Genomic DNA, 139,332 nt, shown 5'->3' with positions numbered 1-139,332 from the left:
AAAATTTTCTCAATTTTCTCAATCAACTGCCTCCAAAAACATGAATTTTCGAGTATAATAATTTTACATTTCGGGATTACTTAATATAGATAATATTTTTTACAATTTACATTTCGGAATTACTTAATATGGATAAAATTCTTTAAATTTTACATTTCGGAATTACTTAATATAGATAATATTTTTTACAATTTTTACATTTTACATTTCGGAATTACTTAATATAGATAACATTTGTTAATACTGAGCTGATTTCGCTATTATGGAAAAAGAAATAAGAAAAGTTTTCCCAACAAGCAAAACAGATGAGTATTAACTGAAAAAACCAAATGTAATGTAAGTTTATGTAAGTTTTATCTGTGCAGAGAACAAGACGTCATTTTCGCTACCTTCCGATAGAAGCCGCTAGTTATGTGAATAAATCTGCTGCGCCTTACTTAACGCTAGGTGTCGCAACAACCTTAAGTTCAATTTATTTGCATCTGGCAGCTCATTTAGAGTTCCCATTCTTGCCGCTTGGTTGTGTAAAATTAAAGAATAGTGTAGATGGTTAGAAAAAATGTAAGATATAGAAGGCTGTGGTGGTACTAGTCTCACTAGCCACTTTCAAATATTGGCGCCATTAAATTACTTATATGGTTTTGTAGCTTTCAAATCATCACAGAGATTGCATTAGAGGCTCTCATTTAATGTATGAATTATGATCTGAACACATAATTTGTCAAACAATTTTTGTTAAATTTGTACATTGTAAATTATGTTGATATATTTAATGCGACACAAATTTGTGTTAAACTATATAGAAAGGTTTAATGAATACAAGAAATTAAAATTATTTTCAATATTAAATTTAAATTCCCAGATGTTACAATTAGATAATTTTTTCAGGACATAGTAAAGTTAGAATTGGAGATCGGAAGGTACAGGATCCAAAAGCGTACACATTCTCCTCTTTTGTTATACTTCAAAGGAGTTGGCTCATGCTTAGATCCAGAGTAAAATTCATCGCAATAAACATGTATAAAACTATTTTTAATACAATTTCTGATAATTATTTTATTGTTCTATTAAAAAGCTTAGATTATGCAAAAGCCATAAATAAGAAATAATAATTACTGTAATAACTAACTTTTTCCATAGAAACTCTCATATTCGAGTAATATTTGAGTACATAATTGGAGGAGGAAAAATGCAGGACTTGGTTTCTTATCTGCGCAGGATGCCGCCAAAGGATTTAAAGTAGCTCCCAGGAAAACCTTCAACCCTGATTGGAGCCCTTGGGGCCAGCTGGTCACACTGGGAAACGGGAGTAATCTGCGGGAGCACAGGCTCCAATTTTGATGCCAAAGGAATGTGCTCGGCGAAAAGCAAAAAGGCAAACAAAAATCGCAGATTCGTCGGGAAAACTGCAGTCAATGTCTGGGCCATAAAATGTGCAATTAAACCGCAATAGATGGTAAAGTTCAAGTGAAATAAAGGAAGGAATTACGTGGAAAAAACGGCAATCAAAGCCAACAAAAATCTTTTGGCTTAAATGGCATGTGTGTGTGTGTGTGAGTGCGTAGTGAAATTGGTGGTGATGTGGGTGTGCGCGCACAACAAAATATAAATAAAACTCCAATGTCACCGAGTCGAGTTGATAAAAAGCAGCGCTAAAGGCCTTTTAATTGCCGCTGCAGTCGATAAATCATCAAACGGGAATATGAAAGCATCTCAGGAATCCAGTGCGTAAAATTAGAATGCAACAACAACAGCAGCATCGGCAACAGCAGCAACAACAACAACAACACGCGGGCGGAGGCAGGAAAGATACAAAATAGCCAAGGAGCCAATATATGTACATACACATACATGTACATAGCCATCCACGTCGTAAAGTGCGTTTCTCTCTCTCGCACTCTCTCTCTTTTGGAGCTCCATCACCCCGACCCCCACTCCCTCCACACAGCCACCTACTTCCTGCACATATGCTGCGAGCAACAACAACACAACGTGCTCCTCTTGGGGATGCTGTGTGCGAGAGAGAAAGAGAGCATGCGAGAGAGAGCGGCGGAGTAACTTCGAATCAAAGAGCGCAACTACACTGGCAAAAAATATTGCAGCAGCCACTTTAGATGCTATTACTTTTTAAAAGAGTTACTTGGTGAATTATTTTGAAAACAATTGGAACTTTATAAAATGTTGTTAGATTTTAATTACAAATAACTATTAGGTGATATTAGACTAATTTACTTTTATGGTTTTTTCCATCATTTTTTTTTATTTATATTGGAGTTAATATTAATTTTACCTTTAACAAAATAATATAGGTAGAAAATAATCTTAAATGAAATTCCTCCACACGTTTGTGCGAGTTGACTGATAATAGAAATTCCACCCCAAATTTGTGTCATCATTCTATCATTTAGGGCGGCTTTTTCTCTGAGTGCAGGGCTCAGTCGTCGCAGCCTTTTCGCCATGGCCACGAACACACGTCTCACTTGAACGCGAAACGCCGAGGCAAACGGACGCAGTCGCCCGTCGCAGTGTCTCTTGAATTCGACTGTTGAGTTTCGTACATTCGAGCGCGCGTACTCAAAACAAAGTGCGCGATCGTGTGAACAGCGATATATTGCGTACAGTGTATGCGGGATAAAGATACCTAACCTAGTGCTTTGAAGTAATTGTTGAAGTAATACCAGCAGGATATCCACTAAGTTGGCAGTGAAAAGCGTGGTGAAGTGTTCGCTCATTATGAGTGTGTGAGCGGAGAGAAGCGAACTGAAAGCGATAAGGTTACAGATGTCCTAAGCACACAGGAACAGTCACAGGCCCACAACACACACACACACAAGGACTCCGGGGTCCTGGTGACATGTAACTGGATCCGGATCTGGATACATGTTGGCTCCTAAGACAACAGCCCGCTCCTTTGCCTTTCGTCTGGCCGCACTGCAGAAACGGGAGCAACAAAAGCGAGACACCACCGGGTAAGTAGCGATGCTTAACTATAATAAGAAACCTGTCCCCTCCTCGGACAGGATAAAAACAAGCCGCACACACACTAGCACACACACAGGAGCACATGCGGACAAAGGGGCGCACTGCAGTGGTCGTCCGTCGCTTCCTGCGCCGCTAAGTATGCCACTGCAATGCTATTTTAAGGTGCAAAGTGCATTGAGTAGGAGGCGAACTGCCCACCAGCTAGCCCTAACCCACACACATAAACACACACACACATGGGCAGTGGACTACGGCGACAACACACAAAACGTATTCAAGTGTAACTAAAGACGACCAATTCACAAACAAACAAGCGCGCCAGGAGCAGTTGGCGGACGTGGAGGAGGAGGAGTTGTGTAGGAGGAGTGGGGGGAAACGGAACCGACTGGAGCGGAGCGGACGACCCTCGAACCGTGTGACCGCGGGACTGGAGGGGGCAGGGAAGGGGCGACAGGGGCCGTTCGCTAATGTTTATTATGAAAAGCGTGCCCTTTTGAACGCCATCGTGTATTTTTATTTTTATTTGTATTTTATGATTGCGCTTAGCCATGTGTATTTGCTGCGAGTGGAACTGTGTGCGCTAGTGCACTGAAAGAAAATATATGGATTTGGTTTTAATAGGGTCTTTAGCACAGGGAGATCGCATTTCAAAGCCAAGCAATATAATTTCTTCGAAGGTTTGGATTACGAGAAGTCTCGTTTTCTGAAACCCGAACTCTACACTGCGAAGTTTATGAAGTTCTCATTAGGTTTGTTTAACGATCAATTAAAATGGGATAGATTATACGTCATAGTGTTTGGTCACATGATAAGAGAGTTTTTATAACAATGAGTAGTGATTCATACAGTTCTACTTTATAATCTCTTTAAATGAGCATTGAAACCTTTTTGATGGGAATGCGATTATGAAAGCCCTGAGAATAATCACCCTCGGAAACTTTCAAATCATTCTCGATCGATTTGAGTGCTACATTTTCTCTCAGTATGTTTATTTATGTTTTTCTTGTCAGCGAGCGGGATGATGAGGGGGGGTGAAGGGGCGGCTGTCGAGAGGCCCTCATGTGAGTGCAGCACTCAATTCATTGATAAAAGATGCAGCCGCTACAATTATAATCATAATAACAAGAACTCCGGCCGGCGGGATGCCGCGATCAACATGCCGCAATTACAGTTATAATTTGGGCCCGTAAGCGTTGTTCAAATGTAAATTCGAATGTGGGGATTGCATTGCAATTACCAACCCTCCGCGGCGACAAACGTTGGCTGCATCGCTGAGTGGGGGTAACAAACAACAATCGCCAATTGGCATATAATGATCCCCTTTGGACTTTGAAACGTCCTAACGTCCTAACTGAATAACTGACTGACTGACTGAGTGACTGACGTACCAACTGGCTGACTGACAGTACGATACCATATACGAGTATGCATATGAGGTGGGTAGGAGGGTAGAAAGTGGCATGGCACTCAGACAACCAGCAGCGACATTCGGAACAATTCTCAGGCCTTGACAAATGCACGTAATGATTGGACTCACACTTTGGTTTCTGCTTTTTTAACAATTTACGCGCGGCTCTTACTCTTACCCCTTCTACACCATCACCATCACCAGCGAGTTCTCACACTCGGCCTAGTCATAATTTTAGGGGTTGTGCAACCCGGCACAGTGCACAGTAATCGAAACTCAAACCCAAAAAAAACCGAAACTCGTAGATACAGATACAGCTGTTCCCCTTGATGGGCAAACAAGGGCTTGTAGGTAGCCTGCGACTCCCTGCGACTTTCGATTTTCGGGACATGGGAACGGTACTAGGGACTGGAACGTTGCATGAACATCTTTGACTCCTGCGGTGATTAATTGTCATTCCAGGGCCTACAGCATATGTAGAGGGCATTCGGGCTCCTCTATGTGTGTATGTAGGATCCAGGGTTCAGGGTCTTAACACTGGATTAGATGTCGATCGAAGTGAAAGAATAGGCTCTTTTCAGTTTCTTTCGGCAACTGGCTTTGTTCCGAAGGTAGGTAGCTGATGGCGGTAGGGGCTTAGCGTCGTAAATCGTTGGATTGAACCATTCCGATCGGGAGGGCATTAACATGACTAGGTAGTAGAACTTTCTATACGACAGACTCTTATCACTGCATCGTTCGACATGCGTAGGCAACTGGTTTGTTTCCAATTCCAATTCCATTTCTATTTCCATTTATATTTCCATTTTCCTCTGGCTATCATCAGCTGGCATCATGTGGCAGCAGTTTTGGCAACATAAATTAGGCCACGGCCATCATTTGTTACAAGCGGACACATTAGAACTTTGCTAATACGATACAGATGATAAGGGCTTCTCATCAGCGGTTCAGTTTGTGCTACTTATGCTACTGCGCTGATGGGATCATAAATAATTTGTTTATTGCATGCTGAGAGGGGGTCACAAGTATGCTGGCTACGATTGTATCTTGTGTATGTTGTGTTGTGTTGTGTATCTTGTAGTAACATGAGCCTGTGTAGCTGTGCAGTCCATAACTCATGCTTGAAACTTTTGTTTCTACTTCTAATTCCTCGACAATTACGCTTAATTAATTTAAAGATGTTTGTTGTCGTTGTCGTTGCTCGCATCCCCCGTCGAGTTGTTCGATCAATTTTGAGCAGTTATGACGGCGGCACGGCCATGGGGGAGGATTTTTTAAATAGATTAATTAAAATCATCTTTAATTGTTTGATTACAAGGCAAGCGTGGCCCAAAAAGAAAAAAAACGCAGATAGCTCACAATAGCTGCTTTCATGCGCTCTCAAGTTGCGGAGTGTGTGGGCAAAATGCGCAACATGTGAAATACAGATGCCTCAGAGTTACCAGCACGGTCCCTTGGGCATTAAAGATTTCATTTGTGCTACAGATGTTCCGGCGATTGTACAACATAACTACAAGGAGGAGTCTCACGCAATTGAGGCAGCCGCAGAGGCAGCGGCATCTGCCACAGCCACACCAACACTCGCAGCCACATCCACATCCACATCCATGGATCCATGGTTCCATGGCTCCATGGTTCCATGGCTCCATGGTTCCACTTCAGGGCAGTCACCAAGCGACTGGCGCAGCGTTTCGAGTGGCATTTGATTTTAGTGCTCGAGAGTGTGTGTGCGAGTGCTTGAGAAGTATAAAAATTATTGCTGCCAAGCAACTGAGTCAGTCAGTCAGTCATCAATTATTTTATAGAATGCTCACTTGTTTTGTGTGTTCTGGCATTGTTCCCCAACCATTTCAATCTCCATCTCCCCGAAATGCCAGCCGAATCTGTGTTCTGTGTTCTTGGAGTTCACTTGGAAGTTCTCATTCGGCACAGGAAGGGCTTCTGCTTCTCTCTCCTCCACACTTTACTCACCCACTCCACTCACTGCGACTCTTCCTCCGGCAATAGTTGTGAAATTAAATTGAATACGACGCCGATTATCCCACGCAGTCTTCCATTCGCATTTCCCATTCATTCAGGCTGCCTAGGAAGCAAGTGCTGGCGACACAATCTCATCCTCATCCTCATCCTCCTCCTCATACTTATACTCATACTCATACTCCTCCGCGGAATCCGAGAGCTTGGGAAATCATCAAAGTTCAGCGGGACTTCGGTGGCGTCTCCTGCTCACAATATAAGATGATTACATGCACACGCAACTTGCCGTATCTGGCCATAAATCTCAAAGAGTGCACAGCGAAAAAGGGATCTAAAATATACAAAATGTAATACAGATATACCAAGTAATTTCTCTAAGCAGCACTTTAATTTTAATAGACCCAGAAGCTTCTTTAATCTATCTGAAGAAAAATAAAGATCACCATAGTTTTTAAATTTATATATATCTTCTTTTCGAGGACTTTTTCGCTGAGTGCATGTGCGTGTGTGTCCCACAGTTTGTCATCCAGTCATTCATTCAGAGGATGAGGAAGTGGAAGTGGAGGGGGTTTTCGCCGGATGCTTGCGTGCCAAAATCAATGCAGGTTTTTTATTTGCCAGCGACAAGTTTGCATTCAATAAATGAAACCCATTCGATTATAAAGTGCTGCCGCAGACAATGAAATGTCGCTGATAAGCGCCTCTTACAATCCATTTGGCCTACTTCACTTCATTAAAAATCTATTAAAAAGTAATGTATAGTACAATACCCCCCTCCCCTATCCCGATGAATAAAGCTTTCGGTTCGATAAGGCAGGCTTGGATGGGTATGGATCCAATCGATCGAATCGGGGCTATTTAATGTGCGAGACTTTGATTAATCTCGACATCAGTTCGGCTGTTCCCTTGTCATGTGGCATACAAGTATATTGTATGTACATATGTACATATATGACTGCAATTCAGCATTATTCTTGAGAGAGCCCGCAGTAATAAATAAGCCATGATTGGAGCAGATGAGAGCTGCAAATCGGTTCGATTTTAGCTGATGGCGATATCGATTTGCTTTAGCCGAAATGTAATTTGGCTAAGCAGGCCGGCAAACAATGTGGCCCAATCTCGGCCTCGTCAAACAAAGGTCTAGACAAATCGAAAACAAAACGAGCTTCAATATCCCATCTATAATTGAATGCACACACAAAACAAAGCGGATACAGTTGAAAGACTATTATAATCTGGTCAGTTACGTACATGAGCACCAAACCGACCAACCGCCCACACACTCCACAAATATAGCAGATAGCATATAAAGCATATATGGCATTTACCATTACTATTACCCCAGCCCATCCGCACCACACGAAGGAGAATATTGACAGACACTCAAGTGTCCACAAGCACCCTGTAAATCCAATTGAATTACGCATAAAGGCGCTTAAGCCGAAGAAAACGAGTCTCTCAATGATGACGACCCATCAAATGTATTATTTCCCTTTAACTTCTGATTACCCGATATTTTATTACGTTTCGTGCTCACGCCGGCTACTGGGTAACTCTGATTTTGGTGGAGCTGTGGAGCTGTGAGCTGTGGCGCATGGATCCCCCAATAATAATCACTTATCGCATATCAGCGTTTCCGCAAAATTTACATATCGACTTTTACTTGATGCGCCTTTTAATAGCCCACGTCGACGGCAATAAAATGCTGACTCTCAGCGGGCGGGGAGCCTTTGAGTTTAAACTTATGCATGATTAATACATAATTACAAAGACAAACGCATAAACTCCAGCCCCAACTCCAACTCAAAGTGAGGCCCAAAGACGGGGGCCGGACTTATCGCGGTGTTCGTGCAGGCATGCCTCCTCCATATACCCATTTGCCACTCCAACTCCAACGGCCACCACACCACCACTTAATAACTCTGAAAGACAAAAGGCGCTTTTCCCACAGCCACATCTATGTACATATAGCCAAAGTCCGTGGAGGAGACCACGTCCTGAACCAAGCCGAGTCAAACTGAACTGCCTAGGTGCCCCTCCGGAGAACTGCAGTGTGGCGGAGCATACTTATACCTGTTATTAATATTTCGATTAGGTACCAACGATTCGTAGAACCTGACGCATGACTTGCATGGCTAATGGGAAATTTTGTAACTTGTGACCACGCTGCCCTACACTTTGTGGGTCGTCGGTCGGGGCGTATTGGTCCCCTGATTGATGGAGACAACTCATCGATTGTGCGGCGAGAACAGGAAGTGTCCCTAAGTGCCAGTCGATACATCCTCATTTTCCCATTGATCCTGTCAGTAGATTGGAATCTGGGCCTACACCTACGGCAGGAAATGATATCTAAACTCAAGTATACTGTATACAGTTCGAGATAGTTTCATTTGTGAAAGAAGCATCTTTTCTGACCTTTTGAAAGGGGTTGCGTGATCATTTCATTTCATTTTCTCATCGCTGCCACCACACCCTTAAAACATCGTTGATTCTGGGAAATGTGATTGTAAGCAGACACCTTTTCTTACTTGCTTATACAGCGGATTTACGTCATAAAAGAGCAGGTGTCCATCTGAGGGTTCCATTAAATGTTTGGATAACACTGTAATAAGATATGCAGCCAAACAAACTTATCCTTCGATTCAGATACAACGAACAAATATAACAAGTTGCTTAGTTCAGATTCAATAATGAATGAATGTGCCATTATAAATTCTCTCAAGTTCCAAACTCGCCACATTTCTTGGGCAGTAGAGTGTGTACAAGTCGTCTCGCTGGGTAAAAGCCAAGTGCAAGACCATAAGTTTGTTAATGCTGAGCGTGTGCGTCAAAGATATGAAACGTTTAGTCAAACCGTGGACACTTTTGTCGCTTGACAGACCGCTTTGTAAATAATCGCCTTATGGCCAAGTGCGCAAATTGCCTGGTCGAAGGAGCAGAAGTAAAGGTAGTTAACTGGCGTTTCTTATCTGACTTTCCAGATCGTATTCACCACGTGAACAAAGCGAGTGTGCGGCTAATGCTAATGCCAGCTCCTTCAGCTAGCTTGCCACATCGCCAGCAGCAGCAGCAGCAGCAACAACAATTGCAGGTGCCACTGCAAGTGCCACTGCAAGTGCATCAGTTGCACAGGAAACGCCGGACAAAGGGACAACACCTCCACCACGCAACGACAGCTCACAACCTGACAGCGAAGCATGGCGGTGATTAATAGAGCCGGAAATGTGATTACCCTCCTGCTGGTTAAGCTCCAGCTAATCCTGCTGTTCTCGCTGTCAGTTTCCGGTGAGTTGCCGCAGCTGGACTACGGCAGCTTGTCCGCCTCCCTGGAGGAGGATGCGATTGACCCGCTCACGGCGATGGCTCCCTTCGCCAACTCCCTGGTCACCGAGGACTCGGCGCCGCACAAGAACAACGCGGAGCTGCTCGTCAACAGCAGTGAGGATGAGAGTGCGCGACCGCCGCCAGGATCCTCGTCCGCGGGACTGGGTGCATCGGGATCGGCAAGTGGATCGGGCATATTGCTAGAGGAGTTCAACAGCGGCAAACTGAGTGGCGGCGAGGCCAGTAATACGCTGCCCATATTCCTCATCGAGCCGGAGAGCGTGTTCGTGGTCAAGAACCGGCCGGCGGTGCTCAAGTGCAAGGCCTCCCACTCGCTGCAGGTGATCTTCAAGTGCAGCGGCAGTTCGCAACCACCGCCGTCCACGCACGAGACCCACGTGGATCCGCACACTGGGGTCAACATGGAGGAGGTCACCGCCACCATCCACCGCGACCTGGTCGACGAGTTCTTCGGCGACGGACCCTTCAAGTGCGAGTGCCACGCATGGTCGTCGCGTGGCGTGGTCAAGAGTCAGGCGGCCACCGTGCACATTGCTTGTGAGTACACTGTTCAAAAAGTTACGGCTTGCAAATGAAAAGCTAAGTGGTTTCTGTTGAAATATATTCTTTATTTCCTTTTTTTATATAGAAGCTATTTTGATATTCTTGCACATTTGCTTATCTTATTTTTTACGAGTGTATCCTTACCTTTGGTAACTTACTGTTGCTGTAAAAAACGCTAAATTAAATATTTACTCGACAATAGTTATTTACCCTTCGGAACTTTTGTTTCAGTACTTTGGCGTGCGGTTAAAATTGTAATTTCGTAGTTAACTTTGCACCTTTGTCCAGGGGTGGCTTCCTGTCAGCAACTGACCCTCGCTTAGCTTACCCCTAACCGTATCTGTATCTGAATCTACATATGTATCTGCATCTGCATCGGTTACCTGCATCTGTTCGTTTCACCCCCACAGATATTCGCAAGTCCTTCAACCAGTCGCCCACCTCGCTGCGCCTGGAGCTGGGCAGTCGGGCGGAACTGCGCTGCGACCCACCTGGCGGCTTCCCCGAACCGAAGCTCACCTGGCACAAGAACAACGCGCTCATCACGGCGGACAGCGAGCCGGGGATCACCGTTTCGGCCGGCACACTCCTCTTCCGCCAGGTGGCCCTGCAGCACATGGCCAACTACAGCTGCAGTGCGGAGAACATCGCCGGCAGACGCGTCTCCGATTCCGCCGTGCTCATCGTTTATGGTCAGTACTGAAGGGCAAATTAAGCATTTATAAGTTTCGTGCTGTACTCTGTGAAAAACCACTCTACTGGTGGCTCTCGGTCTACAGCAACATCCATGAATTACAACTTTAAGAAGTGGTATTTTTTAAGAAATTCAATTCATCTCAATTCACTGAGAATTGAATCATTTTTCACTAGTACACTCCTTAATTATAAGAGCTAAAGTAGCTTAGCGCCTTAAATTGAGTTCGATAAACTCTTAATTGGTTTATTTTCCGATTCCATGTCACACAGTCAACGGAGGCTGGAGCACCTGGAGTCCATGGCGCGAGTGCAAGTGTGCGGGCAAGCCCAGCCAGGGCAGGAAGCGTTCGCGCACCTGCAACAATCCGATGCCGTTGAATGGTGGCGCCCAGTGTCCGGGCCCCCAAATCCAGAAGTCCGCCGACTGCGCCGCATGTCCAGGTACGTTCCTGCGGTCATCCGCAAAATTGTGGTCGCATCGAATTGCGGCGGCCAACACGCCCATTATACGGGCACTATGTGCTCGGTTTTGGTGCTCTTGCGGGGCAACTGGGCAACTGGGCAGCTGGGGAAACTGGGAATGCTTAAAGGCAGCTGTTAAGCAGAAGCCAAAATTGTCAATTTAAATGGTATTTTGCGGCCGGGATTCCAGCTTGAGCGCCACCTGCACATCCCCATCTGGTCGCCCCGCTGCTTCTGTCGATACATCTCCCGGAGCGTCGAGAACAACGCGTATTTTTCACACCAGGGTGGACAGGAGGATTTCGGGTTGCTGGAATTGGGGAATTGTGGTGTGGAACAAGGACTGCCCAAAATACAAAGCACTGCACAACGCAAAAGTTCAGGGGGCGTTTCGCCAAAAAAAAAAAATCATATAAAGCGAAAAATGAATAAAAGGCAAGATAAGCTTAAGGGTCAATGCGAACTAGGCATACTCTAAGGACCTCAGTGATTATCATAATCCGAAAGGGAGAGGATTTGCATGAATGACGAGACTGGCAATGGGATTAACTCCGAAAGTACAACAGCTGAGCGAAATATTTTAATATTCAATTCATTTAACACTAATCCGCATGGTTCTTGCAAATTTGTACAATTTGAAGATTTTTCAACCAAAGAAGAGATTTTTTTAAAAAGTAGTAGAGTGAGGGAGTGAGTAGTTACTAACACAAATATCTCACCTTAGTCTAATTTTAATTTGTCGACACACCTTGATTTTTACAATTAGGGACTACTATTACTTACAATAATGAGCACATCAAAAAGGCACATTTCAGGATTAATAACTTAATACCCACTGAAACTAAATATAGAGCAACCCCAGTACATAGTCACCATGCCCGCAGCGAACAATGGTATAATACACTTTTGAGTGAGTGCTGAGTATTTCATTTTAAACACGCATTCGGTTCCTCGGACCGACGACAGATATCTCCACATGCGAGTTCCGAGATGCGAGATGCGAGATGCGTATATAGATGGATAGATTGGGCCGTCGCCTTTGGCAGTGGGGAACGCCTGCCGTCGGCGTGCCACCGACTAAATGGTGACAAAGGAATGAATCCGGGGGAAAGGGAGTCCAGAGACTTGGGACTCAGCACCGAACACTGCGGACTGAGGACTGCGGACTGAGGACTGAGGACTGCGGACTGGAGATGAGGATGAAATCTGGAGTGCAGTGGAATGGGGCGAACGGTGGTAGCTGGGGCGCTCTTTTTGACAGACGCACGGGCGGCATGTGTTTGAGACTCTTCACTTTTATTCATGTAAATTTATTGTATTGCATTGTATTGTATTGTAGTGCTCGCACAGATACTCACACACACACTCACCCACACGGAGATTTCGTAGGATACTTGGCCAGGCGCACAGCGGGCACAGCAATGAGCAATTGTTGACAGACAAGCGGGGCAAATGGGCGATGGGAAATGGGATGTGGGAGATGGAAAATGGGAATTGGATGGGTGGAGTATACTATGGTATTCCGTATACACCATACTCCAGAATGGGGCATTTCGGTCGTCAGGAGGGGGACGCCATTGTGGGCACGGGTATTTTTCTTTTCTATGAAAAGTGTGTCATAAAATTAATTTTAAATTTCGCTTGGCTTTCGTTTTTTTTCTTCTCTTGCCGGACGACTTTTCATCCCCATGGAACCGTGTCAACCTTATGCTCCTGCCGCTGCCACGCCCACTTACGCCCCGTGATTACGCTGTCGCTCCGACGTCCCGTCGTCCTGACGTCCTGACGTCCCGTCGCCATCATCGCCATCGTCGCCATCGCCGCCTGCCAACAACAGAGGACACTCAAATCGTGAGCCCTGATGGATTTGACATTTCGTCGAGTAAGCGCAGTAAGTTGAACCGAAGGCCCGACAATATGCATTTCCCTCAAAGGCTTCCCCCGGCCTTACAAGGATCCATTGGGATGGGGTGTGGATGGGGATGGGGGCGTTCCAAAGGATTCAATACGACATTGTGTTCGAGCAGTTAAACTTGAATGTTTAACGAGCCGGCGACAGTTAAATTTTTTAGTTGGGGCCTTAACAATCCAATAAACAATCGTGTTAACCCGAACCGGAGGCATCAGCATCAGCATCCAACCAACCGTGGCGTCATTCGTTTCGGGACTTCCCCCAAAATAAAAAAGAAACCTCCGCCCTTTAACTGACTTTAACTGAAGTGACTTACTTTGCGACGGGGTAGTAGGTGACGTCACTGCGGCAGATAGCAACTTAAAAATCACTTACCACGACTCACGCTCTCTGATTCATGCAACAGTCTGGGTCTAGTTCTGGGTCTCGGTTTTTGGCCGGGGTCGAAAAGGATACGTCCTGGAATGGGTATTGACAGGCGGTTGGGGATCAGGATGCGCACGGCGTGGCAGCGGGGAAAACTAAATGCCTGGCAATGTGATGATGGCTGGCGACAAGTCCGGAATTCTGTGCGCCCTTTCTGGGGGTGGTTTTATGTTTCCAAAACAGGAAGTGCCAAATGCCGATGTATTTATACCAGGATGTGCGCACACTTAGCGAAAAACCAATTTAGGAAGTGACAATAGGAAGTTAAAAGAATGTTCACTAAATATCTGATTAAAAAAAACATTCAAATGCGGGTTTTAAATTACAAATTCAGGGGAAATAGAAAGCTTCAAAAATATATCAAAAGAATTAATGAAAGAATTTCCAATTTGATGTACCCAAACTAGTGACTTAAAAAACAGCAAATAATTGTCGAAGTGTACCAATTGTTACTAATTTAAAAAAAAACCTTTGAATAGGTTGGAACTACTTTCTTTTTCCCCGTGCATAGCTGTCGAACATATATTTCAGCTGCCATTGGCATGCATCACACCATGGACATTTTAGGCTTTTTGTTTAGCTTTCGGACTTTCCGCTTTCTCCCCCTCATTTAGTGGAAATTGAAATAGCAAAGAAAATGCGAAAATAGAAAAGCATTAAAATGACAATCACTTTTACTCACCCACCCACGCAGACAGCGAGCCAAACCAAACCCCAAAAATCAACAGAGGCGTCGTCAACGGAGTTTTGGGGGTAAAGAAAAAAAAGCAAGGAAATGAGAACTGGGAGATGGAAACTGGGAATCAGGAGTGGAGGAAGACCCACTAATTTTATGGTGGGAACAAACTTTCGATTTCTCCCCACGGACCATCTATTAGAGTGTAATTGTGCAGCCGGAGAAGAGAAGTAGCGATGGGGAAGCGGGGTTGGAATGCCACGTCCATGGCTGTGGCCCCGATGGTCTTGATATATGACCCGGGGAGTGCCGCTGTCGGGAATGTGTGCTAAATCATGTTAATATGACTTTTGATTTCTAAACTGCCTGTGCTTTTGCCCCTGCTCTACCATTTACAGTGGCCCGCTGGTCGGCGTGGAGTGACTGGAGCATCTGCTCCGCGGAGTGCATTCAAGTGCGTCGCCGGAAGTGCCTGACTCAGGGCCAGACTCAGATTTCCTCCGAGGCGGAGGAAGCCGGTGATCTGCTCCTGGGCGCTCCCGGTGTGGGCATGGCCGCCCTCATCGCCGCAGCAGGAGCGGGAGCTGGAGCAGGAGCAGGAGCCGGAGTAGGAAGCCCCAGCGAAGTGACTGGCTCCAGTGCCGACATTATCCCGGGATATGGCAAATCATTGTGCGCCGGAAAAGACATACAAACGGCCGAATGCCGCGGCGAACAGTGCCAGATTGGCAAGGATGGTGAGTCTGTGCTTATGACTAGGATGAATGGGTCTGGGGAGCAACAAAGTAGACAGTTAGACAACAATAACAGCAGAGCCGGAGTGCAGCAGCCGCCAAGCCAGAATCACAATCAGAATCAGAAAGCCTGAATCCCAGAATCCCTCGCACAAAAGATGAGCACTCAACACTGATTGTCACAATGGGAAATTAACCAAGTGCATTTGTTTGTGCACGACCACGGGCTTATTTATATATAGAAGTATAGCATTATAGAAGTATAGGAGGTAAAGAAAGCATGGCCAGGACATTTCACTTTTCACCCCAAAGGACCCCCAGCTGTAAGCCCAGCAGAGCTCTCAACTTGCGACTTCCAATACCGAACCCCAAATGAAACCCGCACCCAATCGAAGAAGGGTCGCAAATCAATCGCAGCAGCAGCACTTGGAATTGAGATTTAAGTGGGGGTCCCACACAAGTCTTCTGAGGGTTTATGTGCTTTGCCAGATAATTAGGCGTGCGGCAAGGACAGCAGCATCAGCATCAGCATCCACATCCACATTCCCACACCCATTTGCCACCCCAATCTGGGGCTTTTCCCGTGTCATTGTTGCTGTTTGCGATTCGATTTTCATCGGCGGGTGGCTGGCGGGGGGAAAACTGTGCGATTGACCCAACTCAAACATAGTTTTGTGCGGTCCATGGGGATCAATTAGATGGCTGTCACAGTGTGTAATTGAAAGGATCAGGCTACACAAGAAGTACCAGGAGTTGCTGGGGTTTCCTTCTTTTTTTTTTTTTTTTTTGGCAGGTTTGTCCTTTATTTGATTGCCTGCTGAAAAGTTTACGAAGAGCTGTGACACTCGGCAGCTTATTTTCGATTTTATTACGATTCGCTAAAGCTGGAGCAATCCGGAGCAAATCCCTGGGGCCACCGATACCTGCGGCTTCATCATGGCCCATTGTCAGCAACTCGTACTCAACCATCTGATATTAAAAGCGTATTTGTCAGGCCAAGGAGACGAATCCCCTTTTGATGTCCCTTACAGGATGCAAAAATAAAAAAAAGAAACACAATATATATATTTCTATATATATATGTGGATGTGGTTGTAAAAAAGCCAGCATGCAAAATGCACAAAAGCGAGCAGGGAAACCGAAAGCGACAAGATCCTTGGAGTATCCCAGTTGGGGATGCTGCCAGGGTCTTCAACTTCTACTTCCACTTCAGCTTCCATTGCTGTTTCCGATGCTGCCGCTGATTTACAGCGAATATAATTGCTCATTTCATACATTGTATAATCCACCCACTTCTAGCCCTGCTGCTAGCCGGGCAGCACCGACTGTACTGGCTGTATGTACGGCATAATAATCATAATATATACAGAGTAATTCCTTGCGCTGCAGCGATTCCTTTTTGGAACCAACAACCAGTCACCGCCAGCGCCGGCAACAATGACGACAACAATCACAGCAACGGAAACTGGCAGCGCAACAATGGGCGTCCAATGGATGGTATGGTAGTGGGTGTGGACATGGAGATGGGCACCATAGATGGGGGGTTTGGGTTGCGGAATCTGGGATGTCGGGATGTCGGGCAACTGACTGCTGGCGACGGGGGGCCGCCGGCGAATTATAATGCGAAATAGACGAAGCTGGACTGGGGATGAGCATACAAACATAAAACATTAAATACAGACATACACTGCTCCGCTCCGCCAGATACGGATACGCATGGCTGCTCGGGATTGATGACAATGGGTGAGAGGATGCTTGTTTGGTTATGGAAAAGTTCAGTTCAGTTCGGTTCAGTTCGGTTTGGTTTCGGTTTCGGTTTCGGGTTGACTCAACGTCCATGAATGTGTGGATTTCGCTTGGCAGGCATCCTGAAAAGCATGAGGGTGGCGGATTTACGCAGAAATCTCTTGGTTTCCTTCTTTTTTTTTTTTTTAATGCCCAAGGAACACAAAGATTGGATGTGGGGGGCGGGGTGGTGGCATCTTGGTTCGCAGGCTGGCTTTATTGCCAGTTCAGTTCTCTAGAAGGTGAACTGATATGTAGACTCTACATTCGAGATTGCGTTTGGAAATACTCTGTACTTACTGTGCATGGCAGGAAAAGATTAATAGATATTTGCTATAATTTATAAAGTATTTAGCAGTAACTTCATTACTTCAAATGTTTACAAGTTTTCTATAAAAGTATATTTTCTATAACAAAGTGGGTGCCAATAGACTTTCCCTGAAGTAAAATTACGCGGTACTAACAGCCGATTCAGCAGTTTAATATGAGTGCGCATCGCTTCACCATTGCAGATTTCGATTGGACGCTCTATCTGGGATTGGCCTTCATAACGGCGGTGTGCTTCGCCTTTGGGACCGCACTGATCTGCTGCGCTCGCCGTGGCATCCGCACCAATCCCCATTACAACATGGCCCGTTCAGGTGAGTTCAAAGGACTTTAGTATCCTGCGTCCTGCGTTCGTGTTACGTTGCGTTGGCCGCCAGCAATTGACCGTGTTTATTTCGACTCCGTTTGCAGTAATGGACGCGGATTATATGCCCGGCGTTGTGGAGAAGAAGGAGATGCGCATGCACATCGAGGCCAGCAACATGGGATACGATTACGTCAATCCCGGACATCGTTATTTGCCCGGCGAGCACATCATGGGCATGGGCATGGGCATGGGCATCGGCTGTGGAGGCGTCACCGAGCACCACTACGACGTGCCCAATCTGTCCACCAAGTAAGTGTACAAATAAGCCATCAATGTTATTAGTTTGCCCTTTTATATGTCCCTCTATCCCTCGGTATTGAGTCCTTACTCTTTACTCTTGAGTCTTGATTTGGTTACAATATGGTATAAATACTATAGCCATAAACTTTACGGCTTGCAAATAAGCCATGAAGCATTTTAATATCGAGGGATTATCTTTGATGCCTTTGGAGTTCTCGAGTCCTTAGTATGTTTATTTCAAAAATACAAAACATATGCATTCCCAGGGTTTCGACTTAATTCCTTAATATTTCTTCCTTAACGTTCACAATTTAAGTACAAATATGAACCTTTGAATTATAGAAAAAACGGATAAATTTCATGCATTTTTTGACGAGCGCTCATTTGTTGTATTTCTTTATGTTGTGACTCTAAATATTTTATATTTAAGGTCTGTCTGGATTCATAAATTCTAAGGCTTGTTCATGGCAGGGGCTCACATTTTAAAATGACTCATAAGACATTAAAATTCGCCAAAGAACGAGAATAGTTATGCGTCTTTTATTATTCTTGGCACGACAATGTGCTGCTCGCAGAGAATTACTTCCTCCCATAACTTGCCTTCCAGTGTTTTAACAATGTGTAGACATAAACTTTTCAATATTCCCTTACATTCCAACACCCTCTACTTTAAGTACTTCTTTTCCCAATAATACACGATTCTAATCATTGTCGATTGCTTTTCCTTTCAGCTACACCAATCCCATAGATCATCTGAGCGTGGACTATCTGTCCGAGACTGGGGAATCCTCCACAGCGGATACCTGTAAGAAACCAAGTTACGCTTGACTTGAATCGATTTAAATATACCCATCATCCAACAGCCAACTCAACCTTCGACATGAACGGCAAGCTGTCCATACTCAACGCCTCGAAGAGCAGCACATACGAGCTGCTGGGAAGCGCAGGAGGACAGCTCCGCCTCTATGGCGGCGAGCTGCTGCTCTTTGTCCCGGAGCACGCCATCGGAAAGCACCTCAAGAAGCACGTATCCTTGCTGCTGCTGAGCGACGAGTGCAGTCGCGTGTCCTGCGCCACCGAGAGCTCCATTCTGTGCAGCAGTGTGGTGCACAGTGCGCCGCGCAACTACAGCTTCGTGAAGCCGGTGATCCTGAAGATTCCCCACTGCCTGGTGGCTCCGGAGCAGTGGCATGTGCACATCTACCACGCGGACAGCGAACACGACGAGCTGAGTGTCAACTGGCGGCGGGCAGTATCCGTTGGAGAGGAAACCATTAACACACCCATGTTCGTGCAGCTGGAGGCGACGCATGTGTTCATTATGACGGAGCAACTGGGTCACTTCACCGTGGTGGCGGAGCCAAGAATTCAACAGCCATCGATCAAGATGAAGCTGCTGGCCTTCAGTCAACATACGCCACCCAGCAACGCGAACTGCAGTTTGCGGATATACGTGGTCAAGGACTTCCCCAATAGCCGCGATATCTGCGCCAATGTGGAGGCCAAGCTGGGTGGCAGTTTTCTTGGCGAGAGCCAGGTCTTTGCCTTCACGCTGAATAGCCGAAACCTGAACATCCGGGTGAGAAGCGCGGATGTGGAGGCAGCAGCTCCCTACGAACATGCCATACCCTACCAGCACATCCTCAGCAACAACTCCATACTGCACTGCGAGTTCAGCCTGCGGAGGCAGGATCAGAACACCCTGTGCGTGGACTTTGGCCAGGGCAGCGAGGACGACTACTACACCTTCAACATTCCAGCGCACTCAATGAGCGGATCGGCCGAGGAACTGGCCTCCACCACGAACACCACCATCTCAATAGATCGCCAGGGCAACTATGTGAACGAGAGCTGTGTGATGGACTTTGTGCAGCTGCCACATGCCACAAAGCGTTTGATCTGCGGTGCCTTGGATCCTCCACGGGCCGACGAGCGGGATTGGCGATTACTGGCGAAGAAGCTGAATACCGATCGGTATATTGCCTACTTTGCCACCAAGGCCTCGCCCACCGAACAGATCCTGAATCTGTGGGAGTGCCGAGCGAATAGCAGTCCTGGTAGTAGTTCCAACTCAGTTTCACATACGATAATGGCGCTCCTGCTGACGCTCAAGGAGATGGGTCGTCAGGATGTGCTGGACATCATAGTTGAAACCATAGGTCCTTTGTGGATTTAAGGCACGTTCCCTTTCATACGCTATATAAGAAGGAAATATATATGATTTTAGTATTTCTGAAACTAACAAAAACAGCTTTAAGGGCCAACATCGAGAAATTCCATTCCGCAAAAACGGAAACGAAAAATGTGTGTTGAAATGCTATGAAACTAAGCAAAGTTTAATGTATCCGTTTTGAAAGTTTTCCCAGTTTCACCCAACTTCACCTATCTTCACCCCGTTTCCAGTGACAAATCACTATTTGTTTCCAAAGATGACTTATCCAACAAACAAGTAACACCTAAGAACTGAACCACCTGCAAAGTTTGTTAAAGTGAGATGGGGAAATCAGCGTGAGGCTCATGGTCCCTTGTTGTTAAAAACAAAAAATGTTCATGAGTTGCCTTTTATTTACAAAATGTATGAACGACACGAACAAAATACGCAAAAACAAAACGTAACGAAATGTGGAAAACTGGAATCGAAATGAAAAGAATATTGAATCAAAGTGTAGCTGTAGTCATAGTCACTAAGTTACTGTAGTGTTGTGTTCTAAGGTAACTTGCTCAACGAACTTTGTTCCCTATGGGTGCCATGCATTTTATACACTAAACAGGAAGAAAATGTAGCGTTTAATTATACTTGTGGCTTAGCAAACTTATAGTTTTAAACACATAACTCTAGCATTACGATGGAAAAACTGTTTGTGTACGATACGACAGCTGTAAGATACGAGTTCACATGGGGCAGTAGGCCAAAATATTATACATAGAGTAAGTGATGGCCAACTATGAACCGACAACCGACAACCGAAAGACATTTAAATTCAAATGCGGGAGTTGTAAACTGTTTGCCAAATCGTTGAATTTCTCAGCCGACTCTAGGTACGAATAGTCACTAAAGAAGAGGAGCATTTAGTAATCAAAACTAAGCCATAGCACACATATACCCAAAAGTATGTAGCCTCTCAAATTATATATAATGCGTACCCATATATGTATATTTAGTGTAACATCTAGTAATAGTTATAAAACGAAACAACAAAACGAGTAGTTTGTTAGACATACTCAAGTGATAACCTTTGTATTTGTCTTTAGTTGTAAGTCTGATCCTGTCGTTTAATCGTTAATCAAGTAAGCATTTACAGAACAATGACGTATACTTAGTGGCTCAAACAAAAAGTTAAATAAAATAAAAACTGCAACAATAATTTACTAGCTAGTTTCAGCTTGATTTCTGCAGGTGACTTCTGTTGGGTCAATGACTTGGCATCGGGTATTAACTCGGCAATACTGCGACGACTTTTAATTGGAGTCAGGACCTTGCAATCAATGCGAGGTACTTTCTAAGGTTTCGTCAAAAGATCATAAGCTGCATGTTCAACAAATAAATAAATATTTTTCCTGAATATAATAAACATACTCATTAAATTGCCACAGTGCTAGGACCATCTCTTATCTGCTAAGTGCAGCTCTTATCTAGCTCCTATATAAATCAGCAAAATTTCGAAACAAGCTCCCATTGTAGGCAAATGTAAGTAATCATTTACGTAGCAACACCCCGACTTTGCAGAGAGTCCAATTGAGTTGTGCGCTGCAGGCATGCTACAATGAATCTACAATGAATAGAGAAGATGCGATCTCCTCTACAGAATTATGTATTTCCCCGCTGGAAAAATTTGTTGGCTGATCTTCCGCAACCTTTTCGTGAAACTCAATCCGTGTGGGCAGCTACAAGAGTGCCTACAAAGGGCTTTTTGACTCACCTCCAACGATTTTAATAAAGAAAAGAAACTTCTTAAGTCAAAAGTATTTTACTTTTTAAAAAGACATCGGGAACATCTACATTTGAACTTCATTGGGTCAATGGTAGCTTTCCTATTTACCGCTACCCTATTACCATGGATGATTGGACCAGGTACCACAGTTTTGGCAAGCATTTTGCCTTCGGTAGATCAATTTGCTAGAAGCAGCAGCAAATAATGCCAAAAGGACAATCTGTGGATAATGGATTTTAGTGTACGATACTTTTTCAATGACTAGATTACTCACCAGCAATTTTACGACGAGCTGCATTTTGGAACTGAATATGGTTTTAAAATTTTGCTGATTTATATAGGAGCTAGATAAGAGCTGCACTTAGCAGATAAGAGATGGTCCTAGCACTGTGGCAATTTAATGAGTATGTTTATTATATTCAGGAAAAATATTTATTTATTTGTTGAACATGCAGCTTATGATCTTTTGACGAAACCTTAGAAAGTACCTCGCATTGATTGCAAGGTCCTGACTCCAATTAAAAGTCGTCCGAGTATTGCCGGTCTCATTTCCATTGATTTTAATAAAGAAAAGAAAATTCTCAAGTCAAAAGTATTTTACTTTTTAATTAGACATCGGGAGCATCTTCATTTCAACTTCATTAGCTCAACAGTAGCTTTCCTATTATTTACCGTATATCCAAGTACCAGTGCACCAGGAACATGTTAGGGATCTGCCATATTCTTGTGCCCTTGTGTAGTACCATTTGCTAGAAACAACAGCAAATAATGCCAACAGAACAATCTAAGGGATATGGATTTTAGCTTAAAATACTTTTCCACTGACTAGCTTACTCACCAGCAATTTCACGGCGATCTGCATTTTGGAACTGAATATGGTTTCGAAATTTTGCTGATTTATAAAGGAGCTAGATAAGAGTTGCACTCAACAGATAAGAGATGGGCTTTACCCCGAGGCAATTAATTTTATTTCTCCTGTCTACACAATTTAATATGTTTATTATTTCTAGGAAAAATATTTATTTGTTCAACATGGTACAGAATGAAATGGTCTTAAGACTGTCGTTTAATCGTTAATCAAGTAATCATTAGTGGCTCAAACAAAAAGTAAAAGAAAATAATAACTGCAACAATAATTTTTTATCCGATTTCTTATATATGTATATACGCAAAAAACCTATTCTGCCTCTGTTAGGCCGGAGGCTCTGCCTCCTCGTTTTCGTCATTGTCCATTAGCATTGTGATGTTTATTAGGTGTCGCATGGTGGGACGACCATGTGGACAGTTCTGGAAAAATATATGTGCCATTCTTAATTTCATAACCAAATTTTACATTTTACTTACCCATGGCTGTTCTATTTCCCCCATCTGTGTGATCAGTCTTCTCATCGTTGTGTTCCTGTTAAGAGCTGTGCCAATCATTACAGACTTTCGGCAGGCACGTGAGGCAAACATAGCTCGCACCCTAGACGGGCGACAGATGGTGCCTTCGGGCGCATCTTGCAGCATAAAGATGAGTTCATCAATGTCTTCCTTGCCAAATTCCCATCGCTTGCTGTGCGGCTTGCCCAACAGACGCACCTTTTTCGTGGCAGGAGCTGAAATTGCAATAGTTTATAGGTAAGGAAACAGAGAGTCAGATTGAATCCCACCTTCGTGGTCAACTTGAAACTTGAAGCCATTCTTCTCGAACACATCAATGTGGTTCAATAGCACCATCTCGTTAACCGCAGTTAGTTCCAGACTTTGCGGCACTGTCAAGCGCTGATACTCCAATTGAGTTGTGCGCTGCAGCGTCTCAAAATTGTACTTTTCATCAGTGGCATGCTGATCTACAATAAATAGATCATCCTCTAGCTTGACTATGATAAAGCCCAAATTAAACTGTCCTATTATTTCCATGCGGGCGAAGTCCTCCTTGTCGATCTCACGCTGCAGTTCTGCTTCTGCACTGTGGTTCTGGTTCGGATTAATTTCTGTCTTGAAGCGCAGACGCTGTAGCTTGGCTCGAGCTCTCCGATCCCGCTGCTGTTGCTCGTGGGCCTTTAGAGAAGTTTCGATCTCCTCTAGAGAAGTAGTTATTTCCCCGCTGGAAAAATTTGATGGCATCCCCTCCTCCACCTCTTCATCAAACTCAATCCGTGTGGGCAGCTCAATGTGATCATCTTCGTCGCTACCAATATCAGTTTCTTCAGATAGCTGAGTGGAACTAGGCGGTTGTGGATTGATTTTTGCGGGTGATTTCTGTTGGGTCAATGACTTGGCATTGGGTATAAACTCGGCAATACTCGGACGACTTTTAATTGGAGTCAGGACCTTGCAATCTATACGAGGTACTTTCTGAGGTTTCGTCAAAAGATCATAAGCTGTAACCAATTCTTTAGTAACGATGATGTGTTGGTAAAGCATGCTCACCCTCGGAATCCCTAGCCAGCTCTTTCAGGTTGAGGAAACTATTATCAAGGGAAGCCTGCGTCCTGTCCTCTTTTGCCATGTCAACATCACTCGCTGCGTCCGATTCTGCATCGCATTTGGAACTCTGCTCTTTGGGTGACTCTTGGCTGAGAAAAGTATGAATCTTTTGCATTTTTAACGTTCGAGTACTCAATTCTTCGGTTTCACTGCATCGGCGTTTGACAGTAACTGATGGTGCCGTCCCTTTGGTGTCGCCAGTGCGTCGCCACTGGGTGAGCACATCCATGAATCTCTGCGTAGACGTAGTGGGTACATCTTCTTCGGATGCTTCTTTGTTTTGGTTATTGTTACTCGAATCTTCTAGGAATTTAGTTTTATTGGGATTTGTCTTGGGTTCCAGCATGCTCAAAATGGTGGTGTTCTGCATTTGAAATGTAGCTGGAGTTTGGCCAAAGGTGTCCAGCAGGGATTTCTTCAGTGCCAGCAACAGAATTCGCTCGTTGTTAATCAGCAATTGTCGTTTGTCGGGCGTGAGATTCACATCCACATCAGAACGGGCAGTGACGATATTAAGATAAATAAAGGGCTGCTGTTGGACGTTATAGCGATGGTAAACCTCGTTCATCACCTTGGCTATCTGGTATGTAATATATATAATTTAATTTATATTAACCGTTTTAAAAGGGATTGTCTCACATTCTTGGGATCACAGGGCCTTGAGTTAACAAAAAAGAACTGACGATCTCTGCTAGAACGTCCAGCGCCATGCCGGCAACTGGAAATGAATCCTTCGAGTTGGAAGTCCGCTTGATTGAGACGCTCTACATCCTCAGCGCAGATTTGAGGACAAGTGGTATCGGCGACATCTGCACAAGATTCAAGATCGGCCCGCAATTCCGCCTCGCTCAGCTGGCCCTGCCCAAAAGGCGATTTTAAAGGCACCAGCTCCGTGGCCTGACGTGCTCCAAATATCGCAGATATATTCGCCATGACCTCCTGGTCGCCATGCGTTTGTAGCACCACAGTTTTGGCCCCTTTAGGAGTGTGATTGCTGCAAAGGATGCGGACACCTTTGGTCACTAAACAATAGGCCTGCAGAATCTGGCACATCTTGGTGAACTCCTTTTTGATGTTGCGGGTGAAGTCACGCCGACGAACTGGCAGAGTGGTAAAAAGATTTGCCAGGACGACGGTGGTGCCAACTCCACGGGCACAAGGAGAACGCTTTTTGATCCTGCCCTCGTGGTCCAGTTCCACCTTAACGCCTAGAAATCGCAGGTGGTTTTAGGAGACTAGAGGTGGAGAGGACTGGAAGTCCATAACTCACCAACATCTGTAGACTTGTGCCGGGTTTGAATGACCATATCCGACAAGGCACACAGTGAACTCAGAGCTTCTCCACGGAATCCAAAGGTTTCCACGCCCAGCAGGTCCACGAATTCCCGGATCTTTGAGGTATGGTACTTGGCAGCTGTGGACAGTGGCTTAGCTATTATTCCGCACCATTGTAGATACGCCGGTACTCACTCATTCCCTCCAGATTCATTTCCTCCACGCCACTGCCATTATCGCTGACCTCCACACCCTGCAGCCCCTGATCCTTCAGCTTGATCTCCACCAGCGTGGCGCCCGCATCTATGGAATTCTCCACCAGCTCCTTGACAGCCACGGCCAAACTGAGAACCACCTGAAATTGATTGTGTTCAAGTCTAAGGAATTTAAGCGAAATTATAATAGCTTTGTATCTCACTTGTCCCGAGCATATTTTGTGCACTGTATCCTTGGCAATCGCCTTTATCTGACCCGACGACACCGTGGTTGGTGGTGGCACATCCGGTTCTTCCTCCGTGCCAGCACTGTGATCGGTTTCCAACATTATTTATTTATTTATTCCAACATAATGGTGGCTCAAGTAAAACGAGTGCGTTAATTCACAAAATTGTGGCGCTCTTTCGGCTTCAGTGTGACCAGATTATACGATCCCGTAATCGATACGGAATGCAACAAGTTTTTACATCGTCTGTTGACACACATGTCGAAGAGCGCTAGAGGGCGCTGTTGCATAACGTAAGTAATATGTTTCGCAAATTCAAATCCAAATTGAGTGTTTAAAATAAGCCTTTGTTCATGTTCAAAAGACGCACCCTTCATTGATTTTAATAAATAAAAGAAAAATCACAAGTCATTTTAATTAGACATCGGGAACACCTTTATTTTAACTTCATTAGCTCAATGGTAGCTTTCTTATTTACCGTAGCCCCATGAATCACCTCCCCAGCAGCCGAAGCCCTTAGCTCGTACTAATCCGTATCCGTAATCATAATCGCAATAGTCTGGTAAGTACGGTCTGCTGGATACAGCAGCAAATAAGGCCAAAAGGACAATCTAGGGGAAATGGATTTTAGCTTAGGAGACTCTTCACTGACTACCTTACTCACCAGCAATTTCACGGCGAGCTGCATTTTGGAACTGAATGTGGTTCCAAATTTTTGGTACTTTATATTGGATTGATTTATTTTAGTACTAGATTTGAGCTATACTTAGCAGATAAGAGGCGCTCTTAACCCCGAGTCCATATTATAGTATATTATATTTATTCAACATACGTTGCTTATCATTTTTGGGGAAACCACAGAAAGTTCCTGGCCACTAGACTAAAATTAAAAATCGTCCCAGTATTGCCGAGTTTATACCCGATCCCAAGTCATTGACCCAACAGAAGTCACCCGCAGAAATCCATCTACAATCCACAATCTTGGCTTTATAATAGTCAAGCTAGAGGATGATCTAATTCATTGATTTATTGTAGCATGTCGCTGATGAAAAAGTAAAATTTTGAGATGCTGCAGCGCACAACTCAGTTGGTGTATCTGAAAAGTCGGGGTGTTGCTACGTAAATGATTACTTACATGTGCCTACAATGGGAGCTTGTTCGGGTACATAATTTCATTTTAATAAGGAAAAGAAACTTCTTAAGTGAAATGTATTTTACTTTTTTATTGGACATTGGAAACATCTACATTTGAACTTCATTAGCTCAATGGTAGCTTCTCTATTTAAAATGGGGGATTGGCCGGCAGCGGTGGACTATGCTATTGTAGTCATTGTCAAAACCAAAATCGCAAAAGCTTGGTATGTACGTTGTGCTAGATACACCAGCAAATAAAGCCAAAAGGACAATCTAGGGATAATGGATTTTAGCGTATGATACTTCTTCACTGACCAGCTTACTCACCAGCAATTTCACGACGATCTGCATTTTGGAACAGAATATGGTTTCGAAATTTTGCTGATTTATATAGGAGCTAGATAGGAAGCTCCACTTAACAGATAATAGATGGGCATAACCCCGAGGCAATTAATTTTATTTCTCCTGTGTACACAATTTAATATGTTTATTATTTCCAGGAAAAATATTTATTTATTCAACATGGTACAACATGAAATGGTCTTAAGTCTAATAAATATGAATGTATAAACGTTTGGTCCAAAAATTACACGTATAATCATTGCTTGGGTAAATGTGATGAATCCAATCCTGGTTGTCAAGGTGCTTGTTGAGTGTGGAAATGTCAGAATGTTTAGTACACAGAGAGCTTAGCCTAATCCGGTTGTTGAATCAAGTAATGGCTAGCTAGTTGGACAAGTACTTAAAGATATATCTGGATATAGCCACAGGGTCATTGCTCGACGGAGTCCCGCGTCCTGGTTGCGTTCCGTGTTTCCGGTTTAATTGCTCTTGGCGTTAGCCACGCTCTCCAGCTTCTCGATGATCTTGTTCATGTCCATGTCCTTGGCCACCTTGAGGTACATGGTCTTGCGCACTTCATGAAAGGATGCCCAGCTGGGCAGCTCCTTGGCAAGCAGCTTCAGATGCGCCTCGATTTCTTGTGGCGTGAGGTTGGCTCGGAAGCTGTTCTGGATCTTCTTGATGATTACTTCCAGGGTGAGCACTCCTTTACGCTCGGTAACGAAGACATTGCGCAGGTGTCTGGCCAATTCGGGCAAACGTGAGTACTTGGTGGCCTCCTGGTCCTGCGATGGACGTCGAGTCATCGCCTCCAGAGCCTTTGCTGCCTGTTTGGCTCGAATTTTCTCGATCAGTGATTTTGGCAGACCCTTTAGTAGATTGGAACTGGCATCTGGGGCTGTGCACTCCTTCACCGTGGGCTTGGCGGTTTCCGTTTGGTTCGTTGGTTCAGTGACAGTTGGTTTACCCGCAGATCCAGATATTCCAGGCACCTCCTGACTTGTCTGAATCGCGGTACTCGTCTTGGCGACCACTCCTGCCTGCTGTTCCTCCGGCTTTCTGTTGCATTCAGCTGCTTGCTGTTTGTCCGCTTCCAACTTAGCCTCATAGCGGTCCATTGCTCTCTCCATGGGCGTGGCGCAATTAAACAGATTTCTAGCGGTAGACAGAATGTCCTTGGCTGAGGAGTATTTTTCGACATTGGGTGGCTGGGGCAATGTGGCCAGCTCCACCTCCGGACAGCTCTCCAAATCAAACTGCGGATGCCAGCGAGTCAGCGCCTTTTCGATGATGATCGGCGGATCCTGGGAGCGAAGGAACTGGTCGTGCGCCCGCATCACCCGGTCGAGCAGAAGGCTCTGAAAACGCTGCATGCGTGCCGTCATTACGTGTGGATTCATGGACGTCGACTGGGCCGACGCGAGCACATCGTCTTCGTTGATCTTGCTGAACTGTTGCGGCTTTTGCGATTCCTGCTGCTCGGGCAGTGGTTCAACATTGGGAGCGATGATCAGCTGGAAGTAGTCCGCCTTCGAGACAGAACCGAAATTTCGCGTCTTCATCTGGCAGAAGATGAAGGCCTCTGGATAGATGTGCTTGATCTGAGCCAAATGGCTCTCAGTGAAGTTCTTCCGGAGCATGCGCTGCACTGCCGGCTTCAGCTTCTTGAATGTGATGGTCTCCTTGCGGTTGTGAAACATGGCCACCACGGAATCAAGACCCTTGAACACGTCCAATAGGTGTCGGTACTTATACGGCAACGGAAGCTGGCCGGCGCGGCTGGTCTCCACCAAACTGGCGTAGCGCTTATAGGCCGGAACCTCCACCAACTTGACGGGAGATCCATTCTTGGCCGGACTGAAGAGCAGGCGCTTGGAGACGTCCGTGTGCCGCGGCGACATAAGCTCATGTTTGTCCGGGGTGGGTGGCGGTAGTTTTGTGGGAGTCTTGAAGGTCTTCAAAGGGCTGATTGTGGGAAAAAGCAAATGTTGTAAGTAATCTATATAATAATATATTTCCATTTAACATTTTAAAATTCGGTTTCTAAATATGTAATATACTACTTAATATTAAATTCTATTAGAAAATAGCAAAAATATATTAGTGACTGCTATTGAAAGCGAAGATTTCATGCCTAATTCATCAATGAGATTCCATGCAGTTGTTTATTTGCCCAAAAACAAGTTATTGCTTCACAAAATGAGTATGCCCTGCGAAAAGGCATTTCCCATTCGAAAATGTGTCCTATTTGCTGCTTGGAACCTTTCTTCAAGACGGCCGTTACAAAAAAAGGTTGCTACCTGAGCGTCCGACCCAAAATACAGATACACACATTCCCATGCAGCAACGCAGTTAAGATCCTTTTTTTCCCGAGAGCCGGAGGAAAAGCAACCCCCGAATGCGGGCGGAAAGTAAGCATTTTCAAAGGGAAGGTCGGGCCGGGCTAGATTGTAACGTCTGCGAAGGGTAAACATGCAGCGCATAGCGATACACACACTGCGATACGTCGCATGGGGAGGGTCAGTCAGCCAGTTGGGTACTTGTGCATGTTGTACAGACGTCACGAATCAGCAGCAATTGCTCGCTCAAAAATAGCCATATGTACATTCGTATAGCCGAACCAAAGCCAAGCCATCGGTGACTACTGCCACTCTTGGGCGAAAAATATGCAACTTCAGCGCAAAGTCAAGCGCTCGAACGAACAACCCGGAGACCCGGAGAGCGACCTCGATTGCAGCAGAACTGCATGGCAGCAAGTGCTGGCCTTTCGCTAAATTATGTTACCCGGTTTTTTTCATAGGCCACACTCCACAGTCCGTGGTTTGTTTATGCCGATTCTAGGCCACCAGCCAGCTAAATCAAAATTGTTGCGGCAGGCACATATCTTCAGCTTCTTACATGGCTTGTTTTCTTGGACAGTTATGGTTACCCGGTTTGAATGGGATGCAATAAAGGATAAGAAACTCGTTTTCATAGTGTCATAGCGTAAGGGAATTGTTTTCCATTTCAGAAGTTAGGATACTGCATCTATGTATGTCAGACATGATATATCATTCAATCAAGGTTTAATACCCCTAAGATGCATCTTTCGAATGCATCTAACTTGAATGATTGAATAATAATACTACTTAATTCTATATTTAGGACATTAAGCAGAATTCTGTTCGGATCCCAAAAAAACTCTTAATAAGCAATCAGCTCACCTTGTAAGCACCTCCAGCTCGATTGTGTCGAATTCCTTGAGCTGCACACTCATCTTGGACTTCGAGGGGGAGGGGCCAGCCTCGCGGAGTTTCCTGTTGCGCTCCTCCTGCTCCTTGCGCTTCTGCTCGAGGGCCGCCTTCCTGGCCAGCACTGCCTTCAGTTCCTGCAGCTTGGCACTCCGCGATACCTTCGTCTTCACCTCGTCAAAGGTGAGCTGGCGGCGGAGATCCGCCTTGATGGGCGAGGCATCCTTGAGGATCTGCTTGGTCGGCGTGCGTAGGCCACGCTGCACATTGTCCGCATTCTGCTGGCTGGTGATGGTGAAGTTAAGCTTGGGCGTGTGCTCGCTAATGGCGGACGACTGCTGCAGCTCCTCCTCGTCCAGCTTACTGGACTGGGCCTGTTTCCTGGGCGACAGAGTGCCCTTTTTGATAAATTGCACCAGCTTGGGCTGCTTGATGTGTGGCTCCATCTTGGCGGCAGCCAGTGTCTTCTTTTTGCTCTCTTGGGCGGCGGTGACAATCAGTCGGGTAGTGCGTCCGGATCGGGTCCGCATGCCGCTGGCCGCCGCCTTCAGGGTGTCCAGATCCGCATCATGGTCGGCCGCAGGCAACTGGGAGGGGGCGGTGGCGGGGGTGACGGTCTCAGCGGGTTCCGCCAGACGCTGCAGAACAAAGTCATTTTTAAGATGCCATTTTTGAGATGCCTGTACTGGCAGAACGCACTTGCAGATACTTTTGTATCTGGAGTCACGTTTCTGGGACGGATTTCTTACCCTGTTCTTGATACTGATAGCATCATCTAAGGCGGCGCGTTTGCGGTTTGTGAAAAATGCAGCTACCGATGGCTGGGCCATAGTAAGTATGTATAATATTTATTTCTAATTGCAATTGCTGTTGGCTAAAGGGTTGTAATGCTACCACTTGGCTGAATTCACAGATGGGCACGTCCGGTTAATTATCACTAGTCTGTATAAATCTCTTAGTTTTTTCTTATTTATCACCACGTCGTGCCAGCGCACTGCTCAAATTACAACTGGCCACGATTTTTCACTAGATGCAGTTTCCCTCCAAAACCTAAAATTGCGCCAAAACGCCAGTAGTGTTGCAAGTGGCCGTATTCGAGTGTACGATTCAACACTAACCGCTCAGCTGTTCAACGCCGTCGATTTGCAGCACTGTCGAGGGCAGAGTTGATTTTTCCGTAGCAGTTTTTTCCACTTGCGGATTTTCCGTTGTGCGCGTGTTTTTTGCTCGTTTCAGCTGCATTTGCGGCTGCTGCGCAACGCCGGCGAATCGAGATGCTATTGGCCTAGTCCGCACTCACTTGCGAAGCCAGGTAAGTCGGTGGTATCTGCATTTTCGGGAGCCTTTTGCAAAGCAAACGCTGAGTAAAATTTCCAAGCGGGTCGAGTACTAGTTGGTGCAAGTGAGGCCGCACTAGGTTGCTGAGCGTGCGAGGGAGATAGGGGAAACCTAAAGCGATGCGCTTACGTTACGTAGTTGTTAGTGCTCTTGATGGTTTGTGTCCATGCTATTCCAAGTGCTGCTGGTCTTGGCTACTTTTCAGCTATTTCTAGCTATTAAAAGTTGTAATAATTATAAAAATAATGAACTTTTGAACGCTGGTCTATTTTTTTTTTAATTCGTACGACCTATTCTATTACATATTTTACAACTTGTAACGGTTTTTGGTAGTTCGGTTAGATTTCGTCTTAAAAAGTTAAAACTTATTCAGAAAGAAATTTATGTACATGCGTCCTCATCAAGGTATGCTGTTTCACATTAAGAGAGCGAATAGTCAAGTTAAAATAATCGTTTTACCAAGCTCTTGTTATTTTAATTCAATCTGTGTTTTAGTTAAGTTAGTGCCAATAAGATGCTATTGGCAACCACTAATTTCAGATTTGCGCACAGTCTTTTTCCAGAGTCCGATGGTATTTTGTGACGTTAGCGCTGCGGTCACACTGGAATCGAGTTTTTGGGATTTGGCGTTTAGCGAAGATTTTTTGTGCTAATTTTGTGCAGAAATCGACACAGCAGCCGTTATAATTGGGAGCCCGAGGCAAGTAGACCTGATTACCTGATGTTTCTACATTTTTCAGCCGCTAAGTAGCTGCTGTTTGAGCTGCAACAGTGCTAATAACAGACCAGAAAAGTGAACATCAAAAAACAGGGCAGAGAAAACAACAAAAGCAAGAAAAACAGCGAGAGAAGCGTGAACCGAACCTCGAACATTGCCTTATTGAGATTTGTGCACGTTGTCAGTTCTCTACTTCTCCGCCGCATTACTTAGTTTTTTATCAAGCCTCCCCTAACCACTCGTCTTCTCTCCTCTTCTCTTCCAAATCGCCACACACAACAGCTGTTACACCTGGCGGAAATAAAGGGTAACATAGTAAAATAGAAGCGACCAACAGCAGCGAAATGAACAAGGCTGACGTCAACCGTCGTGTTTTGGCCATTCAGGCGAAGAAGAAGCGCCATAAGAACAGGAAGCGGGGCAAGCAGAATGGCACTAACCCACAGGAGCAGTCGAATTCCGGCCAGAACCCGAATCCCAACCCCAGTTCCAACCCCAATCCCGATCCCAATCCGGAACCGAATCCGAGCAGCGACAACTTGCAAGCACCGGATAATGCTAATAATAGCCATTTGAATGCGCCCGTTTCGGCCGCATTTAGCAAGGTCACTGCAACTGCTACGGCCTCCACATCCAGCGGAGGATCAGCAGGCACTCCCGATCAATATCAGCCATCCAAAGCGCAGGCCAAGTCGAAGTCCGGTACAAAGAAGGAGCAGCTGCAGCAGCCGCCACGGAGCAGCTCCAATGAGTCCTATGAATCCGAGGTGTACAGCGACAACGATGAGCAGGAGCTTAAGGAGGACTACTGCAAGGGTGGCTACCACCCCGTGAACATCGGTGACCTGTTTCAAAGTAAGGCACCTGTTAGCACCCCCCATATATTGGCATTTTCCGACCCAAAAAACCACCAGCCCCTCCGCAGAGGCAGCAACAACAACAGGTTGCCAGAGGCAAGCACAGCACAGATAAATCGAACGCACAGCGGGTGGTTTTTCAGACCTCTATCCCCTTTTGGGCAAGGGTTGTTTTTTCGGTGAGAAAGATGGGGAGGAACCTCGTGTTGTGGCGACGACAACAATAGCAACAGTAACCCATTTGGGGGGCGGCTGTCTCCTCCAAACGTTGTCGCCAACATAAGTCCGTAACTCCACCCCTTGCTTGCATGTCGTCTCCACCCATTTTACAACGCCAGCTGTCAGATTGCCACTTTCCCAATCCATTCGCAGGCTCTGCAGCTTTTGGCGAAAGAAATCTGAGCAATCGCTTGGCGATAAGGGAATGAGGCCTGATAACGGCCAACCAGGCTCTACTAAGCTAGCAGATTGTGCTATGACAACGGTCATCATTGCAATCCAAGCAGATTTATAAAATAAAATGATTATTAATAGAATCTTACTAGGTCTATAGCATTGCAAGGAAGTAAGAAGTATGTTTGATAGGAGATAGATATGATAGAATATGATTTAATATTCTTTTAGTTCAAGAGAGTATAATACATTTTGAGCTTCTTAATACATTTTGAGGCAAACTGAACTTGTGTAAACTGCAACTGTGAATCAACAAAACATAATCTGTTGAGGAACACATGTAAGTCAGCCTACGGTTACTTGGCCAAGTGTCATAAGAACTCCGTCACCAGCTCTGTCATTCCATCCCTTTCAGGCCGTTGGGCTGTATCATTGAAGTAACCCCGCGAAAACGCACTCAACTGCATTCGCTGACGGATTTTAATTGAATTTAAGCGCAGAGCAGCTCTCGCGTTCGGCTAGTCGCTGGGTCAGTCGTGATGTGACAGTGATGCGATTAAAATGGATTTATTGCCATCCGAAGCGAACATTTGTGATTTCATTTTCCTAAGTGGTTCTGTGTTGCTTTCCCCAAACCGTTGAACTTTGCCCCTTGCTCTTGTCGAGAAGAGCACCAGATTAATGCAATTTTTGTTCTGCAGGTCGCTACCACGTCATCCGAAAATTGGGCTGGGGCCACTTCTCTACTGTTTGGCTGTGCTGGGATCTTCAGGAGAAGAGCTATGTGGCAATTAAAATTGTCAAGTCGGCACCCCACTTTGCGGAGACGGCAAGGGACGAGATACAGATACTCAGGACGGTGCGCGAGACCGATCCGTCGAATCCACGCCGACACAAGACCGTCCAGATGCTGGACGACTTTAAGATCACCGGCGTTAATGGCACCCATATTTGCATGGTGTTCGAAGTGCTTGGTGACAATCTACTAAAACTCATCCGCAAGTCCAACTACCGCGGGATCCCACTGGCCAACGTCAAAACGATTACCCGCCAGGTGCTGGAGGGTCTTGACTATCTTCACACGTGCTGCCAGATCATCCACACGGACATAAAGCCCGAGAATGTCCTCCTGTGCGTGGACGAGCCTCATGTGCGCTCACTGGCCACTGAAGCCACCCAGTTGTATTGCATGAACTCAAAGATGTACCCCTCATTGGTGAGCCAGGCGCCCAAGGAGTACCGCGAGCCACCTATCACTGGAAAAATGAGCAAGAACCGAAAGAAGAAGCTTAAGAAGAAGGCCAAGAAGCGCATGGAGCTATTCAAGAAGCAGAGAGACTACTTGGAGCAGGCTGGTGGTCAAGGGACCATCAATCCTAATGAGGTGCAGAACGGCGATGCTGCAATCTCCGATGTTGAGGAGTACTTTGATGCGAATTCTACGCAGGACAACGTGCACGTGGCCGCTGGGCAGCCACCACGTAAGCAGAGCGAGGAGCGCAAGGCGCCCCTGGAGCAAAGTGAACAGGCACAGGAGCAGGAACCGCTGACTGAGGGCGCTGATAAAGCCAAAAAGAAGAAGAAAAGGAAGAACAAAAGTAAGTTAAGAACGATACCTTACGGAAATCGCTATGAGCCGAACTTTTAACATCGCGAAGGAGTTTTTATTAATTCATAGTATTTATTGCACATTTAGTTCTTGCTGCACTCTTTCTATTGTTTTTCAATTTACCTTTAAATATTTTCTAATGCAAATTAAATCATTTCTTTCTTAGACAAATCTAACCAATCACAAGCGCAACAGCCGCAACAACTGGAAAACTCTACGAGCAGCGGCGAGAGCAGCAGTGCTCTCAAGAGTAACCAGACAAATGGCAGTAGTAGCGTTACCAATAGTAACTCCAACACCAATTCAAGCGGCACTTTGAAAGGACAATCAAACGGCAAAAAAATGCCATTGCGACCCAAGCAGGAGAAACAATTGGAAAAGCAGCAGCAGTCATCCAATCAGCAGCTGAACAACAACAACTCTAATTCTAAGCCTAACTCGAACAGCGATTCGAAAATCTCAAGCGGCTCCGTGGAGAACTCATCCTCGGCCACGAATGGGCCGTATTCGAAGCCCATGCTGCCAACACCTCCTCCCCCACCGCAAACAAAGCACAAGGCTAGACGGGATCCGGCGTTGGAGGAGTGCAGCGTCTACGTAAAGATCGCCGATCTGGGCAACGCTTGTTGGGTGGATCGCCACTTCACCGAGGACATTCAAACGCGCCAATATCGGTCGTTAGAGGTGATTCTCGGTGCGGGCTACTGCACGTCGGCGGATATCTGGAGCACTGCATGTATGGTGTTCGAACTGGCCACCGGTGACTATCTGTTTGAGCCACACTCCGGCGATACTTACTCCCGCGACGAGGACCATCTGGCCCACATCATCGAGCTGCTGGGTCCCATACCGCGCTCGATTCTGTTGCGCGGCAATTATTCGCAACAGTCGTTTAACCGTAACGGCGAGCTACGAAATATCTCTGGCCTGAAGCCCTGGGGCCTAATGGACGTTCTTCTGGAGAAGTACGAGTGGTCGGAAAGTGAGGCGGCGTCATTCGCTTCGTTCCTTAAGCCCATGCTCGAGTTCGATTCGGACAAGCGAGCCACCGCCGCGGAATGTCTGCAGCACCCGTGGCTTAGATAAGATACGATGCAACCTGGTTGTTGGCTGCGTGCCACCCAGCCAGCAACAGCAGATGGAGGGGGAGCCGGAGCAGGTGCCGGAGCAGGAAAAGGAACAAGAGCAAGAGCAGCAGCAGCAGCAGCAGCACTAAAAGGTGGATCACCGGCAGTAACAGCAGATGGAGAACTTGGCGTGGGCTATATAGAATCTTCGGCATCGGTGGCTACTTTGGCTTCCATCTCATCAATAGCTTCCACATCGGCGGCAGCAATGGCGGCGCTGAAGGCCCGTCCTTATCTGGTTGCACCCTTTGTAACCACAGCCTCAGCACCACCCACTCCACAGCCCCACGCCTCCAATTCGACTAGCACGGCCCGCACAGCGCCAGCCACACCTACACGTCGTCGCCTCGCTCCCGAAGAGGATTTGGACTTGGTTGAGGACTTTGATGTGGCGCTTGCTCAAATAGAAGAGCCGCAGACACACACCAAGAACAAATCGCAGCGCTTTTTCTGGCGCAAGGCACTCCGTCGTGTGTTCCAACGCCGCAAGTGACGGCGTCGCCGGCAGGACTTGCCCCGCTGGCATCGTCCCGCCCGACGCTGTCGTCGTCGCAACCTGGCCGAGCGGGTGAGGCGCATCTGCGCCTGCTGTGCCTACGGCCAGATCCTGCTGCGTGCAGCCCGCGTGGCCCTGCTCAGCTGCATCCGCTGGCGAACCCGTGGCAACATACGCAACAACAACTTTTACTTCAGCAACCACTAAAGCATCAGCACCCAGCCAGCCAGCCAACCAACCAACTAGCAGTCGCTAATCTCCGTGCTCCAGCTAACTCGAGTAACGTTTAATGTTAATGAATTACCATTCGATTTAGTTTTACACACGCCAGCGCTTAATTTATTTCCTGTGTTTTACATCGACAATTAGACTATTTTTGTTGCTACATATGAAATTATAATATTGTATTACCGCCTACACGAACACTTCCCCACGAATCCTGTACATAGGGTCGAAAGTGCTCGATCCCATTATTCATTTTATTTCAAGCGACGCATAAGAGAGCGATAGTAAAGCATTAGCATATATAGGCATATATCTGTTACTGTACATTTACCTAAGAGGCGAATCGGCAAATACACATATATAGTTAAATGAAGTGGAGTCGTTGCATCGATGGGTGTCTCACTCGCGCCATCATCGATTCGATGGACTTGAGAGGCAGCGCATCTGGATTTTTTTAACCATATGTATATGTACATGGATGCAGAAACTTGAGCTGAACATAACAATAATGAGAACGTAGTTAATTAGTTTATCCTCGGCTTAGTGATCGACATGAACAATTTAAAATGGCATTAGTAACTATTAAAAACGTAACCTGAAATAGGAAAGCGAATGCACTACCAACAACCACAAGTGAAACAAATCCTTACCCTTAATCGGAACTAATAAGCGTATAAATACAATTAAAGTAGCCGCCACAAACAAATCGTATTGTTCAACATTAAATAGTAGCGCAAGCGCAAAATAATTGCAGCTTTATCAAATAGATAAATGTTCAAGACACAGACACACCAAATTTGGCACTTTATCAGTACTAGAGCCACACAAAATTTATGGGATTCTTCTTGACCACTCTTAACACAAGCAAAAACACCTAGAGGCCACTTTAGTTATGGCTAGGAGTTAGAGCGATTTTTTCAGGATAGAAACGCAAGGCAAAAGTGAGGGAATATCAGAAACGCGATAAGTGGTGGGCCGGGCAGGGGATGTGTGCATAACTGACTAATGACTATTACGGAAACGTACACACATATATATGGATAAGTGGCCTTATTAATTCGGTTCTCCGCACCACACAATGCACCACAATTACCACACGCACCCAACAAGCTAACTTAAAACCACAAAACAATTCGAAACCCAGTACCACAGCCAATCTGAGAAAGCTATTGCAAACACAATTTACGCTGCGCGAACTAAGAAGTTAAAGAACTAGATATGAATATTATGGTAACTCGAGCTGACATTATTGTAACTAGACAGCAGCCTAGCCAGCTAGCATGCATATATCAATCTAAAATGAAACTAAATGTGTCCAGGATCAAGGAGAATTAAAGAATGAATGAGGCGGTTCTAAGTAGTAGCCCAAAAAATCGATCTTCGACGTTGTCATCATCAAGTTAATCATAACATTAATGAAAATTCAATAATCTTCGGCTGGCCGATGTTTCGATATAAAAAAATACTTATGCATATACTCTTTGAAAATCGCCCAGACTTCCGAACGAAGCTATGTACTAAACTTGGTATCACTGGTGGAAAATCCTGGGGGACAGAAACCCAGCACGGATGACCACTTTTAAATGATAAATGAATAATTGAATAACCAGAATCAGGAACCCAGCTGCCGAATTGCAATTCCAGTATGTTCTCACGCTTTCAAAGAGTATAATTATGAATTATACGATACGATACATAATTTATTGATGTAGTTATAAACAAAATAAACAACAAATTACACAAATTGGAAAACAATCGACACTCTTTCTTTTTTATGGTCATTGTCCGCAGTGTGTGCGCAACCAGCGGAGTATCTATCTATCACTTGGCCATTAATTTCCGCCAGGACGAGCAAAGGATTGGGACAGAAGGCACGACTATCCTGGCGATTTATGGCCACATAAAATACACAAAAGCTTTGAAGTCCTCAATGCATGGTCTAAGAGGCAGGCTGACCTTCGATGGGCTCGCATTAATTCCATGTTATATCCCCAGTCCCCAGGTACGAGTATTCATCACGTTTGTTTGTCAATGGCTCGAAATTGAATTTTATCCACACGTGCCCCCGACTGAATGTCCGATGGCCATTGGCCACTTGGTAAATGCTATGCACATATTTGGGTCTTTGGGACTCGGTTGCCTCGTGTGGCTATTTCACCTGCCTTATTTCATCTTGAGCGGAAGAGACGCCAGCGCCCATGGCTCCTTGAAGTCTCAATGGCATCCGGCGAAAGTTAAATCCGCGCTGTTTGCATTGCCTTTGCAAACTCTGGAGCTGCCGGGAAGGGAATTGATCTAAGACAAATTCGAAGAGCTCAGCGCGCACATAGTCTCTGGTATTTGGTTTATTGTTTGTTGGCCAAAGTTTTGGCTAAGTGAAAAGTGCTTTGCGTTTAAGCTGGGGATCAAAGTTGAAAGCGCAGGGAGTTGCGATGCAACTTGGCCCGCTGTGCGAATAAAAATGGGGGTTATATGAAGTATGCAGGCCAAAGCATTTAATAAGCTACATAAATGCACAACAGCATCAATTTATGAAGCCACTTAATTTAATATAGTCATTCCATTTGGATATACCTAATCTGCAACTCGATGGCATTCAGAGTTGTATAATTTAGTTAGCTATTTATCTTCGATAATTATCAATAGTCATTATTATAAGTTATTTGAGTATAACCGTTGGGCAAATAAAAAGCATTTTGAGCGATAGATAATCACCTCCTACTGTTTATCCATGAATTCCGACCAACCGTGAGTGGAGTCCAATAACACTCGAGCAACTCCCAAATGAATTAAATACTCAACTGGCAAATTTTTTTCAAAGCTCTCACAGTTGAGTTGAACTCCTTGGGATGGGCATTCAATTTCATTTGCTCGAGAGCTCAGGCAGAGCTCAAGGAAACCCAAGCCCGCTTTCAATGTACGTATGCTAACGAGACCCGCTGTCCATGGTCCAGGAGCAGGTCCTTTTCCTCACCCCAACATTTAAGTCCGCATCCGCACCCGCACCCGAATCTGGATTTGCTTATAAATGTCCAACAAATGACAAACTTGACAAAAGAGGGACGGCAAAAGTTTTACCCATGCAAAAGGAAACTCGCCGAAGGAAAACTCTTCAGACAACTTGGTCAGAAGTTTTGCGGAGCATTAGAATAAACCCAAACAATTGTGTGTCCTAGTCGTCCATCAGCCGGCCTTGATGATCGATATTTGTCACACACAAGCACAAAGAGCACAAATAGGGGCAAAATGGAACTTTTAAGAGGTCCTTTTTGTAGATGCGGCGAAGCGCAAACGATTATTCAATTTGCACTCGACGAATCTGAGCTCAATGGGAAGCGTTTAGCGTTTCCGACCTCTGATTCCCTCCATATCCCATCCCCCATCAACCATTCTCCTCCAGAATCGTTGTGCACTTCCAAATGTCCTTGTTGAAAATGCCAGCGAGTGGCACACTGATGACATTAAGTAGCTGTCGGGTTGGTCAGGATTAGATGGCAAAAGTGCCTGATGTTAGTTTAAAGTAGATAAACAAAAGCGGATTCACCCCGCACCGGCTTAACCCCTCCACACCCCTCTTTCGCCTTCCCGCTGCTGTCTGTCAAGCTGCCCATTGTTGTAGTTGCGGTGTCTACGGTGGCTGCGTGGGCACAAAGGGCCTACACAGCGCAAAATAATCATTGACAAGTTCGAAAATTTGTATACAACCGAAATCTACCATTTGGGCACATTGTAGAAGCTGTTCGGATTTACAGAACGTAATGGAAATATACTATTTCTTAGTTAGCCTTCCTTATTTATCGTATGTAGATAATCTAAGGTTCTGAACTATGCTCTTCATTCCATACTATGCTCTAATACCACTACTTTGATTAAATTGTACATTTGTTCTCTCAGTGTTCTCCTTAAGGCACTGGTTTCATGTGGGTAAGTTTGTCAACCGTGTACCCTTCTGTTGCGAGAGATTAACCTTTTGGTTTTCCTTAAATTCCCCTTTCATCTTAAACTGATTATAAAATGGATAATACAATTTTTAAAATTCTTCGTAGTTTCGGTATATATTTAAGCTGTTTAGATGCATTTATTTAAATTTTAATTGAACTTTAAGCTTTTTAAAAATGTGTTTGTTGCTTTGGGTCCCACAGGCCACTAACACTGAAATATTCCTGAGTTTTCGTGTTTTAAGTAGGCAACCACTTGTGGGCGCGCAAATAATTTCTATTTGATTTCGGACTGAGTCCGAAACTTTTTATGTCAAGAGAATGCACACTTTCTCTTTAAAGTGGACTCTCTTAAGTTGGAAAAACACTTTTCATTTGGACTTTAAAATGTTTTGTGGTACTTTGGCTTTCTTTCTTTAAACGTGAAGTAACTGGCCCCCTCTTCAGCAGAAGAAAACAGCTTTGCGCTACTTGCCACTTGTACTTTTATACTTGAGGGGGCGGAAAAAGGGCCGAGTTTTTGGGGAAGAACTCCCAGCATAGAGCAAAGTTTTCATGCTTAACACCATCTCTGTAAATATTAAATTTGAGAAAGTGGACTTAATTAAAATCTATGTGCAAGGCGGTAAACAGCATCCCCACAAACACTGGGCAAACCTCAAAGGGTCCTGAGCCAACAGAAAATACCACAGAAATTCCAGGCTGAAATGGCAAAATGGCAAAATGAGATATAAAATGAGATACCCGTGCTATGTGGAGGAGAAACGATGATATATGAAATATTTCCCATACAACGAACAACAAAATGGTCGGAATCGTATTTATTTCGCATGCCCGTCAATCCCTTGAGGAAATGGTCATCTGTTGGCATCATAAATTTATGAAATGCATTTACAAAGCGTGTAGTAATTGTGCGGCATTGGATCTGGGGATCTGGGGAGCGGAGATAATAAAATCGAATGTCAATTGAATTTGTCGAAATCAAAAGGGAAATAAACGATGGCCACTTGATTAAATTTATATTTCTGCTGTCCGGACAAATACACACACACAGCTTGAAGTGCTGCAAAGGAAACCCATCACAATCAGATGCCACTTCAATTCCGCACAGTCCAGTGTTCTACTGACCCATCACCAGCCATTCGAAGCTCAATATTTACTCTCCCCCACAAAGAGGCGGAAAAGCCAAAGACGTCTTCGTGGCCCTAAACAAACGGACTGTCAACAGTTTAAAGTTTCTGTTGGGCGAACCATCATCGTTATCCCCACTAAATTGACTTTAATTTGCAGGGCAAAAGCAGATCTAATTCCGCTCAAATAAGTGTTTGGATAAACTATGCTAATTATGCTAGTAGTTGTGTTTATTTATCCCAGACAAAAGATGACTGGGACCACAAATATATGTATATTTATAAAAAGATCTCTTTAGCATAAGAAAAGCCGTAACCAATATTATAGTAATTAGTATTGTGACAAAATTTAAAAAAATCATTTTTCATAGGTAAACTTTAAAATGTTTTAAAGAGATAGAAATAGTTAGCTATGTTTATTAGCAGCACAAAACAGTGTTTATTTTAGCTGTGCGGCCGAAACGCCGATTGAAAATATCAGATTTTTTACAAAATATTTGTTTTTTAATTCTTTGATAAAAAAATATTCCGTTTTTTTCCGATAGCAGTGAAAATAGTTGTCCAAACGTGGAATGCCATACCTCGTTGAATTCGTAACAAAATTTCCTATCCACCTGTGTTAAAAAAAGGAAAATGTAATTTTTTGCCAATTTTCGCAAATTTTGATGATGGTAGCCCTTATCAAAAATGCAAAAATTTTTCAAATTTTTTATTTTCGAAAACCGAAAAAGTGGGGATAGACGTAGTTAGCTATGTTTATTAGCAGCACAAAACAGTCTTTATTTCAGCTGTGTGGTCATTTTTGGCCAAGTTATTTCAAAAACGCTGATTGAAAATATTAGATTTTTTACAAAAATGTTTTTTTTTCGATTTTTTGATAAAAAAAAATCCGTTTTTTTTCCGATAGCAGTGAAAATAATTGTCCAAAACTGGAATTCCATACCTCGTTGAATTCGTAACAAAATTCCCCATCGATCCATGTACATACATTGAAATGCTAATTTTTGGCCACTTTTGCAAATTTTGATGTTGGTACCCCTTATCGAATATGCAAAAATTCCATTCTTTACAAAATTCCAGATATAGCTTCGTCATTTATTTATTTACCATTTTGCTAATGCGGTGATATGAAACTTGATAGGTTATTTCTTAATTTAGATAAAAGAACTCCTCCTGGGATAGTTGGACGAGTTGGCTTCGTTTTGACATAATTAACTTTTATTTGCTGTTTTTCGTACATTCCTGTGTGTTTGGTAATCGCCAGCAGTGTGTGGAGCCAACGGCAAAATTGCCTTTTAATTGCATAATGTTTTTCTTTTTTCAAATACAATATTTGCACTTGAAATTGCCGAGCAGCCACCAGCACACATGACCGTGTGTTAGTTAACTCCACCACCACCGCCATTGGCCACTGTACACTGTCCAATGTCACGACCCCCGTCCCCAAATGCCGGAGTGTGACCTTGAAACTGTTATATCTGCACCCACACACACACTGGCACACTCGTGACGACTTGGATCTGTGCGTCTAGGGGTGCCTCAAAGTAGTCAACCCACTTTTTGGTGAGGTGGGTGGGTGGGTGGTTGGTTGAGTGGGTGTGGTGTGTGCGGTGTGACAGTTAAACTGTCTGCCCGCTTCAGTTCCACTGTTTGCATTTGACATTTTCAATTTGCATGACAGCTGCCCAGCATTCCGCATCCTCACAACCTCACATCCTGGCATTACGGCATCCTGGCACTCTGGCAGCTGCCCAGCCTCAACCGTTCAATTTGTCACGTAAAAGTCCCAGCGGCATGAGCGGTTTTTGGCACGGCGGCTTTGGCTCCACGGATTTGGCTAACACTTCACGTACGACGGCTATATTTACACAAGATCTGTTATACGCAGGCAACAAGCTGCCAGCCTAATTACCCTATTCACTCCACACCACCCCGCCCCACTTTTGTGCCCATGATTTTCGGCTGATAAAGTGAAATGTCCTTATAAACATCTGAAGAAACCGTGCGGCACGCCAAAAACTCCTAATTTCCCGTCCTCTGAGGTGGGAGTGTAACCAACTTTCTGCCAGCTAATTGATGAGTTTGAGACCTTCAACAAATTCCTTTCGATTTCATTACTTTCGTGGTGTTTTGGGTCCGAAAATTAATTTAATCACGTCCACGAGCTGATGTGCCCTCCAAGTGGGTATGACAAATATTCCAATGTATTACGTACCTTCTTAAATATATTACTTACCTTGTGCATATGCTCAACAATCCCTTATTAGTTTAGGAAATGAAAACATTTTCCTAACAAATTCACTATATGCTACGCCAAATTATTTGAATAGTTACATTGTTATATAATATAAGACATAGCGTATTTAAATATTCGGTACTGAAATGTGTAATATGTTAATCTCTTGAAAGGTCAAATATGGTATGCTTTTATCTCTTTAAAGGCCAACAAGTTTTGAAGCAGCCTGCAGGTCGAGCAGTTTGAGCTTTTAATGGAAGAAGCTTGTTCACTTTGGTTTTGGTTTGGTTTTTGGTAAAATGATGCTTCTGGTTTAATGGTATTTATAAGCCGGCTACTGCATTCCCATCATCATTTGCTTTCAGTTTCCCTCGTTTTATGGCCGAAAGTATGCCGCATTTGTCGGCTATTTTTGTTCTTTTTTTTCTTTTTTTTTTGCGCAACCGGAAATTGCCGGAACTTGGCGCTGGCACCTGACAATTATACGTATAACGGTGAGCGAGTGTGTGCCTGTGTGTGTGGGGGCAATTATTTACCGCCGCCATTATGAAACACATGCCCCTGACTTTTATAAGGACGGCTAATGGCTATGGCAGATATAAATCAATTTTAAGCCGCTCCAAATACGAATACACTCCAATCGAATGAAAAGGGCTGTTATCCCCGAAGCGGATAAATTCCAATTGAAAAACATGACCCCATTTCGATTTAAAAACTAAATATGGCTCCACACGTGAAGTCACACAATGGTATACATACATATGAGTATAAAAAGAAAACGTAATATTTTAGGAATGGTATTGCATAGGAGTGGGTTGGCTTTTCCACAAGCCGATTGATATCAGTTCAGTTGGAAAGCAAGTCAACATTCTTTTGCGGACATGAACTTATGGATTGTACGTACTTATTTCTGACCATGCACTCAGTGGGGCTTAAAATTTGAAAGGGCTGCCGGCGCAGCACGAATGTGTCAAAGTTTGACAAATTTGCGAGAATATTTCCTTTGATTCTTGGGCTTTTGTTTGCCATTCGCCATTCATGTTATGTTTTCCCTTCAGTTTTTCCCCCTTTTCCTTTCTCCCTTTCCCCTTTCCGTTTCCCGTGTGCGCATACATTTTTTATTGACATTTATTTGTGTGTGGGTGGATCGTAGCTGCAGTTGGCCGTATGTCAATGCACCATTAAGAATTCCCTTTTGGCCCCGATGGCAATCGATTTCCATTGTGACTCCTTTCCGAGGCCTTTTGTTGTGTGTGTGTTGATTTACATATTTTGCGGGCTTAAGTGGATTTATGGAATTCTTGGCTCTTGCTTTTCTGCCCTGAATTTCCATTGAAAAGCCCTTATGAACCATTGCTGCTACGATTGCAATTCGTTTACTTTATCCATATTCCGCTCTACCCACTTGTTGCAGCCTGTTCCTGGTATTTTGTATTTACTGTGGAAATGGCAAGCAATTTCCGTTCGCTGTAGCTTGTCTGTGGCCAAAACTAATTGAGATGGCGAAAAACGCTGGCGGAAATGTCACTCTAGTTTTCGGGCCCCCAAAAGAAGGCAAAAGAATGGTGGAAGGAACGCAAACACGACGCCGACGAAGGAGCCATCAAAAATGTAAATATATAATGGCCAAAGAGCAGGACTTGAGCAAGTTCGTGTGGTTCCCTCCTAGAATAGACAACGATATAGACGAGACAAGGAGTCGGTTAGCTGGGGCCGGGGCCTAAGGAAAAAGGTTCTCGGGTTGTTGAAGTGGAGCGCCAAATGAATTAAATATAACCCAGCCAAGTCACTCTAAAGTGTATGCGCTACAAGCTCTTCGCTTGATTGCCATTCCTTCAGCCCCGATTCACAATGTCCCGATGTCCTGGAGTCCTCCCACTCTTCGTCCTGTGCCTGTGTCCTTGCCGAATGAAACTTCGATTTACATTTCAACTGCAGCCACTGGCTGTCTGACGTTAGAACCTGACGTAACTGGTTTGCTTACAGAAGTTCGACCTGATAAAGTGGATCCTCGATATGAGAAACAATTAATTTGGAAATTAACTAACCCGGCTTGTTGTTCGCTTATACGTGATATTAGTTTTCTAGTTTATTAAAATATTTATTGATTTTTAATTACATTTTATTTATTTATAGTTTACTTAAACGTAGCATGAAGTATGTATTTGCTTTACATACAGAAACATATTTCAGAGATCGAATCTAAGTTTATTATTACTTTTTGTCGATAATCAATTAGCTCTGTCTTAGATCGTTGAACTGACAATTAGCTATGTTAGTTAAAAATGTATCTGCTATAGAGTACATGAAACCTATTTAGATATGTCCTTGCTAGCCCAGTTTTTCTGTATTGAACACAAGGAAGGTAAATAGCAAAACCGAGTTTTTTGTAGGCGGTCTTTATATTTCACACCTACGTTACATAGCAAATTCCAGTTTGACTTGTATTTGTTTCTTTGTTGTTTTACACCCTTTACACCTCGATCGAACTTCAAGATTGAAAAAATGCTTGTTGTATTTGACACAATTGTGACTAACAAATATATATATATATGAAATATTACTTCAAGTGACACTTTCGTACCTTTTATGTGGTACTTTTTGGGAAATTGAAAATGTGGTTTTCCCCTTAATTTCAGTTTCGATTTGGATTCGGAAAGTCTGTATTTAGCAGAACTGTGTTTATTAATTTATGATTTATGCTTGTACCACCGAAGCTATCGATTTTGGCTGCATATGGAAACGACCCTCCGCTTGTGCTGCCATTGAATACAGATGGCATTCTATAGATTGTGGCCCGATTACATCACAAATCCCACTTAATACCTGGTGGGTCGGTGGGGCCATTTGTTAATTGTCAAAATGTTTAGACATGAGCGACAAGTGTGCAGCTAAACATTACCTATTTCGATATGCATAGTGCTTTTATGGGGGGGCGGCGGACTATCAGGACCTATCTGCGTGGTTTTATACGCTTATCCCTCCCACAAGCTATTCCCTATTCAATTCCATTGCCCAGTATGTCCTGCATATTAAAAGAGTCGCGTAAATAAATAAGCATATTCAATTTTGTATGGAACGTGAATGGTATCGAAATGTTTAACAAAATACGTAATACGTGACCGTGCAGAAATAGCCAGTGGAACAGACACTGAGGCACAAACAGCAAAAGCCACATTGGCACTGGACTCACAAGTTTGTGTTGCGGTTTGACACCCGCCTACACAGCTAGAAAAGTGAACTAAAAATATATTTTTTTTTCATGGTATAAGTTCTGCTTGAATTCTTTTTTTATGTATCACAAATGAATGTAATTTTAGCTAAGCTCGATATGTTTGGTTATCTATATACATTTATATACTCTTTGATAGACTTTTTTTCGTGTACATCTGAGAACTGTTTATACTTGGGCACAGAGTGCTTGACTCGCAAGGAGCTGCAATGCAGCACCGACAATTGCCAGGACATTATGATTTACTAGGCCGTCGTGCAGGGATGCCCTGGCTGAATTATTTACTTAATTGGCCCCGAAAGATGTGCGAACGCATATCAAATGTCAGAGTTGAAGTAAACATCGTCCTTAGCCGCGTTACACAACTGTCACAACCGCAGAGATGCGGTTGACTGTTTGGCTGTTTTACTGTTTGACTATCTGACTGGCTGGCTGGTTGGCACACAGATTTCGGGGAACTGCAGCGGGATGGCATTGAAATGCGACACAAGTTGATGGGAAACTTCATTTGAATTTGAATTCAGTTTCGCATTTGTAAGCTGTGCATTGTTGATTGCAATGTATAAGTATCCAATGAGCCAGCGGGATGTTGTGATTTGATTTGATTTGATTTGAGGTTGGGATTATGCGGCGACCATTGTTTTTGACAGCAATTTGCATGATTTTAATTAGACTGCGTTTTTTTCGGTGGCTTCTCATTCGCGTGTCCCAGTGGACAGTATTGATGTGGACAATGGTGCATTTTTATGGCTACAGTTACCCATTTTTTGTGGAACTTCTTTATTATACCGACCTCTTAATTAACTGTCCCTTGTTTGAAAACTCACCCATTGTTCTTAGCTGGTTAGCTGGTTGTGTAATTGTAAACTTTTCCATTCTACTCCTACAGCATTTGAATTCAATTTAAAGTTGAGCTCTTTGAGGATTAACCTTGAATTCGCACTTGCCGCACATGCTACCATTTCTAATTCTATTTTCAGTTCATTAAGCGGGATTTTCAGCACGTTATTTACGCTGCACAGTTCCGAGTAACTTGGGAAAAGCAGTTGGCACAATTCCCGACTATAAGTGCTTGACGACGTGCTGACATCACCATTTCCCATTTTCCCCATTTCCGCGACCCTCTTCCCCCCTTTCCAGAGATTCATCTCATTTAACTTTGCCAAGTGGCATTTGCCGGGGAAAACTACTCTGTGTTGCTCCATGTGTTGCAATTAGTTTGTCTTCTTGCAGTTCAGTGGCAAGTTTTAAAGTCTTAAGTTTATTAAGTCCTTGCCCGGCACCACCCACACACTCGTGAGGTATTCGATTGCAACCAAAGTGTACTCCCACATCTTGTAAGGACTTTCTAGTATACCAACCAGTCGAAGAAGGATAAGTTGCTGAGCTGAATTGATACCCACAAATTGGAATCAGGGAAAATGCTACGACTTTAGATTTACTTAAGCGCTTAAAACTTTAGTAAGTTATTAAGTACAGATATGCCACAATGCTGTCAGTGGTGGTTTGTCTCTAGTTTTCATTTACAGATTATACAAATTTACTTTAATCATAATATGCTATTTAGATAGTAGATGGACTGAAATCTAATTAGTAACTTTGTTGTCGGAATCGAAGCCGCTACTCTGGGAACTGTTAATATGCCTTAACCAAACCCAAAATGTCGAAACAAAACACAATATGTAAATTAGTGCGTCGAAAAGCAACAGCAACAGCAACAGCATTATAATTGCCTTTGTGCTGGCCTGGCAACTTAATGAAATTTTAACAAAGGTAAATGTATCTGAAAGCTTATCTTTCGGTTAATCGAAAACTCTGGAGCCCCGGGCAAACTACACGGAGACACGCAGTGCGGTGGGCGGTGGTTGGCAGCAGGTGGGTGTGGCAGGCGGACATGGCCCAAACACATTTGTCAAATAACAAACAGTAAGCCAACAAACATACACACACACACACACACACTTCTGCCGTGGCATTCGTTTCGTGTTCAATTGTTTGTGCTGACAGCTAAATGGAGGAGGCTCAGCCCAATTGATGCACGTTGTGTCATGTGCACGGGAAAAAACTCGGCTCTTACTCCCTTTGCCTTTATAGGGTTAAAGGCTAATCACTTTTTGAGCAATAGCTTCACTAGATTACGTAGATATACACAAATGAATAAAGGTATTATTTGGTTAGTGGGATAAGGCTTAAAAGCTGTCAGTTGATGCTAACTTTCCCAATTGAAATTCAAATGTAAAACTATAAGCTGATTATTCAGTGACTGTTGAAATGTTTTTCGCAGCGTACACCTTCGTGCTTTTTGGAAATTTCTGGCTTCTGCTCACCGCACAACATTAGCATGGAAATTGTTAAATTGAAATTGTCATCCACATTTCCGATGCTTGAGTTGGCTTTTTGCGCTTGGCCTTCTGATCGCACAAATCACGGATCGATGATGGCTGGCGCGTCATCGGTCCTGATTTACCTTCGTCATTTAACCTGCTGCTGATTTGGCTTAAATCCGGGTTATACCACCACCATAAATGACCATAATTAGTGTGTGGGCTAGCTAGGATAGCTGGGATAGCTGGGCGGGCAACTAAAATCGATACGATTTGAGCCAAATGGTAGACCAAAAATAAACACTAATTACAGGGACTTTGATTGAAGGCTAACTGGACGGTGGGGATTGCCACGTGATAGATGAGCAGATAGATAGACGGACAGGAAAACCACTGGGATTATGAATGCTTCAAACAAAATAAGCATTTAATTGAGATGGTTAATAATTCTAATTATTGCACCGGTGGCGTGGGCAACGCTAATTGGATTCCTAATTAAGCATACCGCCGGAAAATCGCGCGTTGTCAGGGAAACTTAAGTTTCCAGGCCTGCAACTCGACCAATTACCGTTAATGTGGCGCTAATGGAGATACCTTCTCAGGGGTTCAATACGTGCCACTTGAGAGGTGCATCGCAGTGGCATAACAATGACAGCGCCGCCACTGACCGTCGACCCGTAATTAAAACTCAATTATGTGGCTACGAAGTTGACAAAGTGGCCACATCAAAGTAGATAAATTTCATTTACCGCCTGAAAGTGCAATCATTACACTTCGTAAAACTTCGCACAGCCATTCCGTTCCGTTTCGTTCACACTTGATGGGTCAAAGTGCAGATTGCAAGGTCTGCTATGGCAATCTACCAAAGTTTCCAATCACAAGTTGTCGCAATAATTGAGGCCACCGAAGCAGTTACGGCACCAGACCCAAGGTGTTACACGTATGCGCGTGTGAGGGAATCCTGCGGCAAATGCCATTCGCATTCTGAATGAGGCATCCTCAGAACGTGTCCTGCCAGCAACAAGTTCGCCATTTCTGCGCAACGCATCGATAAAAAATCTAATAGCGGATATAACCTGCTAACCGAACACTTAAGTATCAGGCGAAATCTTATTAAGTTACTTACGTGTACGTTAGTTATCCTTGCTCAGCATGGCTAAAAGAAAGACTCTATAAATTTCAGGTACATAAAATAAAATGTAAAAGTGGATCATTATTAAAATGTATTTTAAATAAACTTCCTTCAAATTCATTTGTGACTATGAGCACAAAATCAGTGAGCTACCATCTTAACGCTCAAAACTATTTATCTAAATAAAAAATAAGTTTAGTTTTTTCGATTATACAAAAGCATTTTAGCCGATCAGCCTTCTCTCCTGTCACCCATAACTCCGCCATTTCCAGTGAGTGTATCGAAGGACCACAATTTACTGATGGAATTTTTATCCAAGTTATTTATTTTGTTGCTGTTGCTGGCCGCTTGTGGACGACTTCATTTACTTGACGAATGTGTACCGTGCAGGACGAAGGTTCCACGCTTCTGGCTTCATTAATATTTATAAGTTGGACTTTCTAGCAGGAGCTTAGCCAAAGCCGCAATAATTCCCCCGACCACGCAATCAAAAGCAAAAGCAACCCTCTTTGGAAATTCCGTTGGCTGGAGACAGCCACTTGGTCCGCTTAACATTTTCAATTTCAATCTAATCTAAATTACATGATATGCGCACAATTTGAACGCTAATGAGCAAGGAATTTGCGGTAAGATGGTGGCGGCGCAACGCTGCGTATGCGCAACATATTGCGTGTGAATTTTAATTAAAAACTTTTCTCACTTTCCAACCGAGATAATCTCTGTCCCACCTTCGCCTTCTCCTCCAAATCTCCCACTGCGAATCGGATGTCCTTTCGTGTTGGCTGCTTCGATTGCATCGATTTTCTGCTTACTTTAAGCGGTATTTGAAAGCAGCTTAAGCTTGTTTCTTTTATTTGCTCTACCCGATTCCTTGGGCAGCAAACAGGAGCAGGTTGGCTAACAAATTCTGGCAGCTATTCCGCGGCTAGCGGTTGGGGTAAACAACTTTTTGTAATCACTGTAATGCGATCATGGATGAAGAAGGCTGCTGCTGACCATTTACATGGGTAATCCTATTCGTAGCCATGTTTATTCGAGGAAAACAGCTGCTTTCATAAAAAAATTTAATAAGTCTAATTTTTACAACAATACGAAATCAGTTGATTTGTTATTATGTTCATAATGGTATTTTAACTTTCCCGATAATTTTATCCCCCTTGCGCTCCCTTTTAGCTCAGTAAGAAGTATCTTACAGTTAGAACATTCAGCATTCGTTGCATTTCATTCGCCCTCTGACCTGCTAAGTTGGTTTTAATTTACACTTAATTACGTGCATTGCCGTGGCAAAAGTGCAACAGATTGCTTCGTGGGTGTTCCATTAATTGTCCTCCGTTGTGGCAGCTACCATCCTGCCGCATCTCCCCTCTAACTCCCCTCTAATAACACATTACCACGCTGCTGGTCGTGCTATTTGATGGGTCCACATGTGTCGGTGGTAGAAAGGTACTGAAATTAACCTTTGACCTGAATGGGTAATGTAACGAGTCACTTGGCTGTTCAAACAAATTGCCACACGTCAAAAAGTTGCCTTAATCGATTATGAGTCGGTCGAATAATACATTAGTAATGCAATTAATTAGTTCATAAAGAATTCCGAATTCACACCGCCATCGGCGCGAAATGATTAACTTCCATGGCAATTGTTTTGCTTTGGGCCCAACCACTTGCTTGATTCCCTTCCCTTGGCTGCTCATTTCTGGCCAAGAGAACGTTGCATGCTCTTTGGAATCCGCATTGGCTTGCTCTTGTTTTGCTCACGCAGCCGCATCACGTTATTCCGAAAATAAAGCAGCCGACTTGTGGACGTTGCGTATACGCAGTGTTGTCGCCGCCGTTCGTTTAGAACCACTGTTCAGTCGCTAGCTGGACGTGATGTTGGCCGGAAGAGCAGCACGGCAAACCAGTAAAGACTTAGCCAAAACAGCTGAACAGGAGCTGAACTGAGCTGAACTGAACTCCAGGCCGTAACAAGTGTGGCAGTAGTGAGGTGTTCGTGCCGCTGAAACAACAAGTATCCAGCACAGTACTTTCTCTTTCGGTTAGTCCGTCGGTCGGTTGGTCGCTTGGTCCGTTGGTCGGTTTGGCCGAGTGTGTGCGTGTTGGCCAACTAAATCCGGGTGCGTGCGTGTATGCGTTAGTGTGAGTGTGTGTGCGCGCTCGCTGTGTTTTTGAATGCAAATCAAAGCGCAGCTCACCTGAAAAGTATGCTTTAAATTTTTACTATCGCCGCACCGCCTGTGTACTTGTAACTCTGGAAAGTTTCTGTTTCTGTGTTTATTTGACTGCCGCGGCGCATTTACATAAGTGAACTTTGGCATGCGCGCGACCTGCTCGCCAGCTAGCCTGCTGATGTAGCTGTAACGACGTCGACGTTGGCACTGAATAATTAATGCAATCAAGCAATTTGAACCCGTTTCGCCGTGGAGTGTGCCTGGGCCAGTGCCACAACGGTTTCAACGTGACCATAATGAGAGCTCCCCGAGCCACAAGTCACTGAGTGTGCCACAGAAGCCCAAAACACAAAGAGATAACCTGACCAAAAATTCGCTTAAAGAATACAACACACGAAGCCTGAGGAACAAGAAGGGAAAAAAACTATATTTTTCGACAGAACTATAGCTATACTATACCATATTAACAAAAGAGAGAGTCTACTATATGTATATGCACTTACTTAGTGCTAACTGACCACGCATATTCCAATCATAAATTATCGTGATAAAAATTCTTAGGCGCTGAAAGCCCATTTCAATTTTCACCCAAAAACGATAGAAGAAGAAAAGCCCCTGAAAGAGCAGAGAAGAGAAGAGAAGAGAAAGAGAGAGAGAGGGATATACACTGTCTGCAGACCAACAAATTACTAATAATAATTTTCAGATTTAAACGACAACAAAAACGAGACTAACAAACATCTGCTGGCCACGCAAGAAACATATACATAAACAAATAAATGCGGGTATATAGCAAAATGTAGACAGCTTGGCAAATATATTTCGATTAAAATATAAACCAAATTGAACTGGACAGAGCTTTGACACGAAAACCAAATCGTTTGCCAAGTGAATTTCATGAAATTTGCCTGATTATTGCGCCAACAATAGAGATAAGATTCGCAATCAGGGGAAAAGCGTTTAAGTGAATGGGGAAAAGCAGCCAACAGGTTGTCGACTGCAGATAAGGCCAACATTTTCTCGAAATTGGTAAGTGAAAATCAGAGCAATGTGTGGAACGCATGAAAAATAATGCATCTGGCACTTTATTTCTACCACTTGAAAGAAGAGTCTGATTCAGAAGTTTATTAAATGGTCTGCCAAGTTTTGTCAATGATTTTATTTTGCTTAGAGCTTTGCCATCAACTAATAAAGGAGATTAAGCTTTGCAAAACTTGATTGAAATTGAATTTGTGATTCTGTGGACGCCTAAGTTTTGATAAACTAAAAGACTTCCCAAAGAAACTACATCAAGTTGCTGAATATATAACTACATAATTTCTTAAGCAAAGTAAAGTTTGACAGAAGCGAATTATCATATCATAGTCAAATGAAACGGCCATTTGGTTACTTTTAAAGCAATTTCTTAATAGTATATACATTTTTTGTTAACAGAATGCATTTAAAATGTATCCATTAATTAAATGCAGCTACTTGCAGCTGATAAGTGTGATTAAAGTAGAGCTATGCAGTTAAGAAATTAAAGTGTCACAGGTGACTTTTTTCACTCCTCCAACTTCGTCGCATTTTGCGAAGGTCCTGAGCACGGCTGCCCAAATCCTCCATCCATTATCCACGTAATCCCACTCGTCACGAGATCCCATCCGTCAAATCCCATTCCCGCCCAGCAGCAACATGTAAATGCTCCTGTAGTTCCGGAACATATGTGTGCGAAATGAAAAGATCCCAAGGAGTAAACTGTAAACTGTGGAAATACTGACCATGTCGCAAAGTGCCATAAACAATTTTACAACATTTTTGCTGTCATAAGATTAAATGTGCATAAGTGGGAGGAGGGGCAAGGACAAGGAGAGCGCAGTCCTCTGCAGGAGTATGAAAACGAATGAAAAAAAAAGAATGGAAAGTGGTATAAAAAAGGGAAGAAAGCAGTGGGAAAAGCTGGGCAATAGAGCACTGCGATGGGCGAAAGCGAAACAAAAGCAATAACTATAAAACAAACACGACAATTCGCTTCAACTTTGGGGCTACAAAAAAATGGCTGAACACACACAGACAGAGGCAAACCGACTTTATGTGAAGAAAGAAAACAACACCGAAGTACAACGGAGACTCACAGATACGAGTACACTGGGGGAAAACTCAATGATTTAAATTACGCAATTAAAGTATTGATTTAGGAGTGCGCTGCTCTGTTACACTGCAAGATAGGTTTCACAAATAACCAATTGAAGAACTTTAAGATTTGTTTTTGAACTTATATAAGTTGCAATTGTATAGAACACATTCATATTTTTCCTCTGTAGTTTGTCTTGCCCCACCAACACAATTCAGATTTCCCGACTTTAAGGACCTCCATTCCGATGCCAACACTTTTGTGCGCTGTGTACACACACACATGCTCATATGCATTCATTCTGAGCTCCTTTTTTTATGGCCCCAGGCAGTGGGTGTTCGTTGGCATGGTTTTGTTGAGGGTCGACTGGGCTATAAAGGTATGCAGCAAGCAGCAGGCAGCAGGCGACAGCATCCAATTACAAAGTGAATATTTCGAGACTTGTTGGTTTGACTCCCGCTTACACGCTCGGGCAGCATATCTCGGTTTCCTTCCATGTTGACCTTAACATTTATTTCATCTGTTTTCTTCTCGCTTTTGTGTGGCCGCCTTAAAGTGACTTTCAAGTTTTTAGTACCACCATCGCAGTCGCAGTCTCAGTCTCAGTCGCTGACCTGATTCTGATTTCTTCTTTAGTTGCGCGAAAACGAGACCACCGAAAACATTCCCATTCCCAAATGAAAACATTTCACGTGGGGAAAGCCCCCACGAAGAGTGGGTCCATGCGGGGCTCCTTGGGGGAATAATGAGGCACGCGACTGTGCCCACTTGAGCACGTTCTACATGAACTGCCTGGCAGTTGGTGTAGCCGGCGATGGTGATGATGGCATGCTAATAACGTCCAACGACCACCTTGCTGAATGGCCAAAAACGAGAAATGAAAACAAGAACGCTAAAAAAACTAAAAAAACTGGGAAAGCGACCAACACGCTTTAGCATTTATGCATGGCCTGTCATTTTAGCATTATTCGCGCCAAAATCCCCCGATGGCTATCGTTGCGGTCCTGCTATTATGTTATTTTGGCTTCGGGACATTCCCGAAAATTCACCAAAAATTCCGTGGGCCAACAAGTGTCCGCTTCAATGTTTGGGCAGCTGTGTGAAATTTAATTAGATTTACGACGGCTTTGTCCATCAAACACTGCCCGCTCACCCGTGGCGTATACGCAATGTCGCCATGCTGAGTGGTGGAGCACACACACACAGGAAGCAATCACCTGCTGACCAACAAAGAGCACATTGTGCCCGCCTTTTGTGCCATGATTTTTGGACACTTTGTATGCCAGCCGACATGTGTCAGGTGGGTTTAGTTCCAGCTTGGCTTATGGTACCTGTGCTTTCAAAAAAAGCAAAAAAAATTGAGGGAAATGGCGGGCAGGAGAATGGAGAATGAAAAAAGGAAACTCTGAAATGGCAGCACGTCCTTTGAGCCGTGTGACGTGTGGCAATCACAAGGCAGCTCAATAAAGGACAAATCGAATTTGTAGGCTGAGGCTGCAGTGGAGCTTCTACTATCAAAAGCAACACTTTTGAGCGATATGCTTGGCGGAGCCTTCAGTTTTATTGTCTACTCAATTTTCGCCTGTTTCCCATCCACTTTTGATTAACTGCCAGGATGGCTAAGGGAAAATTATGAGTTTCGCTAATGTCGGGAAAATAAACAAAAACATTTTCACAGTAGAGTATCTATGGACTCAGAATATATGTGATTACCAGCAGAAGAAATACACCCAAAATATTATTATTATGGAAATTATGGAGAAACAAAAGCATTTGGCCAAGTGGCGGACCGAAATGGCAGGCCGAAAAGGGCCGTTAAGGAAATTGCATAGTTAATAAAAGAGTAGTCGTTGTGGCTTTGCGGTTGGCGTTTAGCTTTAAACGCGTCATTAACTGCTTAAATAGCAACATGTGCGCCACCGAGGCGGTGAGTGTATTCATTATCACCTGTCCGTCCGGGACGCACACACACAAAGCGAATGTGATACCCGGCAGGGATGTGCAGGAGCTTCCACTGCCACTTCCACTTCCATTCCCCGCAGGATGCTGACATCGCACAACGTTGCTCTAAGTGCTTCATCTTGTCTGAATAACATTTGGGGCAGGACCCAAGTAGAAACAGAAGCATTTACCTCATTTCCATTCCTCCAGCCCTCAGCCCTCAGCCCTTAGCTCTCAGTTTTAGCTCCCAGCTCCATTTCCCATTTCCCCCCCCAAGAAATGAGCTGGCGCATTTATGGCAGCCATTTTTGGGACGAACAACTGGCATTTAGTGCCCCGCCAGAATTCCTGCCTTCATACGTATTTAATGAACTTTGTATTCTCGTTTCAAGCTCACCTAAATAGCTCCTCTTCGCATCAGTTTCGGCTGCGACTTCGGTTACCTGGCCCATCTGCCATCCCCGGAGCTTATTTATGATTGCCTCTGCAAGGGGAAAATGCATATTTACGAGGCTGCCTATTTCGGGCGGGCTGCCTTTGCATTTCAGAGCGTTTTCTGGCACTTTATTGATCCAAGTCCCTGAGTTATGGATGTACCCCGGACTCTGTGAACCTGCCAACAATAAACTTAATAAGTCATTTTGCATGATATAGGTATATATCACTTGTTCTCTCACCCTTTGTTCGTCTAATATTTTAGATACTTCGTTTCAAAGGTACTTACAAAAAAACACAGAATGCTGCAGTTAAAAAGTTAAGTTGTTAACTGGTTGGCTAATGAGTTTCACAGTCATCATATTGCACTTTATGTGCTTAAAAAAGTGATGCATTTGTTGAGAAGAAAACACTTTTAAACCACGTTAGTCTGTGAATATTCATTACCAAATGGAACAAGAACAAACGACATGCGATGTGAATGCATGCTGATACTTCCAAAATCCATTAAGCTGTCTATTCACAATTAGAATAAATCCCCATTATACTTCCTAGAATTGGCTTGTACAAAATACACACATGGTTAACAAAACCAAAGGATGTTTATTGGAATTTATTATGCAACAATTACTCAAAGCACACACGCTTGAGTAGCGCTAAAATAACCAGGGTTTATTGACTGATAAAAGTTTGTCCATCAACTGTCGGCAAACTCATATCGCCGCTAGAGATTCACTTTGAAATTGGAAATACTGAAACCAAGCTGATACGTGATGAATTTGCAAAACATTTGCGTTCGCGAGTTGCCACTCATAATTAGAATATATTTTTTAATGATTTCTCAGCTGTCATTTGGCGCGTCAAGGTCGTATCGATTTGGCAATGTCCCGAAGTCGTCGAGTGTTTTACCCGCGAGTTGGTATCCGTTTCCTAGGAACGGTGCGAAAACATTTTCCGCCACTCTGCAGGTTGACAACTTTTCATGTTTTCAATTGAATTGCCTCCATTGCGCAGCTCTTATCGGCTAGAATTCAAGTTTTCCTGGCCGTGTGATTTTTCCAAAAATTTTAACTTTGCCTTTTTGTGTGTTGTTTTGGTATATGTATATGGTACTTATATATTTTTTTTTCATTACTGTGCGCCGTTACTCTTGTTACGGTCGTTAGCCCTGGGGGCGGTCCTTTGGGCTGGAGGCGTGGCACTTGAGCTTAGCCTACTCAAGAACGATTTGCAAGAAACATTTCAAAATGTCAGCCGCACGGCTACGAAATGAATGCCAGGCGAAATGGCAAGAGCAAACGTTAAACTTTTTGCACCAGTTAAGCTCAAATTTCTTAGCCCAGTTCTCTGGGCCAAAAAGTCGACTTTTCTGCCATTAGCCGTCGGCTGTGATTGATTGACTAATGCCGCAATTTGCCTGTCTCTACCACCGATGTTTACATTCAGAATCTATTCGGCTGTTTACGCGCCGGCCAAACATTTATTTTTTAATGCGCTAACCATGGAAATGGATTAATTTTATTTGGTATTGCGTTTGATTTATTTGATTTATTGCTGCCGAAGAGAACATAAAAGGAATTTTTGTAAACCGATTTTGAAGGCAGAGGTCAATTCAAATCGATTTGATAAACAATAACATATTTTATGTTTAATGAACACCTTTTGTTTGTCTCGCTGGGGTTTTGTGCGCAGTTTACTGAAGCGGAAACTGCGTCAATCAAAGCAGCTTACCCCGTTTTCCTTCACTACCCGCGTAAGTGAAGCGTTTGCAACGCCTAATGAGCCGTGACTATAGCCTCTTCTTTTTACCCCTTAAAACCTTAAAAGTAAGCACACAAACAATAAAATGCAAGTGCAAAATTACTCAAAACGTCAAAATGTCGAGTCATTTAAAGGGCAGCAGCACATCCAACCCCTTTTCTGCAGCCCCTTTCTGCTGCGAGAAAACTAACAAAGTGCTCTAATCGAGCCAAGGGGCAATTGCTGGTGCTGCTGCTGTTGCAGCTGCACTTTCCACCTTCCACCTCCGCATCCGTGCCCCCAAAAACCCGCTTTCATCGTGCACTGAAAATAAAACCAGCATCTATTGCGAATTATCTGTTCCTGAAACTAGCTGCTCGGATATTAAAAACATTTGTAGTTGCTGACGTTGCCATACACAAAATTTTTTCATTTTTATGGAGGGGGGTTTTCCGCTTTAATTGCTTAATTCTTGTTGCTTTATTGCATGTGACTTGTGACTTGAGTGCAAATTGTATAGTGAATGTTAGTAGCAAATGAGAAGCTATATTCAATTGACCTGCTTACTATCAATATGAATAATATGATTAGTTTTCTTTCTGTGTAGAACTTGGAAGGCAGATGCTGGGAGGGACGTAGGGCGTAGTGGGCGTGGGTCAGTGGGCGTGGCTCCGTGTTGACGCATGTTGACTATGCCTTTGAATGGCTGCCGTGGTTGTCGGTGGGTAATTTGCAATGCAGAAAAACCAACAGGGCGCTAAAAAGAAGAAGAGTGTTTGGAGAGCTGTGGAGGTGGGGAGCTCACTGGCGGGACAACATAAATATTCAGCGAGAAACGTCATATTTACATTTAGTCTAGGCTGATAATCCGGCACCGTGGGAAGCCCCTCTGGGATGGTGCTGGCTGGATTCCCCTGGCCACCATCGGTTATCTGCCCCCGACTGACATTTGTCCGTCATACGTTCGGCTGCTTATCGCAGCAGCTCAAATAAAAAGTCCCCAATCTGCGACTCGTTTGTCTGGCACTGGGCTATAAAAGCAGCGCCATCTCAGCGCTCAAGGCATCAATCAATTCCCCTCACCGAGCTAAGATGCAACTTAATCTTGGAGCGATTTTTCTGGCACTGCTGGGTGTGATGGCCACGGCTTCAACGGTCCTGTCGGAGCCTCATCGTCACCAGGGACCCATTTTCGATACGAGGCCGTCGCCCTTCAATCCTAACCAACCACGAGGACCGGGTCCCATTTATTGAATTGTCCGTGGGAAATTCATATTGCTGATGTCGTTAACACATTGACAAAATTAATACAATTAAACTGAAACTGAACATCAAAGCTAGTCGTTGGGTAATTAAATTAATTCCACGCTGAATGGGGAGGAAGCAAAGGGCACAGGTGACTGGAGGCCAATCAGGAATCCCCCTTTCACCGAACTCCAGAATTATGAGGTGGTTGAGTGCCTCGCTGATTGTTCGGCGCTTGAGGCATCTTCAATGGTATTCAATCCATAAATTTTAGTGGCAACTGTGATTGAGCCAACATTGCAATGCAGAGCAGTGCAGAGCACTCGAATGCAATTTAATTTGCATTTTGCATCTGCTTGGCTAACGGGGCGTATGAGTAATCACGGTTGCCATCGATTGCCATTCTCTGCAGTATACTACACTGGTGCATGTACAAGAATATATTTAGATGCGAATAAAAATTGAGTACGCGCAAACATTTCAATGAGCTTCACACACAAAAACGACAATTTCTTCCTCACACTCTCCGCCTTTTTCTGTCTATTTTCAGCTGCGATCCAAGAAAAGCGCTAAGAAAAACACTTGCAAAAATTAGCAGCAGCAGCTGATGGAGGAATGGGCGGTTGGCGGCGTGCGGTGCGGGAGGCCGTTGCGTCTATAAATAGTGTTTGAACACTTTCTGCGCGTGACAGCTGTGACAGCGGCCATGACGTCATTGGCTGGATGAGCAACGTCACGGATGCGGTATAAACTGGTCTGTTAATACTGGCTAAGGCCAATGAAAGCATATCGTGCATACGCCCCGTTCACCCACGGCAAACAAAAGCGCTCGTCTGTGTGTTCCAATTGAAGCGCTCGACAAACAGCAGCGCCATGGCAGCGATATGATATTATTATCAAAGGCGGCAACATGCGTACAGCCAGCAGCAGCAGCAACAGTATCAGAAGCAGCAACAGCAACAGCAACAGGAGCAACATTTGCAGCAACAGCAACAGCAGCAGCCAAGCAACTAGCAGCAACATCAGTAGAGCAGCCATGAGAATCGCGAGAAAGCACAGCAAAAAGAAAGAGCGGCGGAACACAAACAAGAATTGTCAAAATATTTAAATGCTTACAGCTGCTCGAGTCTCAGTCTAAATTCGTCGTCGATCGGTCGTAGTTCCTGTTGTTGTTATTATTATTTATGTTGTGTGTGTTGTCGTTGTGCCAGCGACACATGAATAAAGATTGCAAAAAATAATGGAAGTGCAACTAAAACGACTCGAAACGAGCCACAAAGTCTAGCCCCCTACCAAATCGAATCGAAACTTAACCAAAAACCAAAAAACAAACCAAACCAAAAGCGAAAGCGAAAGCCAACCCAACGCACTACATTCATGTGCCACATATGTAAACCCAGTGAATCGAACAAACAACAGTGCGAGTGCGTGTGTTGTGTAAACAAACAAATATTTGTGTTACATTCAAATTTAAGGGGAATATAGAAATGTCAACCCAACGAACCGATACGAATACAACTTAGCTGCAGATTCTCTGAACGGTGAGTTGGACATCCTGACAATGGTGTAAATTTAATACCAATTCATGAAGAGCTCTTTGTTCCTGCAAATTCTTGCTGTAAATGAGATTTTGTTTTGGTTTTAGTAATTTTGAATTATGGCTATTGGTATTTAATACACATTTGTTGTACAGATAGTTGGTTTTAAGGATATTGCATTTCTATCTTATATTTTGTGTGTGTTTGTGTTTATAAGCCTTTTAAGATTGAATATTGAAATTGATATTTGTATGTATGTTTTTTAATCAGTAGTTGTTTATAGATTGACCATAAGTGTATAATCCTGTAAATTATTGGTATCTGAATCAAAGTAGAAAGAGCTTTTATGTACGTATAACACCTGCGGTTTGAACAGATCCAATTTAATTACCCTAATGTGGATTCCATGCCCGAAACTTGTTCACGTCCCGAAAATGACGGACTGCTCTTCTGTCAGCCTGTGCGTGTCAGACTGAATTTCAATTGGAACCCATACCCATCAAAGCGCCAACCCTCTGCGCCTGGTTTTGCTGCTCGGGTAACTCTGCATGGGCCCACGTTGCGAATACGCAATTTGCGTTGAAGCTGCTCCGCATTTCGCCAGCCTCTGCCAAGGCTTTTCTCATAAATTGAGTTTACTCTTTTCGACAGCTTTGTTTGCTTTGCTTTCGCAGCGCAGCCCCCTTCCTATTTATATAATTTCCTTTTGCATAAGTATCACATGTCTATGCTACCTGTATCATTGTATCATTGTGTCTTTGTATTTTTTTTGCGCCTGCCTTTGATGGTTATGCCCATTTGGATGTGCAGGGGAATTATGGCGAATTATGGCCCACACAAATCAGCACAAAACTTTATTGTTCGTCATGTTTTCTCAGCTGGAGTGCAAAATTCCTAAGCGAACTGGGAGAAATGAGATTGATTGAGCCATTACATGAATGACCTTCTTTTTGATTGGCAGTGCAGTTAAAGGCAGCTAGCTAATTGGCCTAATGGCGAATACAAAATATGTGTCTGCTAACCAAAATATTGTACTTTGCTTTAGAAATACATGGCAAGTTGCATAGTTATCATCTTAAAGCAAACTGAATAACTTGAAGTTTCTGTAGTTATCTTCTTAAAGCAAACTGAATAACTTTTAGGATTTGCTTAAGCCATATTAATGTGTATGCATATGCACTGTGTTTTATTCATTTTGAAAATCAAATTAGCATGCGAAATTTCTCTTCAGCATCCAAATAATTCGGTAGATTTTCCTTGACCTTTGATTCAGATTTCTTCTTTCTGTTTCTGTGGAACGTTTTAAAGAATTTTTGTTATGTGCATTCTTATAGCAAGGCAAATAACTACGCGTTCTGAGTTTTTGTGTTTGTTATTTGAATGAATTTGTTGTACTCGACATAAAAAAGAAATTAGAAATATGATTCGGCATACAGAATGTTTGCCCACTTAAGCATTAAAAGGATGACACTATTATTAATTTTAAAGAATAAAATATAAGAAAAAAAGACTATTGTATAAATGGTTTGTTCTTAAGAATTTAAGATATTAAGATATTATATAGTCTGAATATATTGGCTGTAGGAATTCCTTTAACCTGTTACATACTTCTCTTCAAGTCTAGAATACTCTCTAATCTTCGTAAAAAATGTATAATGATGTAAATTTTCCAGCTCACAAGCTTTCCTCACTTGAGTGTCTTATTTTTGTAGCAATCCCAGTAACCTATTCAGAGAACATATTCTTAGCGGGCCAAATATTTATTTATATGCATTTAGATTTAATTAGAAAAATGAAATAAAAGCAAGCAGCGCAGAGCGTTTTTCAAGCCCCACAACTTGAGGTGGAATTCAAAAGCAGGGTCAAAGGCAGCCACGATAGTTGCCTTGATCTTAGCATGTTCTCGTATTTTCATAGCAAGTTGCAAGGAATTTGGTTAATTTGTATTCTCATAGCAGACGGCGAATACCTCGGCGTGCAGACCGACAATAATACATTTGTTTATGTGTTTATACGCCTTTTAAATACGCTTTATAAATACATACGAGTATGTGCCCCGTCTTCTGGGCTCACTGCCATGTAATTATGTATGTCGCTGGCCGAGAGCAAGTGCATCGTCGCATGGGCGCCTTCACATTGCTCCTCCTCCTCGATGTTTTCCTTGCTTTCCTTTTTTATTTCTTGGCCATTTCTGTTGCTGTTTCTGTTTTCGTGTACCGCCTTGACAATGCACTTGAGTCAAGTTTGCTTCCTCTATGCGAGTTGGCCGGCTTTTCCTGGGCATTCGCAGCATATTAGCATCTCTTGCCAATGTGCAGCTAGCCAAAACGAGGCGTTTGTCTGCTTGATTATTTATAACAATTTCTTTGCTGCTTGGCTTCCTCGTTCTGATAAGCGAACTGCCATCGCTCTGCAGGCTTCATTGTTTTCTGTAGTTAATTAATTTCCATTGAAGTAGTTGCCATTTGCCCTTTCATGGGCTGCTGCTTGTGCATTTTTGCAAAATGGAAAATTACTTTCGTCTGCCTTTTTCTGCTCGAGGCTGGAAAGGCTTTCAAAATGCCAGTCGTTGCTGGAGGAAATTCCCGAATCCCTTGGCTTTTATAACTTTCAGCTGCTGATGGGACAACTTTCTCTTTGCCCGCCCACTTTCACTTACTCCCCCCCTCTCACTCGGTTTGATTGATCAATGTTGACAGATTTAACGAGCTGGTAAAGTGCAGCAAAACAATTCAATTATGTGTGTGTGAGTCAGTGTGGGATTGGGGTTGAAAGCTGGGGATGAAAAGGAAATATTTGCGTACCCCGCCGGATAGTGTCATCAGCAGTGACTGCTCCTCCTTTCTGTGCCAACCTCCTCCTGCTCCTCTTGCTCCTCCTCCTGTTCTCCACCTCCTTGGCAACCTTCGTGGCCCCACCGTCACGGCATTAAATATGGGGAATTATTCATGCGACCGCCCCTATCTGGCAGCTAATAAATAATTCACATTGAATTAAATTGCGTGATTTCTTTTCGGCTCGCCTTGCCACAAGCTGTGTAGCCCCCCATTTATGAAATGCAATTTCTGTCTTGGCTTTGGCTTTTCCTCATACTTGTTCGTATGCTCCTCCCCCCTCGCTCTCCCCCCTCCCATCCATCGCATCGCATTCTTGTTGTAAGTTTTCTTTTCGGGTTTTCCTCATTTTCACATACGCACACGCAAGGCCGCCGTGCGCGATATATGAATTTAATCTCCCCCGATTTCCCGGGCCGTTGTGCGCGTAATGCGATTTTAATGCCGGCCAAGGACCGCCCTCTCTTATTTCGTGGGCGAATATTATTGGGTCAGTATCCATTATATTTGTATATCAATTATGCAAATCGTTCATTTTAAAACATGAGCTTTAGTCGGACGAGATTCCTAAGACGGGAATTAAAATTAAAATGGAATTGCTCTCGCGAAAGCTACTTAAGCCCCATAGCATTGCAAAATGTGATTTAACTGTTTACTTAATTTACCAAAAAACATACGCATTAAACAAAATAAGTATACGTGAAACTTAATTGATTTTAGCATCTTTAAATAACCATACTACCAAAAACATACGCATTAAACAAAATAAGTATACATGAAACTTAGATGATTTTAACATCTTTGAATAACCATACTACTTCTGCAACAATAAAGATTATTTCCCATTAATATACTTCGATTTGATCAATAAGCTGATTACTTTACTTCACCTTTTGAACTGCATGATTAAAGTCTTGCACAGCACTTTTATAGTTTCCAATATGGCAATATAGCATGGACAGAAATCCGTGAAATGTTCAGCAATTGAAAGACCCATAAACTTTGCCTGGAAGGAGAAGACAATGGCACGCTATAATCACTCATCCAGTTAATTCTGATCCGATAATTAAAGCGGCGTGTAACCATCGGTTATCATGAATATTTAATGCAAATTTAATTGATATGGGCCCATCGATTGGCCAATAAAATGGCATAATAATAAGCCTTGCATGTGGCGAGCCAGTAATTCGCCTACCATCCACACTCCCATCCACACACACACACACACACATCCGCACGCACACACACCCACAAGTGGCTTAGACACGCACAAACTTAGTGGGTGGTTGGTGTTTTAGCCAACTAACTTTCAGCTCGACCTGTCATTGCCAATTCCTGTTAATTTGTGTTTGAGCAGCCAGCCTGTGAACAGTGAGCGATTGCTAAACTCAGAGTTTAACTTAAGTAAATTTATTATACGGAAAAGGAGTACAGCTTTTAAATTCTTTTGCATCTAATTTAAGATTAATGCATATTTAGCCATAAATATATCCCATATTACCCCTATCCCATATTAGTCAAACATATAGGTGCGAAAAATTTGTTCTTGGCAGTTTCCTTGTAGCTATTGTACAATTGGCACCCTGACAATTTGCCACCTGGCCCCCGAGTTGTTTGGGCCCTTGGCCTTGGCCATGCAAACCTGGCCAGAAATTTGCCCCCGGTCAAACTTTGTTTACCAACTTAGAGCAGAAGAAGTAGAGGGAGAGCCCAAAGTTTGACCCAAATCATGGCCCTCGAGTGGTAACTTCTGCTCTTCCAGGGAAACGGAACAATTTAATGAGCAAAACGACTCGCATGAATGAGCGACGAGCAGAAAGAAAGGAATATTTTTAATGAGGCACAAGCTGAGCTCTGTTTGGTTTTGCGGCCAAACTTTTCGTTTTGTGTTCTAAAATGTAGTATTCTGTAATTACGACTAATTAATCATGGACTTGTTTTGTTTTCTTTCTTCTCGTTTTAGCATCGTCTTTAAGTATCGACAACATGCAGCGATCCAAATGACAGCACGTCCCCGAGAAATTAGCTAAACTTGAACTCACTTTGTGATATACCCGACTAGCAGAAAGTACGTTAAGTCCTAGTTGTAAACGAACCTAGATACTCTCTATATTGTTTTTTTTGGTAACTTGAAGCACTTTAGTTAGACAACGAACCCACAAAAGACAGACAGCTGACAGCACTGCTAACTGAGAACCCTAAAAAGACAGGAACTCGAATAAGACCCAACTAGAACGAACCCACCGAACCCTGATTAGAGTTACCCCCAAAGAATCCCCCAGAAACCAAGAGACAGTCAAGCCAACAGCTGAGATCCAACTTAGCGCTGTGCCACCATGCCACATGGGGACCGTGAGGAATGTACGTAATATATCCCGCCGATGAGCTCATCTTGATGACCTATGGTTTCTTTGCGCCACGTGTGAAACCGCGACCCTCACTTGACTGCCTGCCCGAGCCACTTGTGCCCATCGAGTATCCAGCCAGAGCCACCACCACCAACACCACCACCAGCACCACCAGTAACCTTGCCGGTCACAGCACCAGCAAAGTCCCAACTAACGCCGCCGTCCACTTCGAGGCCATCACTCCGCCCATTGCCATCCAGCCAGCAACCGCTCCGGCAGCACTAGCCCCTTTCTATCCAGGATCTCCGCCAGCCTCACCGCCGTTCACCTACCCGGGATCACCGGTTGCCTCCAACTTCTTTAACTTCGAGGAGGCAGCAGCATCACCAGCAGCTTTTCAGTGCCAATCTCAGAGCCTGCCGCCCACGCCCACACGCCGCACATCGCGCGCCTCGCTGACCCACTCCAATAACTCGAATCTTTCGCACCAGGGCTCCACGAAGAGGAGCAGCCTACGGAGGAACCCCCAGCGGCCGCCTACTGCGTCCATGTATAATGATTATAATGATGCCAGCCAGATGCAGGGGAGCAGTGCCACTGGACAAGGACGAGCACCATTCCAGCGCAGCAGCGCAGCCATCGATCAGGATTCGGCAGCAGGAGGAGCACTAGAGCAGTATGGGGACCTCCGCTCACGCAGCCCCAGCATCTTTCTGGAGCCACCCACGCCGGATCCCACGCACGCTCACTTTGGACCGGGATGGGGTCGACCAATGTCGCCCATGGATCTGCCGCCGGAAAGATCCTCGGCCAGCGCATCCGGCAGTAAATCGCCCACCGGAAAATCGCGTCTGCGGCCCAAGCTCCACCTGCCGCTGGGGCGATTGGGCCGCTCCAGCTCCTCGGACACGAGGGAGAGCAACAGACTGCGCGAGGATGTGCATGTGCACGTCGAGAATCCCGTCTTCAGCAGCGAGAATCTGCGCCAGAACAACTTCGATGCATTCTTCGAGGCCCGCGAGCCGGTCATCAAGCTTCAGCCGAAAACCCCGCACACGGCGCCAGCTGATGGCAGTGGGAGGGGCTACTCGCCGCCTCTGGAGAACTATGCGGGTGTCTACGATTCACCAAGGACGCGGAGTCCGGCGGGCAAGGGCGGCGGCAGCGGTGGCGGCCTATTTGCGCGTTCGCCGCGCGAGGATCGGGAAAGGATGGCCGGCGCCAGGTCACGGAGTGCCGATCAGTGCGACGGAGCGGTGGGCGGACAGGCCAGTGGAGCGGCGGCCAGGGGTTCCAACTCGACGGGCGGCGGCGGCGGAGGGGGCGGTGCCAGTTCGGGCGGAACGCCTTCCAAAGGTGACAGGTGCCTTCCAAGCCTTCTCTTGCACCTGCTAATCGAATCGTTTACAGTTGTTTGCCGCGCGTCTCGTAGAAACAACCTCGAGTTGATCGCCATAACATGCAGCATACGGGGAGTGTTCTGGAATTCACTTCCTAGCAATCTGATGGCATTCAATTTGAGTTGGAAACCCATGCACCATATCATCTCTCAACTTTCCAAGCAAATGGAATTCCATCAAGATTTGTGAATGTGACAATTCTGGCACTTCTTTTTAGTTTAAAGCAACTATTCATTCGCTGCAAGTTTGAGTCGCAGTTTGGAGTTCTGTTATACAAGTTTGTGAATGCCTTAAAGCACTTCATTTCTACAGAGTATCCTTGGATTATCAGTATAATACATATTCGTATCTATCTTTTTAAATATCTTAAACCTATTCCATGTGTCCGATTCCATTTAGAGTGTGCCTTGTTAGAAACCTACAATTTGGTTTAGGTGGTGGTTATTTTAGCAGCTTGTGTAACTATCAGCATGTACTCAGATTACCAGTAAACGAAAAACACAAAGTGGTGGTGTTTGTGCTTCAGTCCATTTCTGCCCTTGAACCTTTCAATTAGCCGCATTACGAACTCGTTCAATTCCTGCACAACAAGACCAGCATCCTCACAATGGACTCTCAGATTTCTAGTTCGCAGTTTTTCCAAGGATACTCAGCCTTTGGCTCTGCCAATGCTCGCAAACCCCATCCTTGTGCCGTCCTCGCTTAGTTAAGCTTGGTTAACTTTTGGTACTAAACACACACAAACACACAAAGGCGAACTTAAGGTGCTTAGGATGCTTGAATTTTCGCCCGCCCATTTCCCATTTCCCAATTCCCATCTGCATATCCATCGTGCCACGTTATCGCTTGAGTGGGGTCCACAGCTGCTCCTCGCATGCATAATTGGATTACCTGTGCCCGTGGATGCAGCTGCGAGTGTAACTGGAGCTACAACTGAGTTGCGTGCCTGGAGCGCATTCTCCGAATGCAAGCACGCACATAATTCTACTAGGAACTTGAGAAGGAGAAGGAGCAGGAGCAAAAGGGGCAGGAGCACATCCAGCTGAGACTGGTGTTCCGAAATGAATGTCAGCTTAGCAGCGCGTGAAGTGTAATCAACAACAGCGATAACGACATCCTTGCAGCTGGCACGTGAGCTCGAACTGCCCGAGATCCTGCCAAACCACTGGCACCATAAGCACCACCAGCACCACCAGCACCACTAGCAAGCAGTACAACCACCCACTGGAATTCATTTCAAAGTTCACAGCGCGGCAAATTTGATGACCAGCGGCAAAGTAAATCAAGAGCTACGTGATCGCTGGAAATCTCGGACACGCCTTGTTTATTCCGGCAATGTTACTTCAAATTGGACGGGGCAAAAAGGATGCGACAGCCGACCATTTCATGCAGCCGGGTCCTTTAATAATTTCTAAAGCACACTTTCGTGGGGGATCCGCTGCAGCTCCTACATATTTCATTGGGCCAACCAGTCGGACAGTAATTGAGCCTCGTGTGAGCGTGTCCAAACAAACACGCCAGACACTTTGGACACTCGGTTTGGACTTGGACTTTAGGAGGGTCGAGCTGATGGAGCTGGGAGTCCGGGTGAAACAATCACCAGACATACCAAACAAACGGACCCACGAGTCTTTTTAGCTGCGAATGTGTTCTAACGAAATCTCGACTCTCGCCGCGGCAATGAAATTACGCTTCATTTATTGATTGAATTTTAAATGAGGGGACTCCCATCCCATCTCCCAGAAGGAGCCAAAGAGCAGCCAGTCAGAGGCACCTACGTACAGTGGGGTCTAAATGTATAGTACTGAGCATTTCATCGCCATTTTATCGGAAGGAAATCGGTGTAGAACAATTGTATTTTAAGTAAACAGTTTTGTTTCTATTCACCTGCCTGTTTCATTGTCTTTAAAGCAATCCAATGAACTAAGCTTTCAGAAAAATTTGTTTATTTAAAATTTTACTTGCTAAAGCTTTTCAATATTTGCGTAAATATTTAAACGTTGCTGCTCAATAGGCATAGCTCTTGATTGTTAATAACAAATTGCAAGTTAAGTACTTGTAATATATTAGTGCTCAGTACTAAAGGGTGAACCACCATTTTGACCGCTGTTGTTGAGGTCCTTTTGTTGACTTTGGTAATGGGGCTCGGGTTTAGGGAGCTGTCTTGGACTGAAATACTCGAATTTCCGACTTGGCGCAAAGCGAAAATAGGAGCGATAGAAAAAGTGAAGGAAAGTGGAGGGAAGCTGCCTCCACTCATTATTTATGCATAAATACAAAAGGCAGCGATCTGTTTGATTGGCCAAGGGGAATGGAGAACTGACTTGTGTATTTACTATGGCGTGGCCAAAATAATTCCTGACATTGCCTGACGGATACTTTACTCCAACCGCCCGAAATCAAATCACATTTCGTTTGGAAATTCTCATTTGTTTGCTTTCAATTCGGTTCGTTTTGTTTGGAATTTACGCTGCGTTCTGTTTTGTTTGTTTTCTTGATTTAATTGTTTGGTTTTACGAGTTGATTAATTTTTGGTTTCGAGTAAAAAATGGCTAACACATTTGCTGTAAGTGCAGTGAGTGATAACGATATTGTCGTTGGCAGGTTCTTCGGTAAAATCTTCAAGTGGTCGAAGAAGTCGTAGGAGGAGGATCTTCGGGTGGAGGGGACCACGTGGTGGTTCCCTTAGCCCCCCGGGCGGCAGCATGGCGTCCTACAACGGCGTGCTCAAGGATTACAGTCACAGCAGTTTGAACGAGGCTTTCAAATCCCAGAACAATGTCAACTTTAAGTTAATTAAAACAGGTGAGTTAAACCAGAAGCCAATATATTTCCAACTCCTATCGCAACCGCTATCCCAACTGCTATCCGCCACATGGGAGTACACGTGTCGCGTGGCAGACTTTCACACCTGACACGCTCGCCAGGTGGCACAAAAAGCTGAAGTTGACAAACAGCGGGCTTGCGCTGCGCCCTGAAATGGAAACGGGAAAACAAAAACAAAAAGCAATTTAGGTGGCAGCGTTTTATTTGATAAGTTTCAGTACTCGCTTTTATGGCTTATTGATTTCGATTGCCGATTGTCTTTGTCGGGTCGTCAGATTGAGACATAAATCAGTTAAGGCAGCGCCTCTTCGAGCCAGCAAAGCCTCGTAAATTCGCTATTTTCACATTCCAACTATGAGTATGTTTACCCAACGAACAACATCCTCTGACACAGCTGCAACTTTTCGACATAACTTTGACTTTGAATTACGGCGCTGTCGGAGGAAGTTGTCCCAGCGGATGGCACCTTTGGCACTGGCAGTGGAACTGGCGAACAGCAGAGTTTGCGGTAGTTTTGTGTAGCCTGTAAAGTTTTTAATAACATTTTTGCTGTGAACTGCATGTGAAATCAGAGAGTCAGAGAAGTTGAAGTACAAAAATTATTGATTAAATTAAAGTTGCCTTGGACAGCATCAGAAACTTGTGCCTTTCAGTTTCAACCCGTTTGACAACCTGTTGCCGACAACGCTATAATCGCGTATCTGGCAGGCCGTTAAACGATTGGCCCATAAACTGGCAGCTTAAGTGGCTAAAAGCCAAACATCCATATTCATATATACCTGAGTAATCGTAAATGTGATGGATTATCCAACAGGCAGTCAGTTCTTTTAAAGACTGCCTTTTTGTGCTTCACAGCACATAAACTGGCGGCTTTTGTTTCAGGAAAAATCAAGTAAGGGAAACACAAAAAGTTCACACTCTGAAAAAAGTTCTAAAATATATTATTTAAACGCAAATAAAACAATTTTATTGTCTAAGGTATTTTTTGCTCACTTTCGAGCGCAGCCTTGCGATTTTGAGATGTGACGAAAAGCACAAAGACTTCAGCCGGAAGTGACCACCTCTCCCCTGTTGGCATATCCGTTTCCGGTGCTTTCATTGTGTCTAATGCACTTTGTGGCCCGTCATAAAGCGTGACTGCCTTTTTAGTTTTATTTGACCTTAAAGCGCACTCACTCAACTTAATTCAATTACAGTATCCGATTTCTCCGAAACACTATCCCGTCTGTACGAGGAACACGCAACTGCCCTCCAAGTTGCGGTTTCCAATTATCGCAAGAAGAATGCCGAATTACGCAAAGAAAGGTAAGTGGCCCCAAACGATTTTTCCAGCCAAATTCAGTTGCCAAAACCCAAACCGAGTGGCGTGCAGACCCGCCTGCCACTTGGCCATCTTTCAGGCATGGGAAACATTCCTGCAGGAGGTCGAAACCGATTCACAGGCCTCCAACGACGTGGCCAGCGTCCTTTCCCGCCAGGTGAGAGTCCTTTAAATTGGGGTTTTTGTTTGGTCGAATAAGTTGCCGAAAGCGAAATGGGTTAATGGCAATATCGTGTCGCGTTAAATATTCAGTTGCCTTCACCGAAAATAGTACTATACAGAACTATATACGCCGCTTGTCGTGCACTTGCCCTGAAAGAATTTTAATTAACTTAATGCAGGAATTCATTGATTTATTTTCTCTTTTGAAACAATAGCCAGATTTATACTAATAGTAATATATGATAATTTTATTTGTACCAGTTACCACATGGATCGGATGGCCAAGCCACACATGTGTGTTTGTGGCCTTGAGGCAGAACGAAAAAAAAAAACAAAATTCACTATTTGCATTATAAAAGGCAGACTCTAATTATGGTTAATTAGTGGGGGCGTGGCGCTGCGGCGCCCTGGGAAATGACATGTTTTTTCGAGTGCCGAATAATGTTGTTTTGCCGCCGCGTTTGCTTTGTTTCATTTGGCTTACACATTTAATTTTCATTTTTCACGATGATTTGCCCTTTTTTTTTTGCGTTCTGTAAAACTGGCAGGGGACTAAATAATATGCCATACATAATTTATTTACCCACTTCTTTAGGTGTCGCGACCAATGCTGGATAAATCCTTTCATCGCAAAGTTCAAAGCCGTAAAATATTTACACACAGGGAGTCTTTTGAGACTATTATCGCAAAGACTGAAGAGAAGCTGTCAAAGGTGAGTTTAATTAGCAAAAAGTGTTAATTAACACACAAAGGTCCTCAAGGTCTTCAAGTCCCACAAGTAATCTTACCGAACAGCGCTTTAAGATGCCTTAAAATTCTTTTGGAGCGGAAAATAACGCATACGCAGTGTGGGCCAGTCCAATTGCCCGTCAATTGCTCTGTCCATTGTACATTGTGCGTGTGCCAATTTACCCTTTTCTGTGATTACCCATAAATTGACCACCCACCCAACCCTTGGGGCCTTTCACCCACTCCCTTTGTTGGTTGCCATTTCCATTGCCAATGCCGTTCCTTTCTGTCCACAGTGCCGTGTGGAGTACAAGCAGTGCCACCTGGCCCACCGACAGAATCCCAGCCAGCACTCGCTCACCGAATACATCGACGCCCATAATGCGTACGTGCAGCAGCTGCATGCCACAAATGGAATGCTGGAGGCCTACCACACGGACACCCTGCCCCAGCAGATGCAGGAGCTGGAGGAGATCCACAACGACCTGGTCGCCATTGTGTCCGACTCGCTGATGCAGGGCGCAGAAGTAATTGCCGGCAAGGTGAGTGCCCCGCCGGCCAGTGATTTATCACTGCAGCAGGTGGTTGTCGCACCCCATAAACATCCTATAGTATAGTATAGTGTACAGTGTGGTTGTATAGTAGTGGGCAGTGGTCAGTGGCCAGTGGCACCTCGAATTCGAGTTAATTTCTGCAGCACCTTTTGTTTCCTGGACAGTAATTTGTACACGATTATTATAATTGCGCGGGGTAGCAATTTTCTCTGGTAATTTGCCTAATGCGTGGGCAGGACTTGCGTGATGATTGCGACACTTTTTAGCGGAATTGTGTATACAGGGTAGGGGTCAAAATATGTACATTGGTAGCTCGAGGTAAAATGCATATAATAATAAAGAATACAAGTCTTAGTCTGGGCTTAAGAAACTAGATAGGCACAGATTGTTTTAAGAACTGTTAGCGGTAAGCAATTATTAGCTAAGTGTAAAGTGTAAATGCAACTGGATTTTATGGAAACCCACAACATCTGTGCCAGAATGGGAATGCCTGGGAAATGTGTCCAAATCATAACTACTCGCATATCTCCACAGGGCAATGACCAAGCCAAGCGGTACAACAGCCTGACCAACCAGTGCGCTGCTGTCTCACCTCAACAGGATCTGGTGAGCTTCGTCCGACTTCTGGCCCAGCCATCGCAGGCCCAGAAGATTCCCAGACGGCTCTTTGCATCGCCGCAGGCGGAGGGCGGCGAGGAGGCGGGCGACCACAACGTGAGTAGTAGTGCACTTAGCACCTGTCGTCCGGCGGACTAAAGTGATTGTTTTTGTTTTTGTGGGGCGCCGCAGGAGATGACGCCCTGCCTGCGGAACGAGTTGGTCTTCGACCGGCACTCCACACTGTCACAACGCTCCGCGTTGGAGTCGCTGAAGCGAGAGGCCATCGAATTGGAATTGCAAATACGTCAGCTGCAGGTGAGATGAATAATCCACAATAATACACAAAATAATAAAAGCTCACAGTACGATATCGCAGCCATGGCGATACTTAAAAAAAAATGGTTTGTTATGTTTACACAGATTTTATTTGAGTGAGTGCCCTACCAGATACAAGTTTTTCTCTAAACATTTAAAATTCACAAAATATCATGCAAATAAATAGCAAAATCTGCTTATATCCTTTCGGTACTCATTTCGCTGTCCGAGGAGTGCATTTCGGTGTATGAGCTGCAATCATCTCGTTTCTCGTGTAATTTGCAAATCAGAGATGCAACTACCAATGCAAAGTAGCCCTCAAGAGCTGTAAGATTTTATATTGGCCATAATTTTGCAGACTTTTATCGTTTTGGTACTTACCTAATGATGGAAATGTTATGAAAGCTTGCGTAAAATTAAGGTTCCGTAAGGTATTATTTATATTCGATATGAGAGTAGTGAACAGCGTGATGTAAATCCAGAGAAAGAGGCACACCTGGTGGCCCTTTATGAAAAATAATATTATTAACCATTACGTTTAAATACGATTTACTGACTCTCACCCATTTGCTTCCAATGAGCAGCAGCAGCGAGTTGAGTAGAGTAACCAATCCGAGTCCCATGCAAAAGTTCTGATTTGTGTGATAAAGAAACCTCCTTTTGATTATTCCATGTCTATCGATTTTGGTGATCCAAAAGGGATCAGGTAACATACGACTTGGGCTGGATTTATTGGCTAAATAATATATAGCCAATATCTGTATCACGCTGACCAAAGCCTCAAATCCTGCTATAATCCTGCAACCTTTTTCCAAATCGTAGAAGTAAAGGAAGCTCTTGAGTCTGGGTATGGCTTTGCATCTGCACTTAATGTTCTTCCAACGTGAGTTTTCCGAAATGCCCCGACTTTCTTGACAAATCTCTTTAGATGACATTTTCGGTAAATTTTTCCAATAATTTTTGAAGATTTGGTATTTGGTATTGTTGCCTATGAAAGCTTTTAACCAGTCTACTACTATCTACTACTTCTGGTCCACTTGTACATGTAGATCTTTATTTGAAATAAACCAAAAACGTTACAAACTTATGTCTTTTTACAAAAAAACTCTTTTATATTAATGATGATTTCCATTTAAATAATCAATGTGAATGATTACTTTTCCTCCCGCAGGACTCCATTGAGGCACTGAATCGAACGCAGACCCGTGGAATCGAGGGTCAGCTGTACAACAAGGTCAACGAGCTGCAGGAGGATTTGTCCATGAAGAAGTTCGACCTGCGGGCCAAGCAGATCCACTTGGCGGCCATAAGGGCTCAGGTGAGTTTCGATTTGGTCGTGGTGAAAAGCTCTCAAGTTTAGCGGGAAAATGCACACCGGAAAAGCGGAAAAACTTGGAAAAGCTGCAAAAAGCGACAATAATAGCTAGGCTAGAACTTAAGTTTATTCCGTGGTAAAGCTTTTCCTTAGCTTTCTACAGACCTGTTGCTGGCAGCTTTTTGGGGGAACTTTTCATGGCCGAGATCTAATGAGTTCCATTAGGCGGGGTCGGGACCCCCACACGCCCCCCGCCATCCGTTTGCACGCTTGACAGTACAGATGAACTGGCGCGCGTATGTAGGTCAAACAGCTGATTGCCGACTGCGCATGTGACCCAAGCGTTTCGCCATCCCTCTCGCTCGGTGGAGCGATGAAAGCCGCCAGCGGGAGCCAACTGTGGGTTAGGTTCGTCCTTCGCCTTTCGCTTAGTCCTGCGGTAGATTAGCTTGTGCGTGGTCAGTGCGGCAGTATGCCTCGATTTTGGTCCTGCATTTTCCACTAAACAGTTTCCTGTTTTTTTGCGGTTCTACAAAAGATGGTTACTCAACTAAAACTACCTTGTGTGCTGTGCAATTTTCTGTGTTTTCTGGTGTGAAAAAATAGAACTGCGTGCGAGTTTGGTCAAAAACCAGCAGTCTTTTGACTGTAACCTCAACCTCTGGGCCTGCAAGTGAATCAGCTGTTGCCGAACAGGGCTCGGAAAAGTCAGTTGAGAGCGCAAGAGAGAGAGACAGAGAGCGAGAGAGAGAGAGAGAGGGAGGAAAATTGCATGCGAAGCGTTGCCAGACATTTGAGCATTTTCCCGATGTCGCTGTTTATAAAAGCAGCGTGCAACGGTCGCTCCGAGTCAGTCACGTGCTTGCACTTCGACGTATACGTAACGCGGCTCGCCAGCTCCGCTCTTGGGTGATCCGTTCGACAAATTAGCCGTAGCCGTAGTACCGTAGTGCCGTAGTGCCGTAGCGCCGTAGCCGTACTTCCGCAGCCGTATCCGTATCCGTAAACGCGCCGTCGTCGTCGTCGTTCTTCGTCGCGACTGAGGTGCGATTGGCTGCCAATCGCGCAACTGGAGGGGCTAGCTAAGCAAACCAAAGCAAACGAAACTAAACACAAACCTTAGATCCAAATAAAATCGAAATATATATACATATATATATATATCCCGAAAACAGACACCATTCATATATATATATATATATCCACCTAATATATATGCATAATTTTAGAGCGCAGTTCAGGGCAGGCTTTTCTAGGCGAGTTGTTCTCTATTTTGATAGCCACACACACAAGATTGAATTGAATTGAATTGAGTTCAGCGCGTAAGTAACCAAACGATGATCAAAATAGTAATGCAACCAAACTAGTCAACCAGACAGTCCATGTAAAATAAACTTAGCTTTATTAACCAATCACGCATACGCACCGTGCGCCCAAACAAATTCGAATCAAAAAACAAATAGAAAAGAATATAAATAAACAATATTTAATCGAATCAATGTAGCACTGCCAGAATTACTTCAAATCTTTTGCCTGCCTTCTACAATAAACTTCTAGCCAAGTAGTCGAAATTCGTGGCCAAGTGCTGAACTTCACCAATCAGAAGCTTAGTGTGCAAACTAATGCCAATAAAAAACACAACAACAAAAACTCAATCAATCTAGATAGCTCGTATGTACTGTAAATATCCAATACTCTTTGCTAATCTAGATGTAGTTTAATCTATTCTTACTCAGTAATTGCAACATCAACTATGTAAAAATCTATCTAGAGCTAGAGGCTCGGCTCGCTTTGCATTTTGTAATTTCGTGACCTTTGTGCCTGCACCGCACCACCCGAATGTGGGTGCAGTCGCAATAGCACCCGTACACGTACTTGTAACCACCAAATACTACTACTACCAACCACCCACAAAACACACTTCGCATCCGTATCTGTATCCGTATCCGCATCTGAATTCGCATACGCATCCGAATCCGAATCCGAATTTGAATCTGAATCCGAAAGCTATATCTGAATCCGCCTCCGATGTCGCGAGGAGTGGAAACCCGTTTGTGAACGGCCATCACTTGAGAAAATTAATAGAGAGACTAGCGACTCCGGCGACACCTCGAAATTGTTGTTGTTTGCTAAACAAAAGAAAAAAACACTGCGTACACTTTGCGTAAATAAATACTCGTACCAAAATACCAGTAGCCGAGAGCCACACGCACACGTACACCCCCTTCTCTCACATAATATATACATAAATATATACAAATACTCGTATATATAACTGCCACATCATGCGCGTTATCGTTCTCAAAAAGAATCGGCCCAACAAACGCGGCACGCCCACGGCAGCAGCGGCCACCTCCTCGCGAGAACCGCCCAAAAAATCGCCGTACGCAAAAGTAAGAATTTGAATTTAAACTCGATACTCTCAATATTTGGTTTCAATTTTCACCGATGAAATTCTCGTTATCGCGATAACGAGCGTTTCACAGCCTTTTGTTTCCTGTCCAATTTGCCAGTGCAATCAATTTTTGAGTGTCCTACACCCCGATATGTTATACTCGTATTTTCACTGCGCACATTTGCCATGCTGGATGGGATTTTCCCCCAATTCCAATTGCAAATGTGCAAGTTTTCGCGCCGCTCGTGTATATTCCATGATTTTGAATGCAAATGCAAATGCAATTACTTAGCCACAATAAACGCATGTTTAAGTAGCAATCTGTGCATATGTAGTCTCAAAAATTGGTTGTAGTGGCCAGGCATGCTATAACTTAACTACCAATGAAATATTTGTTTGCATTACCATATGCTTTACCACTTAACTGGGCTAAAAACGCTTTTGAGTCATCATAATATAGTCTTGTTTTAGCTATGACAATGACAAACTACTTTAGTGTATTGTGTATTTTTTTGTGAATTTTTATAATTACATGCTTTTTCAATTTGGGCATGCGACTACCCAAGTAAAAATTAAATAATTATAAGTAGGAGCTTGCAAATGTTAAAGTATAATTCATTTATCCCGCGTTAATTAAACTTCCTCGTTGCGCGTGAAAAGGACTTCCGATTCCTGCACATTACGACGAAGTTTTTGCTGCAACTTCAAAACCAACGAGGCAACCACTGCGCAGAAATAGATTTCGAGAACTGAAATTTGTTGAAAAAAAGTTTAAAAATAGTATAAATATACACGTTCCCCACACCTTTACTTACAAATTGAAATAGTAGAAATAAACAGGGTCGGCAGGTTGCCATTTAGTATGATATCAATACAAGTGCTGATTAGCAAGGTGATGAACGTGATGCAAATCCAAAGGATGAGACAGTATAAGTGGCTCTGGGAAAAGAATAGTATTATATATATTATATATACCTATATCAAAAGGTACTTACCCATTCAGCACCTATGATAAGCAGCAAGGATCTGAAGATAGTCAACGAGCTGAGTGCCCTTTGGAAGTAGACATTGCTCTCAAACATCGGCATCACGGTGTTGGGTCCCAGCATATCTCCGTCCGGTTCCCTGGTGACCAACAGCGAGTCCGGTGACTCCGTGGTTGTGGTTGTGGTCTTGATCTCCATCTCCGTGATGTAAATGCTGTACATTTGCAGCACACTTACCAAGGCTTCGAATACGGCTATCAACTTGCAGCCCGTTTTCAAGCTGAAGAAATAGAAGCAGCTATTCAGCGCGTTTATTTCATTGATATTTTCATTGAGTCGGTTCCAGCCATTTGGGGAATTCAGAAAATTTCGAATATACGCCATTCTCGAATGATTTCAATAGATTACTGGAATAAATGCCGCTAAACAATTCGCTGCCAGCCTACTAATGAACTTTTTATCGATAGCCTTTGATTGAGTTTTGGGTTTACTTCCGATTCGGTCACTCGGAGCTAAGTGCACAAGAAAATCCAATTTGATTTATACGCTGCGGCAGGGAGAGGACCCAAAATGGACGGAAAATCTAAAACAATTCAATTTTCCAAGTGTGGCGCCAGCCAGAAACGGAAAAACAAAAAGTAAAAAACAAAGACAACAAAAAATCGTTTCCTTCCTGTTCCGTCAAACCCTCCGGTACTTGTTCAACTTGTTCCGCCCGATTCGATGGCACAATCAGTTGCCCATAAGCGAAATTCCCCTACTGATTTCCTTTTAAAAGCATTTTTCGAATTGTCTTGACTGCCAAGCAGCCACTTGAGTCAGCCCACCCGACCTTCGCTCCTTATTCCCTCATTTCAGTTTCATTTCGGCCCTGTTTCCAAAAATGCCCGCGGCCACGTCGTGTTTCCCATTTATTTATTATTGTACGGCGTGCTGCCAATGTTACTGCTACTGCAATGACAATTTGCTGCGAATCTCCCTTATCCCAATATGCTTGAATTATTTCATTTGGCTCGAGAGTTGAGACTCATTCAATTAATTAATCGCATTGCGACTGGAATTATATTCACCGATTTAAAATGCACAAACGGGCCACCTGCAAAAGCGGATTAATTTCGCCGAGCTCGAGAAGAGGCTTTCGTTCCCTAGGATTTATGGTTAAGCATGTCGTGCAAGCGCGTCGACTGAAGGTCAAAAGCTGTGCTCCTTTATAAAGGGTTAATTTTAAATTTGTGGCCCTGCCCACACTAACTTATTCGAGGCGAATCCTTGCCCAGGGACCTACGACAAATCCGTAGGCCAATCGTGATGGGAGCACACAAATTTGCACGTTAACCGCAGCCAAAGCAACAATGGCTCCCTCAATTTGTGTGAGTGTGTGCGTGGGAGTATGTCCTACTGCATGTGTGTGTGTGTGATGAGTGCGTGTGCGTGTGTGATGTGTGCGTGTGTGGGTGAAGGCTGTGGTGTGTGGCTGACACGGTGATATGTCTCTGGGTCCTGACACGTTATCTGGGCGACGCCCGTGTTGGTTCCTACTTTATTTTATTGCTTTAATAAATATGAAATGCGCTTACTTTTTTCCCGGACATTCGGCATAGTTTTGCTTTTTTCGCGCCACTTGCCCCTCGAGAGCCACCAATTAAGTTGCCCAAATTGGGTTCTTCTTTATGACAATCCTCTTAATCTTAATCACGCGACTTGATGGCCACAAGGAATTGATGCCCGCGCGTTGAATAGGAATATTTATACGCATGCGGCTCTATAGGTCCATGGGTCTATGTGGCTATGAGGCTATGGATCTTTGTGCTTGGAAGCATAATTTGCTCGGGCATAAATTTTAATTAATCATAAAAACGCTGGCATAAAAATGCCAACAGGTCCTGGCAGCGTTCTTTCTTTCTTTTGCCTCAGTTCTCTCGTCTCAATCCCCTGCAGCCTTCCGCCTAGCGCACATTTCATCCAGGAATTCATATTCATGTTTAATAATAAATCACAAGATGCCGCCGCTGTTCGCCAGGAGCTGGGGTTGCCCGGGGGCAACTGCGGTTGCATCCTTGGAATCCACACAGATTCAGAGCGGAAAAAACACTGGAAAGGCGTCAGCCAAAGACGAAGTCAAATGCCAAAGGAAGCCCCAGTAAAATGGCGGCGGCATAAAAGGATTTGCGGCTAAAGGCGAATTTAATTAAAGACATCAGCACCGCCTCACACACAATGGCGCTGAATCAGGAGCAAATCCCTTAGCCTTAGCCGTTTTAATTGCCCACTACCTGTTCCTGTTCAGCAGCCAAGCAGCCAAGCGGCCAACAGTCAAAAGCCAAAAAGGACGAACCGAACAATGAACAATGGGTATTCATTTGCGAATTTCGGTATCAATTAACCGACCGCCCATTCATCATCAGAATCGTATCTAACGGATGTATGCTTCAACTAATTCAGTGAATGAACACGAGGGGAAAATGTTTTGCAGTTCTGCATTTTCCACTGAAGGTTTTCGCTGTTCCCTGATAAATAATTAAGTGGCGGGGTCACAGCCACCAATGCAAATTAAAAAGCGTGATGCAGTCAAGTGGCTTGACTAGGAGTTACCCTATATAAATTCAGAAATTCAGTTGAGTAGAAAAAACAAAAATAAGTAGAAACAGCTATTAAATGATCTTAATTTAGGAATAACAACTTATTATCATAATTAGTATGGGATTGTTGCAATCCTTATTCTATTAAAAAAATAGTGCAAATTGTTCGGAGTTTTTCTTTCAAATAGCTAAGTACTTTGCATAATGCCCCAAATGCTGGGTCTTAAAAATTCGTAGATATACATTGCTACTTTATGTGGGGGCCAAGTGGGAGTGCCTTTGGGGTCGTTATGCTGAAGCTGATGGACACTTGGACAGACAGATTTTTTGGCCGCTTGGCGCTCTGGAGATTTCACATTTCGTTGACGCACGAATGGCACGAAAAACAGTTTCAGTTTTCAGCTTTCAGTTTCCGTTTCAGCTTCAGTTTCGATTCCTGGCACTCGTCATGGGTATCTGGTATCTAGAATGTGGCACATATCTGCATGTGGGTGTGTTTGGATTCATTAAAATTTCATTTGAAAATCAGCAGAAATGCTGCTCTAGCCTCTTCTAGTCATTTGTTTTGCCAGCCACGAGAACTTGCCATTGTATTCCCCTCGGATCGCTGCTACTTGGAAGGGAAATATTCGCCTGTCAGCAGGAGCCAAGTTGATGGAAATCTGTGAAATTGGTAGAAAAAGTGCAAGGACAGGCAAATCGTAAGTTGATATGCTTGTGTCTTGAATATTTTATTGCTGGAGAGATAAATCGGGTCCACAACTGAATACATGTGCTGAGTTTACTACTAAGCACAAACTAAGTTTCACTCGCATTACTTGTAAATTAAATATCAGTAAGCACTTGGAGCATCGTTTTTGTCCTTAGAACGTGGGAAATCTTAATGTGATTAAAGTGTGAATTATCAAGCAAGCTTAACGAAAACTTCACAGTTTTTAAAGCCTTGATTTTGGCTCATTTGGTATACTTTATTTTCCAGAAAGTACTTTAAAGCGAATTTTATTGCAAGTAAAATAGATAACTGTTTGGGTTGCCATTATTAATTTTACTTGGAAATGGTTTGTTTTCGCTCGCTGTCGTTGCAAATCGAATAACATTTTTATTCTTCCCTTGGCGATTTCAGTGGAATTTACGATTGCGTCAAAAAGTATGCCAAGCTGGCCAAGCCAATAAAGTTCGCTCTTTATAGAAGAAAAGGGCAGGATTCGGTTGAAAGTAGAAAAGCAGAAAGGACCTAATGGTTTTAAAATTCGCTCAACCACTAATGCGAACCCTTCGGATCCTACAGCTTTTGCTGGTCCTGCGACGCTGACGGCTGTTTATCTGACATTCATAGTTTATGCTTCGTGTTCTGTTCACCTTACTCAACAAGATAAACGCAGTCGAATTTCCCTGGGTGAAATGGGATAAAGGAAGATGGGCAAAAATATGGCTGTGATATAGGGAAAACCACGATGGGAGAGGTGCAGGTGGAGGTGGATGGAGGTTGATGAGCCAGAGGAGCCAGAGGAGCAATGATAAAACTAGTAAAGCATACAACATTGTTTGACTTTGTGGATTTGGTGAGCCATGGAGCAATTCCACTCAGTTTCTTTCCTACTGCCACCCACTTTCTACTTCTACTACTTTCTATCCACCGACTTTCCACAGGGCGCCTCAAAGCATTTTTGGCAGTTAACCCGTAAAGATGATAAATGCGAATGTCTTTGCCGTTTGAGTTTGAGTTGTTGCAGTGCCTACTCAAGGAATTTATGGCCACCCGAAAAGCGACCATTGCAAACAAAGCGACAAGGAAAACAATCAAGAAAATGGAAAAACGCGAGGCCAGTTCGCCTTGAGTTTTCTTCTATTTTCCTTTCGTTGAGATTGACAGCTGGCCAGCTGGGCAACTGGCCGAGAGCCATCGCCACTGCATCCTCCACCTGCTTCTTGTGGCATCGTGCTGATCCTGGCCTTTGCCAAACAGAAAGTCACATTAATCAACACTTAAACGTTTAATTGCCGTACATTAATCTTGAGGTTAAGCCGCCTCCATTTTGGCCCCCAACTGTCAATTTTGGCCAGCTTGTGTGGGTGTGTGGGTGTGTTCTTGTGGCCTTTTTCCAACTGCCGCCGTTCCGGCATTAATTGTGTCATTTGGCAATTAACTTTCCGGCCCCCTGGAAAACGTTGGGGTGACAAATTCGGGGCTCGCCGCTTGTAAATATTGATGAGCCGCGGCTGTGGCGGCCACGAGGTGGCGATGTGGCAAGCAGGCGAAGGCGAATCTGGTCCAGACCAAGCGGGCCAAAACCGTTGATGGACCGTTGCCAAAATTGTGTTCAAGCTTATGCCGCTGGCTTGCAGCTGTCGCAGTTTTGATTGAAATATGAGCCTGGAACTGCCAGCGATGTGACCTCAACCGCGCTGGAATGATGGAGCCGCGAGTGGGGATTGGGAAGTGGAAAGTGGGGAGCAGGTCAGTCAGTGGGTAGTCCTGGCTTTAGCGAAGAGTTAATTAATTTCCACGTTGACATTTTACTCCGCTGTATATTTAATGAGCGGGCTTTGGTTACGCCTGCGGTTTCACTCACTCGCCGCTTTACTCCTCTATTTATCTGAATCAACGCATATTTTCCGTGCTGGCAAATAAATAAACATGATGGTTAAAGCTGATACTAAGATCATGATTTGTGTTCAAGCGTTCGTATTTATTTTGTTTAGAAATTAATGCGTATATATTTATTTATATTTTGTTTCGGTTTTTTGACATTGACTTAAAATGTTTTTCAAAGTTGTTCATCACAAATGAAGTCAAGCTAAAAATGATTATGCATAGCTCATTTCGACTATAAATTATTTTAAATTTAGTAGTTTAAATATATCTCTGGTTTTCCACTGTAGACACATGTACCAAATACTATCTAACACCCAATTTGTAATCTGAAATACTTTTTAAGTTAGTTTGCTAATTTCAGCACCTCCCTAAATATGTGAGTAATTTATGCTTACAGTTTTGCAAGCCCCTCAGCATCAACATATATTTTGTGATCTGGCAAAAAGGGTTGCAGAAATAGTTGCGGCAAAAGTTGGACCTAAGAGCCAATTGGATGTCTAAATAAATTCCATAATTTCATTTGGCCTGCGCATATTCAATAAGCGAAACTTTGGCCGTCAGGAAAATAGAATAATAACGTTTACCAGCCGCATAATCTATATCCATCTCTCTTTCCGCTCCGGATTACAACGCTGTCCGTCTCTTTCTGCAGTGCAAGTGCAAGTGCAAGTACATGAGTGTATTTGCCTTTGCGAGCTGCATTTCGCCATCAAAAGGAAAAGTTTTGCACTATTTGCTTGGCACTTGTCTTTTATTTTGCCTTACACTCACCCTCTCCCTTCACTAGCTGCCATTTCCCAGCACTTTCTTCGCTTTTTTATTTTCCGCTTTTTCAATTTTTATTTATGCAAATAAGTTTCGCCTGCCATTGTTGGCCGCCGCTGCTTGTTATCGCATAAGGATGTTGTTACAAGTTTACTACTCACTCCGCCTCCATCTGGGCCGCCTTTGTCGTTGTCTCTATAGTATGTGCTCATCTTGGTCTATTTTTGTGTACTTTTTTTTTTTTTTTTTTGGGGAAGGGGGGTTTATTTCTCTGTATTTTCTTTTTGGCCAGGCCAGCATGTAGATGTTGGCCACGGCTGGCCGCCCACGACAAGTGTTACGAGTGTCAGTAAAATAGTTGAATAATGGCAAATGGCAATGGCTGAGGCAAATGCAAAGGCAAAGGCAGAAGTGATACTGTCTGCTCTTCGTTGTCCAAAGTTTAATTATCACTGTGTTTTCCCTCTGTGTGTGCCATGTGAGCTTTAGTTTGCTGTTTGAATTTTAAACTTTTCCCTCCCAATATATTTTTTTCCGACTGACATTTCTGTGGTCTGAACTGCGAACTTTGTGCATTTGAACTTTTTTCTCCTCCCTGCCGTCTGGCATTTTTTTTCGTTGTTGGTTTTATTGCTTTGATAGCCAGCAGTAGTTGTTGCCGGGGTGGCATTTCATTTCTGTGGTCAATGGAAATTGCATACTTTGAGGCAAATTCGAAGAAATCACGCATACGCCATGTGCCCGGCAATTAACTCGAGCGCCTGAGCATTTTGTAATGCCCCTGTGTGTCAGCCGAGCAGCAAGCAGTCATGCCAAAAAATTTCCATATTCATGGAAACACACACACACACACTCGCACACACACACTCACGCATTTTATCGCAGTTGCAATTTTTTTGCCTGCCCACAGCCTCATGCATTTTTATTACTGCTGTCGTTAGTGCTTTGCATATATTATTAGGAGGCGGCTGTGCAGCTGCAAAATGTGTCCTGCACCCGTGATGGCGCCTCTGATTGTGCCGCCCACACATTCCCCACTTTCCATTCCCATTTCCCCTCACCTACCCCTCTTTTCTGTCGGGAGCAGCGTGTGCCGCACTCATTTGCAGCGTTTGAAATATGCCAAGGAGCTGCCACAAATTTGTGTGCCGAGAAATCAATGAATAGCTGCACATGGAAAAAAGGTTGGAAGTTTGGGGAATTAATCTAGTACTATTCTTTAACATAAGTAGGTTGTATACATAGATATCATACCATTAAAGCTTGTTTTGTTTAGTTCTTTTGTCTGAGACAATAGCGACAACTTTTCAAAGAGACAATGCATTGGTTTGTTTTTAGATTTATTAAGTTGCATCTCCTTTCAACTTCATCCTCTTCATTTCAATAAGAATCTCAGGTTCTACCCCGCTCTTCTTGAAGTGCAGTGAATGCATTTTGTCCTAACGAAGTACTTTCATCACTGCTATTACTCCCATTTCACTTCCCCTCCCCTTCGGATCGAAGTGCCCCATGGAGCTGGCACTTCATTACACAGCCCCCAGCATTTCTCAGGACTGAGCCACTCCGTCTCCTTCAGGTGAATGGTGAATAGTGAATGGCGGATGGTAAACGATGCCACGTGATGTGCATAGACAAACGGATTTGCATTGATCGCGGCTTCAAATGAAAAACGCGGGGGCCAATTGAGTGACACCATCAATTTGCGATAAATCAATGGGCCACGACATGGCACGGCCAAAATGGCTGAGCTGCAAGTATGCATGGCATTTAATCTCTGCTTTCGCTGACGTCGTGACAACTTGATTGCGAATCTCACTTCGCTCGTTCGCTGCAATTCGTTTCGCTTGGGTTCGCAGTTGCAGTAGCAGTAGCATTAATGCGCTCCACTCCGCTGCAATCCGTTGCATTTGGCTTGCCAGAAACTTCGCGGCACGTTTGGGGGCCTCGTTTGGGGAAAACTTTACGGTGGCCAAGTGCACGGCACTAGTCTCATTCGAAATCCCATTTCCCAGCTCCTATCGCATAGCTGAAAATATGCTGGAAATACAATAAATGAGGCGGAGGTACGAGTAAGTGCAACTGGTACAAGGCCGAATGTTTTTCCACAAAGCGCAGAACGTGGCGCTTTCTTTTATACATTTGGTTTCAGGTACATACATCTACTATATATGGAATGGTTTGGCATGGTACCATACTACCACTTTCAATGGCCGTTCGGAAATGTGCGAGTGCCACTAGCACACTCGTATATCTGCGTGTGTGTGTGTGTCTGTGTGTGTGTGTGTGTGTCTATGTGTGAGCTGCTTTTTGTGTGGGCGTGTCGCAGTTAAGCCGCAGAAATCGCCCCGAGGTCTACCATCTTATGTGGCTTTAATAGAAAACGAGCGGAAAATCGCTTATTATGCCGAAAGGAAATAGTTGCGCTTCCCATTCGCCATCCTTAGCTTTCTTTTACTTTTCCCTGAAATGTGCCAGCGACAGCGGCCGTAATTTGACTTTATATATTTCTTGGTCTTAGCCATGAACCTATTTTATGCAAGATTTAGCTTTTCAGCAAATGTAGGCCAAAGCAAGTGGGCTTTTCCCACAGCGAAACTGCTTAATTGCACGGGGAATCAGAGATCTCCGAGTGGCTAAAACTTATAGTTTGCAGTGGCTTTAATTGGGTTTAAATCGTCATCGATTTGTGTGGATCAGCAGAGGAAAAGTTTACGTGTCTGGCATAGTTATCGTTTCATTTCCCTTTCATTTCGCTGCTCATTTGCCTGTGAACGCAAACAGCACACTGCAAAAAAAAAGTCCCTGTTATACACAATTTTATTGTGTAGTTTCGTCGTTGGTGGTAAACAATTGATTTTGTGCCATACAATGGAACCTCGATAAAATGATTAAAAATCAATTTGATTATCATAAATATCAATTTCGCTGGATATGCGCACAATGTCCACCAGAGGGTGGCAATTGCGGGAAAATTGGGGGGCGGAAAATGCAGCTGACTGGTGTTAGCGAAAATATTTTCAAAGAAAACATTGTTCGTGCTTTCACCCCGCTCAGCTCTGCTCAATTTATAAACGATTCGTGCGGCAAATGCATTGGCTTGGAATTTTAATTGGATGATTTTTGGCCGGGGCCACGTGTTGGCAAAAGGAAACCTATGTGCCATAAACATATGTAGTCGCAAATGAGAGAGACGGGCTAGTGAGTTTAAGCAGCTTTGCTTGCCGACAAATATTTCAATGTTGTTCCAGACGCTGTGCTGCTGCCAAAGATAATCCCCTGGCTCAACACATATTTTATGGGGCGTGGTCGTGGGCGTTTTGGGTCCAGGCACGAACAACTTCCATTTCCACATTGGCTGGCCATAAACGAGCTTTGGACGTGAAGAGTGTCCTGCCACACACACACATACTCTTACGAATGTGTGTATAATGATGTGGTCCTGCCAAGCGTGAAATGTATGACAAAAGGAGCAAAGCAAAGCTGGCGAGTGTTAAGCTAAAAATACATGCACATATCGCACACGCAGCCGAACAATGGCCAAAGCCAGCTAAATCAACACCCAAGAACAGGACCCAGCACCCAGTAACCGGGACCCAGTAACCAAGACCCGACGAGGAGCAGCTGCTCAAATCCAATAACAAATTATATGCACTAGACAATTGGTCCTTTATTGCGACAGCGGCAAAGGCAAAGGCAAAAGCAAAGGCAGCGAGTGCGAGGACGAGGACAAGGACGACAACGGCGACTTTTATGCGAAAAGTGCAAAATGATTTACGATTATGTTGATAAAATGGCTTAAATAGTATTTTCATTTCTTGATGCTCGAGTGCACTTTGTGGCATCATCTCTGCTACACACACACACACACAGACGCACAAGCCGTATCCTTACACCCACACACATTCAATTGTCTGCTGCGGCAAAAGTGCCGTATGATTTGTTTGCGCTTAAGCAGCGACGACAGCGAGGCAGCTTTCCTGCTGCATACTTTTCAGCGCCAAGATTACACACATGTGTGTGGGTGAGCGCGCTCCACTCATGTGTGCTAGTGTGTATGCCTGAGTATGTGTATGTATGTGTGTTTGTGTGCTTTGTACTGCTTGAAATATTCATGGACTTGACGCTCCTTGGCCTGTCCGTTTCCTATTTATTCTGCTTTTTACTTGGCCAAGCTTCACTTTAAGTTCGCCTGCCAAATGTCTTGACTTTAAAAAGTTTTCCCCTTTTGCATATGAAATCCTTTCTGGGATGCGAGCCCGGATCACTAGCCATATGCAGCTAGCATTGGGTTCGTTTATGCCAGCTCGGGCTGAATAATGAATGCCCTGGACGGAGGAAAACTCGATTTTTCGTGTTGGCTTTTATCCGCAACTTTTCACTGCACTGCTCGAATTGTACGATAATAAATGTAATAGGCTTCGCAAAAAAGTAGTAAAAAGTAGAAGGATTACATGTACTAAGTCTATCAGACTGCTTGTGATTTTAAAATTATATGTTTCTCCTTTATTTATTATATTATACTTGAGCAACGTTTGTTTATTAAGTAGCTTAAGATAAGAGTGTTTTTTCTGTGTACGCCATTCATATCCTCGTGCGTGTGCAGCTGCATGAGTTCTTATTGATTAAGCCACTCGAAAGGAGAAGAGCCAAATGCTCGGGAATCTGGATGCAGAAGCGATGAATAAAAAATTAATGCAGTCGCTTGGCATAATTGAATGAAACCGCAAACATGTCGCTGCAGAGCTCATTTCATTTGGCAGCAGTGCGTTGAATTAACTGATATATTTGACACAATTCTTGAGCTATTCTAAATGCGGTCTTAGGTCTCTTTGGCTGAACGCTAAACCCCATATATGTATAAGTAAATCCAATTACTTTACACACACGTAGAGCCTAACGCGCAATTGAGTTTATGTGGCTGGCTAAAAGGCAAATTGCCCGTGAAATTATGACAAACACTCCAACTTTCAAGGTCGAGAAGGCGCCTGCACAACACATAAATCACATGTGCCCCAGGCCTGGCAATCAAATTGTTGCTTATTTACTATTATTTATTATTATGATTTCATCTGAGTGGTGCCTAAGTGGGGGCTAATATTGAAGAGCAGGGACGATAAATTGTATCTAAACTCGTAGACCCATTCGCATGTGAATTGCTGTTGAGCTTATGAGGTGCAATCGGACTTGAAATCGGACTATAGCCCCAACAACTGACCCGTCAACTGGCTGACTGAATGAGTGAATGACTAAATAATGAAATGACTGACTGAACGACTGACTGAACGACTGACTGACCGACTGACTGACTGATGGACTGGCTCTAATTGGATTTTCGATTTTCTACTTGTTTCACGCACGCAAGCCGCCCTGTTGACGTTGTTTTTGCTCTTGCCGTCGCTGATGGCGATTAACTTAATTAATGTCACACACTAATGACAACTCAATGCGATTATGCTGACATCTGCATTATAGTGGGCCGCTGTAGCGCCCAAGTGGCGGACTAAATTAAATTGAGAAATTAACAATAAAGCGGCGAGCGACGCGAATAAATTCGAATTTCAATCGGCAATCGAGCTCGAGTGCCAAATGCGATTAATAAATGAATAGCTAATGAGTGTTGCGCCCACATTCCGCCCCATAATCGCACCGATGTTGTCGAAAGGATTGACTTTTAAAGCCCCTAATTAGTCCGTTATGAATTGCTGCGCCAATAGTCGAGCAGCCACAGAGAACACAGAGCCCCATCGAATGCTTAAACAAACTAATTGAGATTGGGCTTGGCAAGTGCACTGCTGTTGGCCAAATGACTCGCCACTAATGTTGGCAGGGCTCCTGATCAGGTCCTTTGTCAGTCACACTTGATCCATTTTCCGCTTTCCACTTGCCACCGTCAGCAGCAGGAGAAACAGGACGAGCAGGACGAACAGGACGAACAGGAGCTGCGGCTGCAGCACAAAAAAACAAACATGCTGTCGACTCTTCAGTAGTCCAATTGAGAATGCAAATCGGTGCCCCAGTTGCACTCAGAGAAAAGGTTTTCCCCTTCTTAAAAATATCAACATTAGTTTAAAGAAGGTGTAATCATACCCTTTTAATTGCACCAAGGAAACCATGTCACACAAATTAAAATTTATAATATAATGGGTGCGTTTTGATACAAAGGCAAAGTCTCTGGGATGTTCGTACATCAGAGTACCAATTTTTTGTTGGCAGTGAATGGGAATTGCCTCCTGCTGCAGTTGCTCAATCATCGGCCAGGCGGGTGGAGGCTTCGTCATCGCCATCGCCATCGCTAGCTACACTAACAGCCTATAATCGCAACTTAACATGCTAACAGCGGAGGCCCAGAAGTAGAGGAGCACCAAGGACTAAGGAGCAGGGAGCGGGGGAAGGGACTGAAGCATCAGTGCAAACATCCTTCACATGCCGGATATCGCACAATCTCGAAAAAAACAAAAAAAAAAAAAACAAAAAATGGTGAAACCAGCTTGACAGGCTGCCATCCAGCTGCTAGTACTGCCAACCTCAACCTCATCGCTTCCGAGTGCCTCATGTTGCACTAAATGACTCACCCACAGCCACGCCCACTGCCACACATTTGGGCGGTAGGGAAAGGATGTGTCGAGTGCGTTGCACTGAATTTTACAGCTTTTGTTTCGCTGCTCGACGAGCTGCTCTTTCTTTCTCTACCGACTGAGCTTGTGTTTTATATGCGTTTATCTCCCAGGCTGCCGCCTTTTCGTATTGTTTCCCCTTGTTGCACTGCATCTGGTGCCGAGCCTCCTCCTTCTTCTCCTTTTCCTTATCCTCAGCCTCCTCCTTCTCCTCCTCCTACGTTTGCTTACTGCTCATCCCGCTTTGCTTATTGGCAGAGAGGTCCTTGGTCCTTGTGCCTTATGCCTTGTGCCTTGTGCCTGAGCAACGTTTACAAACATCCAGTTGAGTGGCTCTGAGTGTCATTGTTCTTGAACATTTGAACATGTGTTGTCAGTGCGAGACCTGCACAGCTGAATGCGCCCATGGAAGATATCCATCCATCGTCCTATGCACTGTAAAAAAAGAATGTGCCATTCACCGCAAGGCATCCATAACTCGCAACGATACAACTTTCTCATATTCTCTGCAATCTGCTTTCATTAGCATAACTTTCACCATCTCCACAAAAGTTTAAGCGGCGGCAACTTTTTTAACCATTCTCAGGCTCTGAGCATAGCCTGTTTTTATTTATGTTCCCAATGTGTCATAATTAAAATAAAGTGCACTTAAGCTCTCAGTTTTTGCGTTTGACAGCTTGCCAAAGTCATAATTAAAATCTTACATGATTGAACTTATATTTTGCCATTTTAATGCATCGATTTTGTGTGACAGGTAAATTCTACATAATCGATTTTATATTGCTGGTTACTTAATTGATGGGCTTCCGTGTGCTTATTATTATTTTTTCTTTGATTGTTTGGAAGTCAAGCGCATTTTATTCTTGTGTAACCATTTTCGCCTTATCCACTGCCTCTGCAATCATCTCGTCAAGCTCGAGCGCCTTAGTGCCTCTGGCCAAAAAGCGATTTGATTATGACAACGGTTTTGGCCATGTTTTAATTCGATGTTTCGCGGCTGCACTTCCGGCGGAAGCCACTCTGGCTGCCAAGCGGAAAACTTTGGCCCGTTGTCACCTTGCCGCCTGGCTGCTCACTTTGCCAATATCTGGCCAAATCCAATATAGTTGCTCTAGCTGCAGCCAATGTGGGGTTGGGTGGGGATAAAGTGGTAGCCGAGAAAGAAGTGCAACTACAACCATTAGCATTTGACAGAAGAATGGAATAGAAGTCAACAGAAGTGCGGGCCAAGTGAGCCTCTTGAAGAGAGCAAAAATGGCGAAATGGGAAAAAATATTTGCGCCACCAGAAATTGACAACTGTTTGCTTAGTAGAGAGTGTTTGCACCCCCTGGCCAAAGGAGCCAAAAGAGCCAGGAACCGAAAACCGAAACCCCTCTCCGCCGAACAAACCCCTTCGAGCAGCCGATGCAGCTGGCGCTGAAAGCGGAAATTTGACACTCTCGTTCCCACTTTCACTTTCGCCTTTCGCCCGCAGGGCCATAAACAGGGGAATTGATGGCAATAGTGCTGGATGGACGACTGGGGACGGCGGAAGGAGAAAGTTCAGGGGAAAGTGCGAGTGTTGCGACTGTGGCAGTGAGGAAGATGAACACATTCCATTTGCTAGAATGTTGCGCGTTATATCAGCTTACGTTTTAATGGCAGTGCCGCCGGCTCTTCTTGGCAGTCAATGATATAGTTTCGTTAGCCATTCGCCGGAGCAGAATGTGCCATTAGATGGCAGTAGAAACAAAGGGAGCAGGCGGACAAAGTGCTGGGGGAGAAGCAGGAGGAGCAGGAGAAAGTGCCGCGATGGAGACATCCATGGTCAAACTATTTGATTACCAATTGCTTCTACTGGAGCAGAAGCAGAGGAGGAGTGGCAGGGATATCTGATGATGGCTTTTAATTGCCGCATCCATTGCAAAGCGCTAATGCTGCAAGTTGCTCCGTGGAATAAAAGGAAAATGGCTAAAAGGAATGGAGAAGCGTTGAAAGCGCTCACAGAAAAAGGTTTCAATGGAACAATGTGTGTGTCAAGGGATACTTAAACTTAAAGTAGCGAAGAGAGGACTTGACATACTAAAGACTTTATCTCTTAACTATTTATCTCTATCTCTTTAACTAACATTCATGAAAGATGACCCCTAATCAAATGAACAATGCACTGATTAACATAGATTTAGCTGTTTTAGTAAGGCAAACAATCCAAGGGCACAAACTAGGACTGCAGTACGCCTGACCTCGTCGAAATGTAATCAATCAACTTAAGTTTGCAGGACTCCATTTCCAAATTGCTTTCTGAGCCACGAAATCGATTAGGAACTCGACCGCGAAAGTTTGCCTGCACTATCTCCTCAAATCAGACTAGTCCAAAAAGTCTATTTCGCTGTTCATAAATTTGTAATTCGTATTTCCCACTACAAGCGACAGGAACTTTTCGGGGAAAACAAACTTGCCATCGGCAGGCGCTTTTCCGGCAACGAATCGATAAAAAGGAATGACTAGCAGAAAGTGTAAATAGAACTATTTGACCCTGGACAACATCATAAATATGTCACACTGGGACCAAAAACAATTTGTCAGCAGGGGACGGGACTGAGTTAACATATAATAATATTATGTCCTGTCCGGAATCCAAGGCGCAACCCTCTCCGCAACTTTAATCAATAAATTGTACTATTATTAAACCCACGCCCTCAATCGCCTGCAGTCTTGTGTGCTGCATCTTGTGTGTTCTATGTGTGTGTGCTGTATGTGTATGTGTGGTGTGTGTTTGGTGTGTGCTGAATGGCGACCCACAAATATTTGTGAGCTGCTTGTGGCACACTCGTAACGATGCCCCAAAATATGAGTCCGACAAGGACGTATTTGCCGGGCCCACAGGCGGAGATGCCCGTGGAAGCCGTAGTCGTGCACATGCGGGTGCTCCGCCCACGTTCACGTCCGCATCTTGGTCCGGAATGTGTGTTCCGGGCCCACTACTCCTCTTGGCTTCGTTACGCTAACAAGCTGCAGCTGCAGCCCCAAAACACTTGGCGAACAAGTCCTGAAATTTAGAAACTTCTTTCAATTTACCAACGCACTCAAGGAGTTTCTATAATGAGCTGGTGGAAACGAGAATTTTCTTTCGTTGGCTCAAACTCACATTATTTTCGGAACATAATGCGCTTTTAACCAACGCTTTTAACGGCTAGTCTCTTTTATTTTCGGTTAACTATATAATGGGTTCTTTCAAGGAGCCAGTTGTATTTTATGTTCTTTCAGTAATTATTTCTGCATTAAATAGGTTTGCAAAAGAACTATTCATGTTTAGTTTTAATCAATTCTAACACTGTATAGTTTTAGTGAACTGTCAAGTTAGATTTTGTTTAGTGTATGGACCCTGTGATCCTTTTGCGCACATTCTACTCCCTCGTCTGAGGGCAAAAGCCGAGCACAATGTATGAAGGATGCCAGCCAGTCCTTGCGAGCAATTTGTGGAGCCTGGGTGGCAATGCCGAAGCCTGTGTGTCCTGGCCTCTTGCTTAATTTTACATCAAATTTATAACTGACTTATTGGCACTTGGCACTGGGATTATGCCTTCCAGGCGAGCACTTCCCACCCGGAGCACAACGAACAACTGAACTGAGGAGCTGCTCGTTCGTTCGCAGGCCATTACGTATACGCAGTGTGTGAGTGTGGCTGACAGGGAATAGGGAAAGTTTTTGGTCCTCCGGCGGGAACTCAAGTTGGGCAAACTGCAGAGATCAGGTAGATGGAAATTCAAATAGTGTGGCTGGCTAGGGAGTCGAGACCCCTTTTGCTGGGGCTCTGCCCAGAAATACTTCATTTATGCAATTTGCAATATTGGCAACTCAGCAACACGAGTGGGCGCATCGCATCGCACCGCATCCATCGTCCTTTTTCCTTTTCCACGAAGCGAATCCTTGATACTCGCTACACCGCTGGCAGCTGTCGTCAGTTTCGTTCTCGTTCTCGCTTTTTTATCAAAAGCAATTTTGCACTTTCTTTGGCTTGGCCTTTTAATAAATTCCACCAAGCTTTGCATTTTCAGCAGTTTTCCGGGCAGCATTTCTCCGCCCCGGTTATTCTACAGCCACCTCGGCTGCTGTTTCGTTTTTTGCGTTTTTTTTTTCTACTGCTACTTTTTGCGCTTTGTGCTGATTTTAACACTTTTCGAAATTTCCGAGTAGGCCACGAAATTGGCAGAGGCCACGGGATCTGGCTCACGCTCAGGCTGAGGCTCAGCCAGATACCAGATACCAGAAACCAGCAACCAAAAAACCAAAAACCAGAGCCGAGAGACCAAGCAACGAACCGAGTCCAGGTTGAGTTTTGGCAGGAGCCTCACCTTCGTTTTTTGCTGGAATTTTAATGAAAATTTAAATAATTGAAAACCATGTTGCAAGTGCGACAGGCGGAGTCCGCTCGCTGATAGTGTTGCATATTAATGAGAGCAGCTTCCGTTCCATTCGCCAAAACGCTTTAAGGGCACTCGGTTAAAGCGATTTGGCAGGTGACCAAAAGGCGACAAGAGGTGTTCTTCCTTGGCTGCAGCTTGCACAGCATTTGACAATGACAAATGATTACTTTTATGGCCGCGACCCCGCCAGGTGAGCGGGCACGGCACTAAAAGTTTCTTCCAGGACGAACTGAATCCCCAGGCGGTTGTTCACAGGCACCGAAGAAAACGAACAGGAGGTTCTTTAAGAATCAAGTTAAATACTGTTTTGATTATTTTAAGTGAGTTGTGGTTCACTGAGCCAATCACAAATGCAAGTTTCGTGACACACGTTGCTGCCAGAGGATAATCTCAAAAAGTTATTCTCGAACGGAGATTAAAAAACTTTTTAAATCTACAGGCTTAAGAGAACAAAAAGCATTGCTCATTTAAGTAAGCTTCTCGTACAAAAATGTATAAATTATTATCATATTTATATGGGCTTATAAATCATTCAAATAACAAAAATGGCATTTTGCAACCATTTTCGCTGAGAGTACAGTTGATTGTCGGATGAGAGATACCCTGGCATTAATTGAAGTATGAAATCGTGATGTTGCATAAACGTCTGATTTTTTTTCCGTGCAATCGAAACAGGTAACGTGGCGGGTGGAATCAGGAGGCTACCTCCGTCATCCTTGCCAAGTAAAGTGCGACATCCCGTGAATAAGTGTGTGTGTGTGCCCAAGTGATGGTGTTGGTGCTGGTGGGGCTTTGGCTTACGTCCTGACAGGAAGTGGTCTCGGCTACTTACCACGCAGCAGTCGGGTCCAACACTTGCCTCTATAGTATTTATATAGACAGGAACCCTCCATCGTCCGTCATCCGCCTCCCGCCGTTTTGCGACTTTTACCTATCCGGCAGTACTTCTTCCATCCGGCCGTGTCCTGTTTACCAAACGAATTAAATTGTTCGCCTCGAGTGTATTCGGTGTTTTGACGCACAAGCATGCGGCGGCAACTGTGATTGTTGTTTGTTGTTTCGGCGCCACAGCCCAGGGCCTTCGAATTTGTTAATCTGTGCCACTCAATCAGCGGAGCTGGTTGCCAGCCACTTTTGCTCCCTGCCAACACACTAATTATGCACGTGTCAGGCAGGATTCAGTGGGGGATAAGCCGAGAGTAAGTGGAGCACACATCTCACCTAGAAGTGGGCGGGATATAGGGCTGCGAATGGAACTAGGGTAAGCACACATGCGAGTTAGCAGGGAACTTGATTTATTGGCAAACAGAATGATATTTCATCCCTAACTAATGGCTGACACAAGTAAAACTCAAGCTATTCACAATTTCATCAAAATTATTGTTCAACTTTCCTCCATCTCTCAATAAATACAAATATAATTTGTGCAAGAGGCAAGGATTTCATTATATATTTACTTAGTTGTCAGCTTTGCATTTCCCATACCCTAAGGCCAAGTCCAAAACCTCTTTCCATTAGAAGCACTTTGTTTACCTGTGCGTATTTGTTCAGCTTTCAATAAATTTGTCGCATAAAGTGAAGAGCCCATTAGGTGGCACTTAATCTAAGAATGCGACTGTACAGCTGAATTCCAGTGACACAAAACAGCACTTTTCACGTATCTATCTGTGCCAGAAACTATGCTTATTAAGTCTCACTGTCGATTGCCGTTCAGGTGGTTCAGGTGTGCCTCCCACCTGGGCCTATATGATTAACGACTGCACTCGCACACACAGTACCACACACACACACACGCTCAAAGTGAGACAAATGTGACGAGCATTTGACATCAATTATCGCACCAGGCCTTAGGCAATACCATAGTCGTAGCTTTGGGTGAATCCCCAGAACCATTTGGCCACCCCCTCCTCCTGGCTAGTCCTGGCTCCTCCTACCTCCGCATCCGGAGTGTGGTACGTGAGCCGGGGCCATCGATTTCCATCCATGAAGTTGGCTTAGCCTGTCATTGAGTAACGCGGTTCGTGTGCAGGCAGTCAGGCAGTCAGCCAGGTAGGCAGGAAGCTCGGAACACGAGCCAAGGCCAAGTTAATTGATTTTTTATTAGCAGCCAGCTCGGGGTAACAAAACACTGGGTATACACAAATACAACTCACCTGGAGGCCAACACAGTAGAACTTCTCATACCCAAACTTTTATAAATCATAGCCCATGTCATGCAAGCTCAAAGGATGGCATATAATGAAATTTCATTGGGAATCAAATCCATAAAGCACCTGTTCACAGAGAGCTAAGCACGTTAAATTTGTATTGTAAAGTACTTATTGGAAAATGTCGAATAAACGATGAGCAAGTGGTGGAAAAGTCCTAGTAACGATATCTTCAGTAATTCTAAATTCAAATTTCAAAGTGGAATTTTTTGTTGAATTTTATAGTAGTTCATAAAATATCATTTATTTAAATCTGTAGAGCTTCCTTGGCATTGGTTTTCTGACTACCAACTAGTGAGATTGTTTGCAGGGCATTTAAAATATGTTCATAGGCGATTGTGTTGGCAGATATTTGTTTCAGTTATGGAATTTCTACTGCGCTCGGTGTGGGAATATGACAGGGTTTTTCGTTGTGATGAAAAACCGCAACGAGATAAAAAATTGACAATTTTCAATTTGAGTTGCGGAAATATTTTGATTTCCTTTCTGGTGGCGCACAAAAAACGTGGGAAATTCGCATGGGCACATATGCTGGTCAGGAGCATAGATGCGGAGAGGTGAGGGGGCCCGAGTGTGTGAGGGGGTGAGTGGGTGCGGGGGTGAGGTGCTGTGTGCACTGGCTTGTCCCGCTTGTCGCAAATATTTTCCGCTCCATTTCCCGCAAAGAATGGAGGCGACGGCGTCGGAGGAATCCTCGTCCTGTGGAGAGAAGCCACAGCGGGCGGCACTTTGTCAGCGCAATAAAAGTTTGCGTGTGAATTGTGCTGCTGCCCAGAAGACAGACAGAAAACGGAGAGCTTCAAGCTGCCGGCGGCTTAATCAGCTGGGAAAGGAGTCAGCGGGGTAAGGAGTGGTGTGGAATGGACTGTGCGGGGCCTTGGGAAAAGCATGCACTTTAAATTATGCATATAATTCACCCGCTCGCCCCACCAAGTAATTAAGTAGATAGCAGCCAATGTGGGGCCCTCACTGCGTATACGTGATACGTACATTATATACCCGCACACATTTGCATACATACATGTATGCATATGCATACATACATGTGTGTGGCAGTGGCGTGGGTGTGATTCAGCCTCAAATGAGTATTTACGAGTGTGGGTCTACGGGGAGCACGTGTGGTCCTGGCGAAGGCTTGCCGGCGTTTTAATTAGAAATTCATGCGCCTAGTTGAGCAGCCTCAGTAAACTTCTGTAAGCCCCGCTTGACTGACTCACTTGACTTGACTTGCGCCCACTCGAAAGGCGCCTTGGAAACGGAAAAGAGTGCTCCCGCATTTCCCCCTTTTCCGAGGCTGCTCTTGTTTTTCCTTTTTGCCATTTTGCATATTGATTGATAGGCAGCACGAATGAACGGCACGAAAATAAACTCAGAAATTAGAAGAGGGCCGTTGATAAATCGCTTTTGGGGCTGACACGTTCTGGCCATTTATCAGCAGGCCAATAAAAACAGATTCGATAGATTGGCAAGGTCAGAGTGGTGATTCATTTTGCACATTCCGCATGCAAATTGAATTAAAGCAATCTTAATTACATCGAAGTGAATTAAGCTGTGCTCAGGAAACCGAAAACTTTTCTCCACCGCAAAGCAGTCAGCCTCTGACAGGACGCACAGGACGAACAGGACGAACAGGACGCACAGGATGTGTCCGGAACTTCTGGGGGCTTCGGGAGTAAGCCGAGTATGTCATTTTATTGAATCAAAAACCACTCAGCTATTGAAAATCAATTTGTGCTGCAACAGCTGCGGAAGTCAGCCAGATTCGCAGTCACAGAAAATAACCGACATTGAGGTCTCACGCCCACATGCCATTTTCCGCCCTAACACTTGCAATAATAATAAAAGTACATGAAAAGCGAAACTCAGCATTCACATTTGGTAGCAACCAGCAGTTTGAGGTGTGTGATCAGCAGTCGTCGCACATAACGCCTTTTAAACCATTTCAAAATCGAGTTAAGGGGACAAGGACGACCGGACCCAAGCCCAAGTCCAAGCCCACTGGCATTCACCTGTTTGTATGCAAAATGATGTGGCAGTGCCACTGAAAATTGATGGCAGTCACGTAGGTGAGGGAGCAAGCGCTAAAGGAAAAGCCCCAGCACAGGTGGGCAAGCTCAATGGGAATTTCCCTCGTTTTCCGTTTTGTTTTCAGCAATAAAAGTGAAAAGTAAAAAGTGAAAAGTAAAATGTAAACAGTAAAAAGGAAAATGCGAAGCGAGTGGGACAGAGATGCAAATTACATTCGGAGGTGGAAAAGATGTGAGGATGCAAGTGTCATTACAGGAAGAATCAGAGGACATTTCACGCAGCTTAACCGACGCCCTTGGGGATTTTTGCTCACCCACCTCAGCTTAATGAAAGTCCTCCTTTGCTCCTCCTTTATTTGGCCAAGAGCAGCTTAGGGAGGTGGTCATAAAACATAATGGGGCGTGGCCCACGCACCAGCCAACTGAAAATGTGAACAAAATGGAGCCTGGCTGGCAAATGGCTTAGCACTTCGAAGTGTGGCCTCCAAAATTTCGAAAAACGAGGCTCAGCCTGGAGCCGATTAAACTTATCGGTCCGAACAGCTCGACTTGCACAGCGTGTGGGCCAAGCACTCTGCAATTTTAATTGCGGCCAATAAATTTCACATCCGTCAGGAGGCGGAGGCACACGAATGCGCCTTTCCGCATTTATTAAGTGCTGGGAAACTCCGGCACGAATGGCACAAATGGCACGAGCTGCGGTTAACCAGGCCAGAGAAAATCCAACCAAAGCCGGACAGGTTTGACTTGTATCTGTCATCCGTTGGCATTCAATCTCTGCTCTCTCAATCGCAGTGGCATTTGTTATGGTTTCGGTGCGGCTGTTGTTGATTGTCAAACACAAACTGTGACGCCTCAGAATCTATGTCCTTTTCACATCCTGCAGCTGGTGGAATGCTAATGGGTATATAGTTTACTCTTCAGATTCTTGGGTGGGTAACCAAAACCAAAAATAATAACAACTAGTGCCTGAATATTCTCCTTACAATACGATGTTTTATTTGCTTGAATAAAATATAAATTTCTTTCGCTTAGTAATGTGATAAATGAATTATAGTTGGCTTACTATTTTCCCAGTATTTAAGCATATGTCTACGTAAATCCATATTTTTAGAAAAACATACGATTTTGTTACATAGCCTTAAAGTATGCAACGAATTTCCCTGCTGACTTAAAAGTGCCGGGTATCCTCACGTCGCTCAAAGGATTTTGGCTGCTGTAAGTGTCAGTTGCAGTTGCAGATGACACAAGCAATTTGCTGTCGCAGTTAATGAAAATTGAAAAGTGTTCGTTCGCATTACGCATACGCCAAGGGGACCGTCCATGTGTGTGAGTGTGAGTGTGTGTGCGTATGTGCTGCATCCTGTGAATTGGATCGATGATGCACTGTGAGAGTGATGTGGTTGCATAATCGCTGTTCCACATTGCGCGCTGCACTGATCACACAGATACACATAGACACACCCCCATACACACACACACAATGACACAGCAGGAGCAGCAACAAGCAAACCCATTAGAAGTTGCAACAGTTTTACAGCCCCCCTCTGCCCCTGTTTTAGTGTAGAGTCATTTTTGCGCTCAGAAGCACTCACTAAAACAAATAAACACTTTGCGCATTGTTTCGTTTTGACAAATGCGTGTAATTTACGGAAATGTTGTGTTTGTCCATTCCACTCTGCTCTTCCCCCCTCCCCCCTTCCCATTTTTCGCTATATATAGCTACATATCTGACTGCATGCAGGTATATGTATATCGCCGCACTCCTTGTTGGCTAAATTGTCTTAGCCATGTTTGCAAAGCTCTTGGACTCCTTAGCCAGACTCTACTCAACGGCAATTAGTTGGAGCTGGGCGAAATGCCATGAAATGGCAGGCAGATGCAGCACCACCCACCCACTGCCACCTACACTTACTCTAGATTACAAAGGCAGCAACGGGCTAGAAAAATATAGGTTAAAACTGAATGTACGCTGGTTTTTCCTCTTTTTTTTATACCCATCCGCATAAAAGCAGCAGCAGCAGGGCAGCTCATCAAAGTGGCAATAAAATATGCTTTCATATTGCCAGTGCTCGAATGGGCCATCGTGGACCAATTGAAATGCTTATTACAGGGTGGTTGGGGGGGCGTATCTGGCGTATTCCAGCGTATCTGGCGTATCTGGCATATCGGCGGACTGTGGTTAAGCAGATCAGGCATGGCAATCACAAAGGATGCGGCGGCTCCTTTTGTTGGCCAGCGCGCTTTGTTGCGGCCTTAATGAGGAAATTTCCATTGGCCAGCTTGCGCTCGAGCTGGCAATTTACGATACCTTTGTGGTTTCAATCTAGCAATGGGCAACATAATTAAAAATTGTGACAGCCATAAATTTCGTTTTGGGTTTCCTCCTCCGAGACGCCAGATAGCAGATAATTAAAGTGGCCGGGCAAAAACAAAAAAACAAAAAATCAGCAAACAGAAATTTTGTTCATTTCACTCAGACACACACACACACACACACACAGAACGGGCTCTAAGCTGGCAACTTGTACTTTTCACTTGGGAAAGTAGCTTAAAAAGCCAAGCGAAATCAATTAGGTCGCAATTTATGTCAAAATGAGAATGGGTGGTGTGGGTTTTTGGCTTGGCAGCACTTTAAGCCCTTTTAGTCTTCTGGCAAAGGCAACATTTGATTTCAGTCTGTTCAGTAGTGCAGCGGTAGCAACAGCTGCTGCTGATTGCGCTGCACATGGCAAGGGGGGTAAGGGGATGCCCACATCAGCGTCGGCCACGCCCCCATCTACGCCCCTGTCCATTTAGCAGCTGGCTGCGGGCTTTGACGTCCTCTTTTTGGATGGGACTTGGCCTGTTGTAAAGTGTCAAAACGTGTACTTGTCGCTGGCAGGATGTGCTGATGCTGATGCTGATGCCGCTGCTGCTGCTGTTGCAGCTCCTTTAATTTGAATTTTATGCACTGCATGCATAAATTTATGGCCAGTGGACCACGCCCTCAAATGCCGACGACAATGACAAAGGCAACATGACAGGCACATGTCCATTATGGCCAGACTTCGGCCCGGCTTCGCCCTTTCTTGGCGTCGCCACTCAGGCGTTGCATCCTGGCCATCCGGCGCCCGACATTTAAATGTGCTGGTTGTCGGTCGGACACCGAAAGTCAAAGGCCACTGAAGGGCGGCGCACTTCTTCCCCAGAATAACCGCTTATCTTGCCCATTTAGTCGCAGTTGCTGATGCTAACGATATTTTTAATTCCATTTCCGGCATGTGTAAAAATTAATTACTCATCAAATATGAGCGCTTTGTGCGGCTGTGAAAAAATTAATTTTTAATTGCAATCGCTGCGAGTGAATTAATTTATAGCGTCGAATTCTTCGCAATCACTAAATGGCATTCCAGTGAGTTTCATTCTTTGTTGTCAGACGCGCCAATACATACATTGATTTTGATATCGCGCTGCGCCATATGGCAGCCTTAATATCCTGCCTATCAGCCAGTCGCCCCACCACCCAACTACCCACCCACTGCCGCCCACCTTTCGTATGAGTGACCTCGCCCCCACTTCTGTCGGGCTGTCAAAGTGCTAAAAATAACATGACGAAAAATGGAGGGGGGAAAAGGGTGGTGTTGGTGTGGGAAAAAAAGCATGCTGGAAAACCTGCCGAAATCAGAAACCGAAAATCGCTCCAAGCGAAGCGAACTGCATCGAACGCGTTCTGCTGCATTATAAATACCGCAATTGCATTGAGTGCAATGATTTTTAACTTGTTTTGACGTTCTGACATCATAAAATCACGCATCACTTCTGTCTCTCGGAAATTCCGTGCGAAAGGCGAAAATGAATTCGAGATTCCAGACTGCCAAGCACCACGGATTTAATGGGATTGAACGCTGACGTCAGTCGAGTTTTTTGAGGCAGTAGCAAAAATAGTCTAAATTCTCGTTTAAATTAAAGCTTGCCTATTGAATTTTAAATTTTATTATTACCCGTTGGCTAACGCGTTAAATTATTAACCATGGTCATTGGCCACTTATTGGAAATAACTTTAAATAATTAATTTTGAAGCGACCACTGGAAATGTAATAATTTTTAATAAATACTTATTGTTATTCGGCATTGGTTTTATGAGTGACTTTCCCAACAAACGCCTCACCTTTTTTGATGGGGAAGAAATAGTTTTCAGATTTTTCTATTTAGAGCCACCTGCTATTAATATGCACCACTCAGTTTGTGTGGCAAAAACGCAAATTAAATGCATTGCAAGCTCATCTAATTATGCAACGCTCATGACAGATGGCAACCAAACTGAACTGCCAACCACGCACGATAACAACAGGATGGCAAGGACCACACTAGGCTTACTAAACTGTGACCTCATGTCACACGTGGTTTTAATTATTGTTACAGGATGTGCGGATGCATGTGTGCAAGGCTGTGAATGTGTGTGTGTGTGTGTGTGTAAGTGTGAGCGTTGGAGCATTGGAGCCTGTGTGCGTTTGTCCTGGGTGTAATTACATTTTGTGGCATTCGGCAAAGTGTTGATTATTAATTAAAATGGCTTTATTCAACGCCTGGCAGCAGACACAAAGTATCAGTTAAATATTTGGGCATTCCTTTGCCTAAATACTGTGCCCGTAATCATGGCTCCATTACGACATAACGATGGTCTGCCAAAGTACACTGAAAGATTTGTGTTGCTACCAAAAATGCTCAAGGGATTGGGAAACTTGGCTAGATACGGGGCTACAATTTTAGTTATATTAGATGATTGCCATAAATAGGAAAAGGATATTTTAGTATACCTAACGTGTTTGCTATTTAGTTGCAGTAACTTTTTTCTCAGTGCATGTAATATGTGTGCATGTGGACAAAACTGAAATCACAACGTTGGCAAATAGCTGCAGACAAAGTTGCAAACGGAATGCAACTTGCGAGTTGCGAGTGTTAATGGCCTGTAATTAAACGGCAACGTGAGACGTTTAAGTGGAAATTGCATTTTGGCTAATGCACTTTCTCCCCCTTTCTCTTTCTCTTTTCATATTTTGCAGAAGGATCTGTTCGTGAGCAAAGTTGAGCCGACGTCGCCGCGAAACGAACGCAAATTCTCCGCTGCCACAGCGCCATCGATGAAAACAAAGTGGCTGAAAGCATTTAAGAGCCTAAAGCCTGCTGGTTCTGGTTCAGCACAACAAGCAGATAGGTGAGTACGCCGCTTTTCCCACTCCACTACACCACCCACTCCTCCTCCACCACCACCCACCCTTTTCCAACCACCCACCCACCTCCACCTGCACCATTTTACCGCTGTTACACAACTATCGGGCATAGAGCGAGGCCCATTAAGTCGAATACAAACCGCGCCAGGGAGTATCTAGTATCTGCGGCGTGGTTAGGGGGCCAAGAAGCCCCCCCTTCAGATACAAAATGAAATAGTGCGGCGAATTGCAGAGAGAATCGCAGCAAAGGGCGGATAAATCGGGAGCGGGGCCGCCCGCACATTAATATGACTAAAAGCTTGCGGAAAACGCGGAAAAATTATTCAGGCATCCAAGGGTAGTGCAGCCCATCCGCCCGACCAAACAACCTCCATTTCCATTCGCAATAAAATACATATAGTACGAGTATTCGGAAGGAATTCCTAATATTTGCACAATCCGGATTATGCAATGCAATGCAGCAATTGCACTCGCAATTTACAAGATAATTCCATTCAGGTGCATAAGCCGGGCACTTCACTCTAGTTTAAGCTAAGCTAAGTTATATCTGCCATAATAATGATCTCTCCACTTCTTCTCTATATAAATTTACGTATATACCATCTCCATTCGAACACTAAATGCATTCAATACAATGCTTTGCCCAACCAACCAAAAAAAAAAATAAACAAAAACCAAACGTTTCGATATACTCGATATATATTCGCGAACTATCAGCCAACCACCCCGACAAAATCAAATGTACCACGCCGTATCAACCGTATTAACTTTGAGGTAACCGAAATTCACCAAAGAACCACCACGAAAAATCAAATCACCCAGCATCTAGCATCTAGCATTTAGATATATAGTCCCATAGTACCCATATATCCCTGTACAGACATACATATATGCTAAATGCCTAACTACGTATATAACCGATCCAAAATCCCAAAGGTTGCTGTAGTGTTGCACGCAAATGTAGAATTAGCTGAGAAAATAAACCCCGCTTGGATGCCGGCTAATTGGTTTCAAATAACGCATCAACTGCTGCACACGACACAGTATAATTTGCCTATGTTTTGCTGTAAATCGATTTAAATTTCAATTTAACACATATACTCGTATATTTCGAACACACAACTTAATTTGTCTTCGGGCGCCGTAAATGCCACCTGCGCCCACTGAAAGTGTCATCAATCACGTGTTGGGGCGGCAATCAAGAGGCTGCATGTTGCAGGGGCACAATTGAAATCCATAGCTAGCTGCTAGTTAAACGGGTGCAAAGACAATGCATGATCTGGATTTGGTCCAAGTCGGGCAACAAAAGTTTTTGCCCCATTCGATAACTACGGATAAATGTGTCGCTGTGTCCGTTCGGACTTTTCTGTCTGGCTTTTCTGTTCCATATGTTCCGGCCAAGTTTCCGGCTGCGCCCAGTAAATTCCACTCGGCGCCATTCGAGCATTGAAAAATATGCGAAAAATTGCAAAACTATAAATTCTGCAGCTATTCCACCTACATGGACACGCAGACCATTGGAACTGCAACCCACTAGCAACTGCAAACTGCACACTGAAAATGCGAACGTTGCAACATCCAGTGGCAACAAGACTTAGTTCTGTGCCGTGCAGCTCTTGGCCTGCCAATATGATGATAAATCGGAAAATCTTCTCGGCTTAGTGAATGGCCAAAGGGGTGCTCAAGTGGGCTCTATCTCTTCAAACTTCATTGCGAAATGTTCGCCACTCACTGGCCATTCACTGCGTATAAATACCCAGCATAAACACATATACATTTTATATATACATTTGCAAACGTGACAAGAAAATCGCAGTTAAAAGTTTGGCCATGTTATATTGCAAAAGTTTCGCCTGAAATTACTGAAAGCCCGAAACTAAGCCACAACCGCCCCATTTTTCCCGGCCTCCCTGGAAAAAGCCAGCCAGTTACTCATTACGCCATGGTCCTGCTTTTTATGACTTGCCTTCGGTACTTGTTTTTCGTATTTGAGCGCATTTATTTGGCCGGCAAATGAAAGTTTTAAGTTGCATACAAACCAACTAATGAATATGTTATGGAAATTATTATAATTAAACCATTACTCATGCTGTCCCTTATGACTAACGTACATATTTCCCTTTTTGTTTTAGCATTTTGCCATAGCTGCACCCAAAATCAAAAAAATACACACCAACATATCCAAATGAACAATATAATTAATTAAAATTAGTCCCAATTAAACTCCAACCATAGATACCCTTAAGTCTACCAATTAATTGTAATTACCCCAGTATAAACCTGTATATTACTGTATTGTACATACCTGTAAATTGTACATGACCGAGATAATCTCACCTCGGGTATTACTTGTTTACTAAGTCTGTCAGTTAGTTAGATCAATATTTAGCCTAAGAATTTACGAATACATTCAATGTCATCGTGTCAGTGTTCATTTGTAGCTGTCAATCGCACAAAGTTGCACTTTCCATCGCTACTAGCCAACCACCAGCCAACCAGCCACCTTCCAAATCTGACGTTTTTGTATACTTTACGCATTTGCAACAAACAACAAACAACTTTATAAATATTGTGGCAATGTGCTCAGCACAATTTATTTGCCAGCCGTCTGTGTGTTCATCTGTGTGCATAAGCCACTTACAAACAATCAACGTCGAGTCCTAGGCCTCTGAGCCTGAATTCTGCCCAGTTCCCAGCAATTGCCCCATTGTGAGTCCTTCTGCTCCTGCTCCTCCTGCTCTGGCTCTCCACTCCGCCATTCGGGGCTTCGGTTTTTTCCATGGCAAATAAAACAAAAGTGCCAGAGGGGCCAGTGGAGCAGAGCGGCAGGAAGTCCTTGCAAATTGGCTGTATCTGTATCTCTCACGCGCTGTATAAATATGAAACGAATTTGCCGAAATGAATTCGAGTACGATGTGTATGCACAGTATAAATAACACAATAATTTGCATAAGCACCATGGATTGAGAGATCGGGTCAAAAGCACACGATCACGAGATTGTAAAATACTCGGGGCAGTGATTAATCGAGCAATTTCCTGTGAATCCAATTAGGTTGAGTACCGCACAAAGCATGTGACTGTGTGCGTTCATTTTAAATACAATACTTTTTAATGCGTTTCTTGTCCAAACATCCTCACACACACGCACCATCGCTCTGATTAATGTGCATTGTCCGTTGTCCGCTGTCCGTTGTCCGTTGTCCGTTGTCCATTGTCCACACTCCATTGTTCATTCGCCATTGTTTGCTGTTGTCACTGTGCACATAGCGTATAGATATACAAAATCATAAAGTAGCATAAGAGCAGCCTTCAAATGCAATGTATGCTCATGCGATTTATGAACATATGTTTAGCCATTTGGGCGCTTTTGGCCAACTGCGCATCGGGTTGGCTGGCGTTCCCCGCGGGGGGAAAGTGCAACACTTGCGACTCCATTAAATGGGTAACACTCCAACTAACGCCCTTCGGTTGCATCTCCCTCACAGGCGCAATGGAGCCTCAAGCACAGCCTCCGAGCCGCTGCGTCCCAATCTGGATGGCAGCCACCACCTGCAGGAGTACACCTACAAGAAGATAACGGCCTGCGACGTCTGCTCCCAGATTCTGAGAGGTGGGTATGCTACTATTCATCACTGGATCACTGACTGGAAGGGACTTCACCCGCACCTTGTGAGCAAACATTCCTAACCCTATCCCTATTCTCGGTTACAGGGCACACACGCCAGGGATTACGCTGCCGCATCTGCAAGCTGAACGCCCATGGAGATTGCGCCCCCAATCTGCCGCGCTGCCAGCCAAAGCAGAAGCTGCTGCGGCGACAGAAGAGCACCTCGGAGCTGGAGAATCGCGTTGATATCGAGGAAGAAAGTGAGTATCTGGCACGCACCAGCATCATAGCCATGGCCCCACAAAAACAGAAAACAGAAATACATAAACAGAAGTACAGCAGTACAGTACTATAGCAGTACAGCAGTACAGAGCACAGAAATACACAGTGGCTAGAGAAAACAAAAAACAGGCTAAACCCACATATCTCACATATAGTACTAACAAACCGCTTGAGGCCGGCTAACGACTTGCATGGGAAATGCGATGTGCTGGCAAGCGAAATTCCCCAACAATTTGTTCGACTTGCCCTGCCCGAACTGTGTATGCATCGTGGCATTAGCATGTCCTGCTCCAGGATTCCACCTTGAATATGGGAGACCAAGCGAATGCGATTCGTTCTCTACTCCACTTCACTCCACTTACCTTTATCCTTATCCTTTTGGGCCAGACCGCATCAGCAACATTTTGTTTGTCGCTGGTCACAAAAACCCACTTATTGATTCGAGCTATACGAGCTGGCCAAAAGAGAATGCCGAGTGGGAGTGGCTGGTGTATCAGTTGATTTCACAATGGATTTATGGCACTCGTGGGGCAGACAGATTGTGGCACTTGTGATTTGTGTCGCAATTCTCCAGACCTCAGCGTGCAAGAACTTTAGCAATTTCCCTGGCTCCTTCGGTTACCCACACTCGGCAAACACACCAACACACCCTCGCACATGCACAGCAACACACACCCAAAACGCATTGCAAAATGTCCTTTAGATTCCATAGACGTCAACTGACGACGACGATTATGAAGATGATGATGATGAGGATGAAGATGAGTTCCTGCCCATTGAACTGTAAACAATTGTGAGGAGGAAACTAGAATCTCTTGCATACCTTGCGGGTGCAACGCTGCCATTCACGTAGTTTATCCATCAAGCACACAAATTCCAAATTTGCCGACTCTAGACGTTAATGTGATTAAATCAATATGAAATCCTCTTCCCTTCCCCCCAAAACAAAAAAAAAACCACACCAAAACGAAACACAAATAGCCTCGCCACAGGAGTCGCTTGTTGCAGCTGCAGCAGATCAGGCGGATGATCCCAGTCCCAATCTGAATATGAATACGAATATGAATACGAATACGATTAACAATCCGAGCGCAAATCAGTTGAATGTGCCAAATGCGAAGTTCCGTCAAAAGACGCCCTTTATGCATCGCATTGCGCAGCTAGGTATCCAAATGAACAGTATTATTCGAATTAGTATGTGCCATATACGTACATCCAGCATCAATATCAATATATTAATACTCGTATAGTATGCGCCAGATACTCGATTGAAATGCGCTTGACCTTATGATTTTGTTTCGTACTTTGTGTTTGACTGTTGCGCTTTGACCCACCCAATTAGCGAGATATTCAGCGAATGACAACCAGCTCAAAGTAAATCGAACACACACACACACTCAGCACACGCAGCTCACACCACACACACATACTGATATGCTGAGACCACAAGGGACACATCGCGGACTCTGTTAAACAAAAAATATAAATTATAAGAGCTGGGGGACCACTCAACGAAATCAGTTCAAGTAGTGGAGCATGTTATAGCCGCAAAACGCAGTAATCAGTAATCAGTATTCAGTAAATATCAAACAGTTCACTAGAAATTGCCTCACTCCTCATACCGCATACGTGTTGTTGGCTACTTGAGTTTGGATTGGTTTTGGGTACCACATCCTAGACATCCTAGACATCTGGCTCATCGAGGACATGCCCGCCCAGCGGGCCTATAGTAAAGTAACATCAAGCCTAGCTGATCCTTATTATATATGTATACTCTCGTACATGCCCACCTATCTCTCTCACACACTCTAAATATGAATTCAAAGAAAAAGTACCCGATCCCCACATCAAGCTCATACCCAATTATCGAATTGCCCCTGAAACCACTTGCAATTTGTACTAATGCACTTCAACAATGCATCAACAACATCAACATCATCCCAATCCGACAATTTGAAAACGATATTGACACCGATATCGAATCGAACCAATCCGAATAACCAAAAAAAAAAAAAACAAACTGGTCCCTCATCAACCGTACCAACTTGTCAATGTCAACTCTCCTACTTCGGCACCAAAAAAAAAAAAAAAAAAAATGCAATCAAATCAATAAAGAAATAACCGAAATCGATCAAATTTACCGCGTGCTGAAACAAGCCGGCGAACTCAAATCCGGGCATCTTGCAGCAGGCGCCGACAAATCCGTCCAGGGCAAGCCAATGGATGGCAGCGTCGCGGGAGGATCGGCGCTTCCGGTTCCGGTTCTGTCGGAGCGGGAGCTGGGCAGGGCCCCTCCGCCGGATATACCCATTGTCAGTGTCTCGGAGCTGGCCCTGCAGGAGCAGCAGCAGCAACAGCAGCAGCAGCAACAACAACTACAGCTACAACAGCAGCAGCATCAGCAGCAGCAGCAGCGCAGTCTGGCATCGGTGGCGCAGGCGGCGGCGGTGCGGGCGGGACGAGGTGTGCGTCCGCCGCCGGTGGCCATGCCCATTCTGGGCGTACAGCTGCAGCAACAGGAGCTGCAGCAGCAGCGCGGCGGACTGCCGGTGCCCAGCCAAGATATATCTAGTAGCTCAGGTCCGACAAGTGGTCAAGTTGCCGACCAAGTAGTTTGTGTTATTCTCTACCTACAATCTCTATCTCTCTCTATCTCTGCATTCTTTCGCTCATTTAACATTTTCGCAATTATTTTGAAAAACCTTGGTTGTAGTTTCGGTTTTGGTTTTCGGTTTTCGGTTTTGGTTTCCGTTTCGGTTACCCACCTCTCCTCTTTATTGTATGTCTCGAGTCCCCGGATCCCGTCTCAGTGCCTCAGCTTAACCATCATCAAACTGCATACTGCATAAGTAAAAGAATGCCATCGTATTGTCCAAAAAAAAAAAAACAAAAAACAAAAACCAAAAGTCACCAGTCACCAGTCATACTACAAGTATATAGTATCGGGCTACCGTTCGCTCATTTTCTGCACCCGAATCCGTAGAGCAGATAGTAGTAGTTCATATCTATCCACATTAGTCACACACAATTGCATTCTCTTTGCGAGCATATTTAGATTTGGCAAAACAATTTCAATTTCACTCACATTGCGCTAACCAAATAATTGCTCATACGCCCCATTGCTTCGCTATGAAGATGCTGGATTTTTTGGCCAGCTTTGAAACACAAACACAAACGTCACACACACAGAAACCTATTAGCTAATAACTCACATATATACATATATACTATATATATATATGCATTTTGTATATAATTTATTCTAGAGTTGAAATTTGAATTTGAATTTGAATCGCTATTGACTGAAGCAGTTGCCGAAATATAGTGTTTTGTAGCTTAGCCAACATCAATTATAGCTTACGCAAACACATGTAGCATCTACGTATCATATTTAGTTGAACGTAATTAATTTGTGTATGCCAAACACTTTGTTTTCCTTTAAACATCCTGATTTCCCTAGCCTTCTCTATGCAAATATATATTTACAAATACATGCTGAATCGAGCTCAGCCAGCACACAATCAACAACCAGCAGTGTGTGAATGGTGGGGCAGGAGTGTTTGTCTACGCGAATGAGCTTCAATTAAAATACATGGTCTACTTGTTTCATTTCGTCTCGTCTCCTTACGTCTCGTCTCCGACTCCTTTCGTCTGTTTGGCCCCAAGAGCAATCACATGGCAACATGACATTGCCTTTTTGTCGCCTACTTAGGGCCACAATTCAGACCGCTCCCCTTTGGCCGCAAAGTGCCCTAAATCTTGGCAAGTGCGCACATAATTAGCGCCACATCTCTTGGCGCTACACACTGGCAACTAGGAACCTGCATCCTGCAACCTGCAACCAGCAACCGGCAGTCTGCAACGTGGAAAGGGCAATTGACAGCAAGGCAAGTACAGCTGCAACATTCCCTGCGGTCTGTAGTTGCATTATTCCAATTAGGAGTGTGTGAATGCAGCACCGAACTGATTGATTGCAGAATGTGAGTTGCGGTTGTTGTTGATGTTGCACGCAACGTCCTTATGGCATTCTTGTGGCATCTTGCCCTGACCCTGATTAGTTGTAAGTAAAGTTCCATTCGAAGACCAAATGTCAGATTCCAGATTGCGAACACAGAACTCACATATTTGATAAACATACTGATTTACTACGCTTAAAATGAAAACACATATATATCTATATATTCTTTCGTGTTCATATCTTTTTTGCCAATTTTTCGTTCGCTTGCCAAACTCAAATTTACCAACCAATAACCCAACCAACCAACCAACCACATCAAACAAACACACCAAGAACCGCGATACGGCCAGTTCTTTGCCCCGGTATCGAACATGTCCAGCTCGGCGTACATCAGCAATGGCATTGGCATCAACTACTACACGGGGAACAGCCAGCAGGTGGCGTACATGCAACAGGTGCCTGCCACATCCTCCTCCCTCTCGGCAGGAGCCTCGCCGGCACACCAGCAGCAACAGCAGCAGCAGCAGCAGCAGCCGCAACAGCCACAACAATGCGGCAGCAGCACCAGTGGCAGCAGCATCAACTACTCGACCACCGATCCAGGACTCCGGCGGCGTCTGTTCGCCGGAATCCGGCCATTGTCCGTGTTCGGACGACTGAGGCAGCAGCGATCCTCGCAGCACCGTTCGATCTCATTGCCAGAAAGTAATTACTACGTAACACCCGAGGAGCACATCCGAGGCAGTGGGGACAGCAACAGCAAGAGCAACAGCAATCACCACAGATTGGTCCACAATGACACTACCAACAACCATGGCATGCCGATGCAGAAATCTTTCCATCTCCCAGCCAGCACTAGCAGCACCACCACAACAACTACTAAAACTTCAACAAGAACCACACCATCAGCATTAACATCAATATCAAGATCATATTTCGGGGTTGCCTATAAAAGCACTATAGACCCCATCATAGCCATGAGTTCTCGTTGGAACAGTACTGCATTTGATTCCCACTCGACATCGATGTTTAGATTGTGTTACCGTGTGTTCTGTGTATCTTTTTCAATTCAATTCAATTCAATTCAGTTTATTTCCCCTGTAGTGGGCCACAGAAGTTGTATCTGTATCTGTATGTCTGTATGTATGTCGTTCGTATGTGTGTGTGTGTGTAGAAGTGCGTGTTTGATTGGGCCACTGCCAAAGGATATGGACAGAAGATGCAAGATGGCAAGATGCGTTTTAGTTATTCCAAGTGGCAAGCTCAGTGCCGCCCATTAAAACAATGGTCGGATTAAATGCCAATTAGTCTTAACCCAGTTTACACTTCTGGCAAATGGCTCATTTCCGTTGCAACAGCACCGAAAGCAATTGCAACGCCATCATTTGTATACATGGCCGAGTTCCTTTTCCTTTCGCGCTGAAAGCAGCTCCATCAGTCTTCAGCTCGGCTGGAGTCGAATGGAAACTTACTCCATGGGATGGGTTGGGATGGGTGATGGGATTTTTATCCTCATACACTGATACAAAGGCAGTAGTATGTATAGGTTTAGGAATGTTTTGTTCTTTAACATTGCCACAAAAAGTAACATCTTATACATGTCTTATAAATCTACTTAAAAATACTTCTAAAAAGCAGGAAAATAGTAAATAAAAGTTTACAACTTAAATTAAAAGCTCCTAGCCTTGTTCAGTAAGTTCCAAGCTGATTTGAACTTAAATAGCGCGTAGTCAAATTTACCTTTCACTTATATTTCACTTTTGGTACCGAGTTTGGAGCTTTGTCATTACAGTTACAATGCGCTTCTTGAAGAACAAAACATTTAGACATTAGAGCTGATTGTTACTCTATTTTTTTTGCACTGTATCCCCGCTTCCGGGACTTTGCACACTGCCACTGTTTATGCCGCAGCTCCAGTTCAGGACTACTGTTGCCGTGTAAATTACAAGCCATTGTCAACTTTTGTGCAAAAATTCAACCGCACAACTTGGAAGTGGGGTTTTGGGTGGGGGCAGCTGGTTGCTGGATGCTAGAAGCTGAAAGCTGGAAGCTGCTGCATACAAATGTTGCAGACGGGCCACAAACTTTTTCGCCGAGGCGCGAGTTCATTTGTGCTTAATGTTTGCTGCATTTTTAATGCCACTCGCACAGAGAAAGCGACGCAAGTTTAAAGTCGCGATGCCAACTTTTTGTCTTAGGCCAGAGCTGACTTCTTGTCGATGGGCGGATGGGGCAAAAGGGGAAGATGGGGGGATGGGGCGGATGGCTGGGGACCGAGTTTGGGCCCAAGCCGAACATAATTATGCTAAAAATTGTTATGACACACAATCTTTTTGCGCTTCTTATTTTTCTTTCCGTTTTGGGTCTGCCTTTCGTTTGGCCTTCCCCGGATCCCCACATTCCCCATCCTGGTTGCCCTGCTCAGCTCCAAGCCCCAGCTCCATCCTTGCATGCCTGCCATCTCGTAGTTGCCGGTCGTCCCGGTCGTTCCCTGTGGCAGAAGTTCTAGCGGGGCACTCTGCACTTATTTTGCGAGGATTACGTTTCTGCTCTATTACTTGGGCCAGGGATGCTGGTTATGGTCTTCCTGCGCTCCTGCGCTCCTCCGGTCTTCTTTTGGGCGTCCTCCGGCTTGTTTTGCTTTGCTTTATGCATGAACGCTGTCTTAATGTTTAATATTTTCTTTCGGGCTTCTTGTCTTCTTTTAACTTAATTAGTTTTAATTCACATTTCTCGGCGGCTCAGTCAGCGAGCGTTTGCCTTCGCCAGCGAGGCAGTTAATCGATCGCAAAGCTACTAACCCCACCATCCAGTAATGAGTAACCAGGACTCTAACTACAAGCGTTATATATGGTATATACTTGATACAGCATCAGCGAATCCCAAGTCCGAGACAACGCGACCCTTTGGCGAACCACTGATGCTCCTCAAGAGCCCGGAATCCAATCCGGATGAGTCCAAGGGCAATCGACGCGTTCGCTGAGGACACAGATGAGTGTGGATAATGATGAGAAGGAGAATGATGGTGGCGGATAACATAACGATTTAATTTAATATTGTTCTAGAGCGATTTATGGTTTAAGTTCTTGATTTTATTATACCCTAGACACCTAGCCCAATTGATGTTCTAATTGCAGCACAGTAATTATTATTAAATACTCCACACATAGTTTAATTACCCCATACCTACATATATCTATCTATTTGTCATGTATTTTAGTAAATTTTGGTCCTGCGAATGTGCGTGAGCCAGAGAGCAATGTTAAATGTATATTACGATTAAAGTATTAAGTATTTTCTGATTACAACACAACTATATTATTATATTCTAAATGTTGTACGAATGTTGTAAATACCGCACCGAGCCCACACGTAAACCACAAACGAATGACTATAATAACACGAATAAAAACCAAAACGATATCTGGCCTTCCTTCACTCCGAGGATACACACAATCACAATCATCTGGCACAGGGCGATGGAAACGAGTTTTCTATGATTTTCTATATATGTATAAACATCTATGATTTGTATAGTCAAAATCCAAATTGGCCAACACGAAACACGCACACACCCTCCACACAACCAGCAGTATTCTTACGTTGGCTTTTGATTTTGCGGCAACTGAAACGGGATGAATAGAATGAGTACACTGAAACATACCCAAAACACTCGCTGTCTCTTCCTGAACGTGTCGAATGTTGCTCTGTTGCAAACTTAAAATTTAATTACGAAATTGCATTGATTCTATCGATGTCCTTGCCAACGGCCACTATGTGTTCAACGTCTTTTCAGTTCAGTTTCTAAGTTATTTTGGGTTTTTGTTTAGATCTTTAGATCTGTAGACGCCTAGTTTCCAATATGGAGTTACCAAATGCTTAACAAACGAAATTAAAATCAACAAATTTTTATTCCACATCTTATTGCCATTTTTTTTGCCAACTGTGTATCGTCCGACACACGACAACCAATATGACCATGTACCAAAAAAACAAAAAAACAAAAAAAATCAAAAAAATCAAAAATCCAAATAAACAACTACAACAACAATAACAACAACAGCACCGCACTCACCGCGCCGCCAAAAGTTGAACTTACGCATGAAATCCCTGAGCCTGGACTCACCAGAATCGTCGGAGCTGCACGGCCAGTTTAGGCGTAGGGCCCAACTGCCGGGCACAGGCGCCTCCACATCAGCCGGCTCCGGGTACTACCATGGTGGCTCCGGAGGCCACCTGGAGCACAGCACTCCGCCGTCGAACAACAGCCGTCTGCACTGTAAGTAGCAACCCAGTAAGCGATTCCGGTCCCGGCCCGGTTTGCCGGTCTCGGTTCCGCTGATCCCCGGTTCCTGGTTCCTGGTTCCTGGTCCCCAAACCGAACCCGATAACGAACCTGATTCCGGACACCGACGTACGCTGCACCACTTACCAATCCAACTTGTCCAGCACCACCACTTACCCTTCCACAGCAGGCACCTCTGACGAGTCTCAGTTTTTCTAAGTCTAAACTAGTATGTATGTATGACACCCACAACTACTACTGCCCATCTTAACTGCTTAACTATACTTACAACAATAATTACTTAAATTACTCTACTTACAATTATACTTACTTAAATTACTCTACTTACAACTATACTTACTAAACTTACTATGTAAATACGTTGCCGAAGTACAAGTCGAGTAAAGTAAACATTTGTTGAGTAGTTTCGATTTCGTTCACCTTTTATCTAGTAGTTAAATGCAGCTTTTAGATACATGCCAACCGTAGAGTAACTAACTTCATCTGCCGACACACATCTTCAAACTACCAAGTCCCACACTCCCATCGATCTGCCCATTTAAGCGTATATGTGTATAATTTATGTGTACAATATCTATATCTTCTTTTTCCATGGATATTCTTCTGATTTTTCGTTCATCCACTTGCATTCGATTAACCAAACCAAACCGTTACCACATTGAGCCTGTCCTGGAGCAGGGACTAACGCATCCAAAACCATTACAGCACCATCGAGCCCCTCGCATCCGGGCCGCAAGCTACTGTACGCCACCCGTGGAATGCGTGGTGGCAGCGTCGATCTGCCGGACGAGATGGAGAAGTCACAGTCCTCGGCCAGCACCTCGCCGTGCCTCTCACCCGTAAGACATCCCCAGGTAGACCCCACTCCACTCCTCATACTCCTCATACCGCCACCCCATTGTTCACCTGATTTCGCCTGATCCGCTCGCTTGATTGATTGCACTGTAGTATGGTAGCCATGGTATTAACCCAATCCCAAAACACGCTTCACCTATTTCAAGAAAACCCATCGCCTGCTGCCCACGAATCTGTACGTCATCATCTACAACTTCAAGGCGCGACATGCCGATGAACTGGACCTAAAGGCTGGCTACAAGGTGAGCTTATCATATCCTCCCTATCTACTCCATACACCCACTACATAAATGAATAGAAGAAGTGAATAGAGTATGAATAATAAACAAGGCGCTTTGTTTAATCCGCTAAGCGATGTACTTAGTTTGCACAATGGCTGCCAGGGAAAATGGTTAACTAAATCAGAAAGATATATTCGTACTAGTAACAGTTTGTGTGTTTGTCCAATATGAAAACGAATAACGAACAGCGAACAATGGCAGCGAAAAACTTGTTTATTTGTCATACAATCATACAATCGAGCAGCATATGGAGGAAGCTCGTTTTCCACTGCGTAAACATGGCGAAACAAACAGTGAATAAGAAGAAATAATAATAGTTACCGACTTTTTGTGTACATTCCCTGATTGCGAGTGCCTGCCTGCCTGTCCGCCGCCGGCAAAGTGTTCAATATTTACAGATTAGCTTTTGTTTGGACGGCGTCCTTGTTCGCGAGCTGGTTTTGCATTCCAGCAGGATAGAGTCAAACTTTTGCCTCATTCCCGGGCTTCCGCTGCAAATTCACCACGCGGATCGATAAGAGATTTTTTCCAGCCGCACTTATACTCAATAGTCGAACGCCAAAATATATGATACTTTGAGAATATCTTTATCTTTATGACTAGCCCGAAACTTCACACTTTCACAAACTTTTTTATTACTATTATCTATTAATGATATTCTAGTTTGTGAAAGCAGACTTCCTCTCTCCGACCAACAAAAGCTTATTTATTCCTGAGTCTACCTTACGGCTTATTAGTTTGTTAACCAAGATGTTTCCATTAACATAAGCATACTATTAGAAGCAGCTTAGTCACCTGCGAATACGAGATACTAATGAATATGCCATATCGAGCACCAGCTAATATAATTACCTAATTTATTAGCTTCTAGTAGAGCATGCCATATGAAAATGTTATTGGGCAAACTGCTAATCTTCCGAAACCTCTTACCTCTGGAAACTAGGTGACTGTCATTGACAATTCAGATCCGGACTGGTGGAAGGGAAAAGTTCTGGGACGAGTTGGTTACTTCCCATCCAAGTACTGTGTGCGTCTCAATGCCAACGAGAAGCCACTGCAGGTTACCCACAATCTCCAAGTGTCGGACAGTGAACGTGGCGAGAATCTCACCCTGCTAAGGGACCAGATTGTCATACAGGTAAGACCCATTGCCCCAATCCTCTCTACCTCCCCCAACTGTGTGTTGAACATGTCATCCGTTTACCAAACAAGACCGGCGACGAGGTGAACGGCATGGTGATGATCCGAGCCGCCGAGCACGGGCAGGGCTACTGCCCCATCAAGTATCTGCAGGAGGTGTGACAGCCAGAAGAGGACGAGCCGCCCTCCGACGAGCGGGACAGACCGCACAAGTCGTCCATGCAGACGTCATCGTCGCGAACCGCGGACAAGACCAAGCGTAGGATTAGAATCGTAGTGTCCGAAAACCACAATGTAGCTGCTAGTAGTGTTGCACACGCACCTGCACCCACATCCGCCTTCAACAACACCACCCATCACCAAATTCCGAGGGAATCCGACATCGAGACGAAGCGGCTGAACATCGACTACGGCGATGAGGGCAGCGCCGATTGGGACAAGGACCGCGAGGTGCTCATCCTGTCGGGGAGACGCAACAAGAACGATAAGAACTGGGAGAACTGGGAGCGCATCCGGGAGCAGAAGCTGGAGAAGATGAAGGGCATTTGTTTCGAAAGCTATCGCCAGTCCAAGCGCGACAAGTTACTTCAAGCTAAGCCGCGACCCAAACAACTGGACTCCACCTGGTACACGGATAACATCTACTCGAACCGCTCCGATGACATGGACGAGGACTACGTGCCGGATTGCTTGAAGTACGGACCTTTTCGCACACTCCGGGACATTCACGAGCTGGACGAGAAGAGCGGGGGCACGGAAGAGCGTCGTGTCGAGGGTGAGGGATCACCCGGCTATGGACTGCATCGTTCCAAGAGCTGCAAAGAGTTCCAGTATCCCAAGTCACAGAGTTGGTGCTTCGAGGGCAATGTTTTCGAAGCTGGCGGCGGTGTGGCCAGCGGAAGTGGTAGTTCCAGCGGTGCTCCCCCGCCAACCACCTCCATCCTAAAGAACCGAGCTGGTGTTCCCAAGTCATACTCCTTCAGTGCCACCACCAAGACCATGCCGTTTGACATCATCGACTATGAGCTGCCCCCCGTTTCGAATACGCGACGGGAGAAGAAGGAGGCTCTACGGCGGAACATGAATGCCCTGTGCAGCAGCAGCCTGGATCGTTGTTGCGCCCGGGATCAGTGCACCAGCGCCCGCTGCCTGTTGGAGGACATCTATCCGGGTTCGAGGATGCGGCCGAGGACGGCCGGAGCGGGCAGCAATCGGAATCTGAGTGCGGCGGACTGGCTCTTCGAGGAGCGGGCTGGAAGGCAGCGAACGCCCGCCGCTCCAACGGTTATTTGTTGTTGTTCTGCGGCTGAGGAGTGCTGTTGCCACCGGCAGCGCCAGCAGCAGCCGCCCCTTCCCGCTCGCCCAAGGTCACGACCCCTCTGTCCCGGTCATCATCCGGCCGCCGAGGAGGAGGAGCACATGCACTGCCGCTATGACACCGACCTGGAGCACTTCATACGCGCCGAGCGCGAGCGCCTCATGCTGCAGGATAAGTTCCTGGACGACGACGAGCGGTATCTGGCCGCTGCTCCGGCTCCGCGTAGTCCTGGCAGACGGTATCCGACGGGAAACTATCACCGACCGCCGCGCAGCAAGTCACTGCTGGAGATGCAGCCGCCAACCACGCTGTATGACGAGGATACCTGCTCGGACACCACAGAGATCGATTTGGAGGACTTTAACATCGACCTGGAGAAGTACTGGGAGCAGCTGGACAAGCCGCCCAGTCCCATCAACATGGACATGCGGCGCAACATGCATAGCAGTCTCAAGGTGAAGAACGTGAATGTTCGGTGCTACAACAATGGCCAGCCCATCGATCTGCATGACCGTGAGCATGAGCGGCTGATGATCAAGAAGTCGCTGCTCGAGGGGATGCCCTCGCCACCGCAGCTGGACTCCAGCGAGTCCTCGACCAATGCGGGCGGCTATCCTTTTTTTGACACTGCTCCCGCCATTGCGCCTGTCCCCGCCTTCCACCACCACCAACCAAGCTACGGACAGCCGCCGGGCTATGGCCACAAGGTGTATCCCACGGTGGACACGCTGCCCTCGTACCAGTACAACAACTTCTATCCCGAGCACAGCCATCCGACCGTGGGCAGTGTGCTGACCCAGCAGCCAACGGCTGGCATCCATCATCCATCCGCCGGCGGTCACTCGGCGCTCAGCCTGATCAACAACATATTTTCCATCTACAAGCCCAACAAGTACTCGCCGGAGAACTGCCAGATGAACTACGAAAGCAAGCCGGAACCGTGCAAGAAGATGAATGTGCCCAGTACCCACAGGCCCCTGGGAGCAGCCACGCATCCGTATCCTGCCCACGACTACATGCACTCGTCGATGAAGAGACCACTGCTGGTAAGCGCCGATCAGCCGCACTTTAAGATCATCCCAGAGAAGACTGGCCTGAAGATCTCGCCACTGTTGAGCTACGAGGATTACGGCGGAGGTGGCGAGAAAGCTCACCACAGACTGAGTAGCACGGCAAGGCCTCTGATGCTTCCGCACTGATGGTGCTGGACCTTTCCGTGGTATGGCAATGGCAATGGCAATGGCAACTATTGTTAGTTGGGCTCCACACCCACCCAACTATCCCCAAAAATGAAAGACTCGCGAGCAGCGAACAGCAACCCAAACGCACAAAAACAAAAACTGGGTCCAGCCGAGGAAGAAGAACGTACGTTAACAGAAATCCATCGGAGGAGCATCGGGATCAGGAGGTGGCTATCTAACCAGTATCCTCTACCCCGACACCCTTCACCTTCCACTCCACCAACTCGCCGTCTTCGTCGTCGTCGTCCATCCGCACAATTTGCTTTTGGTTTAGCAGGTCAGGTCAGGTCAGGTGTTCCATCGGAGCATCCTTGACACTCCAGCAACTCCAGCAGAAAACCAGTCGAACAAGAACAGCAACTACAGCCATACCATTGGAAATCAAGAGCACTACAGACAAAGACAACATCAACAGATCTACCAACAGCCACATGTCAGATGGAGGTCAAAGTGCAAGTACTAGTAACGATTTGATCAGCGGGTCGATTAGGATAAGCCCACACGGTCCTCAAAACTGAGACACTGGACACAGACACAGACAAACACACACACACATATGTATACAATCAACGTGCTTTTAATTCGCTTAGAATCGCTATAGAAATCGCGTTGCAGTTCGATTAACCACTAAACAACAGATTCACTAATTTTCGAGCAACTTTTAAGCAATCAAGAGCGTATTCAATAGAACAAAGAGTAAATATAAGAGTTAGGTATTAAGCCGTTCATATTGCGCGTTTCATATTTCAGTATGCGCATATTGTATACCCTTACTCCCTGTAGAAAAAGCTAAACGGATTTTATTAGTACTGAAGATTTGGGATAATACATACAAGTACATACCTGGCCTCGTGTGAGTGTCAGCGAGACTTATTTTGGCCTCAATATATTGCGATAATTTGAGATGCAAATAAAAAACGAAGGCGAACCGAACCGTTTTTATTGTCATCAAATTTTTTCTATTTTTTATACCAAATAACTTTGAATCAACTAAACGGACGGAGTTATTGCTATTGAAATTGCTATATGCTCGATAAGGCTAGAAGGCTAGAAGCTTTTCCCATAAGTTGCGGCTACTAGGAGCGATTATACGAAGGCATGCCTATGCTCTATGCTATTTAGATATATGATTAGGTGCGGTACGGATAGTAGGTGTGCGTTGAGAGAACTCTATGGAAGCGCTTTTTATAAACTAACTAGATTTGTATCGAAATGTGAAACATTGAATATGAATATGAATATGAATATGATAAACATGAATTGTACTTTTATGATGTATGCGTATCCACTGGCCTTATTTATTGAGAAGTAACCAAACAATGAGCTGAACCCCAACACACACAAACAAACACACTTAAAACAAGAGTACACGAATTCCCAGAAAAAGAACTTGAGAATTACAATTGAATTTTCACTAAGATTCAAGCTTAGGGCTTTGCGTTACTTTTGTTAATTGTTTTTTGGCGTCCAATTTTACATGATAACTACTGTAGGAACTCTAGAGAAACAAATCGAAACTATCGAGAGTAGATTTACTATCGAGTATTTTGTAGTGCGTAAGCTAACTAAAACATAAACCAAACCAAATGGAGATAACTTTTTAGCTCAAGACTCCTTGTGCGTGAAGATTTTGAATTTGAATTTATTTTTAACGACTTTTGAATACAAGACGAAACAATGAAGATGACATTTTATCAGAGATAAAATTTTTTTTACCTATTTAACATTTCCTCGAACCACAAACAAACAACTATTTGCTAAGTGTACCCTATGGCCTATGAGTTAGTTATAAGAAAGTGTTTTCCAAGCCCCGCTTAGACCACAACACTAAATGAAAAAAAAGGAATAGAGAAGTCAGGAGACAGGAGAACATGGGGATTTCTGCACAAAACCCAATCTAAGAAATATCCAAACAATGCACCCAAATTAAGTGTACGATATGCATATGTATCGAGTATTTACGATCACGTCTAGGAACTAAGGAAGAATTGTATTGTATTGTAAAATGAATGGAATCGACGAACACGAAAAAACGCCCAAATCTTATGAGTATGTAAGCAAAGCCGAAAACTTGAATTCAAACAGGATAACCGCTTCCGGCGGTCATCTAAACTGCTGAAATTGGCACTTAAGTATTTAGGTATAACACACCGCATATTGTATGTACAACTTAGTAGAATTTTCGACTAAACTAAACTGAACTTGCAAACGTAGCGCGACATTTGTGCAAGTCAAAGGTCCCCGAGTGCTTTTCGAGGGGCCAACTTCACAAGACAGCTTCTGGTTGGTTTTTAGCGTAAGTTTTGTTTCACATATGTATGTATGTACGAGTGGGTGTTGACCAGCATGTCGATGCACCTGGCGCATCTGGCGCACCTGCAGGTAGCTAGCGAATAACATGCATGCATGTAAACAACAGTAACTAGAAAATGGAACAATATAATATCAGTGCAACGTAATATATCAGTTAAAATAACAGAGGCAAACAGAACTCCACTCATTTAGCACTACTACCTGCAATTTGAATGTGAAAAACAACAACACGACCCCCTCTCATCCCAGCCCCGCTTCTCCGACGCGTCCCCATTAATTTACCTGAATTGCAAATAAAAAGATGTTCAATTCGATGTGAAAAAAAAACAACTAGTTGTTCTGTGTTCTCTGTTTTGGTGTGGGTTGGTTTATTTATTCACGCCGCCCCGAAAGTAGGCAGCAAGCTTTACTGTACTCCCGAAATGCACTGAAGAAAAAAGGTATAAACACGAGCTTCAGATCTTCAATAAAAAGGATGTCTTTTTTATAAGAATTATAATTATCAATTTGAATTTGTTCTACATTTAGGATTTTCATATTTATATATCATGTTCCCTGTATCCCCACATTTCGCCAAGTACATGGTTCGCAGCCGCTACTTACACACATTGCTTTTTATTCAGTTTTAAATTTATATCACATTAAATTTTAAATTAACAGAATTACAAATGTTAGTCGATTCGTCAGTTAATTCTGCTGCAGCTGCAGTTCTTCATTTACAATCATCATAATTATTACATTTTCAATTATCGGAAGCTAATTGGTTCTGCCGTCTGGCAAAGGCGTCAGCGGCGTTGACAGGACGGCTGGGGATGGTATCTCGTTAATCGTTAGCATACACATACATAGTCAAACATTTAACATAAAGTCACACTTAAAGCTATCACTAAATTGGTTAAAAGCTAATTGCATCAGAGTCAGTCAGAGAGATGTTGGGACCTTATGATCTACGTTTTCCAGGTGCGACACCTTCTTGTCAGGCTTACGGGCTAGTTCGTTGGCTGTTCCTGTTGCTGCTGATGTTGCTGCGCGGATTCGCTGGGAGTGGATCCTGCCAGAGCAGTTGCTGCTACGGCTGTTGCAGCTGCAGCTGTTGCTGCTGCGGCCGCCGCTGCTGCAGCAGCTGCTGTTGTGCTGGCCGCCGTCGCATCCAGGTTCAGTGTGGTGCTACTGGCTGCCTTCTGGTTGGGAAAGAGCACCGAGTAGGCCGGCGGCGGATCCAGCTCCTCATAGTTGGGCGGCGAGGTGGCTCCCAGGTGGTCCCCGCCACCATTTCCTCCTCCATTGGCAGCGGCCAGCGCCGCCTCCCGCTCGTTGTTGACCGCATGCTGCGATGCGGAGGCTGCAAGGGAACGGATGGATTCAATGTGAGAGCTCAAGCGACAACACAGAACTGGGGATTGGGTTTTTGTTTAGTTTGGATTTGGATTGTGAAAGTGTTAGTCACAGTCAGAGCACAGCACGTGAGTCGTAGGTTCGGTTTATGATGTGCGGGGAAGAGAACAATGGGGAAACTCGCATAAATACATCGCCAAATGACAGTGGCTTACTTTGACTAGACTATGGTGCAATTTAACGTACCCCAGAGGCCGCAGATGAGCAGTGCCCCGCCGCACAGGAGCATGCCGAGCATCAGGTAGCCCCACGGGCCGTACTTCGATAGGTCCGAGTGCAGGCCGGAGCGCGTCGAGTTCCGGCGGGTGAAGCCGCTGCCGGCTCCAGTGCCCACTCCCATTTCAGCCGTATCGTTTTCCGGCCTCTGCAGATCCCCCTCCGTGACCAGGCTGGGCCCAATGGAGTTCGGTGACCCATCGCCTCCGGGCTTCTTCATATCTTTGGTGTGCACTTTGCGCAGCGTGGTCGTCGTGGTGACCGTCGAGTTGTCCAAACTCCCGGCTCCGTCGCTCCCATTGCGCGGCAGATCCTCCGGTGCGGTTGGGGCATCGTTGGCGAACAGGTTGCGGAACACTTCCAGGGCAAACTGCTCGAAGAGATCCGACTCCAGGCCGGCGGCCAGTTTGCCGGCTCCCGGGCGACGTTGCTTCGAGCACAGCTCGTAGTCCTCATCGCTGTCGTACTCGTTGCTGTACGGACAATGGCGGATCCCGTCGCAGGCCAGCTCCTTGGAGATGCACAGGATGGGCTCATCACTGAAATTACAAATTTTGTTAATTTTGTTATGATAAATAAACTAGTTTTAGTGCTCCTCAAGCAACTACTTAAAAAGCTGCTTCTGTGTAAAATATAAAAATATTTTTAAATAAAAAGTAACTGGCAATTTACATTGAATTTTGTTGTTTTGCTTAACAAAGATTTAATCTCAAAACTTTAGTCTAACTGCCTACTTTCGGGCTGTGAATTGTTATATGTTTTACCTTTAAGTGCCATTTAACTTCATAAAGTCGTAACTTACAAACATTAAGATAACTTCAAATGTAAACGCATATCGCATATTTAATTTAAATAAATTCAATATCAGCTTAGTCAGCGGAACTGTAACATTAAGTGGCCCAAAACGAACATAAGTCTAGTTGGGAATAGACGCGTGTAATCCGACTCACCCGATCTTCAAGCACTGGTGCTTGCTGCCATCCTTGCACTGCTCGCCCTTGCCCAGCACAGTGACCATCAGCTTGGAGCGCAGGGCGTGCTGGCCATGCTCCCAGACGATCTTGACGCGGCCGTGGAAGAGCCGCACCGGGTCCTCCATCTCGGAGGCGGTGTCCTCCAGCTGGCAGGGATCCACTCGCCACTGGGCCGTGTGCGGGTCCAGCGAGCTAAACTGTTGGGGTGAAGGCAAATAGAACCTTTTAATTATGGGTGGCTGGCTAAAAGCGTGGCCTAAGTGCGTACTGAATATTTGCCGCGAAACGTGCGAGCAAACAGTTTACACGATCGAAATGCTAATCGCTTAAATTCTACTCCCTTCCCCCGGCCACGCCCACGACTCGTTGACGTGACTTGAATGGCCAAGTTCAACAGAACGATCAAAAATCAACGATCAAAACTGCGAATGCAAACACACATAATGCAAAATTAAATATTTACGCTGGAAAAATACGAAAAACAAAAAGCTGTGAAAGCCACGCCAGAAACGATAACTACGCTTCGCCTGAGAATCGTGGGGTTTATAAAAATAAATCCATTAATATCGGCGCCATTTCACGTGCAGAGCGTTGATATGCCATCAACATATGCGTATATACATACATATATATATATATACAGATATTATAGTAAATGGATAGGGGTTCAGGCTGCTTTGTACTCTCAGGTTCAATAAGTGCGACGACTTTTGTTGGTTGGTACTACTGTACACTCGTAGTAAACAACAATTAGCCAGGGGAGTGTCCGCAGCGACAACGGTTAAACCAGTTTTCCCTGTGATAAACACTAGATTACTAGATTTTCCAGTCAGCTCATTAGGAAGACGATTCTGCCTGTAATTATGCGGCCCAACCATTTGCACATCTCACCTATTCTGCGATGACGGAACAAAGAAACGCTCTATTCTGGACATGCAAATGTGGACATGCGTCCACTCCCTCGAGTCGCCAACCCATATCCATTGGTTTTCAGTAGCATAGTTCGCCTTTATGGCGACGCCAACTGTCAGTCACTCAGTCAGGCATTCAGTCAGTCAGTCCAAGTCGACGGATTTATGGCGACGCGACGCATCAGTAACCGAAAGTGTTGCTCTGGGACTGTGGTTTCAATTGCTTCTGCTGCTGCTGTTGCTTTCCTGGCCAAAAGCTGCAAACGTGTTTCAAATACCTAAAACACCAAACAACCAAAAACAGAGCTACAAAAAAAAAAAAAGGCCCAGCAAAATGGTAGAAATTTTCGCGCTTATGCAAATACCGAAACTTTTCTGGTTTTTGACTGGGAGTTTTTGGCGCCGCAGAAAGTGAAACATTCGCAACCAGCTGGAGTTCAATGTCAGTGAACAATGCCTTAATGGAAAGTTTCTTATTTAATCGAGCACAGAACACCTTGACAATGTCAACTGATCAGCTGACGAATTACGCTTGGCTTCGCATGAGACCTGCCGGTAATTGGAGACAATTTCAGATGTCAAACTGTCTCATCGGAAAGCCACAAAAAAGTAACAATGTCAATCGAGAACTTAAACGTATACGCTCAATAAGTCCGCTTATGAGAACGACTTGTAATGCAGCCTGCCAAACTTAATCTATTTGACAATGGGAATGGGAATCGGAATTGGCAGCAATTTTGAAAAAATCGTGATATATTCTATGCTTTGTGGAATAAATTTGAGCAAATATAGCAGTGACATAAAGTAATTACCGATGAAGTCATAATGGTTCTGATTTCATTTCTTACATTCTAGGTATAGGAGAATCCCAAGCTGCGGAAAAAAACTAGCTACTTGCTCTTGAACCCAGCTATTTGAACTTCTTGATCCGATTCTCACACTTGAGCGCTGCGCATGCGCACTCAAGTGGTATATTTTTAAGGCAGATGAATGCGATCAAAGAAACTGGCAAATAATTCGTGCGGAAGGTGCAGAAAATGGCGAGCTCACACTAATCAGCGAAAAAGAGTACACTTGGCAAAATAAACTAAATAAAGAATTACAATCAATACGTCTACATTACAATACCGAAACTATCGAGAATTCATATATGCTAGACCGCCTAGTATTTTTTCAAGTGTGCGTAATCAGCGGCAACCTTGCCACCACAAATGGGCACTAAGGTGAGTTCACTTACTATGTTCAGAGGGCAGGTGCGTCCCACAACCCGCGAAGGCGTCGATGAGGCGATGACCCTCGTCGCATTAAGCGGCTCTAAGGACTCCACAATTCCACCGGACTTGGCAGTGCGCCGGAGTTTGGACGAGTTGTTGCCTCCGACTGCGGCAGCCATGATGTTCGTGGGCGTGCTCCTGGTGGTGGCCGCATCCAGCGGCTGGCCGTGCGGCAATTTGGGCAGGATGAGGCGGACTATGAAGCCATAGTTGGGCGGGGCGCTCAGGATGCGGGAACAGGAGGCGTGCTCGGCGCCATAGAGTCCCGGCTTCAGTTCGATGATGAGACTAGATTCTTTGCCATCGCTCTCGATGAAATGCTCGTGCTGAGCGCTGCATAGTGGCTTGAAAGTGGGATGGGACAGCAGGTCGCCTGCAAAGGGAGAGTTTCGAATGGGATCAGTATGTGGAGTAGATGCCTTGGGCATAAATTGACACGGCTCTGTTAATTTCTACATCAAATGGGCCTTTCTGATGGATGGTCAGCGCTTTGCGATCGTTTGTATGCGAAATCCATCAGCCCAACTAAGCGCATTGCATGCAGACGAGGTTCGCGAGTTGTCAATCAATAAATAACTCACAGCTTGGCAAATAAAAATAGCTAATTAAAACAAAAAGAAACCCACAACTGCTGCTGTGACAACTCTAAAAATAAAACTTTTGTGTGAATTGGCGGGGAAATGGATGGGTCTCCAATTTCGGGTGATGAAACCAAGCCAAAGCAAACACAGTTTGGAAATTCAATTAATAATTGAATAACTACGCTTACCTAAAAACACAGAGCCAGAGAGCCTCTCGTCGTCTGTTCAATTATTTTGCACTCGATCACGAACTTTGCGGCGCAAAGGTTAAAGATTCATACAAGCACTATTAAGTACTTCAATTAATAAAATACAAATACTTGTGCACAAGCGCATGGCTGTGGAACCAACCAACCAACTGGCGTGTAGGAAAACTACTTTTGCATTGTGCTGGGAGGTAGTCATATTCACACACATCCATATTCTGGGTCACTGACTGCACCACATACGCGTGTGTACGAGTATATACCATTATTATTATTATATTATTACCCGAGCTGTTGCTGCAACCGACTTATTGTTTGTTGTTTTGCAGCCGCCCTCGCTCTTTTTTCCACTGGAATTGCTGCAATTGCCACACAGCTCTTGCGAACTATTAAACATTTTATTAAACAATTTGCATTTGCTCCATGCACCCAAGTCCGAGTATGATTACTCGTGTGAGCCTGTGCGAGTGCAATTTACCGGCTAATTTCCATTTCGAACTTGACATTAATAGCCAAGCGGCTCGAGCTGTCCACACGTGCTAGACTTTCAATCATCATTTCGGCACAAATGCAAATGCACCCATTAAAACTGGGCTAATGACAGGCTTTCGTCAGTTTTATGGCCCAATTATGATTGATTTGGGTAATCGATTCAGAAATTGTTCTAGGGAAAGTCAAACAAGTAGCACTTATTCAGCTTTCCCACACAATATCTTCAATTAGGCGCAATTGTAATAGAATGAAAAGCCATTAGCACTGTAATACAATGAATTCCATACAGTTAAGTAATGATTAAGGCCCACTTGATGGCCAGCCGAATGTTCTAAAGCGCCAGTGTAAATGCTAATTGGGTTAAAAGTGCACCAGCACTCCCAGCCAAATAAGCACATGTATACACAAGTTTTGTTCGTTTTATTTGGGGTTAATGCGGCGAGTTCATAGAGAAATGGGTTTACGATCCGGGCAACCAGCCAAGCGGGCAAAGAAAGAAAGGGCCGACAGTTCCACCCAATTTTTTCACTAAATAAGCCGTTAATAATTTGTCTACGTTTTCAGAGCAGAACCGAGTGTTACTCACTTTTTTGGGAAAGCAGATCGCTTTCCCGGGGAAAGTCGAGTTCAGGCAAGTTAAGGGGGCTAACCAAAATTGTCCGTTAAGCTTGTACCTATTGCCCAAATGGCTCCAACATTTTCGTTTTGGGCAAGGTCAGGTTAAGCGACTCGATTACACAGATAAACATCAAGACAAACAGCTAACAAACCAGCCAGCAAACTCACAGACAAACATGGAAAACACTTAGCAGCCAACTGTGGAGCACTGAGGAAAATTGTTCGCTTACAAAATTCTCTCGAACAAGAAAATTCAATGTGCTTGGTAGTGAAATCATAAACTTTCGTAATGTTGCCTTACAAGAAAAAGACTCATGACTTGATAGCATATAGTTTACGATATATTTTAGCTAGTATTTAGAACTACTATTTCTGTAGCTACTGTAATACTTTTTCAGTGTACTTCTATATATCTGCCAATATCTCGCGATGTGTATCTTTGGCTCTTAGTGTGCGTGTGTATCTGTGTGTAGGTCAAGCAGCGGCAGCCACTTGAATTTGAAAAGGGCACATTAAAATGCGTTGTCAATGCCGATCCACAAGTTATAGTGCTATATACAGTCCCCCATGTCGAGTGGGCCAGTTTCGAGTTGTTGTTGCCGCCGTTGTTTGGACTCAGATTCAGATTCAGATGCGGATTTAGACAAAAACGGAACTTGGCCAAGAGCAAACTGCAACTGCTCGTGCAGAGATTGTCAAGCGGTTAGAGGGTTTCATGTTATTTTTCTCTGCTTTTCTTTTTTTTTTGAGTTTTTGAGTTCTGTTTCTCGAGTGGCGACTGAGCATAATAAATTCTGTGGCTGCCACGCGATGCGGACGCGTGTTGCATGCTGGATGGATGGATGGATGGATGGATGCTGGATGCTGGATCCTGTGTTCTGGCCTCTGCTCACTCGTCATAATTACGCCCGGCTGCCTGCGGAAGGGGGCGGTGAAGAAAGGGGGGCGGAACAGTAAAAGCGCACGATGGAGAGACACTCGAAAAAAAGTTGTTGTTAAAAATTACACAACACTCGGGCACACAAACGGCAGGCATACAAACATACATACATATAAACATACATACACACATGCGGAGTGAGCGCCACTCGACGCACAAACAAAAACAAACAAAAACAGTCTGCAAGTGCAGTTTGTTACACTCTTCTCCACGGGGGGCTGCCATAAACCCACAAGCCCTTCATCGAACTTGTTAAGTTTCACAATCGAATTACTGAATCGATAAGTTATCTGCAAGGCAAGCGGAATGATTTATATATTCTATAGTCCCTGTAGGGTTTCCCAAGACAGGCATGCTTCGGAAAGTCTTTGTTTTCGAAAGAATGCCAGTTAGTTAATACAATAACATTTTGATATTTACTTATCAATTTATTGTGACTACATTTCATATACCTTACTGATACCAAAGTGTCTTAATTTGTCTCTAGTCAAGTGGCAGCATCAAATCTGCTATCAAATCTACTATTAAACACTTCTACCCTTTCCCTTTTCCTTATAGATAATAATAACAGTTTGGGAACAGACCATTTCCACATTTTATAGAGCATTAGATTTTCTGCCATTGCCGCTCATCATTCCGTTTCCTTTATTTTTTTTGTGAAACAGCTGAAATTGGGTCAACTATCAAAGTCAGAATGGCAAGGGTTAAGTGCTTGTCCCTCCTCTATCTCTGTCTCTGTCGCTGTCTCTGGCGCTATCTCTTTTCGTGTCTGTGCCTCTCTATCTGGCCTTGCAGCTTTCCCGCTCTCCAGCTTTCTTCTCCCGCTTTTCACGCCACCCCCACCCCCACTTTACCCACCTTCCCCACCAAAGTGCGACCGACTTTGGACAGCGCGCTACATTTCCCGTTGGCCAATTTTCCTAATAGGTGAAGCGAATGTGTCATCATGTTGCTGTTGTTGTTGTTGCTGCTGTTGTTGCTGCTGCTTCTGTTGACCACCGTCGTTGTTGTCGTTGTAATTTGTCTGTTTGCACAGCTAAAGAACGACAAAATAAATAAATTGTACAATAAACAAGAACTCAGGCAACTCGAATGGCCAAGGAACTGGTCATTTGTTGCTGCAGCTGCTGCATGTTGCTGCTGCTCCTACTGCTGCTGCTGTTGCGTGCAACACATTGGCAGACCTAACGGCAACTGTTGCTGCTTAGCTGGCCAAGCAGTCAGCGGAATGGCGGCGGGTCGAGGCGGTAGCCAGTTGAACATGACTTCTAATGGCCACATACATAAATCAAAGCCCCATTTTCAGTACTTGGCAGAAAAAACAGTATTGAAACTGTTGAGAGAATAAATGCACAAACGCCCGAATTTGCCATTGCTACGCTAGTCGAGTGCCAGCTATTTTCCAATCGCTCTTTTTTTTTTGTTTTTTATGAACAATTTGCATTTTAATTAAGCGAAGGCAGATGCTTTATCGCTGTCGCTCTGGCAAAAAGTTTGAATTGGAATTGTAAAATGTAGAATGGTTGGGTGGGCGTGGCGCAGTGCCACCTAATTGAACCCAGATGACTTTTCGAGTCGCGCAGCAGGCAGCTTCTATCCACAGCAGCCATATAAGCCAAGACTTTGGGGGAACTTCTCCAATCCAATCCGCAGATGGCTGCTGGCAACATATGTTAATTCTACTTGATATTCACAACAGCAACGGCAAAACAGAACTGGAAACCAGTTTGCAAACATGTACATGGCTAAATATACATATGAATGTTTATGACTGGATAAATAACGCTCTTCGACTCCGGCGGCTTGTTGTGCTAGCCAAAAAAAAAGTTGGAATAGCGTAAACACTATTCCAGATCAAGATTCGGTGTTAGATTTCGATTTAGATTCGGGGGAGAAACTCGTGTCTGCGCACTGCACCAAATTATTGGTGCTCATGCTCATAATGCTCATAAATTGGCAACCGATAAAATGTATAAACACTTCGAAACAGAAAAATATATTGCTTGAACTTGATCTTCTGGTTTTCTTATAATCAGGCAGCATTTAAGCGAAATATTACAGGGAAGAAAAAAATCTGATCGTTTAAAATACTGTTCCTAAGACTCGGTTTCTATCACTTCATTCTGACTTATCACTTCTGTTATTATTATCATTAAGGATGTATCTTTGATCTTAGTTCCCATTTTAGTTGATCTAGTTTCGCACTGATGCAAACTTTCCATCTGAAGAGGTCAATGGAACACTGGCCCTGGCTGGGATCTCAGTGAGAATCAGCAACCATTAACATTTAAGTTAACCCCTTGTTGCAACGCCGGCAATCCAGACTCGTAGTTTGCCAATCTGCCTCTTTGTTCGAGCCTTAACTGTATTTCAATGACAATGAGGTCGTCTGGCGGTTGGGTTGCGTTTTCTTATTTTCCGTTCTCCGATCTCCGCTTTGTGCTTTTTCAGTTTTCTGTTTCTGTTTCAAGTTTTACTAAAAATAAAGAGTATTTTCTTTTATTTGCATTACATTGTTTTTCAACTTTTAATTTCATGCCGCAAAACTTCCGCGTGATATATTTACGCCCTCTAGCCGCGTTTTCTTCTTTTAAAGCAACCCGTGCCAAAAATGATTCACGAAACTTCACGCTTATCAGTAGGCTTTGGTGACTAGCAATCGAATTTGGCCTTTCGGCTTAAATTAAAGCCAAATCATTTTCGATGTGCCATGTGCACGGCGGGATCGGTCAAATGCGGTTAAGATCGAGTGAGTGGGGGAATTGCCAACCGGTTTCCCAAACAGAAAAAGCACAAATAATCGGTGATAAAATTAAAAGCACACACAACAAATGACAGTGGTTCACAACGCGCTTATTCTAAAGCCGCGGATATGGGATGGGTGACTGAAAAAGTGGCCATAATAGCAGAGATTAGAAAGGCAGTGGTTAACTACAGTCAATACTCGAGAACGGAAACTACGGATCGGTGGTTGTGAGCAGTTTGGTTTGGGTGACTCCCAAAACTCAAGAGCAACGTTAACTCTTAGCATTTAGTGTTGTTAGCCAAATTTCAGGTTTTGAACAGCTTAAAAAGTTGTTATTTTTCAAGATCGATTCTTGTAACTACAGTAAAAGTTTTATAATTTGGAGATTAGAGCAAGAATAAGTGTATCACTTAATATATAATAATGTATCACTTAAAATGCAATTGGTAATATGAACAGAATTAAAGTAAAAATGTTCCAATTTCATGTCATGATCAATAGTTTCTAAGAAATTCGATCATAGCCATGTACTTCCTATGAATAGAATACCTATTACCCATTTACTTTCTCGAAATTACCGTTAATTTGAGGAAAGTCCCCACTTAAGATGTTCGACAGTAAAGCGAGAAGTGAAATCCAAGTCTTGAAATCTTGTGAGCGTGGGGGAGTACCTCTTTTGGTCAGATCTTGGAACCCGATACTTTGCACCGATTCTTCGAATCCGGTAATTATTAAAGCGACGAGCACTTGCGTTTCCTCAAGTACTCGGTTTCCCCCATGCTCCAATCCTCCCATTATGTAGCCCATCCTACCATCTTCAATCCTCCCACCCTTTCACCATTTCCACTTCTTTTCTTCACACCGTTTGCACACAATGCAGCGCAGTGGCGCCTGATTAAGTCCCCCCACCACTCCAAATTTCCCATGCACATTTTTATCCATTCTTTTTTCGCAACTAACCGAATACCGCTGCACTTTGGACCATGGCGGCGCTGGCGGCCAACAGAGTGATCAACGCCCACGCGCAGTAAATGTGCAGAATCCGCGGGCTGTTGCGTCGATGTTGCTGCAGTTGTTGCAGTTGCTGCTGCTGCGCATGCGCCTCATGTTGCTGTGGTTTTTGCTTCTGTTGTTGTTGTTGGGCGCAGTGGACGCAGGCGGTGGTCGCCATGTTGCTCTGTTTTTTTTTTTATTTATAGCTGTTTTTCAGTATATTTTTGTCGTATTTGCGTTTTAAAACGGCTTCTCCTAGCCGCCGATCGTCGTTTGGCTTTGCGTTTTGCCTTTACTATCCAATTTCACTCGGCGTCGGGCACTTAAACAGTTGCTTTTTGCGATATTGACGATTGAAATTGCGCAATCTAAAACTAGTTCGCCTAGGATCAAGATCCGTTAATCGCGGTGTCTCACTCGCGCGCCCTTTTTTGGGGGGGTTTTTTGGATAAACAAGGAGCCAAGTTTTCTGCGCCGCCCTCGGCTTCAGCGACTGGGGGGGCCGAAGACTTGGAACGCTGCTCTTTTCTCTCGCTTTGCGCCGCTGCTCGAACTCGCGAACCTGTTGCGACGACCGATCGAATTGAACTGAGCGCAGCTTTAGGCTTCAACGGCGACGTCGACGCCGCTGCCGCCGCAGAAAGCGCGGCGATCTCTTCCAGTCTCAGAGAGTCCCAAGCGCGGAAGCCCAAACTTACGCTCTTTCCAGAGAGAGCTCGGCTCAAAATAGTGACAAACTCACTTAAAAAAAAATATGTATCTGTAATCAAATATGTGAAATTAGTAATATTTTAATAAAATTTTGAAAACCAATTAATCTTAGGTGACTAATACGCAATAGGGATTTACAATTTACAACATTTCAAATTTAATATATGTATGTAAGTTTATAAATGCGTGTATAAAAATCCTTCCGTTCCTTTGCTGTATTGGAACGGTTCAACAAGGTTTTCATATGTGTATGGTTTTGTATCAGTTACTTTATTTTACGTTATTTAGTTTACGTTTTTTTTTTTTAACGTTTTAACCTTTTAGATCATAGATCATTCTAGTGGCAATATATATTCTAGACTGCATACAGTCCTTGACCCACCCACTTTTTCTGGCTGTGCACAGCTCGTAAACAACTGTAACTCTGCAATTTAACTAACAAAGCGAACAGAAAGACACGAGCCAAGGAAGAAGCCAAAAGAGAAATCGTGAAGGAGGAGAAGGAGGAAGAGCGGGTGGTAGAGGAGTGGGAGGAGGGGAAGAGGTTCTCCTTCATCTGCCACCTACAACAGCAACAATAACAACAACAAAAACTGCAACAACAACATCAGGCATGAGCAATCAGTGCAACAGTGCCGCTGTTCTGCTCTGACACATGGGAGCTTATGGCGTCAAACGGATTTTTGCATTTGCATGTTTTTGCCTTAGCCTGTGTTGTTGTGGCCGTGTGCTATATTTTTTGCGGGCCCCTTGTTGTTTTCCTGCGTTTTTTCTCTTTTTTTCGGGAGCGGGGGTCTGTAACCCAATTTTGAAACGAGTCAAGTCGATATGCGAACAGAACAAAGTGTGCAAAAAAAAGCAGCAGAAAAAAATCGCAAAAATCAGTAAGACGCATTGGATGTGGGAGATGTGAGAGACAGAATGCGAAAATTACAGCAAAAGACGTTCTCGTTCGAGTGGGGCAACACAAAAATCGAAAGCAGTTCAAACAACATGTGTCAAACGGGATGAGCACGGAATACATCTCCAGCCAACGAGATGAATGCACGCCGCATGGTCCCCGTGGGTGTGTGTGTGCATCTGTCTGTGTGTTTGGGCCAAATTGGAGTTTACCTTAAGCCCGCCCAGATGACA

General features: G+C 44.3%; 9 protein-coding genes and 2 long non-coding RNA genes across 15 annotated transcripts; 5 read left to right on the top strand and 6 right to left on the bottom strand.

The window, feature by feature from the left end:
• The first annotated feature begins 1,297 nt into the window (after positions 1-1,297).
• LOC6531580 (netrin receptor unc-5) lies at positions 1,298-21,245 on the top strand. 2 transcript variants are annotated; one of them, XM_039373286.2, is made up of 12 exons: positions 1,298-1,456; positions 2,409-2,969; positions 9,349-9,407; positions 9,505-10,249; positions 10,666-10,947; positions 11,222-11,392; positions 13,251-13,304; positions 14,826-15,164; positions 17,459-17,587; positions 17,685-17,889; positions 18,612-18,685; positions 18,744-21,245. In XM_039373286.2, the coding sequence occupies exons 4-12, from the start codon at positions 9,565-9,567 to the stop codon at positions 20,054-20,056; spliced, it is 3,252 nt and encodes a 1,083-aa protein (XP_039229220.1). In that variant the 5' UTR covers positions 1,298-1,456; positions 2,409-2,969; positions 9,349-9,407; positions 9,505-9,564; the 3' UTR covers positions 20,057-21,245. The 2 variants fall into 2 exon arrangements, with proteins under 2 accessions (XP_039229220.1, XP_015051422.1); XM_015195936.2 differs by lacking the exon at positions 14,826-15,164 and having other exon boundaries at positions 9,349-10,249.
• On the bottom strand, positions 21,086-26,190 carry LOC6531579 (mismatch repair endonuclease PMS2). 2 transcript variants are annotated; one of them, XM_002092341.4, is made up of 9 exons: positions 25,978-26,189; positions 25,755-25,914; positions 25,555-25,698; positions 24,924-25,492; positions 24,228-24,864; positions 23,465-24,178; positions 23,157-23,410; positions 22,651-23,099; positions 22,347-22,596 (listed from the first exon to the last, which is right to left on the bottom strand). In XM_002092341.4, the coding sequence occupies exons 1-8, from the start codon at positions 26,101-26,103 to the stop codon at positions 23,004-23,006; spliced, it is 2,700 nt and encodes an 899-aa protein (XP_002092377.1). In that variant the 5' UTR covers positions 26,104-26,189; the 3' UTR covers positions 22,347-22,596; positions 22,651-23,003. The 2 variants fall into 2 exon arrangements, with proteins under 2 accessions (XP_039229222.1, XP_002092377.1); XM_039373288.2 differs by lacking the exons at positions 22,347-22,596; positions 22,651-23,099; positions 23,157-23,410; positions 23,465-24,178 and adding an exon at positions 21,086-21,406 and having other exon boundaries at positions 25,978-26,190.
• On the bottom strand, positions 21,833-31,743 carry LOC6531578 (DNA replication factor Cdt1). Of its 2 annotated transcripts, none has more exons than XM_002092340.4 (4): positions 31,457-31,743; positions 30,681-31,345; positions 27,463-29,442; positions 21,833-22,032 (listed from the first exon to the last, which is right to left on the bottom strand). In XM_002092340.4, exons 1-3 carry the CDS (start codon positions 31,535-31,537, stop codon positions 27,957-27,959), a joined length of 2,232 nt encoding a protein of 743 aa, XP_002092376.1. In that variant the 5' UTR covers positions 31,538-31,743; the 3' UTR covers positions 21,833-22,032; positions 27,463-27,956. The 2 variants fall into 2 exon arrangements, with proteins under 2 accessions (XP_002092376.1, XP_043062909.1); XM_043206974.1 differs by lacking the exon at positions 21,833-22,032 and adding an exon at positions 26,413-26,612.
• A 121-nt stretch (positions 31,744-31,864) lies between these two features.
• Positions 31,865-37,843, top strand: LOC6531577 (SRSF protein kinase 1). Its single transcript, XM_039373289.2, has 5 exons — positions 31,865-32,019; positions 32,598-32,745; positions 33,046-33,618; positions 34,715-35,611; positions 35,789-37,843. Exons 3-5 carry the CDS (start codon positions 33,108-33,110, stop codon positions 36,706-36,708), a joined length of 2,328 nt encoding a protein of 775 aa, XP_039229223.1. The 5' UTR covers positions 31,865-32,019; positions 32,598-32,745; positions 33,046-33,107; the 3' UTR covers positions 36,709-37,843.
• Positions 37,844-51,027: 13,184 nt separating this feature from the next.
• Positions 51,028-51,641, bottom strand: LOC120321091. Its single transcript, XR_005560645.2, has 2 exons — positions 51,457-51,641; positions 51,028-51,406 (listed from the first exon to the last, which is right to left on the bottom strand). It is a non-coding gene; the product is annotated as an uncharacterized LOC120321091 (long non-coding RNA).
• Positions 51,642-60,907: 9,266 nt separating this feature from the next.
• LOC6531575 (metchnikowin) lies at positions 60,908-61,198 on the top strand. Its single transcript, XM_002092337.4, has one exon. The coding sequence runs from the start codon at positions 60,955-60,957 to the stop codon at positions 61,114-61,116; it is 162 nt and encodes a 53-aa protein (XP_002092373.1). The 5' UTR covers positions 60,908-60,954; the 3' UTR covers positions 61,117-61,198.
• A 7,194-nt stretch (positions 61,199-68,392) lies between these two features.
• Positions 68,393-126,468, top strand: LOC6531571. The gene is given in 19 exon segments (XM_039372958.2): positions 68,393-69,190; positions 71,832-72,032; positions 73,250-73,358; positions 73,426-73,531; positions 74,132-74,248; positions 74,562-74,807; positions 75,354-75,533; positions 75,609-75,734; positions 76,906-77,052; positions 106,672-106,823; positions 107,557-107,613; positions 110,326-110,450; positions 110,552-110,707; positions 112,917-113,309; positions 118,751-118,966; positions 119,699-119,832; positions 119,995-120,090; positions 121,073-121,267; positions 121,342-126,468. Coding segments are annotated over 19 exon segments (5,943 nt in total). The 5' UTR covers positions 68,393-68,505; the 3' UTR covers positions 123,844-126,468.
• LOC6531573 lies at positions 75,826-76,762 on the bottom strand. The gene is made up of 3 exons (XM_002092335.3): positions 76,298-76,762; positions 76,116-76,239; positions 75,826-76,059 (listed from the first exon to the last, which is right to left on the bottom strand). Exons 1-3 carry the CDS (start codon positions 76,667-76,669, stop codon positions 75,932-75,934), a joined length of 624 nt encoding a protein of 207 aa, XP_002092371.2. The 5' UTR covers positions 76,670-76,762; the 3' UTR covers positions 75,826-75,931.
• On the bottom strand, positions 80,025-80,888 carry LOC6531572. The gene is made up of 3 exons (XM_002092334.4): positions 80,440-80,888; positions 80,260-80,383; positions 80,025-80,193 (listed from the first exon to the last, which is right to left on the bottom strand). The coding sequence occupies exons 1-3, from the start codon at positions 80,812-80,814 to the stop codon at positions 80,078-80,080; spliced, it is 615 nt and encodes a 204-aa protein (XP_002092370.1). The 5' UTR covers positions 80,815-80,888; the 3' UTR covers positions 80,025-80,077.
• Positions 126,469-126,737: 269 nt separating the features above from the next.
• Positions 126,738-138,079, bottom strand: LOC6531568. Of its 2 annotated transcripts, none has more exons than XM_002092330.3 (5): positions 137,455-138,079; positions 130,875-131,284; positions 128,703-128,923; positions 127,723-128,291; positions 126,738-127,483 (listed from the first exon to the last, which is right to left on the bottom strand). In XM_002092330.3, exons 1-5 carry the CDS (start codon positions 137,663-137,665, stop codon positions 127,131-127,133), a joined length of 1,764 nt encoding a protein of 587 aa, XP_002092366.1. In that variant the 5' UTR covers positions 137,666-138,079; the 3' UTR covers positions 126,738-127,130. The 2 variants fall into 2 exon arrangements, with proteins under 2 accessions (XP_002092366.1, XP_015051418.1); XM_015195932.2 differs by having other exon boundaries at positions 127,353-127,483; positions 127,692-128,291.
• Positions 128,930-130,762, top strand: LOC120321167. The gene is made up of 2 exons (XR_005560755.1): positions 128,930-130,441; positions 130,493-130,762. It is a non-coding gene; the product is annotated as an uncharacterized LOC120321167 (long non-coding RNA).
• Positions 138,080-139,332: the final 1,253 nt, after the last annotated feature.

Source organism: Drosophila yakuba, chromosome 2R (assembly GCF_016746365.2).
Source record: "Drosophila yakuba strain Tai18E2 chromosome 2R, Prin_Dyak_Tai18E2_2.1, whole genome shotgun sequence".
NCBI classification, from domain to species: Eukaryota; Metazoa; Arthropoda; class Insecta; order Diptera; family Drosophilidae; genus Drosophila; species Drosophila yakuba.
This window is presented reverse-complemented; position numbering and strand designations above follow the sequence as displayed.

What these genes read in the sequence shown, in the direction of transcription:
- LOC6531580 (XM_039373286.2), top strand. Translation starts at nt 9,565, where the DNA reads ATGGCGGTGATTAATAGAGCCGGAAATGTGATTACCCTCCTGCTGGTT. An exon ending in CGCCGTGCTCATCGTTTATG is followed by an intron (nt 10,948 to 11,221) that starts GTCAGTACTGAA and finishes CATGTCACACAG; the next exon opens with TCAACGGAGGCTGGAGCACC. An exon ending in GTGCCCAATCTGTCCACCAA is followed by an intron (nt 17,890 to 18,611) that starts GTAAGTGTACAA and finishes TTTTCCTTTCAG; the next exon opens with CTACACCAATCCCATAGATC.
- LOC6531579 (XM_002092341.4), bottom strand. Translation starts at nt 26,103, where the DNA reads ATGTTGGAAACCGATCACAGTGCTGGCACGGAGGAAGAACCGGATGTG. An exon ending in GGCCCTGTGATCCCAAGAAT is followed by an intron (nt 24,865 to 24,923) that starts GTGAGACAATCC and finishes ATTACATACCAG; the next exon opens with ATAGCCAAGGTGATGAACGA. An exon ending in GTTTCAAGTTGACCACGAAG is followed by an intron (nt 23,411 to 23,464) that starts GTGGGATTCAAT and finishes TTGCAATTTCAG; the next exon opens with CTCCTGCCACGAAAAAGGTG.
- LOC6531578 (XM_002092340.4), bottom strand. Translation starts at nt 31,537, where the DNA reads ATGGCCCAGCCATCGGTAGCTGCATTTTTCACAAACCGCAAACGCGCC. An exon ending in CTATCAGTATCAAGAACAGG is followed by an intron (nt 31,346 to 31,456) that starts GTAAGAAATCCG and finishes TTTGTTCTGCAG; the next exon opens with CGTCTGGCGGAACCCGCTGA. An exon ending in GAGCTGGAGGTGCTTACAAG is followed by an intron (nt 29,443 to 30,680) that starts GTGAGCTGATTG and finishes TCCCACAATCAG; the next exon opens with CCCTTTGAAGACCTTCAAGA.
- LOC6531577 (XM_039373289.2), top strand. Translation starts at nt 33,108, where the DNA reads ATGAACAAGGCTGACGTCAACCGTCGTGTTTTGGCCATTCAGGCGAAG. An exon ending in CATCGGTGACCTGTTTCAAA is followed by an intron (nt 33,619 to 34,714) that starts GTAAGGCACCTG and finishes TTTGTTCTGCAG; the next exon opens with GTCGCTACCACGTCATCCGA. An exon ending in GAAGAAAAGGAAGAACAAAA is followed by an intron (nt 35,612 to 35,788) that starts GTAAGTTAAGAA and finishes TTTCTTTCTTAG; the next exon opens with ACAAATCTAACCAATCACAA.
- LOC6531575 (XM_002092337.4), top strand. Translation starts at nt 60,955, where the DNA reads ATGCAACTTAATCTTGGAGCGATTTTTCTGGCACTGCTGGGTGTGATG.
- LOC6531573 (XM_002092335.3), bottom strand. Translation starts at nt 76,669, where the DNA reads ATGTCATCTAAAGAGATTTGTCAAGAAAGTCGGGGCATTTCGGAAAAC. An exon ending in TGCTCATTGGAAGCAAATGG is followed by an intron (nt 76,240 to 76,297) that starts GTGAGAGTCAGT and finishes TTTTTCATAAAG; the next exon opens with GGCCACCAGGTGTGCCTCTT. An exon ending in CATAACATTTCCATCATTAG is followed by an intron (nt 76,060 to 76,115) that starts GTAAGTACCAAA and finishes AAAATCTTACAG; the next exon opens with CTCTTGAGGGCTACTTTGCA.
- LOC6531572 (XM_002092334.4), bottom strand. Translation starts at nt 80,814, where the DNA reads ATGGCGTATATTCGAAATTTTCTGAATTCCCCAAATGGCTGGAACCGA. An exon ending in TTATCATAGGTGCTGAATGG is followed by an intron (nt 80,384 to 80,439) that starts GTAAGTACCTTT and finishes TTCTTTTCCCAG; the next exon opens with AGCCACTTATACTGTCTCAT. An exon ending in TATTTCTACTATTTCAATTT is followed by an intron (nt 80,194 to 80,259) that starts GTAAGTAAAGGT and finishes AACAAATTTCAG; the next exon opens with TTCTCGAAATCTATTTCTGC.
- LOC6531568 (XM_002092330.3), bottom strand. Translation starts at nt 137,665, where the DNA reads ATGGCGACCACCGCCTGCGTCCACTGCGCCCAACAACAACAACAGAAG. An exon ending in GCACCTGCCCTCTGAACATA is followed by an intron (nt 128,924 to 130,874) that starts GTAAGTGAACTC and finishes TCACCCCAACAG; the next exon opens with TTTAGCTCGCTGGACCCGCA. An exon ending in GCTCATCTGCGGCCTCTGGG is followed by an intron (nt 127,484 to 127,722) that starts GTACGTTAAATT and finishes GTTCCCTTGCAG; the next exon opens with CCTCCGCATCGCAGCATGCG.